General features: G+C 50.7%; 1 protein-coding gene across 4 annotated transcripts; it reads right to left on the reverse strand.

The window, feature by feature from the left end:
- Positions 1 to 1008: 1008 nt before the first annotated feature.
- On the reverse strand, positions 1009 to 117804 carry LOC137364146 (protein FAM3A-like). 4 transcript variants are annotated; one of them, XM_068027535.1, is made up of 9 exons: positions 117759 to 117804; positions 116903 to 116960; positions 6037 to 6147; positions 5582 to 5605; positions 5085 to 5208; positions 4832 to 4890; positions 4486 to 4536; positions 1253 to 1343; positions 1009 to 1141 (listed from the first exon to the last, which is right to left on the reverse strand). In XM_068027535.1, exons 2-9 carry the CDS (start codon positions 116913 to 116915, stop codon positions 1009 to 1011), a joined length of 606 nt encoding a protein of 201 aa, XP_067883636.1. In that variant the 5' UTR covers positions 116916 to 116960; positions 117759 to 117804. The 4 variants fall into 4 exon arrangements, with proteins under 4 accessions (XP_067883636.1, XP_067883639.1, XP_067883640.1 ...); XM_068027538.1 differs by lacking the exon at positions 117759 to 117804 and adding an exon at positions 117557 to 117749; XM_068027539.1 differs by lacking the exon at positions 117759 to 117804 and adding an exon at positions 117553 to 117749.
- Between the last annotated feature and the right edge of the window lie 26375 nt (positions 117805 to 144179).

The raw sequence follows: 144179 nt of genomic DNA on the forward strand, positions 1-144179 counted from the left end.
ACCCGTACCCCAGTGAGAGTCAGTGTGTGTGGGACCCGTACCCCAGTGAGAGTCAGTGTGTGTGGGACCCGTACCCCAGTGAGAGTCAGTGTGTGTGGGACCCGTAGCCCAGTGAGAGTCAGTGTGTGAGGGACCCGTACCCCAGTGAGAGTCAGTGTGTGAGGGACCCGTACCCCAGTGAGAGTCAGTGTGTGAGGGACCCGTACCCCAGTGAGAGTCAGTGTGTGTGTGGGACTCGTACCCCAGTGAGAGTCAGTGTGTGAGGGACCCGTACCCCAGTGAGAGTCAGTGTGTGTGGGACCCGTACCCCAGTGAGAGTCAGTGTGTGTGGGACCCGTACCCCAGTGAGAGTCAGTGTGTGAGGGACCCGTACCCCAGTGAGAGTCAGTGTGTGAGGGACCCGTACCCCAGTGAGAGTCAGTGTGTGTGTGGGACTCGTACCCCAGTGAGAGTCAGTGTGTGAGGGACCCGTACCCCAGTGAGAGTCAGTGTGTGTGGGACTCGTACCCCAGTGAGAGTCAGTGTGTGGGACCCGTACCCCAGTGAGAGTCAGTGTGTGTGGGACCCGTACCCCAGTGAGAGTCAGTGTGTGAGGGACCCGTACCCCAGTGAGAGTCAGTGTGTGTGTGGGACCTGTACCCCAGTGAGAGTCAGTGTGTGTGTGGGACTCGTACCCCAGTGAGAGTCAGTGTGTGGGACCCGTACCCCAGTGAGAGTCAGTGTGTGTGGGACCCGTACCCCAGTGAGAGTCAGTGTGTGTGGGACCCGTACCCCAGTGAGAGTCAGTGTGTGTGTGGGACCCGTACCCCAGTGAGAGTCAGTGTGTGTGGGACCCGTACCCCAGTGAGAGTCAGTGTGTGTGGGACCCGTACCCCAGTGAGAGTCAGTGTGTGTGGGACCCGTAGCCCAGTGAGAGTCAGTGTGTGTGGGACTCGTACCCCAGTGAGAGTCAGTGCGTGTGGGACCCGTACCCCAGTGAGAGTTGGTTAGTGTGATGTGTCGCTGTTTTTATACCTGCTCAAAGGGGCTCTTGTTTTCGATTCCCTTGGCTCCCACAAACACCCAACTGTCCCGGAAGCCCAGCACGTTTATAGCCTTACTACCAAGCTCGTTAAATATCTTCCTCGCTTCCTCGTTCATTCTGGAAAATAAACGGAAGAGAGCACTCAGATGGCCAGGAATGAACACAGACGCCTGGAAACACTGTGTGCTCCAGTGTTGAATTCCCAACTATGATACCCGATTCACCTACTTTGTTGCTGGGTCATCGTAAGAGGCGACAAACACCAGCGTCCCTTCATAGACTGGCCGTAGAAACTTCAAGAGATCATTAATCCCATTGTCTGTTAACACATTCAGAGAAGCAGATCAGCACCAGTAACCACAGTCAATACATTCCGAGCAGGGGTCAATGGACACAGATTACAACCTATCCCACTGTACACAATCACAATGGACCCAAACCCCTTCACTCCCACTGTACACAATCCCAATGGACCCAAACCCATTCACTCCCCACTGTACACAATCCCAATGGACCCAAACCCCTTCCCGTTCACTCCCACTGTACACAATCCCAATGGACCCAAACCCCTTCACTCCCACTGTACACAATCCCAATGGACCCAAACCCATTCACTCCCCACTGTACACAATCCCAATGGACCCAAACCCCTTCCCGTTCACTCCCACTGTACACAATCCCAATGGACCCAAACCCATTCACTCCCCACTGTATACAATCCCAATGGACCCAAACCCCTTCCCGTTCACTCCCACTGTACACAATCCCAATGGACCCAAACCCCTTCCCGTTCACTCCCACTGTACACAATCCCAATGGACCCAAACCCATTCACTCCCCACTGTACACAATCCCAATGGACCCAAACCCATTCACTCCCACTGCACACAATCCCAATGGGCCCAAACCCATTCACTCCCCACTGTACACAATCCCAATGGACCCAAACCCATTCACTCCCCACTGTACACAATCCCAATGGACCCAAACCCATTCACTCCCACTGTACACAATCCCAATGGACCCAAACCCATTCACTCCCACTGTACACAATCCCAATGGACCCAAACCCATTCACTCCCCACTGTACACAATCCCAATGGACCCAAACCCATTCACTCCCACTGTACACAATCCCAATGGACCCAAACCCATTCACTCCCCACTGTACACAATCCCAATGGACCCAAACCCATTCACTCCCACTGTACACAATCCCAATGGACCCAAACCCATTCACTCCCCACTGTACACAATCCCAATGGACCCAAACCCCTTCCCGTTCACTCCCACTGTACACAATCCCAATGGGCCCAAACCCATTCACTCCCCACTGTACACAATCCCAATGGATCCAAACCCCTTCCCTTTCACTCCCACTGTACACAATCCCAATGGACCCAAACCCATTCACTCCCACTGTACACAATCCCAATGGGCCCAAACCCATTCACTCCCACTGTACACAATCCCAATGGATCCAAACCCCTTCCCTTTCACTCCCACTGTACACAATCCCAATGGACCCAAACCCCTTCCCGTTCACTCACACTGTACACAATCCCAATGGACCCAAACCCATTCACTCCCCACTGTACACAATCCCAATGGACCCAAACCCCTTCCCGTTCACTCCCACTGTACACAATCCCAATGGACCCAAACCCATTCACTCCCCACTGTACACAATCCCAATGGACCCAAACCCCTTCCCGTTCACTCCCACTGTACACAATCCCAATGGACCCAAACCCCTTCCCGTTCACTCCCACTGTACACAATCCCAATGGGCCCAAACCCATTCACTCCCACTGTACACAATCCCAAAGGACCCAAACCCATTCACTCCCACTGTACACAATCCCAATGGACCCAAACCCCTTCCCGTTCACTCCCACTGTACACAATCCCAATGGACCCAAACCCCTTCCCGTTCACTCCCACTGTACACAATCCCAATGGACCCAAACCCCTTCCCGTTCACTCCCACTGTACACAATCCCAATGGACCCAAACCCCTTCCCGTTCACTCCCACTGTACACAATCCCAATGGACCCAAACCATTCACTCCCCACTGTATACAATCCCAATGGACCCAAACCCCTTCCCGTTCACTCCCACTGTACACAATCCCAATGGGCCCAAACCCATTCACTCCCACTGTACACAATCCCAATGGACCCAAACCATTCACTCCCCACTGTATACAATCCCAATGGACCCAAACCCCTTCCCGTTCACTCCCACTGTACACAATCCCAATGGACCCAAACCCATTCACTCCCCACTGTACACAATCCCAATGGACCCAAACCCCTTCCCGTTCACTCCCACTGTACACAATCCCAATGGACCCAAACCCATTCCCGTTCACTTCCACTGTACACAATCCCAATGGATCCAAACCATTCACTCCCACTGTACACAATGCCAATGGACCCAAACCCATTCACTCCCACTGTACACAATCCCAATGGACCCAAACCCATTCACTCCCACTGTACACAATCCCAATGGACCCAAACCCCTTCCCGTTCACTCCCACTGTACACAATCCCAATGGACCCAAACCCATTCCCGTTCACTCCCACTGTACACAATCCCAATGGACCCAAACCATTCACTCCCCACTGTACACAATCCCAATGGGCCCAAACCCCTTCCCGTTCACTCCCACTGTACACAATCCCAATGGGCCCAAATCCCTTCCCGTTCACTCCCACTGTACACAATCCCAATGGATCCAAACCCCTTCCCGTTCACTCCCACTGTACACAATCCCAATGGACCCAAACCATTCACTCCCCACTGTACACAATCCCAATGGGCCCAAACCCCTTCCCGTTCACTCCCACTGTACACAATCCCAATGGGCCCAAATCCCTTCCCGTTCACTCCCACCGTACACAATCCCAATGGACCCAAACCCCTTCCCGTTCACTGCCACTGTACACAATCCCAATGGACCCAAACCCATTCACTCCCACTGTACACAATCCCAATGGGCCCAAACCCCTTCCCGTTCACTCCCACTGTACACAATCCCAATGGACCCAAACCCCTTCCCGTTCACTCCCACTGTACACAATCCCACTGGACCCAAACCCCTTCCCGTTCACTCCCACTGTACACAATCCCAACGGGCCCAAACCCCTTCCCGTTCACTCCCACTGTACACAATCCCAATGGACCCAAACCCCTTCCCGTTCACTCCCACTGTACACAATCCCAATGGACCCAAACCCCTTCCCGTTCACTCCCACTGGACACAATCCCAATGGACCCAAACCCCTTCCCATTCACTCCCACTGTACACAATCCCAATGGACCCAAACCCATTCCCGTTCACTCCCACTGGACACAATCCCAATGGACCCAAACCCCTTCCCATTCGCTCCCATTGTAAACAATCCCAATGGATCCAAACCCCTTCACGTTCATTACCACTCGGTCATCTTACCGCCAGCCCACATATCAAAGAATTTCGTATCCATCAGTTCACCAGTGACACCTAGGAGAAGGGAACGATTACTCAGGAGAATACTTACTAAGAACGACTGTTAGTTCATGTAAAATATTGACCAATAATTTCAGATCAATTTAGATAAGACATGGGGTCGAGCACCCATCACATGCCTGTCTGCTTTCTCAGGCTGCCCACACAGTGACAGTGGAGCCCTGACTGTGACAGAGAGTCTCACTGGCACAGGGTGTGTGAGAGAGAGAGAGAGACAGAGAGACAGAGAGAGGGAGAGAGGGAGAGAGGGAGAGAGGGAGAGACCCAGGGCGGAGAATGTCAGTCTTACCATTAACGAGTGCAATGTTCAGTCCTCGGCCCACATTATTTTTGACACTGCTCATCAACCTGAAACCCAAGGAAAGACAGTTTAAAAATCAAGTTCGGGGCGGATGGAGGGGAGGGGGATGACCGGAGGGGAGGGGGATGACCGGCGGGGGGGGAGCAAGGGGAGGGGTCCACAGCCACCCGGTTCCTCACAGAGACCCTCCCATCCACTTGACCCCCCTCCCTCCACACCCTGCCCCTCGACTGTTACTCACACTTGGTCGTCCATGCAGAACTTGGGGCCGATCACGTTGGCCGCCCCACTGACGATGCGAAAAGCGAAGTGTTTGTCCGGACAGGGCATCGGCAGACCGCACTTGTACTTCCGGGGTTTACTCTCTGCGGAAGGGGGTGGGGGGTAACAAAGGGCAAAGGTCACCAGCCAGAACTGACCGCTTTCCCGCGGGAACGGCACAACAACCACCCGCACCAGTCAGAGGGAGATGGGGCGGCGCCAGAGTCGGGTGGGGAGAGAAGAATGAGGGATGGGGGGAGGGGGGGGGGGGGGGAAACGGGACAAGGGTTCGGGGGGGCCGGGGAAGTGAAGTGGGTTGGCAGGGGGTCAGGACAGTCAGTCAATGTCACTTGATGCGGACCCCTCTCCCTTCCCCACCGAGCGCTGGTTAATTTGCCAGTCTCTCCAATTTACTAACCCGGGACAGGGTGATTCAGATGGAAGCATGGAGGAAGAAGCTTGGCGTCAGTGACTTACCGGACGTGGGTAGCTCCTGGTGACCTGCAGGAGGGAGGAGAGAGAGAGACACACACACATTAACGCTCGTTCAGTGTCACCGAGCACCGAGTCCGCGATTCCCGACGGGGAGATCCCGTGTCGCACACGGCACTTCCTCACAGCACACAATAACCCCCCCTCCTCCGCCCACCTCTCTTCCAACACCACAGCACCGCCTAATTGGAACGCCGAGCAGCTGGCCACAGGGAAGCGAGGTGCGAAAGCTCCAATGGAGAGAGAGGCGCGAGGTCCCACCCTGCTCCCCACTCAGTCGGGGTCTCGTATTTTACTCCAAAGGCAATTGGCCACCCCAACAGCTCATCTCGACAGAGCCAGACCCTCGGGTGGGGGGAGATTCACAAGAGTGCCCTTCGCCACCCTGACCCCTGCATCACTCCCCACATGCCAAACCCCTCCCACCCTCGCACCCTCACCAGTCAGCAGCTGCTGCAGTCTGTACAGGGTACTGTCCTGGCCAAGCAGAACGCTTCCCAAAATCCAGGTCACCCCCACCATCAGAACGATCACCAGAATCCGGAACGGTCCTGAGAAACGAGAGAGAGAGAGTAATGTCACTCTGAGCCCTAACCGCAGGACGGGGGGGTGGGGGGGGTCTGACACACACTCCCTCCATCGATGATCAGACTATCCCTCGAACCAAAATACCAACCTTCTCCAGTTAGACACACCTGTCGCCAACAGTACTGTACCCCAGTGTTACACAGTGACTGACCTGTCGCCAACAGTACTGTACCCCAGTGTTATACAGTGACAGACCTGTCCCCACCAGTACTGTACCACAGTGTTATACAGTGAAAGAACTGTCCCCACCAGTACTATACCCCAGTGTTGTACAGTGACAGACCTGTCCCCATCAGTACTGTACCCCAGTGTTATACAGTGACAGACCAGTCCCCACCAGTACTGTACCCCAGTGTTATACAGTAACAGACCTGTCCCCACCAGTACTGTACCCCAGTGTTATACAGTAACAGACCTGTCCCCACCAGTACTGTACCCCAGTGTAATACAGTGACACACCTGTCCCCACCAGTACTGTACCCCAGTGTTATACAGTAACAGACCTGTCCCCACCAGTACTGTACCCCAGTGTTATACAGTGACAGACATGTCCCCACCAGTACTGTACCCCAGTGTTATACAGTAACAGACCTGTCCCCACCAGTACTGTACCCCAGTGTCATGCAGTGACAGACCTGTCCCCACCAGTACTGTACCCCAGTGTTATACAGTGACAGACCTGTCCCCACCAGTACTGTACCCCAGTGTCATGCAGTGACAGACCTGTCCCCACCAGTAATGTACCCCAGTGTAATACAGTGACAGACCTGTCCCCACCAGTACTGTACCTCAGTGTTATACAGTGACAGACCTGTCCCCACCAGTACTGTACCCCAGTGTTGGACAGTGACAGACCTGTCCCCACCAGTACTGTACCCCAGTGTTATACAGTGACAGACCTGTCCCCACCAGTACTGTACCCCAGTGTTATACAGTGACAGACCTGTCCCCACCAGTACTGTACCCCAGTGTTATACAGTGACAGACCTGTCCCCACCAGTACTGTACCCCAGTGTTATACAGTGACAGACCCGTCCCCACCGGTACTATACCCCAGTGTTATACACTGACAGACCAGTCCTCACCAGTACTGTACCCCAGTGTAAAACAGTGACACACCTGTCCCCACCAGCACTGTTCCCCAGTGTTATACAGTGACAGACCTGTCCCCACCAGTACTGTACCCCAGTGTTTTACACTGACAGACCTGTCCCCACCAGTACTGTACCCCAGTGTTATACAGTAACAGACCTGTCCCCACCAGTACTGTACCCCAGTGTGATACAGAGAGAGACCCGTCCCCACCAGTACTGTACCCCAGTGTTATTCAGTGACAGACCTGTCCCCACCAGTACTGTACCCCAGTGTTATACACTAACAGACCTGTCCCCACCAGTACTGTACCCCAGTGTTATACAGTGACAGACCTGTCCCCACCAGTACTGTACCCCAGTGTCATGCAGTGACAGACCTGTCCCCACCAGTAATGTACCCCAGTGTAATACAGTGACAGACCTGTCCCCACCAGTACTGTACCTCAGTGTTATACAGTGACAGACCTGTCCCCACCAGTACTCTACCCCAGTGTTGTACAGTGACAGACCTGTCCCCACTAGTACTGTACCCCAGTGTTATACAGTGACAGACCTGTCCCCACCAGTACTGTACCCCAGTGTTATACAGTGACAGACCTGTCCCCACCAGTACTGTACCCCAGTGTTCTTCAGTGACAGACCTGTCCCCACCAGTACTGTACCCCAGTGTTATACAGTGACAGACCCGTCCCCACCGGTACTGTACCCCAGTGTTATACAGTGACAGACCTGTCCCCACCAGTACTGTACCCCAGTGTTGTACACTGACAGACCTGTCCCCACCAGTACTGTACCCCAGTGTTGTACACTGACAGACCTGTCCTCACCAGTACTGTACCCCAGTGTAAAACAGTGACACACCTGTCCCCACCAGCACTGTTCCCCAGTGTCATACAGTGACAGACCTGTCCCCACCAGTACTGTACCCCAGTGTTATACAGTGACAGACCTGTCCCCACCAGTACTGTACCCCAGTGTTATACAGTGACAGACCTGTCCCCACCAGTACTGTACCCCAGTGTTGTACACTGACAGACCTGTCCTCACCAGTACTGTACCCCAGTGTAAAACAGTGACACACCTGTCCCCACCAGCACTGTTCCCCAGTGTTATACAGTGACAGACCTGTCCCCACCAGTACTGTACCCCAGTGTTATACAGTGACAGACCTGTCCCCACCAGTACTGTACCTCAGTGTTATACAGTGACAGACCTGTCCCCACCAGTACTGTACCCCAGTGTTGGACAGTGACAGACCTGTCCCCACCAGTACTGTACCCCAGTGTTATACAGTGACAGACCTGTCCCCACCAGTACTGTACCCCAGTGTTATACAGTGACAGACCTGTCCCCACCAGTACTGTACCCCAGTGTTATACAGTGACAGACCTGTCCCCACCAGTACTGTACCCCAGTGTTATACAGTGACAGACCCGTCCCCACCGGTACTATACCCCAGTGTTATACACTGACAGACCAGTCCTCACCAGTACTGTACCCCAGTGTAAAACAGTGACACACCTGTCCCCACCAGCACTGTTCCCCAGTGTTATACAGTGACAGACCTGTCCCCACCAGTACTGTACCCCAGTGTTTTACACTGACAGACCTGTCCCCACCAGTACTGTACCCCAGTGTTATACAGTAACAGACCTGTCCCCACCAGTACTGTACCCCAGTGTGATACAGAGAGAGACCCGTCCCCACCAGTACTGTACCCCAGTGTTATTCAGTGACAGACCTGTCCCCACCAGTACTGTACCCCAGTGTTATACACTAACAGACCTGTCCCCACCAGTACTGTACCCCAGTGTTATACAGTGACAGACCTGTCCCCACCAGTACTGTACCCCAGTGTCATGCAGTGACAGACCTGTCCCCACCAGTAATGTACCCCAGTGTAATACAGTGACAGACCTGTCCCCACCAGTACTGTACCTCAGTGTTATACAGTGACAGACCTGTCCCCACCAGTACTCTACCCCAGTGTTGTACAGTGACAGACCTGTCCCCACTAGTACTGTACCCCAGTGTTATACAGTGACAGACCTGTCCCCACCAGTACTGTACCCCAGTGTTATACAGTGACAGACCTGTCCCCACCAGTACTGTACCCCAGTGTTCTTCAGTGACAGACCTGTCCCCACCAGTACTGTACCCCAGTGTTATACAGTGACAGACCCGTCCCCACCGGTACTGTACCCCAGTGTTATACAGTGACAGACCTGTCCCCACCAGTACTGTACCCCAGTGTTGTACACTGACAGACCTGTCCCCACCAGTACTGTACCCCAGTGTTGTACACTGACAGACCTGTCCTCACCAGTACTGTACCCCAGTGTAAAACAGTGACACACCTGTCCCCACCAGCACTGTTCCCCAGTGTCATACAGTGACAGACCTGTCCCCACCAGTACTGTACCCCAGTGTTATACAGTGACAGACCTGTCCCCACCAGTACTGTACCCCAGTGTTATACAGTGACAGACCTGTCCCCACCAGTACTGTACCCCAGTGTTGTACACTGACAGACCTGTCCTCACCAGTACTGTACCCCAGTGTAAAACAGTGACACACCTGTCCCCACCAGCACTGTTCCCCAGTGTTATACAGTGACAGACCTGTCCCCACTAGTACTGTACCCCAGTGTTATACAGTGACACATCTGTCCTCACCAGTACTGTACCCTAGTGTTATACACTGACAGACCTGTCCCCACCAGTACTGTACCCCAGTGTTATACAGAGAGAGACCTGTCCCCACCAGTACTGTACCCCAGTGTTATTCAGTGACAGACCTGTCCCCACCAGTACTGTACCCCAGTGTTATACACTGACAGACCAGTCCCCACCAGTACTGTACCCCAGTGTTATACAGTGACAGACCTGTCCCCACCTGTACTGTACCCCAGTGTTATACAGTGACAGACCTGTCCCCACCGGTACTGTACCCCAGTGTTATACAGTGACAGACCTGTCCTCACCAGTACTGTACCCCAGTGTTTTACACTGACAGACCTGTCCCCACCAGTACTGTACCCCATTGTTATACACTGACAGACCTGTCCCCACCAGGACTGTATCCCAGTGTTATACAGTGACAGACCTGTCCCCACCAGGACTGTACCCCAGTGTTATACACTGACAGACCTGTCCTCACCAGTACTGTACCCCAGTGTTATACAGTGACAGACCTGTCCCCACCAGGACTGTATCCCAGTGTTATACAGTGACATACCTGTCCCCACCAGGACTGTACCCCAGTGTCATGCAGTGACAGACCTGTCCCAACCAGTAATATATCCCAGTGTTATACAGTGACAGACCTGTCCCCACCAGTACTGTATCCCAGTGTTATACCGTGAGAGACCAGTCCCAACCAGTAATATATCCCAGTGTTTTACACTGACAGGCCTGTCCCCACCAGTACTGTACCCCAGTGCTATAGACTGACAGACCTGTCCCCACCAGGACTATAACCCAGTGTTATACAGTGACAGACCTGTCCCCAACAGTACTGTACCCGAGTGTTATACAGTGACAGACCTGTCCCCACCAGTACTGTACCCCAGTGCACAACAGTGACACCTGTCCCCACCAGTACTGTACCCCAGTGTCATGCAGTGACAGACCTGTCCCCACCAGTACTGTACCCCAGTGTTATACAGTGACAGACCTGTCCTCACCAGCACTGTACCCCAGTGCAAAACAGTGACAGACCTGTCCCCACCAGTACTGTACCCCAGTGTTATACAGTAACAGACCTGTCCCCACCAGTACTGTACCCCAGTGTTACACAGTAACAGACCTGTCCCCACCAGTACTGTACCCCAGTGTTACACAGTAACAGACCTGTCCCCACCAGTACTGTACCCCAGTGTTATACACTGACAGACCTGTCCCCACCAGTACTGTACCCCAGTGTTATACAGTGACAGACCTGTCCCCACCAGTACTGTACCCCAGTGTTATACAGTAACAGACCTGTCCCCACCAGTACTGTACCCCAGTGTTATACAGTAACAGACCTGTCCCCACCAGTACTGTACCCCAGTGTTACACAGTAACAGACCTGTCCCCACCAGTACTGTACCCCAGTGTTATACACTGACAGACCTGTCCCCACCAGTACTGTACCCCAGTGTTATACAGTGACAGACCTGTCCCCACCAGTACTGTACCCCAGTGTTATACAGTGGCAGACCTGTCCCCACCAGTACTGTACCCCAGTGTCATGCAGTGACAGACCTGTCCCCACCAGTACTGTACCCCAGTGTCATGCAGTGAGAGACCTGTCCCCACCAGTCATGTACCCCAGTGTAATACAGTGACAGACCTGTCCCCACCAGTACTGTACCTCAGTGTTATACAGTGACAGACCTGTCCCCACCAGTACTGTACCCCAGTGTTGTACAGTAACAGACCTGTCCCCACCAGTACTGTACCCCAGTGTTTTACAGTGACAGACCCGTCCCCACCGGTACTGTACCCCAGTGTCATGCAGTGACAGACCTGTCCCCACCAGTACTGTACCCCAGTGTTATACAGTGACACACCTGTCCCCACCAGTACTGTACCCCAGTGTTGTACACTGACAGACCTGTCCCCACCAGTACTGTACCCCAGTGTTATACAGTAACAGACCTGTCCCCACCAGTACTGTACCCCAGTGTAAAACAGTGACAGACCTGTCCCCACTAGTACTGTACCCCAGTGTTATACAGTGACACACCTGTCCCCACCAGTACTGTACCCCAGTGTTTTACACTGACAGACCTGTCCCCACCAGTACTGTACCCCAGTGTTATACAGTAACAGACCTGTCCCCACCAGTACTGTACCTCAGTGTTATACAGTAACAGACCTGTCCCCACCAGTACTGTACCCCAGTGTTATAGTGACAGACCTGTCCCCACTAGTACTGTACCCCAGTGTTATACAATGAGAGACCCGCCCCCACCAGTACTGTACCCCAGTGTTATACACTGACAGACCTGTCCCCACCAGGACTGTATCCCAGTGTTATACACTGACAGACCTGTCCCCACCAGTACTGTACCCCAGTGTTATACAGTGACAGACCTGTCCCCACCAGGACTGTATCCCAGTGTTATACAGTGACACACCTGTCCTCACCAGTACTGTACCCTAGTGTTTTACAGTGACACACCTGTCCCCACCAGTACTGTACCCCAGTGTCATGCAGTGACAGACCCGTCCCCACCAGTACTGTACCCCAGTGTTATACAGTAACAGACCCGTCCCCACCAGTACTGTAGCCCAGTGTTATTCAGTGACAGACCTGTCCCCACCAGTACTGTACCCCAGTGTTATACACTGACAGACCTGTCCCAACCAGTACTGTACCCCAGTGTTAGACAGTGACAGACCTGTCCTCACCAGTACTGTACCCCAGTGCTATACAGTGACAGACCTGTCCCCACCAGTACTGTACCCCAGTGTTATACAGTGACAGACCTGTCCTCACCAGTACTGTACCCCAGTGTTATACAGTGACACACCTGTCCCCACCAGTACTGTACCCCAGTGTTACACAGTGAGAGACCCGCCCCCACCAGTACTGTACCCCAGTGTTATACACTGACAGACCTGTCCCCACCAGGACTGTATCCCAGTGTTATACAGTGACAGACCTGCCCCACCAGTACTGTACCCCAGTGTTATACAGTGACAGACCTGTCCCCACCAGTACTGTACCCCAGTGTTATACCGAGAGACCCGTCCCCACCAGTACTGTACCCCAGTGTTATACAGTGACTGACCTGTCCCCACCAGTGCTGCACCCCAGTGTTATACAGTGAAAGACCCGTCCCCACCAGTACTGTACCCCAGTGTTATACAGTGACAGACCTGTCCCCACCACAACTGTACCCCAGTGCTTTACAGTGACAGACCTGTCCCCACCAGTACTGTACCCCAGTGTTATGCAGTGACAGACCTGTCCCCACCAGTACTGTACCCCAGTGTTATACAGTGACTGACCTGTCCCCACCAGTACTGTACCCCAGTGCTTTACAGTGACAGACCTGTCCCCACCAGTACTGTACCCCAGTGTTATACAGTGACAGACCTGTCCCCACCAGTACTGTACCCCAGTGTTATACAGTGACAGACCTGTCCCCACCAGCACTGTACCCCAGTGTTATACAGTGACAGACCTGTCCCCACCAGTACTGTACCCCAGTGTTATACAGTGACAGACCCGTCCCCACCGGTACTGTACCCCAGTGTTATACAGTGACAGACCTGTCCCCACCAGCACTGTACCCCAGTGTCATGCAGTGACAGACCTGTCCCAACAGTACTGTACCCCAGTGTTATACAGTGACTGACCTGTCCCCACCAGTACTGTACCCCAGTGTCATGCAGTGACAGACCCGTCCCCACCGGTACTGTACCCCAGTGTAAAACAGTGACAGACCTGTCCCCACTAGTACTGTACCCCAGTGTTATACAGTGACACACCTGTCCCCACCAGTACTGTACCCCAGTGTTATACAGTAACAGACCTGTCCCCACCAGTACTGTACCCCAGTGTTATTCATTGACAGACCTGTCCCCACCAGTACTGTATCCGTGTTATAGTGACAGACCTGTCCCCACTAGTACTGTACCCCAGTGTTATACAGTGACAGACCTGTCCCCACCAGTACTGTACCCCAGTGTTATTCATTGACAGACCTGTCCCCACTAGTACTGTACCCTAGTGTTTTACTGACAGACCTGTCCCCACCAGTACTGTACCCCAGTGTTATTCATTGACAGACCTGTCCCCACTAGTACTGTACCCTAGTGTTTTACACTGACAGACCTGTCCCCACCAGTACTGTACCCCAGTGTTATTCATTGACAGACCTGTCCCCACCAGTACTGTATCCGTGTTATAGTGACAGACCTGTCCCCACTAGTACTGTACCCCAGTGTTATACACTGACAGACCTGTCCCCACCAGGACTGTATCCCAGTGTTATACAGTGACAGACCTGCCCCACCAGTACTGTACCCCAGTGTTATACAATGAGAGACCCGCCCCCACCAGTACTGTACCCCAGTGTTATACACTGACAGACCTGTCCCCACCAGGACTGTATCCCAGTGTTATACAGTGACAGACCTGTCCCCACCAGTACTGTACCCCAGTGTTATACAGTGACAGACCTGTCCCCACCAGTACTGTACCCCAGTGTTATACAGTGAGAGACCTGTCCCCACCAGGACTGTATCCCAGTGTTATACAGTGACAGACCTGTCCTCACCAGTACTGTACCCCAGTGTCATGCAGTGACAGACCTGTCCCCACCAGTACTATAACCCAGTGTTTTACACTGACAGACCTGTCCCCACCAGTACTGTAGCCCAGTGTTATTCAGTGACAGACCTGTCCCCACCAGTACTGTATCCCAGTGTTATACACTGACAGACCTGTCCCAACCAGTACTGTACCCCAGTGTTAGACAGTGACAGACCTGTCCTCACCAGTACTGTACCCCAGCGTTATACAGTGACAGACCTGTCCTCACCAGTACTGTACCCCAGTGCTATACAGTGACAGACCTGTCCCCACCAGTACTGTACCCCAGTGTTATACAGTGACTGACCTGTCCCCACCAGTACTGTACCCCAGTGCTTTACAGTGACAGACCTGTCCCCACCAGTACTGTACCCCAGTGTTATACAGTGACTGACCTGTCCCCACCAGTACTGTACCCCAGTGCTTTACAGTGACAGACCTGTCCCCACCAGTACTGTACCCCAGTGTTATACAGTGACAGACCTGTCCCCACCAGTACTGTACCCCAGTGTTATACAGTGACAGACCTGTCCCCACCAGTACTGTACCCCAGTGTTATACAGTGACAGACCTGTCCCCACCAGCACTGTACCCCAGTGTTATACAGTGACAGACCTGTCCCCACCAGTACTGTACCCCAGTGTTATACAGTGACAGACCTGTCCCCACCAGTACTGTACCCCAGTATCATGCAGTGACAGACCTGTCCCAACAGTACTGTACCCCAGTGTTATACAGTGACAGACCTGTCCCCACTAGTACTGTATCCCAGTGTTTTACAGTGACAGACCCGTCCCCACCGGTACTGTACCCCAGTATCATGCAGTGACAGACCTGTCCCAACAGTACTGTACCCCAGTGTTATACAGTGACAGACCTGTCCCCACCAGTACTGTATCCCAGTGTTTTACAGTGACAGACCCGTCCCCACCGGTACTGTACCCCAGTGTTATACAGTGACAGACCTGTCCCCACCAGTACTGTACCCCAGTGTCATGCAGTGACAGACCCGTCCCCACCGGTACTGTACCCCAGTGTAAAACAGTGACAGACCTGTCCCCACTAGTACTGTACCCCAGTGTTATACAGTGACACACCTGTCCCCACCAGTACTGTACCCCAGTGTTATACAGTAACAGACCTGTCCCCACCAGTACTGTACCCCAGTGTTATTCATTGACAGACCTGTCCCCACCAGTACTGTACCCCAGTGTTATACACTGACAGACCTGTCCCCACCAGTACTGTACCCCAGTGTTATACACTGACAGACCTGTCCCCACCAGGACTGTATCCCAGTGTTATACAGTGACAGACCTGCCCCACCAGTACTGTACCCCAGTGTTATACAATGAGAGACCCGCCCCCACCAGTACTGTACCCCAGTGTTATACACTGACAGACCTGTCCCCACCAGGACTGTATCCCAGTGTTATACAGTGACAGACCTGTCCCCACCAGTACTGTACCCCAGTGTTATACAGTGACAGACCTGTCCCCACCAGTACTGTACCCTAGTGTTTTACACTGACAGACCTGTCCCCACCAGTACTGTACCCCAGTGTTATTCATTGACAGACCTGTCCCCACCAGTACTGTATCCGTGTTATAGTGACAGACCTGTCCCCACTAGTACTGTACCCTAGTGTTTTACACTGACAGACCTGTCCCCACCAGTACTGTACCCCAGTGTTATTCATTGACAGACCTGTCCCCACCAGTACTGTATCCGTGTTATAGTGACAGACCTGTCCCCACTAGTACTGTACCCCAGTGTTATACACTGACAGACCTGTCCCCACCAGGACTGTACCCCAGTGTTATTCATTGACAGACCTGTCCCCACCAGTACTGTACCCCAGTGTTATTCATTGACAGACCTGTCCCCACCAGTACTGTATCCGTGTTATAGTGACAGACCTGTCCCCACCAGGACTGTATCCCAGTGTTATACAGTGACAGACCTGCCCCACCAGTACTGTACCCCAGTGTTATACAATGAGAGACCCGCCCCCACCAGTACTGTACCCCAGTGTTATACACTGACAGACCTGTCCCCACCAGGACTGTATCCCAGTGTTATACAGTGACAGACCTGTCCCCACCAGTACTGTACCCCAGTGTTATACAGTGACAGATCTGTCCCCACCAGTACTGTACCCCAGTGTTATACAGTGAGAGACCTGTCCCCACCAGGACTGTATCCCAGTGTTATACAGTGACAGACCTGTCCTCACCAGTACTGTACCCCAGTGTCATGCAGTGACAGACCTGTCCCCACCAGTACTATAACCCAGTGTTTTACACTGACAGACCTGTCCCCACCAGTACTGTAGCCCAGTGTTATTCAGTGACAGACCTGTCCCCACCAGTACTGTATCCCAGTGTTATACACTGACAGACCTGTCCCAACCAGTACTGTACCCCAGTGTTAGACAGTGACAGACCTGTCCTCACCAGTACTGTACCCCAGCGTTATACAGTGACAGACCTGTCCTCACCAGTACTGTACCCCAGTGCTATACAGTGACAGACCTGTCCCCACCAGTACTGTACCCCAGTGTTATACAGTGACTGACCTGTCCCCACCAGTACTGTACCCCAGTGCTTTACAGTGACAGACCTGTCCCCACCAGTACTGTACCCCAGTGTTATACAGTGACTGACCTGTCCCCACCAGTACTGTACCCCAGTGCTTTACAGTGACAGACCTGTCCCCACCAGTACTGTACCCCAGTGTTATACAGTGACAGACCTGTCCCCACCAGTACTGTACCCCAGTGTTATACAGTGACAGACCTGTCCCCACCAGTACTGTACCCCAGTGTTATACAGTGACAGACCTGTCCCCACCAGCACTGTACCCCAGTGTTATACAGTGACAGACCTGTCCCCACCAGTACTGTACCCCAGTGTTATACAGTGACAGACCTGTCCCCACCAGTACTGTACCCCAGTATCATGCAGTGACAGACCTGTCCCAACAGTACTGTACCCCAGTGTTATACAGTGACAGACCTGTCCCCACCAGTACTGTATCCCAGTGTTTTACAGTGACAGACCCGTCCCCACCGGTACTGTACCCCAGTATCATGCAGTGACAGACCTGTCCCAACAGTACTGTACCCCAGTGTTATACAGTGACAGACCTGTCCCCACCAGTACTGTATCCCAGTGTTTTACAGTGACAGACCCGTCCCCACCGGTACTGTACCCCAGTGTTATACAGTGACAGACCTGTCCCCACCAGTACTGTACCCCAGTGTCATGCAGTGACAGACCCGTCCCCACCGGTACTGTACCCCAGTGTAAAACAGTGACAGACCTGTCCCCACTAGTACTGTACCCCAGTGTTATACAGTGACACACCTGTCCCCACCAGTACTGTACCCCAGTGTTATACAGTAACAGACCTGTCCCCACCAGTACTGTACCCCAGTGTTATTCATTGACAGACCTGTCCCCACCAGTACTGTACCCCAGTGTTATACACTGACAGACCTGTCCCCACCAGTACTGTACCCCAGTGTTATACACTGACAGACCTGTCCCCACCAGGACTGTATCCCAGTGTTATACAGTGACAGACCTGCCCCACCAGTACTGTACCCCAGTGTTATACAATGAGAGACCCGCCCCCACCAGTACTGTACCCCAGTGTTATACACTGACAGACCTGTCCACACCAGGACTGTATCCCAGTGTTATACAGTGACAGACCTGTCCCCACCAGTACTGTACCCCAGTGTTATACAGTGACAGACCTGTCCCCACCAGTACTGTACCCTAGTGTTTTACACTGACAGACCTGTCCCCACCAGTACTGTACCCCAGTGTTATTCATTGACAGACCTGTCCCCACCAGTACTGTATCCGTGTTATAGTGACAGACCTGTCCCCACTAGTACTGTACCCTAGTGTTTTACACTGACAGACCTGTCCCCACCAGTACTGTACCCCAGTGTTATTCATTGACAGACCTGTCCCCACCAGTACTGTATCCGTGTTATAGTGACAGACCTGTCCCCACTAGTACTGTACCCCAGTGTTATACACTGACAGACCTGTCCCCACCAGGACTGTATCCCAGTGTTATACAGTGACAGACCTGCCCCACCAGTACTGTACCCCAGTGTTATACAATGAGAGACCCGCCCCCACCAGTACTGTACCCCAGTGTTATACACTGACAGACCTGTCCCCACCAGGACTGTATCCCAGTGTTATACAGTGACAGACCTGTCCCCACCAGTACTGTACCCCAGTGTTATACAGTGACAGACCTGTCCCCATCAGTACTGTACCCCAGTGTTATACAGTGAGAGACCAGTCCCCACCAGGACTGTATCCCAGTGTTATACAGTGACACATCTGTCCTCACCAGTACTGTACCCCAGTGTCATGCAGTGACAGACCTGTCCCCACCAGTACTATAACCCAGTGTTTTACACTGACAGACCTGTCCCCACCAGTACTGTAGCCCAGTGTTATTCAGTGACAGACCTGTCCCCACCAGTACTGTATCCCAGTGTTATACACTGACAGACCTGTCCCAACCAGTACTGTACCCCAGTGTTAGACAGTGACAGACCTGTCCTCACCAGTACTGTACCCCAGCTTTATACAGTGACAGACCTGTCCTCACCAGTACTGTACCCCAGTGCTATACAGTGACAGACCTGTCCCCACCAGTACTGTACCCCAGTGTTATACAGTGACAGACCTGTCCTCACCAGTACTGTACCCCAGTGCTATACAGTGACAGACCTGTCCCCACCAGTACTGTACCCCAGTGTTATACAGTGACAGACCTGTCCCCACCAGTACTGTACCCCAGTGTTACACAGTGAGAGACCCGCCCCCACCAGTACTGTACCCCAGTGTTATACACTGACAGACCTGTCCCCACCAGGACTGTATCCCAGTGTTATACAGTGACAGACCTGCCCCACCAGTACTGTACCCCAGTGTTATACCGAGAGACCCGTCCCCACCAGTACTGTACCCCAGTGTTATACAGTGACTGACCTGTCCCCACCAGTGCTGCACCCCAGTGTTATACATTGAAAGACCCGTCCCCACCAGTACTGTACCCCAGTGTTATACAGTGACAGACCTGTCCCCACCAGTACTGTATCACAGCGTTATACAGTGACAGACCTGTCCCCACCAGTACTGTACCCCAGTGTTATACAGTGACTGACCTGTCCCCACCAGTACTGTACCCCAGTGTTATACAGTGACTGACCTGTCCCCACCAGTACTGTACCCCAGTGTTATACAGTGACTGACCTGTCCCCACCAGTACTGTACCCCAGTGTTATACAGTGACTGACCTGTCCCCACCAGTACTGTACCCCAGTGCTTGACAGTGACAGACCTGTCCCCACCAGTACTGTACCCCAGTGTTATGCAGTGACAGACCTGTCCCCACCAGTACTGTACCCCAGTATCATGCAGTGACAGACCTGTCCCAACAGTACTGTACCCCAGTGTTATACAGTGACAGACCTGTCCCCACCAGTACTGTATCCCAGTGTTTTACAGTGACAGACCCGTCCCCACCGGTACTGTACCCCAGTATCATGCAGTGACAGACCTGTCCCAACAGTACTGTACCCCAGTGTTATACAGTGACAGACCTGTCCCCACCAGTACTGTATCCCAGTGTTTTACAGTGACAGACCCGTCCCCACCGGTACTGTACCCCAGTGTTATACAGTGACAGACCTGTCCCCACCAGTACTGTACCCCAGTGTCATGCAGTGACAGACCCGTCCCCACCGGTACTGTACCCCAGTGTAAAACAGTGACAGACCTGTCCCCACTAGTACTGTACCCCAGTGTTATACAGTGACACACCTGTCCCCACCAGTACTGTACCCCAGTGTTATACAGTAACAGACCTGTCCCCACCAGTACTGTACCCCAGTGTTATTCATTGACAGACCTGTCCCCACCAGTACTGTACCCCAGTGTTATACACTGACAGACCTGTCCCCACCAGTACTGTACCCCAGTGTTATACACTGACAGACCTGTCCCCACCAGGACTGTATCCCAGTGTTATACAGTGACAGACCTGCCCCACCAGTACTGTACCCCAGTGTTATACAATGAGAGACCCGCCCCCACCAGTACTGTACCCCAGTGTTATACACTGACAGACCTGTCCACACCAGGACTGTATCCCAGTGTTATACAGTGACAGACCTGTCCCCACCAGTACTGTACCCCAGTGTTATACAGTGACAGACCTGTCCCCACCAGTACTGTACCCTAGTGTTTTACACTGACAGACCTGTCCCCACCAGTACTGTACCCCAGTGTTATTCATTGACAGACCTGTCCCCACCAGTACTGTATCCGTGTTATAGTGACAGACCTGTCCCCACTAGTACTGTACCCTAGTGTTTTACACTGACAGACCTGTCCCCACCAGTACTGTACCCCAGTGTTATTCATTGACAGACCTGTCCCCACCAGTACTGTATCCGTGTTATAGTGACAGACCTGTCCCCACTAGTACTGTACCCCAGTGTTATACACTGACAGACCTGTCCCCACCAGGACTGTATCCCAGTGTTATACAGTGACAGACCTGCCCCACCAGTACTGTACCCCAGTGTTATACAATGAGAGACCCGCCCCCACCAGTACTGTACCCCAGTGTTATACACTGACAGACCTGTCCCCACCAGGACTGTATCCCAGTGTTATACAGTGACAGACCTGTCCCCACCAGTACTGTACCCCAGTGTTATACAGTGACAGACCTGTCCCCATCAGTACTGTACCCCAGTGTTATACAGTGAGAGACCAGTCCCCACCAGGACTGTATCCCAGTGTTATACAGTGACACATCTGTCCTCACCAGTACTGTACCCCAGTGTCATGCAGTGACAGACCTGTCCCCACCAGTACTATAACCCAGTGTTTTACACTGACAGACCTGTCCCCACCAGTACTGTAGCCCAGTGTTATTCAGTGACAGACCTGTCCCCACCAGTACTGTATCCCAGTGTTATACACTGACAGACCTGTCCCAACCAGTACTGTACCCCAGTGTTAGACAGTGACAGACCTGTCCTCACCAGTACTGTACCCCAGCTTTATACAGTGACAGACCTGTCCTCACCAGTACTGTACCCCAGTGCTATACAGTGACAGACCTGTCCCCACCAGTACTGTACCCCAGTGTTATACAGTGACAGACCTGTCCTCACCAGTACTGTACCCCAGTGCTATACAGTGACAGACCTGTCCCCACCAGTACTGTACCCCAGTGTTATACAGTGACAGACCTGTCCCCACCAGTACTGTACCCCAGTGTTACACAGTGAGAGACCCGCCCCCACCAGTACTGTACCCCAGTGTTATACACTGACAGACCTGTCCCCACCAGGACTGTATCCCAGTGTTATACAGTGACAGACCTGCCCCACCAGTACTGTACCCCAGTGTTATACCGAGAGACCCGTCCCCACCAGTACTGTACCCCAGTGTTATACAGTGACTGACCTGTCCCCACCAGTGCTGCACCCCAGTGTTATACATTGAAAGACCCGTCCCCACCAGTACTGTACCCCAGTGTTATACAGTGACAGACCTGTCCCCACCAGTACTGTATCACAGCGTTATACAGTGACAGACCTGTCCCCACCAGTACTGTACCCCAGTGTTATACAGTGACTGACCTGTCCCCACCAGTACTGTACCCCAGTGTTATACAGTGACTGACCTGTCCCCACCAGTACTGTACCCCAGTGTTATACAGTGACTGACCTGTCCCCACCAGTACTGTACCCCAGTGTTATACAGTGACTGACCTGTCCCCACCAGTACTGTACCCCAGTGCTTGACAGTGACAGACCTGTCCCCACCAGTACTGTACCCCAGTGTTATGCAGTGACAGACCTGTCCCCACCAGTACTGTACCCCAGTGCTTGACAGTGACTGACCTGTCCCCACCAGTACCGTACCCCAGTGCTTTACAGTGACAGACCTGTCCCCACCAGTACTTTATCCCAGTGTTATACAATTACAGACCTGTCCCCACCAGTACTGTACCGCAGTGTTATACAGTGACTGACCTGTCCCCACCAGTACTCTCCCCCAGTGTTATACAGTGACAGACCAGTCCCCACCAGGAGTGTACCCGAGTGTTATACAGTGACAGACCTGTCCCCATCAGTTCTGTACCCGAGTGTTATACAGTGACAGACCTGTCCCCATCAGTTCTGTACCCCAGTGGTATACAGTGACAGACCAGTCCCCATCAGTACTGTACCCCCGTGTTCTCCACTGACAGACCTGTCCCCACCAGTACTGTACCCCAGTGTTATACAGTGACAGACCTGTACCCACCAGTACTGTACCCCAGTGCTTTACAGTGACACACCTGTCCCCACCAGTACTGTACCCCAGTGTCATGCAGTGACAGACCTGTCCACACCAGTACTGTACCCGAGGGTTATACAGTGACAGACCTGTCCCCATCAGTACTGCACCCATGTTATACACTGACAGACCTGTCCCCACCAGTACTGTACCCCAGTGTTATACAGTGACAGACCTGTCCCCACCAGTACTGTACCCCAGTGTAATACAGTGACAGAGCTGTCCCCACCAGTACTGTACCCGAGTGTTATACAGTGACAGACCTGTCCCCACCAGTACTGTACCCCAGTGACATGCAGTGACAGACCTGTCCCCACCAGTACTATAACCCAGTGTTTTACACTGACAGACCTGTCCCCATCAGTACTGTACCCCAGTGTTATACAGTGACAGACCTGTCCTCACCAGTACTGTACCCCAGTGCAAAACTGTGACACCTGTCCCCACCAGTACTGTACCCCAGTGTCATGCAGTGACAGACCTGTCCCCACCAGTAATGTACCCCAGTGTAATACAGTGACAGACCTGTCCCCACCAGTACTGTACCCCAGTGTTATACACGGACAGACATGTCCCCACCAGTACTGTACCCCAGTGTTATACACTGACAGACCTGTCCCCACCAGTACTGTACCCGAGTGTTCTTCAGTGACAGACCTGTCCCCACCAGTACTGTACCCCAGTGTTATACAGTGACAGACCTGTCCCCACCAGTACTGTACCCCAGTGTTATACAGTGACAGACCTGTCCCCACCAGTACTATAACCCAGTGTTTTACACTGACAGACCTGTCCCCACCAGTACTGTACCCCAGTGTTAGAAAGTGACAGACCTGTCACCACCAGTACTGTACCCCAGTGTTATACAGTGACAGACCTGTCCTCACCAGCACTGTACCCCAGTGCAAAACAGTGACACCTGTCCCCACCAGCACTGTACCCCAGTGTTATACAGTGACACATCTGTCCTCACCAGTACTGTACCCCAGTGTTATACAGTGACAGACCTGTCTCCACCAGTACTGTACCCCAGTGTTATACAGTAACAGACCTGTCCCCACCAGTACTGTACCCCAGTGTTATACAGTGACAGACCTGTCCTCACCAGTACTGTACCCCAGTGTTATACAGTAACAGACCTGTCCCCACCAGTACTGTTCCCAGTGTTACACAGTAACAGACCTGTCCCCACCAGTACTGTACCCCAGTGTTATACAGTGACAGACCTGTCTCCACCAGTACTGTACCCCAGTGTTATACAGTAACAGACCTGTCCCCACCAGTACTGTACCCCAGTGTCATGCAGTGACAGACCTGTCCCCACCAGTACTGTACCCCAGTGTTATACAGTGACAGACCTGTCCCCACCAGTACTGTACCCCAGTGTTACACAGTGACAGACCTGTCCCCACCAGTACTGTACCCCAGTGTCATGCAGTGACAGACCTGTCCCCACCAGTAATGTACCCCAGTGTAATACAGTGACAGACCTGTCCCCACCAGTACTGTACCCCAGTGTAAAACAGTGACAGACCTGTCCCCACTAGTAATGTACCCCAGTGTTATACAGTGACAGACCTGTCCCCACCAGTACTGTACGCCAGTGTTATACAGTGACAGACCAGTCCCCACCAGGAGTGTACCCGAGTGTTATACAGTGACAGACCTGTCCCCATCAGTTCTGTACCCGAGTGTTATACAGTGACAGACCTGTCCCCATCAGTTCTGTACCCCAGTGGTATACAGTGACAGACCAGTCCCCATCAGTACTGTACCCCCGTGTTCTCCACTGACAGACCTGTCCCCACCAGTACTGTACCCCAGTGTTATACAGTGACAGACCTGTACCCACCAGTACTGTACCCCAGTGCTTTACAGTGACACACCTGTCCCCACCAGTACTGTACCCCAGTGTCATGCAGTGACAGACCTGTCCACACCAGTACTGTACCCGAGGGTTATACAGTGACAGACCTGTCCCCATCAGTACTGCACCGGTGTTATACACTGACAGACCTGTCCCCACCAGTACTGTACCCCAGTGTTATACAGTGACAGACTTGTCCCCACCAGTACTGTACCCCAGTGTAATACAGTGACAGACCTGTCCCCACCAGTACTGTACCCGAGTGTTATACAGTGACAGACCTGTCCCCATCAGTACTGTACCCGTGTTATACACTGACAGACCTGTCCCCACAAGTACTGTACCCGAGTGTTATACAGTGACAGACCTGTCCCCACCAGTACTGTACCCCAGTGTCATGCAGTGACAGACCTGTCCCCACCAGTACTATAACCCAGTGTTTTACACTGACAGACCTGTCCCCACCAGTACTGTACCCCAGTGTTATACAGTGACAGACCTGTCCTCACCAGTACTGTACCCCAGTGCAAAACAGTGACACCTGTCCCCACCAGTACTGTACCCCAGTGTCATGCAGTGACAGACCTGTCCCCACCAGTAATGTACCCCAGTGTAATACAGTGACAGACCTGTCCCCACCAGTACTGTACCCCAGTGTTATACACGGACAGACATGTCCCCACCAGTACTGTACCCCAGTGTTATACACTGACAGACCAGTCCCCACCAGTACTGTACCCGAGTGTTATACAGTGACAGACCTGTCCCCACCAGTACTGTACCCCAGTGTTATACAGTGACAGACCTGTCCCCACCAGTACTGTACCCCAGTGTTATACAGTGACAGACTTGTCCCCACCAGTACTGTACCCCAGTGTAATACAGTGACAGACCTGTCCCCACCAGTACTGTACCCGAGTGTTATACAGTGACAGACCTGTCCCCATCAGTACTGTACCCGTGTTATACACTGACAGACCTGTCCCCACAAGTACTGTACCCGAGTGTTATACAGTGACAGACCTGTCCCCACCAGTACTGTACCCCAGTGTCATGCAGTGACAGACCTGTCCCCACCAGTACTATAACCCAGTGTTTTACACTGACAGACCTGTCCCCACCAGTACTGTACCCCAGTGTTATACAGTGACAGACCTGTCCTCACCAGTACTGTACCCCAGTGCAAAACAGTGACACCTGTCCCCACCAGTACTGTACCCCAGTGTCATGCAGTGACAGACCTGTCCCCACCAGTAATGTACCCCAGTGTAATACAGTAACAGACCTGTCCCCACCAGTACTGTACCCCAGTGTTACACAGTGACAGACCTGTCCCCACCAGTACTGTACCCCAGAGTTATACAGTGACAGACCTGTCCCCACCAGTACTGTACCCCAGTGTTATACAGTAACAGACCTGTCCCCACCAGTACTGTACCCCAGTGTCATGCAGTGACAGACCTGTCCCCACCAGTACTGTACCCCAGTGTTATACAGTGACAGACCTGTCCCCATCAGTACTGTACCCCAGTGTTACACAGTGACAGACCTGTCCCCACCAGTACTGTACCCCAGTGTCATGCAGTGATAGACCTGTCCCCACCAGTAATGTACCCCAGTGTAATACAGTGACAGACCTGTCCCCACCAGTACTGTACCTCAGTGTTATACAGTGACAGACCTGTCCCCACCAGTACTGTACCCCAGTGTTGTACAGTAACAGACCTGTCCCCACCAGTACTGTACCCCAGTGTTTTACAGTGACAGACCCGTCCCCACCGGTACTGTACCCCAGTGTTATACAGTGACAGACCTGTCCCCACCAGTACTGTACCCCAGTGTCATGCAGTGACAGACCTGTCCCCACCAGTACTGTACCCCAGTGTAATACAGTGACAGACCTGTCCCCACCAGTACTGTACCCCAGTGTTATACAGTGACAGACCTGTCCCCACCGGTACTGTACCCCAGTGTAAAACAGTGACAGACCTGTCCCCACTAGTAATGTACCCCAGTGTTATACAGTGACAGACCTGTCCCCACCAGTACTGTACGCCAGTGTTATACAGTGACAGACCAGTCCCCACCAGGAGTGTACCCGAGTGTTATACAGTGACAGACCTGTCCCCATCAGTTCTGTACCCGAGTGTTATACAGTGACAGACCTGTCCCCATCAGTTCTGTACCCCAGTGGAATACAGTGACAGACCAGTCCCCACCAGTACTGTACCCCAGTGTTATACAGTGACAGACCTGTACCCACCAGTACTGTACCCCAGTGCTTTACAGTGACACACCTGTCCCCACCAGTACTGTACCCCAGTGTCATGCAGTGACAGACCTGTCCACACCAGTACTGTACCCGAGGGTTATACAGTGACAGACCTGTCCCCATCAGTACTGCACCTGTGTTATACACTGACAGACCTGTCCCCACCAGTACTGTACCCCAGTGTTATACAGTGACAGACTTGTCCCCACCAGTACTGTACCCCAGTGTTATACAATGAGAGACCCGCCCCCACCAGTACTGTACCCCAGTGTTATACACTGACAGACCTGTCCCCACCAGGACTGTATCCCAGTGTTATACAGTGACAGACCTGTCCCCACCAGTACTGTACCCCAGTGTTATACAGTGACAGACCTGTCCCCACCAGTACTGTACCCCAGTGTTATACAGTGAGAGACCAGTCCCCACCAGGACTGTATCCCAGTGTTATACAGTGACACATCTGTCCTCACCAGTACTGTACCCCAGTGTCATGCAGTGACAGACCTGTCCCCACCAGTACTATAACCCAGTGTTTTACACTGACAGACCTGTCCCCACCAGTACTGTAGCCCAGTGTTATTCAGTGACAGACCTGTCCCCACCAGTACTGTATCCCAGTGTTATACACTGACAGACCTGTCCCAACCAGTACTGTACCCCAGTGTTAGACAGTGACAGACCTGTCCTCACCAGTACTGTACCCCAGCTTTATACAGTGACAGACCTGTCCTCACCAGTACTGTACCCCAGTGCTATACAGTGACAGACCTGTCCCCACCAGTACTGTACCCCAGTGTTATACAGTGACAGACCTGTCCTCACCAGTACTGTACCCCAGTGCTATACAGTGACAGACCTGTCCCCACCAGTACTGTACCCCAGTGTTATACAGTGACAGACCTGTCCCCACCAGTACTGTACCCCAGTGTTACACAGTGAGAGACCCGCCCCCACCAGTACTGTACCCCAGTGTTATACACTGACAGACCTGTCCCCACCAGGACTGTATCCCAGTGTTATACAGTGACAGACCTGCCCCACCAGTACTGTACCCCAGTGTTATACCGAGAGACCCGTCCCCACCAGTACTGTACCCCAGTGTTATACAGTGACTGACCTGTCCCCACCAATGCTGCACCCCAGTGTTATACATTGAAAGACCCGTCCCCACCAGTACTGTACCCCAGTGTTATACAGTGACAGACCTGTCCCCACCAGTACTGTATCACAGCGTTATACAGTGACAGACCTGTCCCCACCAGTACTGTACCCCAGTGTTATACAGTGACTGACCTGTCCCCACCAGTACTGTACCCCAGTGTTATACAGTGACTGACCTGTCCCCACCAGTACTGTACCCCAGTGTTATACAGTGACTGACCTGTCCCCACCAGTACTGTACCCCAGTGTTATACAGTGACTGACCTGTCCCCACCAGTACTGTACCCCAGTGCTTGACAGTGACAGACCTGTCCCCACCAGTACTGTACCCCAGTGTTATGCAGTGACAGACCTGTCCCCACCAGTACTGTACCCCAGTGCTTGACAGTGACTGACCTGTCCCCACCAGTACCGTACCCCAGTGCTTTACAGTGACAGACCTGTCCCCACCAGTACTTTATCCCAGTGTTATACAATTACAGACCTGTCCCCACCAGTACTGTACCGCAGTGTTATACAGTGACTGACCTGTCCCCACCAGTACTCTCCCCCAGTGTTATACAGTGACAGACCAGTCCCCACCAGGAGTGTACCCGAGTGTTATACAGTGACAGACCTGTCCCCATCAGTTCTGTACCCGAGTGTTATACAGTGACAGACCTGTCCCCATCAGTTCTGTACCCCAGTGGTATACAGTGACAGACCAGTCCCCATCAGAACTGTACCCCCGTGTTCTCCACTGACAGACCTGTCCCCACCAGTACTGTACCCCAGTGTTATACAGTGACAGACCTGTACCCACCAGTACTGTACCCCAGTGCTTTACAGTGACACACCTGTCCCCACCAGTACTGTACCCCAGTGTCATGCAGTGACAGACCTGTCCACACCAGTACTGTACCCGAGGGTTATACAGTGACAGACCTGTCCCCATCAGTACTGCACCCATGTTATACACTGACAGACCTGTCCCCACCAGTACTGTACCCCAGTGTTATACAGTGACAGACTTGTCCCCACCAGTACTGTACCCCAGTGTAATACAGTGACAGACCTGTCCCCACCAGTACTGTACCCGAGTGTTATACAGTGACAGACCTGTCCCCACCAGTACTGTACCCCAGTGACATGCAGTGACAGACCTGTCCCCACCAGTACTATAACCCAGTGTTTTATACTGACAGACCTGTCCCCACCAGTACTGTACCCCAGTGTTATACAGTGACAGACCTGTCCTCACCAGTACTGTACCCCAGTGCAAAACAGTGACACCTGTCCCCACCAGTACTGTACCCCAGTGTCATGCAGTGACAGACCTGTCCCCACCAGTAATGTACCCCAGTGTAATACAGTGACAGACCTGTCCCCACCAGTACTGTACCCCAGTGTTATACACGGACAGACATGTCCCCACCAGTACTGTACCCCAGTGTTATACACTGACAGACCTGTCCCCACCAGTACTGTACCCGAGTGTTCTTCAGTGACAGACCTGTCCCCACCAGTACTGTACCCCAGTGTTATACAGTGACAGACCTGTCCCCACCAGTACTGTACCCCAGTGTTATACACTGACAGACCTGTCCCCACCAGTACTGTACCCCAGTGTTAGAAAGTGACAGACCTGTTACCACCAGTACTGTACCCCAGTGTTATACAGTGACAGACCTGTCCTCACCAGCACTGTACCCCAGTGCAAAACAGTGACACCTGTCCCCACCAGCACTGTACCCCAGTGTTATACAGTGACACATCTGTCCTCACCAGTACTGTACCCCAGTGTTATACAGTGACAGACCTGTCTCCACCAGTACTGTACCCCAGTGTTATACAGTAACAGACCTGTCCCCACCAGTACTGTACCCCAGTGTTATACAGTGACAGACCTGTCCTCACCAGTACTGTACCCCAGTGTTATACAGTAACAGACCTGTCCCCACCAGTACTGTACCCCAGTGTTACACAGTAACAGACCTGTCCCCACCAGTACTGTACCCCAGTGTTATACAGTGACAGACCTGTCTCCACCAGTACTGTACCCCAGTGTTATACAGTAACAGACCTGTCCCCACCAGTACTGTACCCCAGTGTCATGCAGTGACAGACCTGTCCCCACCAGTACTGTACCCCAGTGTTATACAGTGACAGACCTGTCCCCATCAGTACTGTACCCCCGTGTTCTCCACTGACAGACCTGTCCCCACCAGTACTGTACCCCAGTGTTATACAGTGACAGACCTGTACCCACCAGTACTGTACCCCAGTGCTTTACAGTGACACACCTGTCCCCACCAGTACTGTACCCCAGTGTCATGCAGTGACAGACCTGTCCACACCAGTACTGTACCCGAGGGTTATACAGTGACAGACCTGTCCCCATCAGTACTGCACCGGTGTTATACACTGACAGACCTGTCCCCACCAGTACTGTACCCCAGTGTTATACAGTGACAGACTTGTCCCCACCAGTACTGTACCCCAGTGTAATACAGTGACAGACCTGTCCCCACCAGTACTGTACCCGAGTGTTATACAGTGACAGACCTGTCCCCATCAGTACTGTACCCGTGTTATACACTGACAGACCTGTCCCCACAAGTACTGTACCCGAGTGTTATACAGTGACAGACCTGTCCCCACCAGTACTGTACCCCAGTGTCATGCAGTGACAGACCTGTCCCCACCAGTACTATAACCCAGTGTTTTACACTGACAGACCTGTCCCCACCAGTACTGTACCCCAGTGTTATACAGTGACAGACCTGTCCTCACCAGTACTGTACCCCAGTGCAAAACAGTGACACCTGTCCCCACCAGTACTGTACCCCAGTGTCATGCAGTGACAGACCTGTCCCCACCAGTAATGTACCCCAGTGTAATACAGTGACAGACCTGTCCCCACCAGTACTGTACCCCAGTGTTATACACGGACAGACATGTCCCCACCAGTACTGTACCCCAGTGTTATACACTGACAGACCAGTCCCCACCAGTACTGTACCCGAGTGTTATACAGTGACAGACCTGTCCCCACCAGTACTGTACCCCAGTGTTATACAGTGACAGACCTGTCCCCACCAGTACTGTACCCCAGTGTTATACAGTGACAGACCTGTCCCCACCAGTACTATAACCCAGTGTTTTACACTGACAGACCTGTCCCCACCAGTACTGTACCCCAGTGTTAGAAAGTGACAGACCTGTCCCCACCAGTAATGTACCCCAGTTTAATACAGTGACAGACCTGTCCCCACCAGTACTGTACCCCAGTGTTATACACGGACAGACATGTCCCCACCAGTACTGTACCCCAGTGTTATACACTGACAGACCTGTCCCCACCAGTACTGTACCCGAGTGTTATACAGTGACAGACCTGTCCCCACCAGTACTGTACCCCAGTGTTATACAGTGACAGACCTGTCCCCACCAGTACTGTACCCCAGTGTTATACAGTGACAGACCTGTCCCCACCAGTACTGTACCCCAGTGTTAGAAAGTGACAGACCTGTCACCACCAGTACTGTACCCCAGTGTTATACAGTGACAGACCTGTCCTCACCAGCACTGTACCCCAGTGCAAAACAGTGACACCTGTCCCCACCAGCACTGTACCCCAGTGTTATACAGTGACACATCTGTCCTCACCAGTACTGTACCCCAGTGTTATACAGTGACAGACCTGTCTCCACCAGTACTGTACCCCAGTGTTATACAGTAACAGACCTGTCCCCACCAGTACTGTACCCCAGTGTTATACAGTGACAGACCTGTCCTCACCAGTACTGTACCCCAGTGTTATACAGTAACAGACCTGTCCCCACCAGTACTGTACCCCAGTGTTACACAGTAACAGACCTGTCCCCACCAGTACTGTACCCCAGTGTTACACAGTGACAGACCTGTCCCCACCAGTACTGTACCCCAGAGTTATACAGTGACAGACCTGTCCCCACCAGTACTGTACCCCAGTGTTATACAGTAACAGACCTGTCCCCACCAGTACTGTACCCCAGTGTCATGCAGTGACAGACCTGTCCCCACCAGTACTGTACCCCAGTGTTATACAGTGACAGACCTGTCCCCACCAGTACTGTACCCCAGTGTTACACAGTGACAGACCTGTCCCCACCAGTACTGTACCCCAGTGTCATGCAGTGACAGACCTGTCCCCACCAGTAATGTACCCCAGTGTAATACAGTGACAGACCTGTCCCCACCAGTACTGTACCTCAGTGTTATACAGTGACAGACCTGTCCCCACCAGTACTGTACCCCAGTGTTGTACAGTAACAGACCTGTCCCCACCAGTACTGTACCCCAGTGTTTTACAGTGACAGACCCGTCCCCACCGGTACTGTACCCCAGTGTTATACAGTGACAGACCTGTCCCCACCAGTACCGTACCCCAGTGTCATGCAGTGACAGACCTGTCCCCACCAGTACTGTACCCCAGTGTTATACAGTGACAGACCTGTCCCCACCAGTACTGTACCCCAGTGTTATCCAGTGACAGACCTGTCCCCACCGGTACTGTACCCCAGTGTAAAACAGTGACAGACCTGTCCCCACTAGTAATGTACCCCAGTGTTATACAGTGACAGACCTGTCCCCACCAGTACTGTACGCCAGTGTTATACAGTGACAGACCAGTCCCCACCAGGAGTGTACCCGAGTGTTATACAGTGACAGACCTGTCCCCATCAGTTCTGTACCCGAGTGTTATACAGTGACAGACCTGTCCCCATCAGTTCTGTACCCCAGTGGTATACAGTGACAGACCAGTCCCCATCAGTACTGTACCCCCGTGTTCTCCACTGACAGACCTGTCCCCACCAGTACTGTACCCCAGTGTTATACAGTGACAGACCTGTACCCACCAGTACTGTACCCCAGTGCTTTACAGTGACACACCTGTCCCCACCAGTACTGTACCCCAGTGTCATGCAGTGACAGACCTGTCCACACCAGTACTGTACCCGAGGGTTATACAGTGACAGACCTGTCCCCATCAGTACTGCACCCGTGTTATACACTGACAGACCTGTCCCCACCAGTACTGTACCCCAGTGTAATACAGTGACAGACCTGTCCCCACCAGTACTGTACCCGAGTGTTATACAGTGACAGACCTGTCCCCATCAGTACTGTACCCGTGTTATACACTGACAGACCTGTCCCCACAAGTACTGTACCCGAGTGTTATACAGTGACAGACCTGTCCCCACCAGTACTGTACCCCAGTGTCATGCAGTGACAGACCTGTCCCCACCAGTACTATAACCCAGTGTTTTACACTGACAGACCTGTCCCCACCAGTACTGTACCCCAGTGTTATACAGTGACAGACCTGTCCTCACCAGTACTGTACCCCAGTGCAAAACAGTGACACCTGTCCCCACCAGTACTGTACCCCAGTGTCATGCAGTGACAGACCTGTCCCCACCAGTAATGTACCCCAGTGTAATACAGTGACAGACATGTCCCCACCAGTACTGTACCCCAGTGTTATACACTGACAGACCTGTCCCCACCAGTACTGTACCCGAGTGTTATACAGTGACAGACCTGTCCCCACCAGTACTGTACCCCAGTGTTATACAGTGACAGACCTGTCCCCACCAGTACTGTACCCCAGTGTTATACAGTGACAGACCTGTCCCCACCAGTACTATAACCCAGTGTTTTACACTGACAGACCTGTCCCCACCAGTACTGTACCCCAGTGTTGGAAAGTGACAGACCTGTCACCACCAGTACTGTACCCCAGTGTTATACAGTGACAGACCTGTCCTCACCAGCACTGTACCCCAGTGCAAAACAGTGACACCTGTCCCCACCAGCACTGTACCCCAGTGTTATACAGTGACACATCTGTCCTCACCAGTACTGTACCCCAGTGTTATACAGTGACAGACCTGTCCTCACCAGTACTGTACCCCAGTGTTATACAGTAACAGACCTGTCCCCACCAGTACTGTACCCCAGTGTTACACAGTAACAGACCTGTCCCCACCAGTACTGTACCCCAGTGTTACACAGTGACAGACCTGTCCCCACCAGTACTGTACCCCAGAGTTATACAGTGACAGACCTGTCCCCACCAGTACTGTACCCGTGTTATACAGTAACAGACCTGTCCCCACCAGTACTGTACCCCAGTGTCATGCAGTGACAGACCTGTCCCCACCAGTACTGTACCCCAGTGTTATACAGTGACAGACCTGTCCCCACCAGTACTGTACCCCAGTGTTACACAGTGACAGACCTGTCCCCACCAGTACTGTACCCCAGTGTCATGCAGTGACAGACCTGTCCCCACCAGTAATGTACCCCAGTGTAATACAGTGACAGACCTGTCCCCACCAGTACTGTACCTCAGTGTTATACAGTGACAGACCTGTCCCCACCAGTACTGTACCCCAGTGTTGTACAGTAACAGACCTGTCCCCACCAGTACTGTACCCCAGTGTTTTACAGTGACAGACCCGTCCCCACCGGTACTGTACCCCAGTGTTATACAGTGACAGACCTGTCCCCACCAGTACTGTACCCCAGTGTCATGCAGTGACAGACCTGTCCCCACCAGTACTGTACCCCAGTGTTATACAGTGACAGACCTGTCCCCACCAGTACTGTACCCCACTGTTATACAGTGACAGACCTGTCCCCACCAGTACTGTACCCCAGTGTAAAACAGTGACAGACCTGTCCCCACTAGTAATGTACCCCAGTGTTATACAGTGACAGACCTGTCCCCACCAGTACTGTACGCCAGTGTTATACAGTGACAGACCAGTCCCCACCAGGAGTGTACCCGAGTGTTATACAGTGACAGACCTGTCCCCATCAGTTCTGTACCCGAGTGTTATACAGTGACAGACCTGTCCCCATCAGTTCTGTACCCCAGTGGTATACAGTGACAGACCAGTCCCCATCAGTACTGTACCCCCGTGTTCTCCAATGACAGACCTGTCCCCACCAGTACTGTACCCCAGTGTTATACAGTGACAGACCTGTACCCACCAGTACTGTACCCCAGTGCTTTACAGTGACACACCTGTCCCCACCAGTACTGTACCCCAGTGTCATGCAGTGACAGACCTGTCCACACCAGTACTGTACCCGAGGGTTATACAGTGACAGACCTGTCCCCATCAGTACTGCACCCGTGTTATACACTGACAGACCTGTCCCCACCAGTACTGTACCCCAGTGTTATACAGTGACAGACTTGTCCCCACCAGTACTGTACCCCAGTGTAATACAGTGACAGACCTGTCCCCACCAGTACTGTACCCGAGTGTTATACAGTGACAGACCTGTCCCCATCAGTACTGTACCCGTGTTATACACTGACAGACCTGTCCCCACAAGTACTGTACCCGAGTGTTATACAGTGACAGACCTGTCCCCACCAGTACTGTACCCCAGTGTCATGCAGTGACAGACCTGTCCCCACCAGTACTATAACCCAGTGTTTTACACTGACAGATCTGTCCCCACCAGTACTGTACCCCAGTGTTATACAGTGACAGACCTGTCCTCACCAGTACTGTACCCCAGTGTTATACAGTAACAGACCTGTCCCCACCAGTACTGTACCCGTGTTATACAGTAACAGACCTGTCCCCACCAGTACTGTACCCCAGTGTTACACAGTAACAGACCTGTCCCCACCAGTACTGTACCCCAGTGTTACACAGTGACAGACCTGTCCCCACCAGTACTGTACCCCAGAGTTATACAGTGACAGACCTGTCCCCACCAGTACTGTACCCCAGTGTTATACAGTAACAGACCTGTCCCCACCAGTACTGTACCCCAGTGTCATGCAGTGACAGACCTGTCCCCACCAGTACTGTACCCCAGTGTTATACAGTGACAGACCTGTCCCCACCAGTACTGTACCCCGTGTTACACAGTGACAGACCTGTCCCCACCAGTACTGTACCCCAGTGTCATGCAGTGACAGACCTGTCCCCACCAGTAATGTACCCCAGTGTAATACAGTGACAGACCTGTCCCCACCAGTACTGTACCTCAGTGTTATACAGTGACAGACCTGTCCCCACCAGTACTGTACCCCAGTGTTGTACAGTAACAGACCTGTCCCCACCAGTACTGTACCCCAGTGTTTTACAGTGACAGACCCGTCCCCACCGGTACTGTACCCCAGTGTCATGCAGTGACAGACCTGTCCCCACCAGTACTGTACCCCAGTGTTATACAGTGACAGACCTGTCCCCACCAGTACTGTACCCCAGTGTTATACAGTGACAGACCTGTCCCCACCGGTACTGTACCCCAGTGTAAAACAGTGACAGACCTGTCCCCACTAGTAATGTACCCCAGTGTTATACAGTGACACACCTGTCCCCACCAGTACTGTACCCCAGTGTTTTACACTGACAGACCTGTCCCCACCAGTACTGTACCCCAGTGTTATACACTGACAGACCTGTCCCCACCAGTACTGTACCCCAGTGTTATACAGTAACAGACCTGTCCCCACCAGTACTGTACCCCAGTGTTATACAGTGAGACACCCGTCCCAACCAGTACTGTACCCCAGTGTTATTCAGTAACAGACCCGTCCCCACCAGTACTGTAGCCCAGTGTTATTCAGTGACAGACCTGCCCTCACCAGTACTGTACCCCAGTGTTATACAATGAGAGACCCGCCCCCACCAGTACTGTATCCCAGTGTTTTACACTGACAGACCTGTCCCCACCAGGACTGTATCCCAGTGTTATACACTGACAGACCTGTCCCCACCAGTACTGTACCCCAGTGTTATACACTGACAGACCTGTCCCCACCAGTACTGTACCCCAGTGTTATACAGTGACAGACCTGTCCCCACCAGTACTGTACCCCAGTGTTATACAGTGACAGACCTGTCCCCACCAGTACTGTACCCCAGTGTTATACAGTGACAGACCTGTCCCCACCAGTACTGTACCCCAGTGTTATACAGTGACAGACCTGTCCCCACCAGTACTGTACCCCAGTGTTATACAGTAACAGACCCGTCCCCACCAGTACTGTAGCCCAGTGTTATTCAGTGACAGACCTGTCCCCACCAGTACTGTACCCCAGTGTTAGACAGTGACAGACCTGTCCCCACCAGTACTGTACCCCAGCGTTATACAGTGACAGACCTGTCCTCACCAGTACTGTACCCCAGTGCTATACAGTGACAGACCTGTCCCCACCTGTACTGTACCCCAGTGTTATAGTGACAGACCTGTCCTCACCAGTACTGTACCCCAGTGTTATACAGTGACACACCTGTCCCCACCAGTACTGTACCCCAGTGTTACACAGTGAGAGACCCGCCCCCACCAGTACTGTACCCCAGTGTTATACACTGACAGACCTGTCCCCACCAGGACTGTATCCCAGTGTTATACAGTGACAGACCTGCCCCACCAGTACTGTACCCCAGTGTTATACAGTGACAGACCTGTCCCCACCAGTACTGTACCCCAGTGTTATACAGTGACAGACCTGTCCCCACCACAACTGTACCCCAGTGCTTTACAGTGACAGACCTGTCCCCACCAATACTGTACCCCAGTGTTATACAGTGACTGACCTGTCCCCACCAGTACTGTACCCCAGTGTTATGCAGTGACAGACCTGTCCCCACCAGTACTGTACCCCAGTGTTATACAGTGACTGACCTGTCCCCACCAGTACTGTACCCCAGTGCTTTACAGTGACAGACCTGTCCCCACCAGCACTGTACCCCAGTGTCATGCAGTGACAGACCTGTCCCAACAGTACTGTACCACAGTGTTATACAGTGACAGACCCGTCCCCACCGGTACTGTACCCCAGTGTAAAACAGTGACAGACCTGTCCCCACTCGTACTGTACCCCAGTGTTATACACTGACAGACCTGTCCCCACCAGTACTGTACCCCAGTGTTATACACTGACAGACCTGTCCCCACCAGTACTGTACCCCAGTGTTATACAGTAACAGACCTGTCCCCACCGGTACTGTACCCCAGTGTTATACAGTGAGACACCCGTCCCCACCAGTACTGTACCCCAGTGTTATTCATTGACAGACCTGTCCCCACTAGTACTGTACCCCAGTGTTATACAGTGTGACACCCGTCCCCACCAGTACTGTACCCTAGTGTTATACAGTAACAGACCTGTCCCCACCAGTACTGTACCCCAGTGTTATACAGTGAGACACCCGTCCCCACCAGTACTGTACCCTAGTGTTATACAGTGACAGACCTGTCCTCACCAGTACTGTACCCCAGTGTTATAAACTGACAGACCTGTCCCCACCAGGACTGTATCCCAGTGTTATACAGTGACAGACCTGTCCCCACCAGTACTGTACCCCAGTGTTATACACTGACAGAACTGTCCCCACCAGTACTGTACCCCAGTGTTATACAATGAGAGACCCGCCCCCACCAGTACTGTACCCCAGTGTTATACAGTGACAGACCTGTCCCCACCAGTACTGTACCCCAGTGTTATACAGTGACAGACCTGTCCCCACCAGGACTGTATCCCAGTGTTATACAGTGACACACCTGTCCTCACCAGTACTGTACCCTAGTGTTTTACACTGACACACCTGTCCCCAGCAGTACTGTACCCCAGTGTCATGCAGTGACAGACCTGTCCCCACCAGTACTATAACCCAGTGTTTTACACTGACAGACCTGTCCCCACCAGTACTGTACCCCAGTGTTATACAGTAACAGACCCGTCCCCACCAGTACTGTACCCCAGTGTTATACAGTGACACACCTGTCCCCACCAGTACTGTACCCCAGTGTTACACAGTGAGAGACCCGCCCCCACCAGTACTGTACCCCAGTGTTATACACTGACAGACCTGTCCCCACCAGGACTGTATCCCAGTGTTATACAGTGACAGACCTGCCCCACCAGTACTGTACCGCAGTGTTATACCGAGAGACCCGTCCCCACCAGTACTGTACCCCAGTGTTATACAGTGACTGACCTGTCCCCACCAGTGCTGCACCCCAGTGTTATACAGTGAAAGACCCGTCCCCACCAGTACTGTATCCCAATGCTTTACACTGACAGACCTGTCCCCACCAGTACTGTATCCCAGTGTTATACAGTGACTGACCTGTCCCCACCAGTACTGTACCCCAGTGTTATGCAGTGACAGACCTGTCCCCACCAGTACTCTACCCCAGTGTTATACAGTGACTGACCTGTCCTCACCAGTACTGTACCCCAGTGTTATACAATTACAGACCTGTCCCCACCACTACAGTACCCCAGTGTTATACACTGACAGACCTGTCCCCACCAGTACTGTACCCCAGTGCTTTACAGTGACAGACCTGTCCCCACCAGTACTGTATCCCAGTGTTATACAATTACAGACCTGTCCCCACCACTACAGTACCCCAGTGTTATACAGTGACAGACCTGTCCCCACCAGTACAGTACCCCAGTGTTATACACTGACAGACCTGTCCCCACCAGTACTGTACCCCAGTGTGATACACTGACAGACCTGACCCCACCAGTACTGTACCCCAGTGTTATGCAGTGACTGACCTGTCCCGAGTACTGTTCCCCAGTGTTATACACTGACAGACCAGTCCCCACCAGTACAGTACCCCAGTGTTATACAGTGACAGACCTGTCCCCACCCGTACTGTATCCCAGTGTTAAACAGTGACAGTGTCCTCACCAATACTGTACCCCAGTGTTATACAGTGACAGACCTGTCCTCACCAGTACAGTACTCCAGTGTTATACAGTGACAGACCTGTCCCCACCAGTACTGTACCCGAGTGTTATACAGTGACAGACCTGTCCCCATCAGTTCTGTACCCCCGTGTCCTCCACTGACAGACCTGTCCCCACCAGGACTGTACCCCAGTGTCATGCAGTGACAGACCTGTCCCCACCAGTAATATATCCCAGTGTTATACAGTGACAGACCTGTCCCCACCAGTACTGTACCCCAGTGTAATACAGTGACAGACCTGTCCCCACCAGTACTGTACCCGAGTGTTATACAGTGACAGACCTGTCCCCATTAGTACTGTACCCGTGTTATTCACTGACAGACCTGTCCCCACCAGTACTGTACCCGAGTGTAATACAGTGACAGACCTGTCCCCACCACTACTGTACCCGTGTTATACAGTGACAGACCTGTCCCCACCACTGCTGTACGCCAGTGTTATACAGTGACAGACCTGTCCCCACCACTACTGTACCCCAGTGTTATCCAGCGACTGACCTGTCCCGAGTACTGTTCCCCAGTGATATACACTGACAGACCTGTCCCCACCAGTACAGTACCCCAGTGTAATACAGTGACAGACCTGTCCCCACCCGTACTGTACCCCAGTGTTAAAACAGTGACAGTGTCCTCACCAATACTGTACCCCAGTGTTATACAGTGACAGACCTGTCCTCACCAGTACTGTACCCCAGTGTTATACAGTGACAGACCTGTCCCCACCAGTACTGTACCCCAGTGTTATACCGAGAGACCCGTCCCCACCAGTACTGTACCCCAGTGTTATACAGTGACTGACCTGTCCCCACCAGTACTGCACCCCAGTGTTATACAGTGACAGACCTGTCCCCACCAGTACTGTACCCCAGTGTTATACAGTGACAGACCTGTCCCCACTAGTACTGTACCCCAGCGTTATACAGTGACAGACCTGTCCCCACCAGTACTGTACCCCAGTGTTATACAGTGACTGACCTGTCCCCACCAGTACTGTACCCCAGTGCTTTACAGTGACAGACCTGTCCACAACAGTACTGTACCCCATTGTCATACAGTGACAGACCTGTCCCCAGCAGTACTGTACCCCAGTGTTATACAGTGACAGACCTGTCCCCACCAGTACTGTACCCCAGTGTTATACAGTGACTGACCTGTCCCCACCAGTACTGTACCCCAGTGTTATACACGGACAGACCTGTCCCCACCAGTACTGTACCCCAGTGTTATACACGGACAGACCTGTCCCCACCAGTACTGTACCCCAGTGTTATACAGTGACTGACCTGTCCCCACCAGTACTGCACCCCAGTGTTATACAGTGACAGACCTGTCCCCACCAGTACTGTACCCCAGTGTTATACAGTGACTGACCTGTCCCCACCAGTACTGCACCCCAGTGTTATACAGTGACTGACCTGTCCCCACCAGTACTGTACCCCAGTGTTATACAGTGACAGACCTGCCCTCACCAGTACTGTACCCCAGTGTTATACAGTGACAGACCTGTCCCCACCAGTACTGTACCCCATTGTCATACAGTGACAGACCTGTCCCCACCAGTACTGTACCCCATTGTTATACAGTGACAGACCTGTCCCCACCAGTACTGTACCCCAGTCTAATACAGTGACAGACCTGTCCCCACCAGTACTGTACCCGTGTTATGCAGTGACAGACCTGTCCCCACCACAACTGTACCCCAGTGCTTTACAGTGACAGACCCATCCCCACCAGTACTGTACTCCAGTGCTATACAGTGACAGACCTGTCCCCACCAGTACTGTACCCCAGTGTTATACAGTGACAGACCTGTCCCCACCAGTACTGTACCCCATTGTTATACAGTGACAGACCTGTCCCCAGCAGTACTGTACCCCAGTGTTATACAGTGACAGACCTGTCCCCACCAGTACTGTACCCCAGTGTTATACAGTGGCAGACCTGTCCCCACCAGTACTGTACCCCAGTGTTATACAGTGACAGACCTGTCCCCACCAGTACTGCACCCCAGTGTTATACAGTGGCAGACCTGTCCCCACCAGTACTGTACCCCAGTGTTATACAGTGACAGACCTGTCTCCACCACTACTGTACCCGTGTTATACAGTGTTATACAGTGACAGACCTGTCCCCACCACTACTGTACCCCAGTGTTATCCAGCGACTGACCTGTCCCAAGTACTGTTCCCCAGTGATATACACTGACAGACCTGTCCCCACCAGTACAGTACCCCAGTGTAATACAGTGACAGACCTGTCCCCACCAGTACTGTACCCCAGTGTTATACAGTGGCAGACCTGTCCCCACCAGTACTGTACCCCAGTGTTATACAGTGACAGACCTGTCCCCACCAGTACTGTACCCCAGTGTTATACAGTGGCAGACCTGTCCCCACCAGTACTGTACCCCAGTGTTATACAGTGGCAGACCTGTCCCCACCAGTACTGTACCCCAGTGTTATACAGTGACAGACCTGTCCCCACCAGTACTGTACCCCAGTGTTATACAGTGGCAGACCTGTCCCCACCAGTACTGTACCCCAGTGTTATACAGTGACAGACCTGTCTCCACCACTACTGTACCCGAGTTATACAGTGACAGACCTGTCCCCACCACTACTGTACCCCAGTGTTGTACAGTGACAGACCTGTCCCCACCACTACTGTACCCCAGTGTTATCCAGCGACTGACTTGTCCCGAGTACTGTTCCCCAGTGATATACACTGACAGACCTGTCCCCACCAGTACAGTACCCCAGTGTTATACAGTGACAGACCTGTCCCCACCCGTACTGTACCCCAGTGTTAAACAGTGACAGTGTCCTCACCAATACTGTACCCCAGTGTTATACAGTGACAGACCTGTCCTCACCAGTACTGTACCCCAGTGTTATACAGTGACAGACCTGTCCCCACCAGTACTGTACCCCAGTGTTATACCGAGAGACCCGTCCCCACCAGTACTGTACCCCAGTGTTATACAGTGACTGACCTGTCCCCACCAGTACTGCACCCCAATGTTATACAGTGAAAGACCTGTCCCCACCAGTACTGTACCCCAGTCTAATATAGTGACAGACCTGTCCCCACCAGTACTGTACCCGTGTTATGCAGTGACAGACCTGTCCCCACCACAACTGTACCCCAGTGCTTTACAGTGACAGACCTGTCCCCACCAGTACTGTACCCCAGTGTTATACAGTGACAGACCTGTCCCCACCAGTACTGTACCCCAGTGTTATACAGTGACAGACCTGTCCCCACCAGTACTGTACCCCAGTGTTATCCAGTGACAGACCTGTCCCCACCAGTACTGTACCCCAGTGTTATACAGTGACTGACCTGTCCCCACCAGTACTGTACCCCAGTGCTTCACAGTGACAGACCTGTCCCCACCAGTACTGTATCCCAGTGTGATACAATTACAGACCTGTCCCCACCACTACAGTACCCCAGTGTTATACAGTGACAGACCTGTCCCCACCAGTACTGTACCCCAGTGTCATACACTGACAGACCTGTCCCCACCAGTACTGCACCCCAGTGTTATACACTGACAGACCTGTCCCCACCAGTACTGTACCCCAGTCTTATACAGTGACAGACTTGTCCCCACCAGCACTGTATCCCAGTGTTATACAGTTACTGACCTGTCCCGAGTACTGTTCCCCAGTGTTATACACTGACAGACCAGTCCCCACCAGTACAGTACCCCAGTGTTATACAGTGACAGACCTGTCCCCACCCGTACTGTACCCCAGTGTTAAACAGTGACAGTGTCCTCACCAATACTGTACCCCAGTGTTATACAGTGACAGACCTGTCCCCACCAGTACTGTACCCCAGTGTTATACCGAGAGACCCGTCCCCACCAGTACTGTACCCCAGTGTTATACAGTGACTGACCTGTCCCCACCAGTACTGCACCCCAGTGTTATACAGTGAAAGACCTGTCCCCACCAGTAATGTACCCCAGTCTAATACAGTGACAGACCTGTCCCCACCAGTACTGTACCCGTGTTATGCAGTGACAGACCTGTCCCCACCACAACTGTACCCCAGTGTTATACAGTGACAGACCTGTCCCCACCAGTGCTGTACCCCAGTGTTATACAGTGACAGACCTGTCCCCACCAGTACTGTACCCCAGTGTTATACAGTGACAGACCTGTCCCCACCAGTACTGTACCCCAGTGTAAAACAGTGACTGATCTGTCCCCACCAGTACTGTACCCCAGTGTTATCCAGTGACAGACCTGTCCCCACCAGTACTGTACCCCAGTGTTATACAGTGACAGACCTGTCCTCACCAATACTGTACCCCAGTGTTATACAGTGACAGACCTGTCCTCACCAGTACAGTACTCGTGTTATACAGTGACAGACCTGTCCCCACCAGTACTGTACCCCAGTGTTATACAGTGACAGACCTGCCGTCACCAGTACTGTACCCCAGTGTTATACAGAGACAGACCTGTCCCCACCAGTACTGCACCCCAGTGTTATACAGTGACAGACCTGCCCTCACCAGTACTGTACCCCATTGTCATACAGTGACAGACCTGTCCCCACCAGTACTGTACCCCATTGTTATAGTGACAGACCTGTCCCCAGCACTACTGTACCCCAGTGTTATACAGTGACAGACCTGTCCCCACCAGTACTGTACCCCAGTGTTATACAGTGACAGACCTGTCCCCACCACTACTGTACCCCAGTGTTATCCAGCGACTGACCTGTCCCGAGTACTGTTCCCCAGTGATATGCACTGACAGACCAGTCCCCACCAGTACAGTACCCCAGTGTTATACAGTGACATACCTGTCCCCACCCGTACTGTACCCCAGTGTTAAACAGTGACAGTGTCCTCACCAATACTGTACCCCAGTGTTATACAGTGACAGACCTGTCCTCACCAGTACTGTACCCCAGTGTTATACAGTGACAGACCTGTCCCCACCAGTACTGTACCCCAGTGTTATACCGAGAGACGCGTCCCCACCAGTACTGTACCCCAGTGTCATACAGTGACTGACCTGTCCCCACCAGTCCTGCACCCCAGTGTTATACAGTGACAGACCTGTCCCCACCAGTACTCTATCCCAATGCTTTACACTGACAGACCTGTCCCCACCAGTACTGTACCCCAGTGTTATACAGTGACAGAGCTGTCCCCAGCAGTACTGTACCCCAGTGTTATACAGTGACAGACCTGTCCCCACCAGTACTGTACCCCAGTGTTATACAGTGACAGACCTGTCCCCACCAGTACTGTACCCCATTGTCATACAGTGACAGACCTGTCCCCACCAGTACTGTACCCCATTGTTATACAGTGACAGACCTGTCCCCAGCAGTACTGTACCCCAGACTAATACAGTGACAGACCTGTCCCCACCAGTACTGTACCCGTGTTATGCAGTGACAGACCTGTCCCCACCACAACTGTACCCCAGTGCTTTACAGTGACAGACCCATCCCCACCAGTACTGTACCCCATTGTCATACAGTGACAGACCTGTCCCCACCAGTACTGTACCCCAGTGTTATACAGTGACAGACCTGCCCTCACCAGTACTGTACCCCAGTGTTATACAGTGACAGACCTGTCCCCACCAGTACTGTACCCCATTGTCATAGTGACAGACCTGTCCCCACCAGTACTGTACCCCATTGTTATACAGTGACAGACCTGTCCCCACCAGTACTGTACCCCAGTGTTATACAGTGACAGACCTGTCCCCACCAGTACTGTACCCCAGTGTTATACAGTGACAGACCTGTCCCCACCCGTACTGTACCCCAGTGTTAAACAGTGACAGTGTCCTCACCAGTACTGTACCCCAGTGTTATACAGTGACAGACCTGTCCCCACCAGTACTGTACCCCAGTGTTATACAGTGACAGACCTGTCCCCACCACTACTGTACCCCAGTGTTATCCAGCGACTGACCTGTCCCGAGTACTGTTCCCCAGTGATATACACTGACAGACCTGTCCCCACCAGTACAGTACCCCAGTGTTATACAGTGACAGACCTGTCCCCACCCGTACTGTACCCCAGTGTTAAACAGTGACAGTGTCCTCACCAATACAGTACCCCAGTGTTATACAGTGACAGACCTGTCCTCACCAGTACTGTACCCCAGTGTTATACAGTGACAGACCTGTCCCCACCAGTACTGAACCCCAGTGTTATACAGTGACAGACCTGTCCCCACCAGTACTGTACCCCAGTGTTATACAGTGGCAGACCTGTCCCCACCAGTACTGTACCCGTGTTATACAGTGACAGACCTGTCCCCACCAGTACTGTACCCCAGTGTTATACAGTGACAGACCTGTCCCCACCAGTACTGTACCCCATTGTTATGCAGTGACAGACCTGTCCCCACCAGTACTGTACCCCAGTGTTATACAGTGACAGACCTGTCCCCACCAGTACTGTACCCCAGTGTTATACAGTGGCAGACCTGTCCCCACCAGTACTGTACCCCAGTGTTATACAGTGACAGACCTGTCTCCACCACTACTGTACCCGTGTTATACAGTGACAGACCTGTCCCCACCACTACTGTACCCCAGTGTTGTACAGTGACAGACCTGTCCCCACCACTACTGTACCCCAGTGTTATCCAGCGACTGACCTGTCCCGAGTACTGTTCCCCAGTGATATACACTGACAGACCTGTCCCCACCAGTACAGTACCCCAGTGTTATACAGTGACAGACCCGTCCCCACCCGTACTGTACCCCAGTGTTAAACAGTGACAGATCTGTCCCCACCAGTACTGTACCCCAGTGTTATACAGTGACAGACCTGTCCCCAGCAGTACTGTACCCCAGTGTTATACAGTGACAGACCTGTCCCCACCAGTACTGTACCCCAGTGTTATACCGAGAGACCCGTCCCCACCAGTACTGTACCCCAGTGTGAGACAGTGACTGACCTGTCCCCACCAGTACTGCACCCCAATGTTATACAGTGAAAGACCTGTCCCCACCAGTACTGTACCCCAGTCTAATATAGTGACAGACCTGTCCCCACCAGTACTGTACCCGTGTTATGCAGTGACAGACCTGTCCCCACCACAACTGTACCCCAGTGCTTTACAGTGACAGACCTGTCCCCACCAGTACTGTACTCCAGTGTTATACAGTGACAGACCTGTCCCCACCAGTACTGTACCCCAGTGTTATACAGTGACAGACCAGTCCCCACCACTACAGTACCCCAGTGTTATACAGTGACAGACCTGTCCCCACCAGTACTGTACCCCAGTGTTATATAGTAACAGACCTGTCCCCACCAGTACTGTACCCCAGTGTTATACACTGACAGACCTGTCCCCACCAGTACTGTACCCCAGTCTTATACAGTGACAGACCTGTCCCCACCAGTACTGTACCCCAGTGTTATATAGTAACAGACCTGTCCCCACCAGTACTGTATCCCAGTGTCATACACTGACAGACCTGTCCCCACCAGTACTGCACCCCAGTGTTATACACTGACAGACCTGTCCCCACCAGTACTGTACCCCAGTCTTATACAGTGACAGACTTGTCCCCACCAGCACTGTATCCCAGTGTTATACAGTTACTGACCTGTCCCGAGTACTGTTCCCCAGTGTTATACACTGACAGACCAGTCCCCACCAGTACAGTACCCCAGTGTTATACAGTGACAGACCTGTCCCCACCCGTACTGTACCCCAGTGTTAAACAGTGACAGTGTCCTCACCAATACTGTACCCCAGTGTTATACAGTGACTACCTGTCCCCACCAGTACTGTACCCCAGTGTTATACCGAGAGACCCGTCCCCACCAGTACTGTACCCCAGTGTTATACAGTGACTGACCTGTCCCCACCAGTACTGTACCCCAGTGTTATACAGTGACAGACCTGTCCTCACCAATACTGTACCCCAGTGTTATACAGTGACAGACCTGTCCCCACCAGTACTGTACCCCAGTGTTATACCGAGAGACCCGTCCCCACCAGTACTGCACCCCAGTGTTATACAGTGAAAGACCTGTCCCCACCAGTACTGTACCCCAGTCTAATACAGTGACAGACCTGTCCCCACCAGTACTGTACCCGTGTTATGCAGTGACAGACCTGTCCCCACCACAACTGTACCCCAGTGCTTTACAGTGACAGACCTGTCCCCACCAGTACTGTACCCCAGTGTTATACAGTGACAGACCTGTCCCCACCAGTACTGTACCCCAGTGTTATACAGTGACAGACCTGTCCCCACCAGTACTGTACCCCAGTGTCATACACTGACAGACCTGTCCCCACCAGTACTGTATCCCAGTGTTAAACAGTGACAGACCTGTCCCCACCAGTACTGTATCCCAGTGTTATACAGTGACAGACCTGTCCCCACCAGTACTGTACCCCAGTGTTATACAGTGACAGACCTGTCCCCACCAGTACTGTACCCCAGTGTCATACACTGACAGACCTGTCCCCACCAGTACTGCACCCCAGTGTTATACACTGACAGACCTGTCCCCACCAGTACTGTACCCCAGTCTTATACAGTGACAGACTTGTCCCCACCAGCACTGTATCCCAGTGTTATACAGTGACTGACCTGTCCCGAGTACTGTTCCCCAGTGTTATACACTGACAGACCAGTCCCCACCAGTACTGTACTCCAGTGCTATACAGTGACAGACCTGTCCCCACCAGTACTGTACCCCAGTGTTATACAGTGACAGACCTGCCCTCACCAGTACTGTTCTCCAGTGTTATACAGTGACAGACCTGTCCCCACCAGTACTGTACCCCATTGTTATACAGTGGCAGACCTGTCCCCACCAGTACTGTACCCCAGTGTTATACAGTGACAGACCTGTCCCCACCCGTACTGTTCCCCAGTGATATACAGTGACAGACCTGTCCCCACCAGTACAGTACCCCAGTGTTATACAGTGAGAGACCTGTCCCCACCACTACAGTACCCCAGTGTTATACAGTGACAGACCTGTCTCCACCACTACTGTACCCGTGTTATACAGTGACAGACCTGTCCCCACCACTACTGTACCCCAGTGTTATCCAGCGACTGACCTGTCCCGAGTACTGTTCCCCAGTGATATACAGTGACAGACCTGTCCCCACCAGTACCGTACCCCAGTGTTATACAGTGACAGACCTGTCCCCACCACTACAGTACCCCAGTGTGAAACAGCGACAGACCTGTCCCCACCAGTACTGTATCCCAGTGTGATACAGTGACAGACCTGTCCCCACCAGTACAGTACCCCATTGTGATACAGTGACAGACCAGTCCCCACAAGTACCGTACCCCAGTGTTATACAGTGACAGTCCTGTCCTCACCAATACTGTACCCGTGTTATACAGTGACAGACCTGTCCCCACCAGTACTGTACCCCAGTGTTATACAGTGACAGACCTGTCCCCACCAGTACTGTAACCCAGTGCTGCACAGTGACAGACCTGTCCCCACCAGTACTGTACCCCAGTGTTATACAGTGACTGACCTGTCCCCACCAGTACTGCATCCCAGTGTTTTACAGTGACAGACCTGTCCTCACCAGTACTGTATCCCAGTGTTATACAGTGACAGACCTGTCCTCACCAGTACTGTTTCCCAGTGAAATACAGTGACAGAACTGTCCCCACCAGTACTGTACCCCAGTGTTATACAGTGACAGACCTGTCCCTACCAGTACTGTTTCCCAGTGTAATGCAGTGACAGAACTGTCCCCACCAGTACTGTAACCCAGTGCTGCACAGTGACAGACCTGTCCCCACCAGTACTGTACCCCAGTGTTATACAGTGACTGACCTGTCCCCACCAGTACTGCATCCCAGTGTTTTACAGTGACAGACCTGTCCTCACCAGTACTGTATCCCAGTGTTATACAGTGACAGACCTGTCCTCACCAGTACTGTTTCCCAGTGAAATACAGTGACAGAACTGTCCCCACCAGTACTGTACCCCAGTGTTATACAGTGACAGACCTGTCCCTACCAGTACTGTTTCCCAGTGTAATGCAGTGACAGAACTGTCCCCACCAGTACTGTAACCCAGTGCTGCACAGTGACAGACCTGTCCCCACCAGTACTGTACCCCAGTGTTATACAGTGACTGACCTGTCCCCACCAGTACTGCATCCCAGTGTTTTACAGTGACAGACCTGTCCTCACCAGTACTGTATCCCAGTGTTATACAGTGACAGACCTGTCCTCACCAGTACTGTTTCCCAGTGTAATACAGTGACAGACCTGTCCCCACCAGTACTGTACCCCAGTGTTATACAGTGACAGACCTGTCCCCACCAGTACTGTACCACAGTGTTATACAGTGACAGACCTGTCTCCACCACTACTGTACCCGTGTTATACAGTGACAGACCTGTCCCCACCACTACTGTACCCCAGTGTTATACAGTGACAGACCTGTCCCCACCACTACTGTACCCCAGTGTTATACAGTGACAGACCTGTCCCCACCCGTACTGTACCCCAGTGTTAAACAGTGACAGTGTCCCCACCAGTACTGTACCCCAGTGTTATACAGTGACAGACCTGTCCCTACCAGTACTGTTTCCCAGTGTAATGCAGTGACAGAACTGTCCCCACCAGTACTGTAACCCAGTGCTGCACAGTGACAGACCTGTCCCCACCAGTACTGTACCCCAGTGTTATACAGTGACAGACCTGTCCCCACCCGTACTGTACCCCAGTGTTATACAGTGACAGACCTGTCCCCACCAGTACTGTACCCCAGTGTTATACCGAGAGACCCGTCCCCACCAGTACTGTACCCCAGTGTTATACAGTGACTGACCTGTCCCCACCAGTACTGCACCCCAGTGTTATACAGTGAAAGACCTGTCCCCACCAGTACTGTACCCCAGTCTAATACAGTGACAGACCTGTCCCCACCAGTACTGTACCCGTGTTATGCAGTGACAGACCTGTCCCCACCAGTACTGTACCCCAGTGTTATACAGTGACTGACCTGTCCCCACCAGTACTGTACCCCAGTGTTATACAATTACAGACCTGTCCCCACCCGTGCTGTACCCCAGTGTTAAACAGTGACAGTGTCCTCACCAATACTGTACCCCAGTGTTATACAGTGACAGACCTGTCCCCACCAGTACTGTACACCAGTGTTCTTCAGTGACAGACCTGTCTCCACCAGTACTGTACTCCAGTGCTATACAGTGACAGACCTGTCCCCACCAGTACTGTACCCCAGTGTTATAGAGTGACAGACCTGCCCTCACCAGTACTGTACCCCAGTGTTATACAATTACAGACCTGTCCCCACCAGTACGGTACCCCATTGTTATACAGTGACAGACCTGTCCCCACCAGTACTGTACCCCATTGTTATACAGTGACAGACCTGTCCCCACCAGTACTGTACCCCAGTGTTATACAGTGACAGACCTGTCTCCACCAGTACTGTACTCCAGTGCTATACAGTGACAGACCTGTCCCCACCAGTACTGTACCCCAGTGTTATACTGTGACAGACCTGCCCTCACCAGTACTGTACCCCAGTGTTATACAGTGACAGACCTGTCCCCACCAGTACTGTACCCCATTGTTATACAGTGACAGACCTGTCCCCAGCAGTACTGTACCCCAGTGTTGTACAGTGACAGACCTGTCCCCACCAGTACTGTACCCGTGTTATACAGTGGCAGACCTGTCCCCACCCGTACTGTACCCCAGTGTTATACAGTGGCAGACCTGTCCCCACCAGTACTGTACCCCAGTGTTATACAGTGGCAGACCTGTCCCCACCAGTATTGTACCCCAGTGTTATACAGTGACAGACCTGTCTCCACCACTACTGTACCCGTGTTATACAGTGACAGACCTGTCCCCACCACTACTGTACCCCAGTGTTATCCAGCGACTGACCTGTCCCGAGTACTGTTCCCCAGTGATATACAGTGACAGACCTGTCCCCACCAGTACCGTACCCCAGTGTTATACAGTGACAGACCTGTCCCCACCACTACAGTACCCCAGTGTGAAACAGCGACACACCTGTCCCCACCAGTACTGTATCCCAGTGTTATACAGTGACAGAACTGTCCCCACCAGTACTGTACCCTAGTGTTATACAGTGACAGACCTGTCCCCACCAGCACTGTACCCCAGTGTTATACAGTGACAGACCTGTCCCCACCAGTACTGTACCCTAGTGTTATACAGTGACAGACCTGTCCCCACCAGTACTGTACCCCAGTGTTACAGTGACAGACCTGTCCCCACCAGTACTGTACCCCAGTGTTATACAGTGACAGACCCATCCCCCCCTGTACTGTATCCCAGTGTTATAGTGACAGACCTGTCCCCACCAGTACTGTACCCCAGTGTTATACAGTGACAAACCCGTCCCCACCTGTACTGTTTCCCTGTGTTATACAGTGACAGACCTGTCCCCACCAGTACTGTACCCCAGTGTTATGCAGTGACAGACCTGTCCCCACCAGTACTGTCCCCCAGTGTTATGCAGTGACAGACCCGTCCCCATCAGTACTGTACCCCAGTGTTATAGTGACAGACCTGTCCCAAATCCTGTACCCCAGTGTTATACAGTGACAGACCTGTCTCCACCAGTACTGTTCCCGTGTTATGCAGTGACAGACTTGTCCTCACCAGTACTGTACCCCAGTGTTATACAGTGACAGACCTGTCCCCACCAGTACTGTACCAGTGTTATACAGTGACAGACTTGTCCCCACCAGTACTGTACCCCAGTGTTTTTCAGTGACAGACCTGTCCCCACCAGTACTGTACCAGTGTTATACAGTGACAGACTTGTCCCCACCAGTCCTGTACCCCAGTGTTATACAGTGACAGACCTGTCCCCACTAGTACTGTAGCCCAGTGTTATACACTGACAGACCTGTCCCCACTCGTACTGTAGCCCAGTGTTATACAGTGCCAGACCTGTCCCCACCAGTACTGTACCCCAGTGTTATACAGTGACAGACCTGTACCCACCAGTACTGTACCCCAGTGTTATACAGTGACAGACCTGTCCCCACCAGTACTGTAACCCAGTGCTGCACAGTGACAGACCTGTCCCCACCAGTACTGTACCCCAGTGTTATACAGTGACTGACCTGTCCCCACCAGTACTGCATCCCAGTGTTTTACAGTGACAGACCTGTCCTCACCAGTACTGTATCCCAGTGTTATACAGTGACAGACCTGTCCTCACCAGTACTGTTTCCCAGTGTAATACAGTGACAGACCTGTCCCCACCAGTACTGTACCCCAGTGTTATACAGTGACAGACCTGTCCCCACCAGTACTGTACCACAGTGTTATACAGTGACAGACCTGTCTCCACCACTACTGTACCCGTGTTATACAGTGACAGACCTGTCCCCACCACTACTGTACCCCAGTGTTATACAGTGACAGACCTGTCCCCACCACTACTGTACCCCAGTGTTATACAGTGACAGACCTGTCCCCACCCGTACTGTACCCCAGTGTTAAACAGTGACAGTGTCCCCACCAGTACTGTACCCCAGTGTTATACAGTGACAGACCTGTCCCTACCAGTACTGTTTCCCAGTGTAATGCAGTGACAGAACTGTCCCCACCAGTACTGTAACCCAGTGCTGCACAGTGACAGACCTGTCCCCACCAGTACTGTACCCCAGTGTTATACAGTGACAGACCTGTCCCCACCCGTACTGTACCCCAGTGTTATACAGTGACAGACCTGTCCCCACCAGTACTGTACCCCAGTGTTATACCGAGAGACCCGTCCCCACCAGTACTGTACCCCAGTGTTATACAGTGACTGACCTGTCCCCACCAGTACTGCACCCCAGTGTTATACAGTGAAAGACCTGTCCCCACCAGTACTGTACCCCAGTCTAATACAGTGACAGACCTGTCCCCACCAGTACTGTACCCGTGTTATGCAGTGACAGACCTGTCCCCACCAGTACTGTACCCCAGTGTTATACAGTGACTGACCTGTCCCCACCAGTACTGTACCCCAGTGTTATACAATTACAGACCTGTCCCCACCCGTGCTGTACCCCAGTGTTAAACAGTGACAGTGTCCTCACCAATACTGTACCCCAGTGTTATACAGTGACAGACCTGTCCCCACCAGTACTGTACACCAGTGTTCTTCAGTGACAGACCTGTCTCCACCAGTACTGTACTCCAGTGCTATACAGTGACAGACCTGTCCCCACCAGTACTGTACCCCAGTGTTATAGAGTGACAGACCTGCCCTCACCAGTACTGTACCCCAGTGTTATACAATTACAGACCTGTCCCCACCAGTACGGTACCCCATTGTTATACAGTGACAGACCTGTCCCCACCAGTACTGTACCCCATTGTTATACAGTGACAGACCTGTCCCCACCAGTACTGTACCCCAGTGTTATACAGTGACAGACCTGTCTCCACCAGTACTGTACTCCAGTGCTATACAGTGACAGACCTGTCCCCACCAGTACTGTACCCCAGTGTTATACTGTGACAGACCTGCCCTCACCAGTACTGTACCCCAGTGTTATACAGTGACAGACCTGTCCCCACCAGTACTGTACCCCATTGTTATACAGTGACAGACCTGTCCCCAGCAGTACTGTACCCCAGTGTTGTACAGTGACAGACCTGTCCCCACCAGTACTGTACCCCAGTGTTATACAGTGACAGACTTGTCCCCACCAGTACTGTACCCCAGTGTAATACAGTGACAGACCTGTCCCCACCAGTACTGTACCCGAGTGTTATACAGTGACAGACCTGTCCCCACCAGTACTGTACCCCAGTGACATGCAGTGACAGACCTGTCCCCACCAGTACTATAACCCAGTGTTTTATACTGACAGACCTGTCCCCACCAGTACTGTACCCCAGTGTTATACAGTGACAGACCTGTCCTCACCAGTACTGTACCCCAGTGCAAAACAGTGACACCTGTCCCCACCAGTACTGTACCCCAGTGTCATGCAGTGACAGACCTGTCCCCACCAGTAATGTACCCCAGTGTAATACAGTGACAGACCTGTCCCCACCAGTACTGTACCCCAGTGTTATACACGGACAGACATGTCCCCACCAGTACTGTACCCCAGTGTTATACACTGACAGACCTGTCCCCACCAGTACTGTACCCGAGTGTTCTTCAGTGACAGACCTGTCCCCACCAGTACTGTACCCCAGTGTTATACAGTGACAGACCTGTCCCCACCAGTACTGTACCCCAGTGTTATACACTGACAGACCTGTCCCCACCAGTACTGTACCCCAGTGTTAGAAAGTGACAGACCTGTTACCACCAGTACTGTACCCCAGTGTTATACAGTGACAGACCTGTCCTCACCAGCACTGTACCCCAGTGCAAAACAGTGACACCTGTCCCCACCAGCACTGTACCCCAGTGTTATACAGTGACACATCTGTCCTCACCAGTACTGTACCCCAGTGTTATACAGTGACAGACCTGTCTCCACCAGTACTGTACCCCAGTGTTATACAGTAACAGACCTGTCCCCACCAGTACTGTACCCCAGTGTTATACAGTGACAGACCTGTCCTCACCAGTACTGTACCCCAGTGTTATACAGTAACAGACCTGTCCCCACCAGTACTGTACCCCAGTGTTACACAGTAACAGACCTGTCCCCACCAGTACTGTACCCCAGTGTTATACAGTGACAGACCTGTCTCCACCAGTACTGTACCCCAGTGTTATACAGTAACAGACCTGTCCCCACCAGTACTGTACCCCAGTGTCATGCAGTGACAGACCTGTCCCCACCAGTACTGTACCCCAGTGTTATACAGTGACAGACCTGTCCCCATCAGTACTGTACCCCCGTGTTCTCCACTGACAGACCTGTCCCCACCAGTACTGTACCCCAGTGTTATACAGTGACAGACCTGTACCCACCAGTACTGTACCCCAGTGCTTTACAGTGACACACCTGTCCCCACCAGTACTGTACCCCAGTGTCATGCAGTGACAGACCTGTCCACACCAGTACTGTACCCGAGGGTTATACAGTGACAGACCTGTCCCCATCAGTACTGCACCGGTGTTATACACTGACAGACCTGTCCCCACCAGTACTGTACCCCAGTGTTATACAGTGACAGACTTGTCCCCACCAGTACTGTACCCCAGTGTAATACAGTGACAGACCTGTCCCCACCAGTACTGTACCCGAGTGTTATACAGTGACAGACCTGTCCCCATCAGTACTGTACCCGTGTTATACACTGACAGACCTGTCCCCACAAGTACTGTACCCGAGTGTTATACAGTGACAGACCTGTCCCCACCAGTACTGTACCCCAGTGTCATGCAGTGACAGACCTGTCCCCACCAGTACTATAACCCAGTGTTTTACACTGACAGACCTGTCCCCACCAGTACTGTATCCCAGTGTGATACAGTGACAGACCTGTCCCCACCAGTACAGTACCCCATTGTGATACAGTGACAGACCAGTCCCCACAAGTACCGTACCCCAGTGTTATACAGTGACAGTCCTGTCCTCACCAATACTGTACCCGTGTTATACAGTGACAGACCTGTCCCCACCAGTACTGTACCCCAGTGTTATACAGTGACAGACCTGTCCCCACCAGTACTGTAACCCAGTGCTGCACAGTGACAGACCTGTCCCCACCAGTACTGTACCCCAGTGTTATACAGTGACTGACCTGTCCCCACCAGTACTGCATCCCAGTGTTTTACAGTGACAGACCTGTCCTCACCAGTACTGTATCCCAGTGTTATACAGTGACAGACCTGTCCTCACCAGTACTGTTTCCCAGTGAAATACAGTGACAGAACTGTCCCCACCAGTACTGTACCCCAGTGTTATACAGTGACAGACCTGTCCCTACCAGTACTGTTTCCCAGTGTAATGCAGTGACAGAACTGTCCCCACCAGTACTGTAACCCATTGCTGCACAGTGACAGACCTGTCCCCACCAGTACTGTACCCCAGTGTTATACAGTGACTGACCTGTCCCCACCAGTACTGCATCCCAGTGTTTTACAGTGACAGACCTGTCCTCACCAGTACTGTATCCCAGTGTTATACAGTGACAGACCTGTCCTCACCAGTACTGTTTCCCAGTGAAATACAGTGACAGAACTGTCCCCACCAGTACTGTACCCCAGTGTTATACAGTGACAGACCTGTCCCTACCAGTACTGTTTCCCAGTGTAATGCAGTGACAGAACTGTCCCCACCAGTACTGTAACCCAGTGCTGCACAGTGACAGACCTGTCCCCACCAGTACTGTACCCCAGTGTTATACAGTGACTGACCTGTCCCCACCAGTACTGCATCCCAGTGTTTTACAGTGACAGACCTGTCCTCACCAGTACTGTATCCCAGTGTTATACAGTGACAGACCTGTCCTCACCAGTACTGTTTCCCAGTGTAATACAGTGACAGACCTGTCCCCACCAGTACTGTACCCCAGTGTTATACAGTGACAGACCTGTCCCCACCAGTACTGTACCACAGTGTTATACAGTGACAGACCTGTCTCCACCACTACTGTACCCGTGTTATACAGTGACAGACCTGTCCCCACCACTACTGTACCCCAGTGTTATACAGTGACAGACCTGTCCCCACCACTACTGTACCCCAGTGTTATACAGTGACAGACCTGTCCCCACCCGTACTGTACCCCAGTGTTAAACAGTGACAGTGTCCCCACCAGTACTGTACCCCAGTGTTATACAGTGACAGACCTGTCCCTACCAGTACTGTTTCCCAGTGTAATGCAGTGACAGAACTGTCCCCACCAGTACTGTAACCCAGTGCTGCACAGTGACAGACCTGTCCCCACCAGTACTGTACCCCAGTGTTATACAGTGACAGACCTGTCCCCACCCGTACTGTACCCCAGTGTTATACAGTGACAGACCTGTCCCCACCAGTACTGTACCCCAGTGTTATACCGAGAGACCCGTCCCCACCAGTACTGTACCCCAGTGTTATACAGTGACTGACCTGTCCCCACCAGTACTGCACCCCAGTGTTATACAGTGAAAGACCTGTCCCCACCAGTACTGTACCCCAGTCTAATACAGTGACAGACCTGTCCCCACCAGTACTGTACCCGTGTTATGCAGTGACAGACCTGTCCCCACCAGTACTGTACCCCAGTGTTATACAGTGACTGACCTGTCCCCACCAGTACTGTACCCCAGTGTTATACAATTACAGACCTGTCCCCACCCGTGCTGTACCCCAGTGTTAAACAGTGACAGTGTCCTCACCAATACTGTACCCCAGTGTTATACAGTGACAGACCTGTCCCCACCAGTACTGTACACCAGTGTTCTTCAGTGACAGACCTGTCTCCACCAGTACTGTACTCCAGTGCTATACAGTGACAGACCTGTCCCCACCAGTACTGTACCCCAGTGTTATAGAGTGACAGACCTGCCCTCACCAGTACTGTACCCCAGTGTTATACAATTACAGACCTGTCCCCACCAGTACGGTACCCCATTGTTATACAGTGACAGACCTGTCCCCACCAGTACTGTACCCCATTGTTATACAGTGACAGACCTGTCCCCACCAGTACTGTACCCCAGTGTTATACAGTGACAGACCTGTCTCCACCAGTACTGTACTCCAGTGCTATACAGTGACAGACCTGTCCCCACCAGTACTGTACCCCAGTGTTATACTGTGACAGACCTGCCCTCACCAGTACTGTACCCCAGTGTTATACAGTGACAGACCTGTCCCCACCAGTACTGTACCCCATTGTTATACAGTGACAGACCTGTCCCCAGCAGTACTGTACCCCAGTGTTGTACAGTGACAGACCTGTCCCCACCAGTACTGTACCCGTGTTATACAGTGGCAGACCTGTCCCCACCCGTACTGTACCCCAGTGTTATACAGTGGCAGACCTGTCCCCACCAGTACTGTACCCCAGTGTTATACAGTGGCAGACCTGTCCCCACCAGTATTGTACCCCAGTGTTATACAGTGACAGACCTGTCTCCACCACTACTGTACCCGTGTTATACAGTGACAGACCTGTCCCCACCACTACTGTACCCCAGTGTTATCCAGCGACTGACCTGTCCCGAGTACTGTTCCCCAGTGATATACAGTGACAGACCTGTCCCCACCAGTACCGTACCCCAGTGTTATACAGTGACAGACCTGTCCCCACCACTACAGTACCCCAGTGTGAAACAGCGACACACCTGTCCCCACCAGTACTGTATCCCAGTGTGATACAGTGACAGACCTGTCCCCACCAGTACAGTACCCCATTGTGATACAGTGACAGACCAGTCCTCACCAATACTGTACCCGTGTTATACAGTGACAGACCTGTCCCCACCAGTACTGTACCCCAGTGTTATACAGTGACAGACCTGCCCTCACCAGTACTGTACCCCAGTGTTATACAGTGACAGACCTGTCCCCACCAGTACTGTACCCCATTATTATACAGTGACAGACCTGTCCCCACCAGTACTGTACCCCAGTGTTATACAGTGACAGACCTGTCCCCACCCGTACTGTACCCCAGTGTTATACAGTGGCAGACCTGTCCCCACCAGTACTGTACCCCAGTGTTATACAGTGACAGACCTGTCTCCACCACTACTGTACCCCAGTGTTAAACAGCGACTGACCTGTCCCGAGTACTGTTCCCCAGTGATATACAGTGACAGACCTGACCCCACCAGTACCGTACCCCAGTGTTAGACAGTGACAGACCTGTCCCCACCACTACAGTACCCCAGTGTGAAACAGCGACAGACCTGTCCCCACCAGTACTGTATCCCAGTGTGATACAGTGACAGACCTGTCCCCACCAGTACAGTACCCCATTGTGATACAGTGACAGACCTGTCCCCACCAGTACCGTACCCCAGTGTGATACAGTGACAGACCTGTCCCCACCAGTACAGTACCCCATTGTGATACAGTGACAGACCAGTCCCCACAAGTACCGTACCCCACTGTTATACAGTGACAGACCTGTCCCTACCAGTACTGTTTCCCAGTGTAATGCAGTGACAGAACTGTCCCCACCAGTACTGTAACCCAGTGCTGCACAGTGACAGACCTGTCCCCACCAGTACTGTACCCCAGTGTTATACAGTGACTGACCTGTCCCCACCAGTACTGCATCCCAGTGTTTTACAGTGACAGACCTGTCCTCACCAGTACTGTATCCCAGTGTTATACAGTGACAGACCTGTCCTCACCAGTACTGTTTCCCAGTGAAATACAGTGACAGAACTGTCCCCACCAGTACTGTACCCCAGTGTTATACAGTGACAGACCTGTCCCTACCAGTAGTTTCCCAGTGTAATGCAGTGACAGAACTGTCCCCACCAGTACTGTAACCCAGTGCTGCACAGTGACAGACCTGTCCCCACCAGTACTGTACCCCAGTGTTATACAGTGACTGACCTGTCCCCACCAGTACTGCATCCCAGTGTTTTACAGTGACAGACCTGTCCTCACCAGTACTGTATCCCAGTGTTATACAGTGACAGACCTGTCCTCACCAGTACTGTTTCCCAGTGTAATACAGTGACAGACCTGTCCCCACCAGTACTGTACCCCAGTGTTATACAGTGACAGACCTGTCCCCACCAGTACTGTACCACAGTGTTATACAGTGACAGACCTGTCTCCACCACTACTGTACCCGTGTTATACAGTGACAGACCTGTCCCCACCACTACTGTACCCCAGTGTTATACAGTGACAGACCTGTCCCCACCACTACTGTACCCCAGTGTTATACAGTGACAGACCTGTCCCCACCCGTACTGTACCCCAGTGTTAAACAGTGACAGTGTCCCCACCAGTACTGTACCCCAGTGTTATACAGTGACAGACCTGTCCCTACCAGTACTGTTTCCCAGTGTAATGCAGTGACAGAACTGTCCCCACCAGTACTGTAACCCAGTGCTGCACAGTGACAGACCTGTCCCCACCAGTACTGTACCCCAGTGTTATACAGTGACAGACCTGTCCCCACCCGTACTGTACCCCAGTGTTATACAGTGACAGACCTGTCCCCACCAGTACTGTACCCCAGTGTTATACCGAGAGACCCGTCCCCACCAGTACTGTACCCCAGTGTTATACAGTGACTGACCTGTCCCCACCAGTACTGCACCCCAGTGTTATACAGTGAAAGACCTGTCCCCACCAGTACTGTACCCCAGTCTAATACAGTGACAGACCTGTCCCCACCAGTACTGTACCCGTGTTATGCAGTGACAGACCTGTCCCCACCACTACTGTACCCCAGTGTTATACAGTGACAGACCTGTCCCCACCACTACTGTACCCCAGTGTTATACAGTGACAGACCTGTCCCCACCCGTACTGTACCCCAGTGTTAAACAGTGACAGTGTCCCCACCAGTACTGTACCCCAGTGTTATACAGTGACAGACCTGTCCCTACCAGTACTGTTTCCCAGTGTAATGCAGTGACAGAACTGTCCCCACCAGTACTGTAACCCAGTGCTGCACAGTGACAGACCTGTCCCCACCAGTACTGTACCCCAGTGTTATACAGTGACAGACCTGTCCCCACCCGTACTGTACCCCAGTGTTATACAGTGACAGACCTGTCCCCACCAGTACTGTACCCCAGTGTTATACCGAGAGACCCGTCCCCACCAGTACTGTACCCCAGTGTTATACAGTGACTGACCTGTCCCCACCAGTACTGCACCCCAGTGTTATACAGTGAAAGACCTGTCCCCACCAGTACTGTACCCCAGTCTAATACAGTGACAGACCTGTCCCCACCAGTACTGTACCCGTGTTATGCAGTGACAGACCTGTCCCCACCAGTACTGTACCCCAGTGTTATACAGTGACTGACCTGTCCCCACCAGTACTGTACCCCAGTGTTATACAATTACAGACCTGTCCCCACCCGTGCTGTACCCCAGTGTTAAACAGTGACAGTGTCCTCACCAATACTGTACCCCAGTGTTATACAGTGACAGACCTGTCCTCACCAGTACAGTACCCCAGTGTTATACAGTGACAGACCTGTCCCCACCAGTACTGTACACCAGTGTTCTTCAGTGACAGACCCATCCCCACCAGTACTGTACTCCAGTGCTATACAGTGACAGACCTGTCCCCACCAGTACTGTACCCCAGTGTTATAGAGTGACAGACCTGCCCTCACCAGTACTGTACCCCAGTGTTATACAGTGACAGACCTGTCCCCACCAGTACGGTACCCCATTGTTATACAGTGACAGACCTGTCCCCACCAGTACTGTACCCCAGTGTTATACAGTGACAGACCTGTCTCCACCAGTACTGTACTCCAGTGCTATACAGTGACAGACCTGTCCCCACCAGTACTGTACCCCAGTGTTATACTGTGACAGACCTGCCCTCACCAGTACTGTACCCCAGTGTTATACAGTGACAGACCTGTCCCCACCAGTACTGTACCCCATTGTTATACAGTGACAGACCTGTCCCCAGCAGTACTGTACCCCAGTGTTGTACAGTGACAGACCTGTCCCCACCAGTACTGTACCCGTGTTATACAGTGGCAGACCTGTCCCCACCCGTACTGTACCCCAGTGTTATACAGTGGCAGACCTGTCCCCACCAGTACTGTACCCCAGTGTTATACAGTGGCAGACCTGTCCCCACCAGTATTGTACCCCAGTGTTATACAGTGACAGACCTGTCTCCACCACTACTGTACCCGTGTTATACAGTGACAGACCTGTCCCCACCACTACTGTACCCCAGTGTTATCCAGCGACTGACCTGTCCCGAGTACTGTTCCCCAGTGATATACAGTGACAGACCTGTCCCCACCAGTACCGTACCCCAGTGTTATACAGTGACAGACCTGTCCCCACCACTACAGTACCCCAGTGTGAAACAGCGACACACCTGTCCCCACCAGTACTGTATCCCAGTGTGATACAGTGACAGACCTGTCCCCACCAGTACAGTACCCCATTGTGATACAGTGACAGACCAGTCCTCACCAATACTGTACCCGTGTTATACAGTGACAGACCTGTCCCCACCAGTACTGTACCCCAGTGTTATACAGTGACAGACCTGCCCTCACCAGTACTGTACCCCAGTGTTATACAGTGACAGACCTGTCCCCACCAGTACTGTACCCCATTATTATACAGTGACAGACCTGTCCCCACCAGTACTGTACCCCAGTGTTATACAGTGACAGACCTGTCCCCACCCGTACTGTACCCCAGTGTTATACAGTGGCAGACCTGTCCCCACCAGTACTGTACCCCAGTGTTATACAGTGACAGACCTGTCTCCACCACTACTGTACCCCAGTGTTAAACAGCGACTGACCTGTCCCGAGTACTGTTCCCCAGTGATATACAGTGACAGACCTGACCCCACCAGTACCGTACCCCAGTGTTAGACAGTGACAGACCTGTCCCCACCACTACAGTACCCCAGTGTGAAACAGCGACAGACCTGTCCCCACCAGTACTGTATCCCAGTGTGATACAGTGACAGACCTGTCCCCACCAGTACAGTACCCCATTGTGATACAGTGACAGACCTGTCCCCACCAGTACAGTACCCCATTGTGATACAGTGACAGACCTGTCCCCACCAGTACCGTACCCCAGTGTGATACAGTGACAGACCTGTCCCCACCAGTACAGTACCCCATTGTGATACAGTGACAGACCAGTCCCCACAAGTACCGTACCCCACTGTTATACAGTGACAGACCTGTCCCTACCAGTACTGTTTCCCAGTGTAATGCAGTGACAGAACTGTCCCCACCAGTACTGTAACCCAGTGCTGCACAGTGACAGACCTGTCCCCACCAGTACTGTACCCCAGTGTTATACAGTGACTGACCTGTCCCCACCAGTACTGCATCCCAGTGTTTTACAGTGACAGACCTGTCCTCACCAGTACTGTATCCCAGTGTTATACAGTGACAGACCTGTCCTCACCAGTACTGTTTCCCAGTGAAATACAGTGACAGAACTGTCCCCACCAGTACTGTACCCCAGTGTTATACAGTGACAGACCTGTCCCTACCAGTAGTTTCCCAGTGTAATGCAGTGACAGAACTGTCCCCACCAGTACTGTAACCCAGTGCTGCACAGTGACAGACCTGTCCCCACCAGTACTGTACCCCAGTGTTATACAGTGACTGACCTGTCCCCACCAGTACTGCATCCCAGTGTTTTACAGTGACAGACCTGTCCTCACCAGTACTGTATCCCAGTGTTATACAGTGACAGACCTGTCCTCACCAGTACTGTTTCCCAGTGTAATACAGTGACAGACCTGTCCCCACCAGTACTGTACCCCAGTGTTATACAGTGACAGACCTGTCCCCACCAGTACTGTACCACAGTGTTATACAGTGACAGACCTGTCTCCACCACTACTGTACCCGTGTTATACAGTGACAGACCTGTCCCCACCACTACTGTACCCCAGTGTTATACAGTGACAGACCTGTCCCCACCACTACTGTACCCCAGTGTTATACAGTGACAGACCTGTCCCCACCCGTACTGTTCCCCAGTGTTAAACAGTGACAGTGTCCCCACCAGTACTGTACCCCAGTGTTATACAGTGACAGACCTGTCCCTACCAGTACTGTTTCCCAGTGTAATGCAGTGACAGAACTGTCCCCACCAGTACTGTAACCCAGTGCTGCACAGTGACAGACCTGTCCCCACCAGTACTGTACCCCAGTGTTATACAGTGACAGACCTGTCCCCACCCGTACTGTACCCCAGTGTTATACAGTGACAGACCTGTCCCCACCAGTACTGTACCCCAGTGTTATACCGAGAGACCCGTCCCCACCAGTACTGTACCCCAGTGTTATACAGTGACTGACCTGTCCCCACCAGTACTGCACCCCAGTGTTATACAGTGAAAGACCTGTCCCCACCAGTACTGTACCCCAGTCTAATACAGTGACAGACCTGTCCCCACCAGTACTGTACCCGTGTTATGCAGTGACAGACCTGTCCCCACCAGTACTGTACCCCAGTGTTATACAGTGACTGACCTGTCCCCACCAGTACTGTACCCCAGTGTTATACAATTACAGACCTGTCCCCACCCGTGCTGTACCCCAGTGTTAAACAGTGACAGTGTCCTCACCAATACTGTACCCCAGTGTTATAGTGACAGACCTGTCCTCACCAGTACAGTACCCCAGTGTTATACAGTGACAGACCTGTCCCCACCAGTACTGTACACCAGTGTTCTTCAGTGACAGACCCATCCCCACCAGTACTGTACTCCAGTGCTATACAGTGACAGACCTGTCCCCACCAGTACTGTACCCCAGTGTTATAGAGTGACAGACCTGCCCTCACCAGTACTGTACCCCAGTGTTATACAGTGACAGACCTGTCCCCACCAGTACGGTACCCCATTGTTATACAGTGACAGACCTGTCCCCACCAGTACTGTACCCCATTGTTATACAGTGACAGACCTGTCCCCACCAGTACTGTACCCCAGTGTTATACAGTGACAGACCTGTCTCCACCAGTACTGTACTCCAGTGCTATACAGTGACAGACCTGTCCCCACCAGTACTGTACCCCAGTGTTATACTGTGACAGACCTGCCCTCACCAGTACTGTACCCCAGTGTTATACAGTGACAGGCCTGTCCCCACCAGTACTGTACCCCATTGTTATACAGTGACAGACCTGTCCCCAGCAGTACTGTACCCCAGTGTTGTACAGTGACAGAGCTGTCCCCACCAGTACTGTACCCGTGTTATACAGTGGCAGACCTGTCCCCACCCGTACTGTACCCCAGTGTTATACAGTGGCAGACCTGTCCCCACCAGTACTGTACCCCAGTGTTATACAGTGGCAGACCTGTCCCCACCAGTATTGTACCCCAGTGTTATACAGTGACAGACCTGTCTCCACCACTACTGTACCCGTGTTATACAGTGACAGACCTGTCCCCACCACTACTGTACCCCAGTGTTATCCAGCGACTGACCTGTCCCGAGTACTGTTCCCCAGTGATATACAGTGACAGACCTGTCCCCACCAGTACCGTACCCCAGTGTTATACAGTGACAGACCTGTCCCCACCACTACAGTACCCCAGTGTGAAACAGCGACACACCTGTCCCCACCAGTACTGTATCCCAGTGTGATACAGTGACAGACCTGTCCCCACCAGTACAGTACCCCATTGTGATACAGTGACAGACCAGTCCTCACCAATACTGTACCCGTGTTATACAGTGACAGACCTGTCCCCACCAGTACTGTACCCCAGTGTTATACAGTGACAGACCTGCCCTCACCAGTACTGTACCCCAGTGTTATACAGTGACAGACCTGTCCCCACCAGTACTGTACCCCATTATTATACAGTGACAGACCTGTCCCCACCAGTACTGTACCCCAGTGTTATACAGTGACAGACCTGTCCCCACCCGTACTGTACCCCAGTGTTATACAGTGGCAGACCTGTCCCCACCAGTACTGTACCCCAGTGTTATACAGTGACAGACCTGTCTCCACCACTACTGTACCCCAGTGTTAAACAGCGACTGACCTGTCCCGAGTACTGTTCCCCAGTGATATACAGTGACAGACCTGTCCCCACCAGTACCGTACCCCAGTGTTAGACAGTGACAGACCTGTCCCCACCACTACAGTACCCCAGTGTGAAACAGCGACAGACCTGTCCCCACCAGTACTGTATCCCAGTGTGATACAGTGACAGACCTGTCCCCACCAGTACAGTACCCCATTGTGATACAGTGACAGACCTGTCCCCACCAGTACAGTACCCCATTGTGATACAGTGACAGACCTGTCCCCACCAGTACCGTACCCCAGTGTGATACAGTGACAGACCTGTCCCCACCAGTACAGTACCCCATTGTGATACAGTGACAGACCAGTCCCCACAAGTACCGTACCCCACTGTTATACAGTGACAGACCTGTCCCCACCAGTACAGTACCCCATTGTGATACAGTGACAGACCAGTCCCCACAAGTACTGTACCCCAGTGTTATACAGTGACTGACCTGTCCCCACCAGTACTGCATCCCAGTGTTTTACAGTGACAGACCTGTCCTCACCAGTACTGTATCCCAGTGTTATACAGTGACAGACCTGTCCTCACCAGTACTGTTTCCCAGTGTTATACAGTGACAGAACTGTCCCCACCAGTACTGTACCCCAGTGTTATACAGTGACAGACCTGTCCTTACCAGTACTGTTTCCCAGTGTAATACAGTGACAGTCCTGTCCTCACCAATACTGTACCCGTGTTATACAGTGACAGACCTGTCCCCACCAGTACTGTACCCCAGTGTTATAGTGACAGACCTGTCCCCACCTGTACTGTATCCCAGTGTTATACAGTGACAGACCTGTCCCCACCTGTACTGTATCCCAGTGTTATACAGTGACAGACCTGTCCCCACCAGTACTGTATCCCAGTGTTATTCAGCAACTGACCTGTCGCGAGTACTGTTCCCCAGTGTTATACACTGACACACCAGTCCCCACCAGTACAGTACCCCAGTGTTATACAGTGACAGACCTGTCCCCACCAGTACTGTCCCCCAGTGTTATACAGTGACAGACCCGTCCCCACCAGTACTGTACCCCAGTGTTATACAGTGACAGACCTGTCCCCACCAGTACTGTCCCCCAGTGTTGTGCAGTGACAGACCTGTCCCCACCAGTACTGTACCCCAGTGTTATGCAGTGACAGACCTGTCCCCACCAGTACTGTACCACAGTGTTATACAGTGACAGACCTGTCCCACAGTACTGTACCCCAGTGTTATACAGTGACAAACCCGTCCCCACCTGTACTGTATCCGTGTTATACAGTGACAGACCTGTCCCCACCAGTACTGTACCCCAGTGTTATACACTGACTGTCCTGTCCCCACCAGTACTGTACCCCAGTGTTATCCAGTGACAGACCTGTCCCCACCAGCACTGTATCCCAGTGTTATCCAGTGACAGACCTGTCCCCACCAGTACTGTATCCCAGTGTTATACAGTGACAGACCTGTCCCCACCAGTAATGTATCCCAGTGTAATACAGTGACTGACATGTCCCCATCAGTACTGTACCCCAGTGTTATACAGTGACAGACCTGTCCCCACCAGTACTGTATCCCAGTGTTATCCAGTGACAGACCTGTCCCCACCAGCACTGTATCCCAGTGTTATCCAGTGACAGACCTGTCCCCACCAGTACTGTATCCCAGTGTTATACAGTGACAGACCTGTCCCCACCAGTAATGTATCCCAGTGTAATACAGTGACTGACCTGTCCCCATCAGTACTGTACCCCAGTGTTATACAGTGACAGACCTGTCCCCACCAGTACTGTACCCCAGCATCATACAGTGACAGACCTGTCCCCACCAGTATTGTTCCCCAGTGTTATACACTGACAGACCTGTCCCCACCAGGACTGTATCCCAGTGTTATACAGTGACAGACCTGTCCCCACCAGTACTGTACCCCAGTGTTATACAGTGACAGACCTGTCCCCACCAGTACTGTACCCCAGCTTTATACAGTGACAGACCTGTCCCCACCAGTACTGTATCCCAGTGTTATACATTGACAGACCTGTCCCCACCAGTACTGTACCCCAGTGTTATCCAGTGACAGACCTGTCCCCACAATACTGTACCCCAGTGTTATATAGTGACAGACCTATCCCGCCAGTACTGTACCCCAGTGTTATACAGTGACAGAACTGTCCCCACCAGTACTGTACCCTAGTGTTATACAGTGACAGACCTGTCCCCACCAGTACTGTACCCTAGTGTTATACAGTGACAGACCTGTCCCCACCAGTACTGTACCCCAGTGTTATACAGTGACAGACCCGTCCCCACCTGTACTGCATCCCAGTGTTATAGTGACAGACCTGTCCCCACCAGTACTGTACCCCAGTGTTATACAGTGACTGACCTGTCCCCACCAGTACTGCATCCCAGTGTTTTACAGTGACAGACCTGTCCTCACCAGTACTGTATCCCAGTGTTATACAGTGACAGACCTGTCCTCACCAGTACTGTTTCCCAGTGTAATACAGTGACAGACCTGTCCCCACCAGTACTGTACCACAGTGTTATACAGTGACAGACCTGTCCCCACCAGTACTGTACCACAGTGTTATACAGTGACAGACCTGTCTCCACCACTACTGTACCCGTGTTATACAGTGACAGACCTGTCCCCACCAGTACTGTACCCCAGTGTTATACAGTGACAGACCTGTCCCCACCACTACTGTACCCCAGTGTTGTGCAGTGACAGACCTGTCCCCACCAGTACTGTACCCCAGTGTTATGCAGTGACAGACCTGTCCCCACCAGTACTGTACCACAGTGTTATACAGTGACAGACCTGTCCCACAGTACTGTACCCCAGTGTTATACAGTGACAAACCCGTCCCCACCTGTACTGTATCCGTGTTATACAGTGACAGACCTGTCCCCACCAGTACTGTACCCCAGTGTTATACACTGACTGTCCTGTCCCCACCAGTACTGTACCCCAGTGTTATCCAGTGACAGACCTGTCCCCACCAGCACTGTATCCCAGTGTTATCCAGTGACAGACCTGTCCCCACCAGTACTGTATCCCAGTGTTATACAGTGACAGACCTGTCCCCACCAGTAATGTATCCCAGTGTAATACAGTGACTGACATGTCCCCATCAGTACTGTACCCCAGTGTTATACAGTGACAGACCTGTCCCCACCAGTACTGTATCCCAGTGTTATCCAGTGACAGACCTGTCCCCACCAGCACTGTATCCCAGTGTTATCCAGTGACAGACCTGTCCCCACCAGTACTGTATCCCAGTGTTATACAGTGACAGACCTGTCCCCACCAGTAATGTATCCCAGTGTAATACAGTGACTGACCTGTCCCCATCAGTACTGTACCCCAGTGTTATACAGTGACAGACCTGTCCCCACCAGTACTGTACCCCAGCATCATACAGTGACAGACCTGTCCCCACCAGTATTGTTCCCCAGTGTTATACACTGACAGACCTGTCCCCACCAGGACTGTATCCCAGTGTTATACAGTGACAGACCTGTCCCCACCAGTACTGTACCCCAGTGTTATACAGTGACAGACCTGTCCCCACCAGTACTGTACCCCAGCTTTATACAGTGACAGACCTGTCCCCACCAGTACTGTATCCCAGTGTTATACATTGACAGACCTGTCCCCACCAGTACTGTACCCCAGTGTTATCCAGTGACAGACCTGTCCCCACAATACTGTACCCCAGTGTTATATAGTGACAGACCTATCCCGCCAGTACTGTACCCCAGTGTTATACAGTGACAGAACTGTCCCCACCAGTACTGTACCCTAGTGTTATACAGTGACAGACCTGTCCCCACCAGTACTGTACCCTAGTGTTATACAGTGACAGACCTGTCCCCACCAGTACTGTACCCCAGTGTTATACAGTGACAGACCCGTCCCCACCTGTACTGCATCCCAGTGTTATAGTGACAGACCTGTCCCCACCAGTACTGTACCCCAGTGTTATACAGTGACTGACCTGTCCCCACCAGTACTGCATCCCAGTGTTTTACAGTGACAGACCTGTCCTCACCAGTACTGTATCCCAGTGTTATACAGTGACAGACCTGTCCTCACCAGTACTGTTTCCCAGTGTAATACAGTGACAGACCTGTCCCCACCAGTACTGTACCACAGTGTTATACAGTGACAGACCTGTCCCCACCAGTACTGTACCACAGTGTTATACAGTGACAGACCTGTCTCCACCACTACTGTACCCGTGTTATACAGTGACAGACCTGTCCCCACCAGTACTGTACCCCAGTGTTATACAGTGACAGACCTGTCCCCACCACTACTGTACCCCAGTGTTATACAGTGACAGACCTGTCCCCACCCGTACTGTACCCCAGTGTTAAACAGTGACAGTGTCCTCACCAATACTGTACCCGTGTTATACAGTGACAGAACTGTCCTCACCAGTACTGTACCCCAGTGTTATACAGTGACAGACCTGTCCCCACCAGTACTGTACCCCAGTGTTATACCGAGAGACCCGTCCCCACCAGTACTGTACCCCAGTGTTATACAGTGACTGACCTGTCCCCACCAGTACTGCACCCCAGTGTTATACAGTGAAAGACCTGTCCCCACCAGTACTGTACCCCAGTCTAATACAGTGACTGACCTGTCCCCACCAGTACTGTACCCCAGTGTTATACAGTGACTGACCTGTCCCCACCAGTACTGTACCCCAGTGTTATACAGTGACAGACCTGTCCTCACCAGTACAGTACCCCAGTGTTATACAGTGACAGACCTGTCCCCACCAGTACTGTACACCAGTGTTCTTCAGTGACAGACCCATCCCCACCAGTACTGTACTCCAGTGCTATACAGTGACAGACCTGTCCCCACCAGTACTGTACCCCAGTGTTATACAGTGACAGACCTGCCCTCACCAGTACTGTACCCCAGTGTTATACAGTGACAGACCTGTCCCCACCAGTACGGTACCCCATTGTTATACAGTGACAGACCTGTCCCCACCAGTACTGTACCCCATTGTTATACAGTGACAGACCTGTCCCCACCAGTACTGTACTCCAGTGCTATACAGTGACAGACCTGTCCCCACCAGTACTGTACCCCATTGTTATACAGTGACAGACCTGTCCCCACCAGTACTGTACTCCAGTGCTATACAGTGACAGACCTGTCCCCACCAGTACTGTACCCCAGTGTTATACTGTGACAGACCTGCCCTCACCAGTACTGTACCCCAGTGCTATACAGTGACAGACCTGTCCCCACCAGTACTGTACCCCAGTGTTATACTGTGACAGACCTGCCCTCACCAGTACTGTACCCCATTGTTATACAGTGACAGACCTGTCCCCACCAGTACTGTACCCCATTGTTATACAGTGACAGACCTGTCCCCACCAGTACTGTACCCCAGTGTTGTACAGTGACAGACCTGTCCCCACCAGTACTGTACCCGTGTTATACAGTGGCAGACCTGTCCCCACCCGTACTGTACCCCAGTGTTATACAGTGGCAGACCTGTCCCCACCAGTACTGTACCCCAGTGTGATACAGTGACAGACCTGTCTCCACCACTACTGTACCCGTGTTATACAGTGACAGACCTGTCCCCACCACTACTGTACCCCAGTGTTATCCAGCGACTGACCTGTCCCGAGTACTGTTCCCCAGTGATATACAGTGACAGACCTGTCCCCACCAGTACCGTACCCCAGTGTTATACAGTGACAGACCTGTCCCCACCACTACAGTACCCCAGTGTGAAACAGCGACACACCTGTCCCCACCAGTACTGTATCCCAGTGTGATACAGTGACAGACCTGTCCCCACCAGTACAGTACGCCATTGTGATACAGTGACAGACCAGTCCCCACAAGTACCGTACCCTAATGTTATACAGTGACAGTCCTGTCCTCACCAATACTGTACCCGTGTTATACAGTGACAGACCTGTCCCCACCAGTACTGTACCCCAGTGTTATACAGTGACAGACCTGCCCTCACCAGTACTGTACCCCAGTGTTATACAGTGACAGACCTGTCCCCACCAGTACTGTACCCCATTATTATACAGTGACAGACCTGTCCCCACCAGTACTGTACCCCAGTGTTATACAGTGACAGACCTGTCCCCACCCGTACTGTACCCCAGTGTTATACAGTGGCAGACCTGTCCCCACCAGTACTGTACCCCAGTGTTATACAGTGACAGACCTGTCTCCACCACTACTGTACCCGTGTTATACAGTGACAGACCTGTCCCCACCACGACTGTACCCCAGTGTTATCCAGCGACTGACCTGTCCCGAGTACTGTTCCCCAGTGATATACAGTGACAGACCTGTCCCCACCAGTACCGTACCCCAGTGTTATACAGTGACAGACCTGTCCCCACCACTACAGTACCCCAGTGTGAAACAGCGACAGACCTGTCCCCACCAGTACTGTATCCCAGTGTGATACAGTGACAGACCTGTCCCCACCAGTACAGTACCCCATTGTGATACAGTGACAGACCTGTCCCCACCAGTACCGTACCCCAGTGTGATACAGTGACAGACCTGTCCCCACCAGTACAGTACCCCATTGTGATACAGTGACAGACCAGTCCCCACAAGTACCGTACCCCACTGTTATACAGTGACAGACCTGTCCCCACCAGTACAGTACCCCATTGTGATACAGTGACAGACCAGTCCCCACAAGTACTGTACCCCAGTGTTATACAGTGACTGACCTGTCCCCACCAGTACTGCATCCCAGTGTTTTACAGTGACAGACCTGTCCTCACCAGTACTGTATCCCAGTGTTATACAGTGACAGACCTGTCCTCACCAGTACTGTTTCCCAGTGTTATACAGTGACAGAACTGTCCCCACCAGTACTGTACCCCAGTGTTATACAGTGACAGACCTGTCCCTACCAGTACTGTTTCCCAGTGTAATACAGTGACAGTCCTGTCCTCACCAATACTGTACCCGTGTTATACAGTGACAGACCTGTCCCCACCAGTACTGTACCCCAGTGTTATAGTGACAGACCTGTCCCCACCTGTACTGTATCCCAGTGTTATACAGTGACAGACCTGTCCCCACCTGTACTGTATCCCAGTGTTATACAGTGACAGACCTGTCCCCACCAGTACTGTATCCCAGTGTTATTCAGCAACTGACCTGTCGCGAGTACTGTTCCCCAGTGTTATACACTGACACACCAGTCCCCACCAGTACAGTGTTGCGAGTGGCGAGTCGAAGAGACTTAGTAGTTGGCAGGAAAAAAGACAGAGGCGCAAGGGGAGAGCCAACTGTGCAACAGCCCCAACAAACAAATTTCTCTGCAGCACCTGTGGAAGAGCCTGTCACTCCAGAATTGGCCTTTATAGCCACTCCAGGCGCTGCTTCACAAACCACTGACCACCTCCAGGCGCGTATCCATTGTCTCTCGAGATAAGGAGGCCCAAAAGAAAAAAAAAGTACAGTACCCCAGTGTTATACAGTGACAGACCTGTCCCCACCAGTACTGTCCCCCAGTGTTATACAGTGACAGACCCGTCCCCACCAGTACTGTACCCCAGTGTTATACAGTGACAGACCTGTCCCCACCAGTACTGTCCCCCAGTGTTGTGCAGTGACAGACCTGTCCCCACCAGTACTGTACCCCAGTGTTATGCAGTGACAGACCTGTCCCCACCAGTACTGTACCACAGTGTTATACAGTGACAGACCTGTCCCACAGTACTGTACCCCAGTGTTATACAGTGACAAACCCGTCCCCACCTGTACTGTATCCCAGTGTTATACAGTGACAGACCTGTCGCCACCAGTACTGTACCCCAGTGTTATACACTGACTGTCCTGTCCCCACCAGTACTGTATCCCAGTGTTATACAGTGACAGACCTGTCCCCACCAGTAATGTATCCCAGTGTAATACAGTGACTGACATGTCCCCATCAGTACTGTACCCCAGTGTTATACAGTGACAGACCTGTCCCCACCAGTACTGTATCCCAGTGTTATCCAGTGACAGACCTGTCCCCACCAGCACTGTATCCCAGTGTTATCCAGTGACAGACCTGTCCCCACCAGTACTGTATCCCAGTGTTATACAGTGACAGACCTGTCCCCACCAGTAATGTATCCCAGTGTAATACAGTGACTGACCTGTCCCCATCAGTACTGTACCCCAGTGTTATACAGTGACAGACCTGTCCCCACCAGTACTGTACCCCAGCGTCATACAGTGACAGACCTGTCCCCACCAGTATTGTTCCCCAGTGTTATACACTGACAGACCTGTCCCCACCAGGACTGTATCCCAGTGTTATACAGTGACAGACCTGTCCCCACCAGTACTGTACCCCAGTGTTATACAGTGACAGACCTGTCCCCACCAGTACTGTACCCCAGCTTTATACAGTGACAGACCTGTCCCCACCAGTACTGTATCCCAGTGTTATACATTGACAGACCTGTCCCCACCAGTACTGTACCCCAGTGTTATCCAGTGACAGACCTGTCCCCACAATACTGTACCCCAGTGTTATATAGTGACAGACCTATCCCGCCAGTACTGTACCCCAGTGTTATACAGTGACAGAACTGTCCCCACCAGTACTGTACCCTAGTGTTATACAGTGACAGACCTGTCCCCACCAGTACTGTACCCTAGTGTTATACAGTGACAGACCTGTCCCCACCAGTACTGTACCCCAGTGTTATACAGTGACAGACCCGTCCCCACCTGTACTGCATCCCAGTGTTATAGTGACAGACCTGTCCCCACCAGTACTGTACCCCAGTGTTATACAGTGACTGACCTGTCCCCACCAGTACTGCATCCCAGTGTTTTACAGTGACAGACCTGTCCTCACCAGTACTGTATCCCAGTGTTATACAGTGACAGACCTGTCCTCACCAGTACTGTTTCCCAGTGTAATACAGTGACAGACCTGTCCCCACCAGTACTGTACCACAGTGTTATACAGTGACAGACCTGTCCCCACCAGTACTGTACCACAGTGTTATACAGTGACAGACCTGTCTCCACCACTACTGTACCCGTGTTATACAGTGACAGACCTGTCCCCACCAGTACTGTACCCCAGTGTTATACAGTGACAGACCTGTCCCCACCACTACTGTACCCCAGTGTTATACAGTGACAGACCTGTCCCCACCCGTACTGTACCCCAGTGTTAAACAGTGACAGTGTCCTCACCAATACTGTACCCGTGTTATACAGTGACAGAACTGTCCTCACCAGTACTGTACCCCAGTGTTATACAGTGACAGACCTGTCCCCACCAGTACTGTACCCCAGTGTTATACCGAGAGACCCGTCCCCACCAGTACTGTACCCCAGTGTTATACAGTGACTGACCTGTCCCCACCAGTACTGCACCCCAGTGTTATACAGTGAAAGACCTGTCCCCACCAGTACTGTACCCCAGTCTAATACAGTGACTGACCTGTCCCCACCAGTACTGTACCCCAGTGTTATACAGTGACTGACCTGTCCCCACCAGTACTGTACCCCAGTGTTATACAGTGACAGACCTGTCCTCACCAGTACAGTACCCCAGTGTTATACAGTGACAGACCTGTCCCCACCAGTACTGTACACCAGTGTTCTTCAGTGACAGACCCATCCCCACCAGTACTGTACTCCAGTGCTATACAGTGACAGACCTGTCCCCACCAGTACTGTACCCCAGTGTTATACAGTGACAGACCTGCCCTCACCAGTACTGTACCCCAGTGTTATACAGTGACAGACCTGTCCCCACCAGTACGGTACCCCATTGTTATACAGTGACAGACCTGTCCCCACCAGTACTGTACCCCATTGTTATACAGTGACAGACCTGTCCCCACCAGTACTGTACTCCAGTGCTATACAGTGACAGACCTGTCCCCACCAGTACTGTACCCCATTGTTATACAGTGACAGACCTGTCCCCACCAGTACTGTACTCCAGTGCTATACAGTGACAGACCTGTCCCCACCAGTACTGTACCCCAGTGTTATACTGTGACAGACCTGCCCTCACCAGTACTGTACCCCAGTGCTATACAGTGACAGACCTGTCCCCACCAGTACTGTACCCCAGTGTTATACTGTGACAGACCTGCCCTCACCAGTACTGTACCCCATTGTTATACAGTGACAGACCTGTCCCCACCAGTACTGTACCCCATTGTTATACAGTGACAGACCTGTCCCCACCAGTACTGTACCCCAGTGTTGTACAGTGACAGACCTGTCCCCACCAGTACTGTACCCGTGTTATACAGTGGCAGACCTGTCCCCACCCGTACTGTACCCCAGTGTTATACAGTGGCAGACCTGTCCCCACCAGTACTGTACCCCAGTGTGATACAGTGACAGACCTGTCTCCACCACTACTGTACCCGTGTTATACAGTGACAGACCTGTCCCCACCACTACTGTACCCCAGTGTTATCCAGCGACTGACCTGTCCCGAGTACTGTTCCCCAGTGATATACAGTGACAGACCTGTCCCCACCAGTACCGTACCCCAGTGTTATACAGTGACAGACCTGTCCCCACCACTACAGTACCCCAGTGTGAAACAGCGACACACCTGTCCCCACCAGTACTGTATCCCAGTGTGATACAGTGACAGACCTGTCCCCACCAGTACAGTACGCCATTGTGATACAGTGACAGACCAGTCCCCACAAGTACCGTACCCTAATGTTATACAGTGACAGTCCTGTCCTCACCAATACTGTACCCGTGTTATACAGTGACAGACCTGTCCCCACCAGTACTGTACCCCAGTGTTATACAGTGACAGACCTGCCCTCACCAGTACTGTACCCCAGTGTTATACAGTGACAGACCTGTCCCCACCAGTACTGTACCCCATTATTATACAGTGACAGACCTGTCCCCACCAGTACTGTACCCCAGTGTTATACAGTGACAGACCTGTCCCCACCCGTACTGTACCCCAGTGTTATACAGTGGCAGACCTGTCCCCACCAGTACTGTACCCCAGTGTTATACAGTGACAGACCTGTCTCCACCACTACTGTACCCGTGTTATACAGTGACAGACCTGTCCCCACCACGACTGTACCCCAGTGTTATCCAGCGACTGACCTGTCCCGAGTACTGTTCCCCAGTGATATACAGTGACAGACCTGTCCCCACCAGTACCGTACCCCAGTGTTATACAGTGACAGACCTGTCCCCACCACTACAGTACCCCAGTGTGAAACAGCGACAGACCTGTCCCCACCAGTACTGTATCCCAGTGTGATACAGTGACAGACCTGTCCCCACCAGTACAGTACCCCATTGTGATACAGTGACAGACCTGTCCCCACCAGTACAGTACCCCATTGTGATACAGTGACAGACCTGTCCCCACCAGTACCGTACCCCAGTGTGATACAGTGACAGACCTGTCCCCACCAGTACAGTACCCCATTGTGATACAGTGACAGACCAGTCCCCACAAGTACCGTACCCCACTGTTATACAGTGACAGACCTGTCCCCACCAGTACAGTACCCCATTGTGATACAGTGACAGACCAGTCCCCACAAGTACTGTACCCCAGTGTTATACAGTGACTGACCTGTCCCCACCAGTACTGCATCCCAGTGTTTTACAGTGACAGACCTGTCCTCACCAGTACTGTATCCCAGTGTTATACAGTGACAGACCTGTCCTCACCAGTACTGTTTCCCAGTGTTATACAGTGACAGAACTGTCCCCACCAGTACTGTACCCCAGTGTTATACAGTGACAGACCTGTCCCTACCAGTACTGTTTCCCAGTGTAATACAGTGACAGTCCTGTCCTCACCAATACTGTACCCGTGTTATACAGTGACAGACCTGTCCCCACCAGTACTGTACCCCAGTGTTATAGTGACAGACCTGTCCCCACCTGTACTGTATCCCAGTGTTATACAGTGACAGACCTGTCCCCACCTGTACTGTATCCCAGTGTTATACAGTGACAGACCTGTCCCCACCAGTACTGTATCCCAGTGTTATTCAGCAACTGACCTGTCGCGAGTACTGTTCCCCAGTGTTATACACTGACACACCAGTCCCCACCAGTACAGTACCCCAGTGTTATACAGTGACAGACCTGTCCCCACCAGTACTGTCCCCCAGTGTTATACAGTGACAGACCCGTCCCCACCAGTACTGTACCCCAGTGTTATACAGTGACAGACCTGTCCCCACCAGTACTGTCCCCCAGTGTTGTGCAGTGACAGACCTGTCCCCACCAGTACTGTACCCCAGTGTTATGCAGTGACAGACCTGTCCCCACCAGTACTGTACCACAGTGTTATACAGTGACAGACCTGTCCCACAGTACTGTACCCCAGTGTTATACAGTGACAAACCCGTCCCCACCTGTACTGTATCCCAGTGTTATACAGTGACAGACCTGTCGCCACCAGTACTGTACCCCAGTGTTATACACTGACTGTCCTGTCCCCATCAGTACTGTACCCCAGTGTTATACAGTGACAGACCTGTCCCCACCAGTACTGTACCCCAGCGTCATACAGTGACAGACCTGTCCCCACCAGTATTGTTCCCCAGTGTTATACACTGACAGACCTGTCCCCACCAGGACTGTATCCCAGTGTTATACAGTGACAGACCTGTCCCCACCAGTACTGTACCCCAGTGTTATACAGTGACAGACCTGTCCCCACCAGTACTGTACCCCAGCTTTATACAGTGACAGACCTGTCCCCACCAGTACTGTATCCCAGTGTTATACATTGACAGACCTGTCCCCACCAGTACTGTACCCCAGTGTTATCCAGTGACAGACCTGTCCCCACAATACTGTACCCCAGTGTTATATAGTGACAGACCTATCCCGCCAGTACTGTACCCCAGTGTTATACAGTGACAGAACTGTCCCCACCAGTACTGTACCCTAGTGTTATACAGTGACAGACCTGTCCCCACCAGTACTGTACCCTAGTGTTATACAGTGACAGACCTGTCCCCACCAGTACTGTACCCCAGTGTTATACAGTGACAGACCCGTCCCCACCTGTACTGCATCCCAGTGTTATAGTGACAGACCTGTCCCCACCAGTACTGTACCCCAGTGTTATACAGTGACAAACCCGTCCCCACCTGTACTGTTTCCCTGTGTTATACAGTGACAGACCTGTCCCCACCAGTACTGTACCCCAGTGTTATGCAGTGACAGACCTGTCCCCACCAGTACTGTACCCCAGTGTTATGCAGTGACAGACCTGTCCCCACCAGTACTGTCCCCCAGTGTGATACAGTGACAGACCTGTCCTCACGAGTACTGTATCCCAGTGTTATTCAGTGACAGACCTGTCCCCACCAGTACTGTCCCCCAGTGTTATGCAGTGACAGACCTGTTCCCACCAGTACTGTACCCCAGTGTTATACAGTGACAGATCTGTCCTCACCAGTACTGTACCCCAGTGGTATACAGTGATAGACCTGTCCCCACCAGTAATGTATCCCAGTGTTATACAGTGACAGACCTGCCCTCACCAGTACTGTACCCCAGTGTTATACAGTGACAGACCTGTCCCCACCAGTACTGTACCCCATTGTCATACAGTGACAGACCTGTCCCCACCAGTACTGTACCCCAGTGTTATACAGTGACAGACCTGTCCCCAGCAGTACTGTACCCCAGTGTTATACAGTGACTGACCTGTCCCCACCAGTACTGCACCCCAGTGTTATACAGTGACAGACCCGTCCCCACCAGTACTGTGCCTCAGTGTTATACAGTGACTGACCTGTCCCCACCAGTACTGTACCCCAGTGTTATACAGTGACTGACCTGTCCCCACCAGTACTGTACCCCAGTGTTATACAGTGACAGACCTGTCCCCACCAGTACTGTACCCCAGTGTTATACAGTGACAGACCTGTCCCCACCAGTACTGTACCCAGTGTTATACAGTGACAGACCTGTCCCCACCAGTACTGTATCCCAGTGTTATACAGTGACAGACCTGTCCCCACCAGTACTGTACCCCAGTGTTATACAGTGACTGACCTGTCCCCACCAGTACTGTACCCCAGTGTTATACAGTGACAGACCTGTCCCCACCAGTACTGTACCCCAGTGTTATACAGTGACTGACCTGTCCCCACCAGTACTGTACCCCAGTGTTATACAGTGACAGACCTGCCCTCACCAGTACTGTACCCCAGTGTTATACAGTGACAGACCTGTCCTCACCAATACTGTACCCGTGTTATACAGTGACAGACCTGTCCCCACCAGTACTGTACCCCAGTGTTATACAGTGACAGACCTGCCCTCACCAGTACTGTACCCCAGTGTTATACAGTGACAGACCTGTCCCCACCAGTACTGTACCCCAGTGTTATACAGTGACAGAACTGTCCCCACCAGTACTGTACCCTAGTGTTATACAGTGACAGACCTGTCCCCACCAGTACTGTACCCTAGTGTTATACAGTGACAGACCTGTCCCCACCAGTACTGTACCCCAGTGTTATACAGTGACAGACCCGTCCCCACCTGTACTGCATCCCAGTGTTATAGTGACAGACCTGTCCCCACCAGTACTGTACCCCAGTGTTATACAGTGACAAACCCGTCCCCACCTGTACTGTTTCCCTGTGTTATACAGTGACAGACCTGTCCCCACCAGTACTGTACCCCAGTGTTATGCAGTGACAGACCTGTCCCCACCAGTACTGTACCCCAGTGTTATGCAGTGACAGACCTGTCCCCACCAGTACTGTCCCCCAGTGTGATACAGTGACAGACCTGTCCTCACGAGTACTGTATCCCAGTGTTATTCAGTGACAGACCTGTCCCCACCAGTACTGTCCCCCAGTGTTATGCAGTGACAGACCTGTTCCCACCAGTACTGTACCCCAGTGTTATACAGTGACAGATCTGTCCTCACCAGTACTGTACCCCAGTGGTATACAGTGATAGACCTGTCCCCACCAGTAATGTATCCCAGTGTTATACAGTGACAGACCTGCCCTCACCAGTACTGTACCCCAGTGTTATACAGTGACAGACCTGTCCCCACCAGTACTGTACCCCATTGTCATACAGTGACAGACCTGTCCCCACCAGTACTGTACCCCAGTGTTATACAGTGACAGACCTGTCCCCAGCAGTACTGTACCCCAGTGTTATACAGTGACTGACCTGTCCCCACCAGTACTGCACCCCAGTGTTATACAGTGACAGACCCGTCCCCACCAGTACTGTGCCTCAGTGTTATACAGTGACTGACCTGTCCCCACCAGTACTGTACCCCAGTGTTATACAGTGACTGACCTGTCCCCACCAGTACTGTACCCCAGTGTTATACAGTGACAGACCTGTCCCCACCAGTACTGTACCCCAGTGTTATACAGTGACAGACCTGTCCCCACCAGTACTGTACCCAGTGTTATACAGTGACAGACCTGTCCCCACCAGTACTGTATCCCAGTGTTATACAGTGACAGACCTGTCCCCACCAGTACTGTACCCCAGTGTTATACAGTGACTGACCTGTCCCCACCAGTACTGTACCCCAGTGTTATACAGTGACAGACCTGTCCCCACCAGTACTGTACCCCAGTGTTATACAGTGACTGACCTGTCCCCACCAGTACTGTACCCCAGTGTTATACAGTGACAGACCTGCCCTCACCAGTACTGTACCCCAGTGTTATACAGTGACAGACCTGTCCTCACCAATACTGTACCCGTGTTATACAGTGACAGACCTGTCCCCACCAGTACTGTACCCCAGTGTTATACAGTGACAGACCTGCCCTCACCAGTACTGTACCCCAGTGTTATACAGTGACAGACCTGTCCCCACCAGTACTGTACCCCATTGTTATACAGTGACAGACCTGTCCCCACCAGTACTGTACCCCAGTGTTATACAGTGACAGACCTGTCCCCACCCGTACTGTACCCCAGTGTTAGACAGTGGCAGACCTGTCCCCACCAGTACTGTACCCCAGTGTTATACAGTGACAGACCTGTCTCCACCACTACTGTACCCGTGTTATACAGTGACAAACCTGTCCCCACCAGTACAGTACCCCATTGTGATACAGTGACAGACCAGTCCCCACAAGTACCGTACCCCAGTGTTATACAGTGACAGTCCTGTCCTCACCAATACTGTACCCGTGTTATACAGTGACAGACCTGTCCCCACCAGTACTGTACCCCAGTGTTATACAGTGACAGACCTGTCCCCACCAGTACTGTAACCCAGTGCTGCACAGTGACAGACCTGTCCCCACCAGTACTGTACCCCAGTGTTATACAGTGACTGACCTGTCCCCACCAGTACTGCATCCCAGTGTTTTACACTGACAGACCTGTCCTCACCAGTACTGTATCCCAGTGTTATACAGTGACAGACCTGTCCTCACCAGTACTGTTTCCCAGTGTAATACAGTGACAGAACTGTCCCCACCAGTACTGTACCCCAGTGTTATACAGTGACAGACCTGTCCCTACCAGTACTGTACCCCAGTGTTATACAGTGACAGACCCGTCCCCACCTGTACTGCATCCCAGTGTTATAGTGACAGACCTGTCTCCACCAGTACTGTACCCCAGTGTTATACAGTGACAAACCCGTCCCCACCTGTACTGTTTCCCTGTGTTATACAGTGACAGACCTGTCCCCACCAGTACTGTACCCCAGTGTTATGCAGTGACAGACCTGTCCCCACCAGTACTGTACCCCAGTGTTATGCAGTGACAGACCTGTCCCCACCAGTACTGTCCCCCAGTGTTATACAGTGACAGACCTGTCCTCACGAGTACTGTATCCCAGTGTTATTCAGTGACAGACCTGTCCCCACCAGTACTGTCCCCCAGTGTTATGCAGTGACAGACCTGTTCCCACCAGTACTGTACCCCAGTGTTATACAGTGACAGACCTGTCCTCACGAGTACTGTATCCCAGTGTTATTCAGTGACAGACCTGTCCCCACCAGTACTGTCCCCCAGTGTTATGCAGTGACAGACCTGTTCCCACCAGTACTGTACCCCAGTGTTATACAGTGACAGACCTGTTCCCACCAGTACTGTACCCCAGTGTTATACAGTGACAGATCTGTCCTCACCAGTACTGTACCCCAGTGTTATACAGTGACAGACATGTCCCCACCAGTACTGTACCCCAGTGTTATACAGTGATAGACCCGTCCCACCTGTAATGTATCCCAGTGTTATACAGTGACAGACCTGCCCTCACCAGTACTGTACCCCAGTGTTATACAGTGACAGACCTGTCCCCACCAGTACTGTACCCCAATGTTATACAGTGACAGACCTGTCCCCACCAGTACTGTACCCCAGTGTTATACAGTGACTGACCTGTCCCCACCAGTACTGTACCCCAGTGTTATACAGTGACAGACCTGCCCTCACCAGTACTGTACCCCAGTGTTATACAGTGACAGACCTGTCCTCACCAATACTGTACCCGTGTTATACAGTGACAGACCTGTCCCCACCAGTACTGTACCCCAGTGTTATACAGTGACAGACCTGCCCTCACCAGTACTGTACCCCAGTGTTATACAGTGACAGACCTGTCCCCACCAGTACTGTACCCCATTGTTATACAGTGACAGACCTGTCCCCACCAGTACTGTACCCCAGTGTTATACAGTGACAGACCTGTCCCCACCCGTACTGTGCACCAGTGTTATACAGTGGCAGACCTGTCCCCACCAGTACTCTACCCCAGTGTTATACAGTGACAGACCTGTCTCCACCACTGCTGTACCCGTGTTATACAGTGACAGACCTGTCCCCACCAGTACAGTACCCCATTGTGATACAGTGACAGACCAGTCCCCACAAGTACCGTACCCCAGTGTTATACAGTGACAGTCCTGTCCTCACCAATACTGTACCCGTGTTATACAGTGACAGACCTGTCCCCACCAGTACTGTACCCCAGTGTTATACAGTGACAGACCTGTCCCCACCAGTACTTTAACCCAGTGCTGCACAGTGACAGACCTGTCCCCACCAGTACTGTACCCCAGTGTTATACAGTGACTGACCTGTCCCCACCAGTACTGCATCCCAGTGTTTTACAGTGACAGACCTGTCCTCACCAGTACTGTATCCCAGTGTTATACAGTGACAGACCTGTCCTCACCAGTACTGTTTCCCAGTGTAATACAGTGACAGAACTGTCCCCACCAGTACTGTACCCCAGTGTTATACAGTGACAGACCTGTCCCTACCAGTACTGTTTCCCAGTGTAATACAGTGACAGTCCTGTCCTCACCAATACTGTACCCGTGTTATACAGTGACAGACCTGTCCCCACCAGTACTGTACCCCAGTGTTATACAGTGACAGACCTGTCCCCACCTGTACTGTATCCCAGTGTTATACAGTGACAGACCTGTCCCCACCAGTACTGTACCCCAGTGTTATACACTGACTGTCCTGTCCCCACCAGTACTGTACCCCAGTGTTGTGCAGTGACAGACCTGTCCCCACCAGTACTGTATCCCAGTGTTATCCAGTGACAGACCTGTCCCCACCAGCACTGTATCCCAGTGTTATCCAGTGACAGACCTGTCCCCACCAGTACTGTATCCCAGTTTAATAGTGACTGACGGGTCCCGAGTACTGTCGCCCAGTGTTATACAGTGACAGACCTGTCCTCACCAGTACTGTACCCCAGTGTTCCACAGTGACAGACCTGTCCCCACCAGTACTGTATCCCAGTTTTATACAGTGACTGACCTGTCCCGAGTCCTGTACCCCAGTGTTATACACTGACAGACCAGTCCCCACCAGTACAGTACCCCAGTGTTATGATTAGATTAGATTAGAGATACAGCACTGAAACAGGCCCTTCGGCCCACCGAGTCTGTGCCGACCATCAACCCCCCATTTATACTAATCCTACACTAATCCCATATTCCTACCAAACATCCCCACCTGTCCCTATATTTCCCTACCACCTACCTACACTAGTGACAATTTATAATGGCCAATTTACCTATCAACCTGCAAGTCTTTTGCCTTGTGGGAGGAAACCGGAGCACCCGGAGAAAACCCACGCAGACACAGGGAGAACTTGCAAACTGCACACAGGCAGTACCCAGAATCGAACCCGGGTCCCTGGAGCTGTGAGGCTGCAGTGCTAACCACTGCGCCACTGTGCCGCCCCACAGTTATACAGTGACTGACCTGTCCCCACCAGTACTGTACCCCAGTGTTATACAGTGACAGACCTGCCCTCACCAGTACTGTACCCCAGTGTAATACAGTGACTGACCTGTCCCGAGTACTGTACCCCAGTGTTATACAGTGACAGACCTGTCCCCACCAGTACTGTACCCCAGCGTCATACAGTGACAGACCTGTCCCCACCAGTACTGTCCCCCAGTGTTATACACTGACAGACCTGTCCCCACCAGGACTGTATCCCAGCTTTATACAGTGACAGACCTGTCCCCACCAGTACTGTATCCCAGTGTTATACATTTACAGACCTGTCCCCGCCAGTACTGTACCCCAGTGTTATACAGTGACAGAACTGTCCCCACCAGTACTGTACCCTAGTGTTATACAGTGACAGACCTGTCCCCACCAGTACTGTACCCCAGTGTTATACAGTGACAGACCTGTCCCCACCAGTACTGTACCCTAGTGTTATACAGTGACAGACCTGTCCCCACCAGTACTGTACCCCAGTGTTATACAGTGACAGACCCGTCCCCACCTGTACTGCATCCCAGTGTTATAGTGACAGACCTGTCCCCACCAGTACTGTACCCCAGTGTTATACAGTGACAAACCCGTCCCCACCTGTACTGTTTCCCTGTGTTATACAGTGACAGACCTGTCCCCACCAGTACTGTACCCCAGTGTTATGCAGTGACAGACCTGTCCCCACCAGTACTGTACCCCAGTGTTATGCAGTGACAGACCTGTCCCCACCAGTACTGTACCCCAGTGTTATACAGTGACAGACCTGTCCTCACGAGTACTGTATCCCAGTGTTATTCAGTGACAGACCTGTCCCCACCAGTACTGTCCCCCAGTGTTATGCAGTGACAGACCTGTTCCCACCAGTACTGTACCCCAGTGTTATACAGTGACAGATCTGTCCTCACCAGTACTGTACCCCAGTGTTATACAGTGACAGATCTGTCCTCACCAGTACTGTACCCCAGTGTTATACAGTGACAGACCTGTTCCCACCAGTACTGTACCCCAGTGTTATACAGTGACAGATCTGTCCTCACCAGTACTGTACCCCAGTGTTATACAGTGACAGACCTGTTCCCACCAGTACTGTACCCCAGTGTTATACAGTGACAGACCTGTCCCCACCAGTACTGTATCCCAGTGTTATACAGTGACAGACCCGTCCCCATCAGTACTGTACCCCAGTGTTACACAGTGACAGACCTGTCCCCACCAGTACTGTACCCCAGTGTTATACAGTGACTGACCTGTCCCCACCAGTACTGTACCCCAGTGTTATACAGTGACAGACCTGCCCTCACCAGTACTGTACCCCAGTGTTATACAGTGACAGACCTGTCCCCACCAGTACTGTACCCCATTGTCATACAGTGACAGACCTGTCCCCACCAGTACTGTACCCCAGTGTTATACAGTGACAGACCTGTCCCCAGCAGTACTGTACCCCAGTCTAATACAGTGACAGACCTGTCCCCACCAGTACTGTACCCGTGTTATGCAGTGACAGACCTGTCCCCACCACAACTGTACCCCAGTGCTTTACAGTGACAGACCCATCCCCACCAGTACTGTACTCCAGTGCTATTCAGTGACAGACCTGTCCCCACCAGTACTGTACCCCAGTGTTATACAGTGACAGACCTGCCCTCACCAGTACTGTACCCCAGTGTTATACAGTGACAGACCTGTCCCCAGCAGTACTGTACCCCAGTGTTATACAGTGACAGACCTGTCTCCACCACTACTGTACCCGTGTTATACAGTGACAGACCTGTCCCCACCAGTACAGTACCCCATTGTGATACAGTGACAGACCAGTCCCCACAAGTACCGTACCCCAGTGTTATACAGTGACAGTCCTGTCCTCACCAATACTGTACCCGTGTTATACAGTGACAGACCTGTCCCCACCAGTACTGTACCCCAGTGTTATACAGTGACAGACCTGTCCCCACCAGTACTTTAACCCAGTGCTGCACAGTGACAGACCTGTCCCCACCAGTACTGTACCCCAGTGTTATACAGTGACTGACCTGTCCCCACCAGTACTGCATCCCAGTGTTTTACAGTGACAGACCTGTCCTCACCAGTACTGTATCCCAGTGTTATACAGTGACAGACCTGTCCTCACCAGTACTGTTTCCCAGTGTAATACAGTGACAGAACTGTCCCCACCAGTACTGTACCCCAGTGTTATACAGTGACAGACCTGTCCCTACCAGTACTGTTTCCCAGTGTAATACAGTGACAGTCCTGTCCTCACCAATACTGTACCCGTGTTATACAGTGACAGACCTGTCCCCACCAGTACTGTACCCCAGTGTTATACAGTGACAGACCTGTCCCCACCTGTACTGTATCCCAGTGTTATACAGTGACAGACCTGTCCCCACCAGTACTGTACCCCAGTGTTATACACTGACTGTCCTGTCCCCACCAGTACTGTACCCCAGTGTTGTGCAGTGACAGACCTGTCCCCACCAGTACTGTATCCCAGTGTTATCCAGTGACAGACCTGTCCCCACCAGCACTGTATCCCAGTGTTATCCAGTGACAGACCTGTCCCCACCAGTACTGTATCCCAGTTTAATAGTGACTGACGGGTCCCGAGTACTGTCGCCCAGTGTTATACAGTGACAGACCTGTCCTCACCAGTACTGTACCCCAGTGTTCCACAGTGACAGACCTGTCCCCACCAGTACTGTATCCCAGTTTTATACAGTGACTGACCTGTCCCGAGTCCTGTACCCCAGTGTTATACACTGACAGACCAGTCCCCACCAGTACAGTACCCCAGTGTTATGATTAGATTAGATTAGAGATACAGCACTGAAACAGGCCCTTCGGCCCACCGAGTCTGTGCCGACCATCAACCCCCCATTTATACTAATCCTACACTAATCCCATATTCCTACCAAACATCCCCACCTGTCCCTATATTTCCCTACCACCTACCTACACTAGTGACAATTTATAATGGCCAATTTACCTATCAACCTGCAAGTCTTTTGCCTTGTGGGAGGAAACCGGAGCACCCGGAGAAAACCCACGCAGACACAGGGAGAACTTGCAAACTGCACACAGGCAGTACCCAGAATCGAACCCGGGTCCCTGGAGCTGTGAGGCTGCAGTGCTAACCACTGCGCCACTGTGCCGCCCCACAGTTATACAGTGACAGACCTGTCCCCACCAGTACTGTATCCCAGTGTTATTCAGCAACTGACCTGTCGCGAGTACTGTTCCCCAGTGTTATACACTGACACACCAGTCCCCACCAGTACTGTACCCCAGTGCTATGCAGTGACAGACCTGTCCCCACCAGTACTGTACCACAGTGTTATACAGTGACAGACCTGTCCCACAGTACTGTACCCCAGTGTTATACAGTGACAAACCCGTCCCCACCTGTACTGTATCCCAGTGTTATACAGTGACAGACCTGTCCCCACCAGTACTGTATCCCAGTGTAATACAGTGACTGACCTGTCCCGAGTACTGTACCCCAGTGTTATACAGTGACAGACCTGTCCCCACCAGTACTGTACCCCAGCGTCATACAGTGACAGACCTGTCCCCACCAGTACTGTCCCCCAGTGTTATACACTGACAGACCTGTCCCCACCAGGACTGTATCCCAGCTTTATACAGTGACAGACCTGTCCCCACCAGTACTGTATCCCAGTGTTATACATTTACAGACCTGTCCCCACCAGTACTGTACCCCAGTGTTATACACTGACAGACCTGTCCCCACCAGGACTGTATCCCAGCTTTATACAGTGACAGACCTGTCCCCACCAGTACTGTACCCCAGTGTTCCACAGTGACAGACCTGTCCCCACCAGTACTGTATCCCAGTTTTATACAGTGACTGACCTGTCCCGAGTCCTGTACCCCAGTGTTATACACTGACAGACCAGTCCCCACCAGTACAGTACCCCAGTGTTATGATTAGATTAGATTAGAGATACAGCACTGAAACAGGCCCTTCGGCCCACCGAGTCTGTGCCGACCATCAACCCCCCATTTATACTAATCCTACACTAATCCCATATTCCTACCAAACATCCCCACCTGTCCCTATATTTCCCTACCACCTACCTACACTAGTGACAATTTATAATGGCCAATTTACCTATCAACCTGCAAGTCTTTTGCCTTGTGGGAGGAAACCGGAGCACCCGGAGAAAACCCACGCAGACACAGGGAGAACTTGCAAACTGCACACAGGCAGTACCCAGAATCGAACCCGGGTCCCTGGAGCTGTGAGGCTGCAGTGCTAACCACTGCGCCACTGTGCCGCCCCACAGTTATACAGTGACAGACCTGTCCCCACCAGTACTGTATCCCAGTGTTATTCAGCAACTGACCTGTCGCGAGTACTGTTCCCCAGTGTTATACACTGACACACCAGTCCCCACCAGTACTGTACCCCAGTGCTATGCAGTGACAGACCTGAACCCACCAGTACTGTACCACAGTGTTATACAGTGACAGACCTGTCCCACAGTACTGTACCCCAGTGTTATACAGTGACAAACCCGTCCCCACCTGTACTGTATCCCAGTGTTATACAGTGACAGACCTGTCCCCACCAGTACTGTATCCCAGTGTAATACAGTGACTGACCTGTCCCGAGTACTGTACCCCAGTGTTATACAGTGACAGACCTGTCCCCACCAGTACTGTACCCCAGCGTCATACAGTGACAGACCTGTCCCCACCAGTACTGTCCCCCAGTGTTATACACTGACAGACCTGTCCCCACCAGCACTGTATCCCAGCTTTATACAGTGACAGACCTGTCCCCACCAGTACTGTATCCCAGTGTTATACATTTACAGACCTGTCCCCACCAGTACTGTACCCCAGTGTTATCCAGTGACAGACCTGTCCCCACAATACTGTACCCCAGTGTTATATAGTGACAGACCTATCCCGCCAGTACTGTACCCCAGTATTATACAGTGACAGAACTGTCCCCACCAGTACTGTACCCTAGTGTTATACAGTGACAGACCTGTCCCCACCAGTACTGTACCCCAGTGTTATACAGTGACAGACCTGTCCCCACCAGTACTGTACCCTAGTGTTATACAGTGACAGACCTGTCCCCACCAGTACTGTACCCCAGTGTTATACAGTGACAGACCCGTCCCCACCTGTACTGCATCCCAGTGTTATAGTGACAGACCTGTCCCCACCAGTACTGTACCCCAGTGTTATACAGTGACAAACCCGTCCCCACCTGTACTGTTTCCCTGTGTTATACAGTGACAGACCTGTCCCCACCAGTACTGTACCCCAGTGTTATGCAGTGACAGACCTGTCCCCACCAGTACTGTACCCCAGTGTTATGCAGTGACAGACCTGTCCCCACCAGTACTGTACCCCACTGTTATACAGTGACAGACCTGTCCTCACGAGTACTGTATCCCAGTGTTATTCAGTGACAGACCTGTCCCCACCAGTACTGTCCCCCAGTGTTATGCAGTGACAGACCTGTTCCCACCAGTACTGTACCCCAGTGTTATACAGTGACAGACCTGTCCCCACCAGTACTGTACCCCAGTGTTATACAGTGACAGACCTGTCCTCACGAGTACTGTATCCCAGTGTTATTCAGTGACAGACCTGTCCCCACCAGTACTGTCCCCCAGTGTTATGCAGTGACAGACCTGTTCCCACCAGTACTGTACCCTAGTGTTATACAGTGACAGATCTGTCCTCACCAGTACTGTACCCCAGTGTTATACAGTGACAGATCTGTCCTCACCAGTACTGTACCCCAGTGTTATACAGTGACAGACCTGTTCCCACCAGTACTGTACCCCAGTGTTATACAGTGACAGATCTGTCCTCACCAGTACTGTACCCCAGTGTTATACAGTGACAGACCTGTTCCCACCAGTACTGTACCCCAGTGTTATACAGTGACAGACCTGTCCCCACCAGTACTGTATCCCAGTGTTATACAGTGACAGACCCGTCCCCCCATCAGTACTGTACCCCAGTGTTACACAGTGACAGACCTGTCCCCACCAGTACTGTACCCCAGTGTTATACAGTGACTGACCTGTCCCCACCAGTACTGTACCCCAGTGTTATACAGTGACAGACCTGCCCTCACCAGTACTGTACCCCAGTGTTATACAGTGACAGACCTGTCCCCACCAGTACTGTACCCCATTGTCATACAGTGACAGACCTGTCCCCACCAGTACTGTACCCCAGTGTTATACAGTGACAGACCTGTCCCCAGCAGTACTGTACCCCAGTCTAATACAGTGACAGACCTGTCCCCACCAGTACTGTACCCCAGTGTTATACAGTGACAGACCTGTCCCTACCAGTACTGTTTCCCAGTGTAATACAGTGACAGTCCTGTCCTCACCAATACTGTACCCGTGTTATACAGTGACAGACCTGTCCCCACCAGTACTGTACCCCAGTGTTATACAGTGACAGACCTGTCCCCACCTGTACTGTATCCCAGTGTTATACAGTGACAGACCTGTCCCCACCAGTACTGTACCCCAGTGTTATACACTGACTGTCCTGTCCCCACCAGTACTGTACCCCAGTGTTGTGCAGTGACAGACCTGTCCCCACCAGTACTGTATCCCAGTGTTATCCAGTGACAGACCTGTCCCCACCAGCACTGTATCCCAGTGTTATCCAGTGACAGACCTGTCCCCACCAGTACTGTATCCCAGTTTAATAGTGACTGACGGGTCCCGAGTACTGTCGCCCAGTGTTATACAGTGACAGACCTGTCCTCACCAGTACTGTACCCCAGTGTTCCACAGTGACAGACCTGTCCCCACCAGTACTGTATCCCAGTTTTATACAGTGACTGACCTGTCCCGAGTCCTGTACCCCAGTGTTATACACTGACAGACCAGTCCCCACCAGTACAGTACCCCAGTGTTATGATTAGATTAGATTAGAGATACAGCACTGAAACAGGCCCTTCGGCCCACCGAGTCTGTGCCGACCATCAACCCCCCATTTATACTAATCCTACACTAATCCCATATTCCTACCAAACATCCCCACCTGTCCCTATATTTCCCTACCACCTACCTACACTAGTGACAATTTATAATGGCCAATTTACCTATCAACCTGCAAGTCTTTTGCCTTGTGGGAGGAAACCGGAGCACCCGGAGAAAACCCACGCAGACACAGGGAGAACTTGCAAACTGCACACAGGCAGTACCCAGAATCGAACCCGGGTCCCTGGAGCTGTGAGGCTGCAGTGCTAACCACTGCGCCACTGTGCCGCCCCACAGTTATACAGTGACAGACCTGTCCCCACCAGTACTGTATCCCAGTGTTATTCAGCAACTGACCTGTCGCGAGTACTGTTCCCCAGTGTTATACACTGACACACCAGTCCCCACCAGTACTGTACCCCAGTGTTATGCAGTGACAGACCTGTCCCCACCAGTACTGTACCACAGTGTTATACAGTGACAGACCTGTCCCACAGTACTGTACCCCAGTGTTATACAGTGACAAACCCGTCCCCACCTGTACTGTATCCCAGTGTTATACAGTGACAGACCTGTCCCCACCAGTACTGTATCCCAGTGTAATACAGTGACTGACCTGTCCCGAGTACTGTACCCCAGTGTTATACAGTGACAGACCTGTCCCCACCAGTACTGTACCCCAGCGTCATACAGTGACAGACCTGTCCCCACCAGTACTGTCCCCCAGTGTTATACACTGACAGACCTGTCCCCACCAGGACTGTATCCCAGCTTTATACAGTGACAGACCTGTCCCCACCAGTACTGTATCCCAGTGTTATACATTTACAGACCTGTCCCCACCAGTACTGTACCCCAGTGTTATACACTGACAGACCTGTCCCCACCAGGACTGTATCCCAGCTTTATACAGTGACAGACCTGTCCCCACCAGTACTGTACCCCAGTGTTCCACAGTGACAGACCTGTCCCCACCAGTACTGTATCCCAGTTTTATACAGTGACTGACCTGTCCCGAGTCCTGTACCCCAGTGTTATACACTGACAGACCAGTCCCCACCAGTACAGTACCCCAGTGTTATGATTAGATTAGATTAGAGATACAGCACTGAAACAGGCCCTTCGGCCCACCGAGTCTGTGCCGACCATCAACCCCCCATTTATACTAATCCTACACTAATCCCATATTCCTACCAAACATCCCCACCTGTCCCTATATTTCCCTACCACCTACCTACACTAGTGACAATTTATAATGGCCAATTTACCTATCAACCTGCAAGTCTTTTGCCTTGTGGGAGGAAACCGGAGCACCCGGAGAAAACCCACGCAGACACAGGGAGAACTTGCAAACTGCACACAGGCAGTACCCAGAATCGAACCCGGGTCCCTGGAGCTGTGAGGCTGCAGTGCTAACCACTGCGCCACTGTGCCGCCCCACAGTTATACAGTGACAGACCTGTCCCCACCAGTACTGTATCCCAGTGTTATTCAGCAACTGACCTGTCGCGAGTACTGTTCCCCAGTGTTATACACTGACACACCAGTCCCCACCAGTACTGTACCCCAGTGCTATGCAGTGACAGACCTGAACCCACCAGTACTGTACCACAGTGTTATACAGTGACAGACCTGTCCCACAGTACTGTACCCCAGTGTTATACAGTGACAAACCCGTCCCCACCTGTACTGTATCCCAGTGTTATACAGTGACAGACCTGTCCCCACCAGTACTGTATCCCAGTGTAATACAGTGACTGACCTGTCCCGAGTACTGTACCCCAGTGTTATACAGTGACAGACCTGTCCCCACCAGTACTGTACCCCAGCGTCATACAGTGACAGACCTGTCCCCACCAGTACTGTCCCCCAGTGTAATACACTGACAGACCTGTCCCCACCAGCACTGTATCCCAGCTTTATACAGTGACAGACCTGTCCCCACCAGTACTGTATCCCAGTGTTATACATTTACAGACCTGTCCCCACCAGTACTGTACCCCAGTGTTATCCAGTGACAGACCTGTCCCCACAATACTGTACCCCAGTGTTATATAGTGACAGACCTATCCCGCCAGTACTGTACCCCAGTATTATACAGTGACAGAACTGTCCCCACCAGTACTGTACCCCAGTGTTATACAGTGACAGACCTGTCCCCACCAGTACTGTACCCTAGTGTTATACAGTGACAGACCTGTCCCCACCAGTACTGTACCCCAGTGTTATACAGTGACAGACCCGTCCCCACCTGTACTGCATCCCAGTGTTATAGTGACAGACCTGTCCCCACCAGTACTGTACCCCAGTGTTATACAGTGACAAACCCGTCCCCACCTGTACTGTTTCCCTGTGTTATACAGTGACAGACCTGTCCCCACCAGTACTGTACCCCAGTGTTATGCAGTGACAGACCTGTCCCCACCAGTACTGTACCCCAGTGTTATGCAGTGACAGACCTGTCCCCACCAGTACTGTACCCCAGTGTTATACAGTGACAGACCTGTCCTCACGAGTACTGTATCCCAGTGTTATTCAGTGACAGACCTGTCCCCACCAGTACTGTCCCCCAGTGTTATGCAGTGACAGACCTGTTCCCACCAGTACTGTACCCCAGTGTTATACAGTGACAGACCTGTCCCCACCAGTACTGTACCCCAGTGTTATACAGTGACAGACCTGTCCTCACGAGTACTGTATCCCAGTGTTATTCAGTGACAGACCTGTCCCCACCAGTACTGTCCCCCAGCGTTATGCAGTGACAGACCTGTTCCCACCAGTACTGTACCCTAGTGTTATACAGTGACAGATCTGTCCTCACCAGTACTGTACCCCAGTGTTATACAGTGACAGATCTGTCCTCACCAGTACTGTACCCCAGTGTTATACAGTGACAGACCTGTTCCCACCAGTACTGTACCCCAGTGTTATACAGTGACAGATCTGTCCTCACCAGTACTGTACCCCAGTGTTATACAGTGACAGACCTGTTCCCACCAGTACTGTACCCCAGTGTTATACAGTGACAGACCTGTCCCCACCAGTACTGTATCCCAGTGTTATACAGTGACAGACCTGCCCTCACCAGTACTGTACCCCAGTGTTATACAGTGACAGACCTGTCCCCACCAGTACTGTACCCCATTGTCATACAGTGACAGACCTGTCCCCACCAGTACTGTACCCCAGTGTTATACAGTGACAGACCTGTCCCCAGCAGTACTGTACCCCAGTCTAATACAGTGACAGACCTGTCCCCACCAGTACTGTACCCGTGTTATGCAGTGACAGACCTGTCCCCACCACAACTGTACCCCAGTGCTTTACAGTGACAGACCCATCCCCACCAGTACTGTACTCCAGTGCTATTCAGTGACAGACCTGTCCCCACCAGTACTGTACCCCAGTGTTATACAGTGACAGACCTGCCCTCACCAGTACTGTACCCCAGTGTTATACAGTGACAGACCTGTCCCCAGCAGTACTGTACCCCAGTGTTATACAGTGACAGACCTGTCTCCACCACTACTGTACCCGTGTTATACAGTGACAGACCTGTCCCCACCACTACTGTACCCCAGTGTTATAGTGACAGACCTGTCCCCACCACTACTGTACCCCAGTGTTATCCAGCGACTGACCTGTCCCGAGTACTGTTCCCCAGTGATATACACTGACAGACCTGTCCCCACCAGTACTGTACCCCAGTGTTATACAGTGACAGACCTGTCCCCACCAGTACTGTATCCCAGTGTTATACAGTGACAGACCTGTCTCCACCAGTACTGTACCCCAGCATTCTCCAGTGATAGACCTGTCCCCACCAGTGCTGTACTCCAGTGTTATACAGTGACAGACCTGTCCTCATCAGTACTGTACCCCAGTGTTCCACAGTGACAGACCTGTCCCCACCAGTACTGTATCCCAGTTTTATACAGTGACTGACCTGTCCCGAGTACTGTTCCCCAGTGTTATACACTGACAGACCAGTCCCCACCAGTACAGTACCCCAGTGTTATACAGTGACAGACCTGTCCCCACCAGTACTGTACCCCAGCTTTATACAGTGACAGACCTGTCCCCACCAGTACTGTACCCCAGTGTTATGATTAGATTAGATTAGAGATACAGCACTGAAACAGGCGCTTCGGCCCACCGAGTCTCTGCCGACCATCAACCCCCCATTTATACTTTCTTTTTTTTTTCTTTCTTTCTTTCTTTTGGGCCTCCTTATCTCGAGAGACAATGGATACGCGCCTGGAGGTGGTCAGTGGTTTGTGAAGCAGCGCATGGAGTGGCTATAAAGGCCAATTCTGGAGTGACAGGCTCTTCCACAGGTGCTGCAGAGAAATTTGTTTGTTGGGGCTGTTGCACAGTTGGCTCTCCCCTTGCGCCTCTGTCTTTTTTCCTGCCAACTACTAAGTCTCTTCGACTCGCCACAATTTAGCCCTGTCTTTATGGCTGCATAAATCCTACACTAATCCCATATTCCTACCAAACGTCCCCACCTGTCCCTATATTTCCCTACCACCTACCTACACTAGTGACAATTTATAATGGCCAATTTACCTATCAACCTGCAAGTCTTTTGCCTTGTGGGAGGAAACCGGAGCACCCGGAGAAAACCCACGCAGACACAGGGAGAACTTGCAAACTGCACACAGGCAGTACCCAGAATCGAACCCGGGTCCCTGGAGCTGTGAGGCTGCAGTGCTAACCACTGCGCCACTGTGCCGCCCCACAGTTATACAGTGACAGACCTGTCCCCACCAGTACTGTATCCCAGTGTTATTCAGCAACTGACCTGTTGCGAGTACTGTTCCCCAGTGTTATACACTGACACACCAGTCCCCACCAGTACAGTACCCCAGTGTTATACAGTGACAGACCTGTCCCCACCAGTATTGTACCCCAGTGTTATGCAGTGACAGACCTGTCCCCACCAGTACTGTACCACAGTGTTATACAGTGACAGACCTGTCCCACAGTACTGTACCCCAGTGTTATACAGTGACAAACCCGTCCCCACCTGTACTGTATCCCAGTGTTATACAGTGACAGACCTGTCCCCACCAGTACTGTACCCCAGTGTTATCCACTGACTGTCCTGTCCCCACCAGTACTGTACCCCAGCGTTGTGCAGTGACAGACCTGTCCCCACCAGTACTGTATCCCAGTGTTATCCAGTGACAGACCTGTCCCCACCAGCACTGTATCCCAGTGTTATCCAGTGACAGACCTGTCCCCACCAGTACTGTATCCCAGTGTAATAGTGACTGACGGGTCCCGAGTACTGTCGCCCAGTGTTATACAGTGACAGACCTGTCCCCACCAGTACTGTCCCCCAGTGTTATACACTGACAGACCTGTCCCCACCAGTACTGTATCCCAGTGTTATACAGTGACAGACCTGTCCCCACCAGTACTGTATCCCAGTGTAATACAGTGACTGACCTGTCCCGAGTACTGTACCCCAGTGTTATACAGGGACAGACCTGTCCCCACCAGTACTGTACCCCAGCGTCATACAGTGACAGACCTGTCCCCACCAGTACTGTCCCCCAGTGTTATACACTGACAGACCTGTCCCCACCAGGACTGTATCCCAGTGTTATACAGTGACAGACCTGTCCCCACCAGTACTGTACCCCAGTGTTATACAGTGACAGACCTGTCCCCACCAGTACTGTACCCCAGCTTTATACAGTGACAGACCTGTCCCCACCAGTACTGTACCCCAGTGTTATCCAGTGACAGACCTGTCCCCACAATACTGTACCCCAGTGTAATATAGTGACAGACCTGTCCCGCCAGTACTGTACCCCAGTGTTATACAGTGACAGAACTGTCCCCACCAGTACTGTACCCTAGTGTTATACAGTGACAGACCTGTCCCCACCAGTACTGTACCCCAGTGTTATACAGTGACAGACCTGTCCCCACCAGTACTGTACCCTAGTGTTATAGTGACAGACCTGTCCCCACCAGTACTGTACCCCAGTGTTATACAGTGACAGACCTGTCCCCACCAGTACTGTACCCCAGTGTTATACAGTGACAGACCTGTCCCCACCAGTACTGTACCCTAGTGTTATACAGTGACAGACCCGTCCCCACCTGTACTGCATCCCAGTGTTATAGTGACAGACCTGTCCCCACCAGTACTGTACCCCAGTGTTATACAGTGACAAACCCGTCCCCACCTGTACTGTTTCCCTGTGTTATACAATGACAGACCTGTCCCCACCAGTACTGTACCCCAGTGTTATGCAGTGACAGACCTGTCCCCACCAGTACTGTACCCCAGTGTTATGCAGTGACAGACCTGTCCCCACCAGTACTGTCCCCCAGTGTTATACAGTGACAGACCTGTCCTCACGAGTACTGTATCCCAGTGTTATTCAGTGACAGACCTGTCCCCACCAGTACTGTCCCCCAGTGTTATGCAGTGACAGACCTGTTCCCACCAGTACTGTACCCCAGTGTTATACAGTGACAGACCTGCCCTCACCAGTACTGTACCCCAGTGTTATACAGTGACAGACCTGTCCCCACCAGTACTGTACCCCATTGTCATAGTGACAGACCTGTCCCCACCAGTACTGTACCCCATTGTTATACAGTGACAGACCTGTCCCCAGCAGTACTGTATCCCAGTGTTATACAGTGACAGACCTGTCCCCACCAGTACTGTACCCCAGTGTTATACAGTGGCAGACCTGTCCCCACCAGTACTGTACCCCAGTGTTATACAGTGACAGACCTGTCCTCACCAGTACTGTACCCCAGTGTTATACAGTGGCAGACCTGTCCCCACCAGTACTGTACCCCAGTGTTATACAGTGACAGACCTGTCTCCACCACTACTGTACCCGTGTTATACAGTGACAGACCTGTCCCCACCACTACTGTACCCCAGTGTTATACAGTGACAGACCTGTCCCGAGTACTGTTCCCCAGTGATATACACTGACAGACCTGTCCCCACCAGTACTGTACCCCAGTGTTATACAGTGACAGACCTGTCCCCACCAGTACTGTATCCCAGTGTTATACAGTGACAGACCTGTCCCCACCAGTACTGTACCCCAGTGTTATACAGTGGCAGACCTGTCCCCACCAGTACTGTTCCCCAGTGTTATACAGTGACAGACCTGTCCTCACCAGTACTGTACCCCAGTGTTATACAGTGGCAGACCTGTCCCCACCAGTACTGTACCCCAGTGTTATACAGTGACAGACCTGTCTCCACCACTACTGTACCCGTGTTATACAGTGACAGACCTGTCCCCACCACTACTGTACCCCAGTGGTATACAGTGACAGACCTGTCTCCACCAGTACTGTACCCCAGCATTCTCCAGTGATAGACCTGTCCCCACCAGTGCTGTACTCCAGTGTTATACAGTGACAGACCTGTCCTCACCAGTACTGTACCCCAGTGTTCCACAGTGACAGACCTGTCCCCACCAGTACTGTATCCCAGTTTTATACAGTGACTGACCTGTCCCGAGTACTGTACCCCAGTGTTATACACTGACAGACCAGTCCCCACCAGTACAGTACCCCAGTGTTATGATTAGATTAGATTAGAGATACAGCACTGAAACAGGCCCTTCGGCCCACCGAGTCTGTGCCGACCATCAACCCCACATTTATACTAATCCTACACTAATCCCATATTCCTACCAAACATCCCCACCTGTCCCTATATTTCCCTACCACCTACCTACACTAGTGACAATTTATAATGGCCAATTTACCTATCAACCTGCAAGTCTTTTGCCTTGTGGGAGGAAACCGGAGCACCCGGAGAAAACCCACGCAGACACAGGGAGAACTTGCAAACTGCACACAGGCAGTACCCAGAATCGAACCCGGGTCCCTGGAGCTGTGAGGCTGCAGTGCTAACCACTGCGCCACTGTGCCGCCCCACAGTTATACAGTGACAGACCTGTCCCCACCAGTACTGTATCCCAGTGTTATTCAGCAACTGACCTGTCGCGAGTACTGTTCCCCAGTGTTATACACTGACACACCAGTCCCCACCAGTACAGTACCCCAGTGTTATACACTGACAGACCTGTCCCCACCAGTACTGTCCCCCAGTGTTATACAGTGACAGACCTGTTCCCACCAGTACTGTACCCCAGTGTTATACAGTGACAGACCTGCCCTCACCAGGACTGTACCCCAGTGTTATACAGTGACAGACCTGTCCCCACCAGTACTGTACCCCATTGTTATACAGTGACAGACCTGTCCCCAGCAGTACTGTACCCCAGTCTAATACAGTGACAGACCTGTCCCCACCAGTACTGTACCCGTGTTATGCAGTGACAGACCTGTCCCCACCACAACTGTACCCCAGTGCTTTACAGTGACAGACCCATCCCCACCAGTACTGTACTCCAGTGCAATTCAGTGACAGACCTGCCCTCACCAGTTCTGTACCCCAGTGTTATACAGTGACAGACCTGTCCCCACCAGTACTGTACCCCATTGTCATAGTGACAGACCTGTCCCCACCAGTACTGTACCCCAGTGTTATACAGTGACAGACCTGTCCCCACCAGTACTGTACCCCAGTGTTATACAGTGGCAGACCTGTCCCCACCAGTACTGTACCCCAGTGTTATACAGTGACAGACCTGTCCTCACCAGTACTGTACCCCAGTGTTATACAGTGGCAGACCTGTCCCCACCAGTACTGTACCCCAGTGTTATACTGTGACAGACCTGTCTCCACCACTACTGTACCCGTGTTATACAGTGACAGACCTGTCCCCACCACTACTGTACCCCAGTGTTATACAGTGACAGACCTGTCCCCACCACTACTGTACCCCAGTGTTATCCAGCGACTGACCTGTTCCGAGTGCTGTTCCCCAGTGATATACACTGACAGACCTGTCCCCACCAGCACTGTACCCCAGTGTTATGCAGTGACAGACCTGTCCCCACCAGTACTGTACCCCAGTGTTATACAGTGGCAGACCTGTCCCCACCAGTACTGTACCCCAGCATTCTCCAGTGATAGACCTGTCCCCACCAGTGCTGTACTCCAGTGTTATACAGTGACAGACCTGTCCTCACCAGTACTGTACCCCAGTGTTCCACAGTGACAGACCTGTCCCCACCAGTACTGTATCCCAGTTTTATACAGTGACTGACCTGTCCCGAGTACTGTACCCCAGTGTTATACACTGACAGACCAGTCCCCACCAGTACAGTACCCCAGTGTTATGATTAGATTAGATTAGAGATACAGCACTGAAACAGGCCCTTCGGCCCACCGAGTCTGTGCCGACCATCAACCCCCCATTTATACTAATCCTACACTAATCCCATATTCCTACCAAACATCCCCATCTGTCCCTATATTTCCCTACCACCTACCTATACTAGTGACAATTTATAATGGCCAATTTACCTATCAACCTGCAAGTCTTTTGCCTTGTGGGAGGAAACTGGAGCACCCGGAGAAAACCCACGAAGACACAGGGAGAACTTGCAAACTGCACACAGGCAGTACCCAGAATCGAACCCGGGTCCTGGAGCTGTGAGGCTGCAGTGCTAACCACTGCGCCACTGTGCCGTCCCACAGTTATACAGTGACAGACCTGTCCCCACCAGTATTGTACCCCAGTGTTATGCAGTGACAGACCTGTCCCCACCAGTACTGTATCCCAGTGTGATACAGTGACAAACCCGTCCCCACCTGTGCTGTATCCCAGTGTTATACAGTGACAGACCTGTCCCCACCAGTACTGTACCCCAGTGTTATCCACTGACTGTCCTGTCCCCACCAGTACTGTACCCCAGTGTTGTGCAGTGACAGACCTGTCCCCACCAGTACTGTATCCCAGTGTTATCCAGTGACAGACCTGTCCCCACCAGTACTGTATCCCAGTGTTATCCAGTGACAGACCTGTCCCCACCAGTACTGTATCCCAGTGTTATTCAGCAACTGACCTGTCGCGAGTACTGTTCCCCAGTGTTATACACTGACACACCAGTCCCCACCAGTACAGTACCCCAGTGTTATACACTGACAGACCTGTCCCCACCAGTACTGTCCCCCAGTGTTATACAGTGACAGACCTGTTCCCACCAGTACTGTACCCCAGTGTTATACAGTGACAGACCTGCCCTCACCAGGACTGTACCCCAGTGTTATACAGTGACAGACCTGTCCCCACCAGTACTGTACCCCATTGTCATAGTGACAGACCTGTCCCCACCAGTACTGTACCCCATTGTTATACAGTGACAGACCTGTCCCCAGCAGTACTGTACCCCAGTCTAATACAGTGACAGACCTGTCCCCACCAGTACTGTACCCGTGTTATGCAGTGACAGACCTGTCCCCACCACAACTGTACCCCAGTGCTTTACAGTGACAGACCCATCCCCACCAGTACTGTACTCCAGTGCAATTCAGTGACAGACCTGTCCCCACCAGTACTGTACCCCAGTGTTATACAGTGACAGACCTGCCCTCACCAGTTCTGTACCCCAGTGTTATACAGTGACAGACCTGTCCCCACCAGTACTGTACCCCATTGTCATAGTGACAGACCTGTCCCCACCAGTACTGTACCCCATTGTCATAGTGACAGACCTGTCCCCACCAGTACTGTACCCCAGTGTTATACAGTGACAGACCTGTCCCCACCAGTACTGTACCCCAGTGTTATACAGTGGCAGACCTGTCCCCACCAGTACTGTACCCCAGTGTTATACAGTGACAGACCTGTCCTCACCAGTACTGTACCCCAGTGTTATACAGTGGCAGACATGTCCCCACCAGTACTGTACCCCAGTGTTATACAGTGACAGACCTGTCTCCACCACTACTGTACCCGTGTTATACAGTGACAGACCTGTCCCCACCACTACTGTACCCCAGTGTTATACAGTGACAGACCTGTCCCCACCACTACTGTACCCCAGTGTTATCCAGCGACTGACCTGTTCCGAGTGCTGTTCCCCAGTGATATACACTGACAGACCTGTCCCCACCAGTACTGTACCCCAGTGTTATGCAGTGACAGACCTGTCCCCACCAGTACTGTACCCCAGTGTTATACAGTGGCAGACCTGTCCCCACCAGTACTGTACCCCAGCATTCTCCAGTGATAGACCTGTCCCCACCAGTGCTGTACTCCAGTGTTATACAGTGACAGACCTGTCCTCACCAGTACTGTACCCCAGTGTTCCACAGTGACAGACCTGTCCCCACCAGTACTGTATCCCAGTTTTATACAGTGACTGACCTGTCCCGAGTACTGTACCCCAGTGTTATACACTGACAGACCAGTCCCCACCAGTACAGTACCCCAGTGTTATGATTAGATTAGATTAGAGATACAGCACTGAAACAGGCCCTTCGGCCCACCGAGTCTGTGCCGACCATCAACCCCCCATTTATACTAATCCTACACTAATCCCATATTCCTACCAAACATCCCCATCTGTCCCTATATTTCCCTACCACCTACCTATACTAGTGACAATTTATAATGGCCAATTTACCTATCAACCTGCAAGTCTTTTGCCTTGTGGGAGGAAACCGGAGCACCCGGAGAAAACCCACGCAGACACAGGGAGAACTTGCAAACTGCACACAGGCAGTACCCAGAATCGAACCCGGGTCCTGGAGCTGTGAGGCTGCAGTGCTAACCACTGCGCCGCCCCACAGTTATACAGTGACAGACCTGTCCCCACCAGTACTGTATCCCAGTGTTATTCAGCAACTGACCTGTCGCGAGTACTGTTCCCCAGTGTTATACACTGACACACCAGTCCCCACCAGTACAGTACCCCAGTGTTATACAGTGACAGACCTGTCCCCACCAGTACTGTCCCCCAGTGTTATACAGTGACAGACCTGTCCCCACCAGTACTGTCCCCCAGTGTTGTGCAGTGACAGACCTGTCCCCACCAGTACTGTACCCCAGTGTTATGCAGTGACAGACCTGTCCCCACCAGTACTGTACCACAGTGTTATACAGTGACAGACCTGTCCCACAGTACTGTACCCCAGTGTTATACAGTGACAAACCGGTCCCCACCTGTACTGTATCCCAGTGTTATACAGTGACAGACCTGTCCCCACCAGTACTGTACCCCAGTGTTATACACTGACTGTCCTGTCCCCACCAGTACTGTATCCCAGTGTTATCCAGTGACAGACCTGTCCCCACCAGTACTGTATCCCAGTGTTATCCAGTGACAGACCTGTCCCCACCAGTACTGTATCCCAGTGTAATACAGTGACTGACCTGTCCCGAGTACTGTACCCCAGTGTTATACAGTGACAGACCTGTCCCCACCAGTACTGTCCCCCAGTGTTATACAGTGACAGACCTGTCCCCACCAGTACTGTATCCCAGTGTTATACAGTGACAGACCTGTCCCCACCAGTACTGTATCCCAGTGTTATACACTGACTGACCTGTCCCCACCAGGACTGTATCCCAGTGTTATACAGTGACAGACCTGTCCCCACCAGTACTGTACCCCAGCTTTATACAGTGACAGACCTGTCCCCACCAGTACTGTATCCCAGTGTTATACATTGACAGACCTGTCCCCACCAGTACTGTACCCCAGTGTTATCCAGTGACAGACCTGTCCCCACCAGTACAGTCCCAGTGTTATACAGTGACAGACCTGTCCCCACCAGTACTGTAGCACAGTGTTGTAGTGACAGACCTGTCCCCACCAGTACTGTACCCCAGTGTTATCCAGTGACAGACCTGTCCCCACCAGTACTGTCCCAGTGTTATACAGTGACAGACCTGTCCCCACCAGTACTGTATCCCAGTGTTATACATTGACAGACCTGTCCCCACAATACTGTACCCCAGTGTTATATCGTGACAGACCTGTCCCGCCAGTACTGTACCCCAGTGTTATACAGTGACAGAACTGTCCCCACCAGTACTGTACCCTAGTGTTATACAGTGACAGACCTGTCCCCACCAGCACTGTACCCCAGTGTTATACAGTGACAGACCTGTCCCCACCAGTACTGTACCCTAGTGTTATACAGTGACAGACCTGTCCCCACCAGTACTGTACCCCAGTGTTAGTGACAGACCTGTCCCCACCAGTACTGTACCCCAGTGTTATACAGTGACAGACCCATCCCCCCCTGTACTGTATCCCAGTGTTATAGTGACAGACCTGTCCCCACCAGTACTGTACCCCAGTGTTATACAGTGACAAACCCGTCCCCACCTGTACTGTTTCCCTGTGTTATACAGTGACAGACCTGTCCCCACCAGTACTGTACCCCAGTGTTATGCAGTGACAGACCTGTCCCCACCAGTACTGTATCCCAGTGTTATTCAGTGACAGACCTGTCCCCACCAGTACTGTCCCCCAGTGTTATGCAGTGACAGACCCGTCCCCATCAGTACTGTACCCCAGTGTTATAGTGACAGACCTGTCCCAAATCCTGTACCCCAGTGTTATACAGTGACAGACCTGTCTCCACCAGTACTGTTCCCGTGTTATGCAGTGACAGACTTGTCCTCACCAGTACTGTACCCCAGTGTTATACAGTGACAGACCTGTCCCCACCAGTACTGTACCAGTGTTATACAGTGACAGACTTGTCCCCACCAGTACTGTACCCCAGTGTTTTTCAGTGACAGACCTGTCCCCACCAGTACTGTACCAGTGTTATACAGTGACAGACTTGTCCCCACCAGTCCTGTACCCCAGTGTTATACAGTGACAGACCTGTCCCCACTAGTACTGTAGCCCAGTGTTATACACTGACAGACCTGTCCCCACTCGTACTGTAGCCCAGTGTTATACAGTGCCAGACCTGTCCCCACCAGTACTGTACCCCAGTGTTATACAGTGACAGACCTGTACCCACCAGTACTGTACCCCAGTGTTATACAGTGACAGACCTGTCCCCACCAGTACTGTATCCCAGTGTAATACAGTGACTGACCTGTCCCGAGTACTGTACCCCAGTGTTATACAGTGACAGACCTGTCCCCACCAGTACTGTCCCCCAGTGTTATACACTGACAGACCTGTCCCCACCAGGACTGTATCCCAGTGTTATACAGTGACAGACCTGTCCCCACCAGTACTGTACCCCAGTGTTATACAGTGACAGACCTGTCCCCACCAGTACTGTACCCCAGCTTTATACAGTGACAGACCTGTCCCCACCAGTACTGTATCCCAGTGTTATACATTGACAGACCTGTCCCCACCAGTACTGTCCCAGTGTTATACAGTGACAGACCTGTCCCCACAATGCTGTACCCCAGTGTTATATAGTGACAGACCTGTCCCGCCAGTACTGTACCCCAGTGTTATACAGTGACAGAACTGTCCCCACCAGTACTGTACCCTAGTGTTATACAGTGACAGACCTGTCCCCACCAGTACTGTACCCCAGTGTTATACAGTGACAGACCTGTCCCCACCAGTACTGTACCCTAGTGTTATACAGTGACAGACCTGTCCCCACCAGTACTGTCCCAGTGTTATACAGTGACAGACCTGTCCCCACCAGTACTGTCCCAGTGTTATACAGTGACAGACCTGTCCCCACCAGTACTGTATCCCAGTGTTATACATTGACAGACCTGTCCCCACAATACTGTACCCCAGTGTTATATAGTGACAGACCTGTCTCCACCACTACTGTACCCGTGTTATACAGTGACAGACCTGTCCCCACCACTACTGTACCCCAGTGTTATACAGTGACAGACCTGTCCCCACCACTACTGTACCCCAGTGTTATCCAGCGACTGACCTGTTCCGAGTGCTGTTCCCCAGTGATATACACTGACAGACCTGTCCCCACCAGTACTGTACCCCAGTGTTATGCAGTGACAGACCTGTCCCCACCAGTACTGTACCCCAGTGTTATACAGTGGCAGACCTGTCCCCACCAGTACTGTACCCCAGCATTCTCCAGTGATAGACCTGTCCCCACCAGTGCTGTACTCCAGTGTTATACAGTGACAGACCTGTCCTCACCAGTACTGTACCCCAGTGTTCCACAGTGACAGACCTGTCCCCACCAGTACTGTATCCCAGTTTTATACAGTGACTGACCTGTCCCGAGTACTGTACCCCAGTGTTATACACTGACAGACCAGTCCCCACCAGTACAGTACCCCAGTGTTATGATTAGATTAGATTAGAGATACAGCACTGAAACAGGCCCTTCGGCCCACCGAGTCTGTGCCGACCATCAACCCCCCATTTATACTAATCCTACACTAATCCCATATTCCTACCAAACATCCCCATCTGTCCCTATATTTCCCTACCACCTACCTATACTAGTGACAATTTATAATGGCCAATTTACCTATCAACCTGCAAGTCTTTTGCCTTGTGGGAGGAAACCGGAGCACCCGGAGAAAACCCACGCAGACACAGGGAGAACTTGCAAACTGCACACAGGCAGTACCCAGAATCGAACCCGGGTCCTGGAGCTGTGAGGCTGCAGTGCTAACCACTGCGCCGCCCCACAGTTATACAGTGACAGACCTGTCCCCACCAGTACTGTATCCCAGTGTTATTCAGCAACTGACCTGTCGCGAGTACTGTTCCCCAGTGTTATACACTGACACACCAGTCCCCACCAGTACAGTACCCCAGTGTTATACAGTGACAGACCTGTCCCCACCAGTACTGTCCCCCAGTGTTATACAGTGACAGACCTGTCCCCACCAGTACTGTCCCCCAGTGTTGTGCAGTGACAGACCTGTCCCCACCAGTACTGTACCCCAGTGTTATGCAGTGACAGACCTGTCCCCACCAGTACTGTACCACAGTGTTATACAGTGACAGACCTGTCCCACAGTACTGTACCCCAGTGTTATACAGTGACAAACCGGTCCCCACCTGTACTGTATCCCAGTGTTATACAGTGACAGACCTGTCCCCACCAGTACTGTACCCCAGTGTTATACACTGACTGTCCTGTCCCCACCAGTACTGTATCCCAGTGTTATCCAGTGACAGACCTGTCCCCACCAGTACTGTATCCCAGTGTTATCCAGTGACAGACCTGTCCCCACCAGTACTGTATCCCAGTGTAATACAGTGACTGACCTGTCCCGAGTACTGTACCCCAGTGTTATACAGTGACAGACCTGTCCCCACCAGTACTGTCCCCCAGTGTTATACAGTGACAGACCTGTCCCCACCAGTACTGTATCCCAGTGTTATACAGTGACAGACCTGTCCCCACCAGTACTGTATCCCAGTGTAATACAGTGACTGACCTGTCCCGAGTACTGTACCCCAGTGTTATACAGTGACAGACCTGTCCCCACCAGTACTGTACCCCAGCGTCATAGAGTGACAGACCTGTCCCCACCAGTACTGTCCCCCAGTGTTATACACTGACAGACCTGTCCCCACCAGGACTGTATCCCAGTGTTATACAGTGACAGACCTGTCCCCACCAGTACTGTACCCCAGCTTTATACAGTGACAGACCTGTCCCCACCAGTACTGTATCCCAGTGTTATACATTGACAGACCTGTCCCCACCAGTACTGTACCCCAGTGTTATCCAGTGACAGACCTGTCCCCACCAGTACAGTCCCAGTGTTATACAGTGACAGACCTGTCCCCACCAGTACTGTAGCACAGTGTTGTAGTGACAGACCTGTCCCCACCAGTACTGTACCCCAGTGTTATCCAGTGACAGACCTGTCCCCACCAGTACTGTCCCAGTGTTATACAGTGACAGACCTGTCCCCACCAGTACTGTATCCCAGTGTTATACATTGACAGACCTGTCCCCACAATACTGTACCCCAGTGTTATATCGTGACAGACCTGTCCCGCCAGTACTGTACCCCAGTGTTATACAGTGACAGAACTGTCCCCACCAGTACTGTACCCTAGTGTTATACAGTGACAGACCTGTCCCCACCAGCACTGTACCCCAGTGTTATACAGTGACAGACCTGTCCCCACCAGTACTGTACCCTAGTGTTATACAGTGACAGACCTGTCCCCACCAGTACTGTACCCCAGTGTTACAGTGACAGACCTGTCCCCACCAGTACTGTACCCCAGTGTTATACAGTGACAGACCCATCCCCCCCTGTACTGTATCCCAGTGTTATAGTGACAGACCTGTCCCCACCAGTACTGTACCCCAGTGTTATACAGTGACAAACCCGTCCCCACCTGTACTGTTTCCCTGTGTTATACAGTGACAGACCTGTCCCCACCAGTACTGTACCCCAGTGTTATGCAGTGACAGACCTGTCCCCACCAGTACTGTCCCCCAGTGTTATGCAGTGACAGACCCGTCCCCATCAGTACTGTACCCCAGTGTTATAGTGACAGACCTGTCCCAAATCCTGTACCCCAGTGTTATACAGTGACAGACCTGTCTCCACCAGTACTGTTCCCGTGTTATGCAGTGACAGACTTGTCCTCACCAGTACTGTACCCCAGTGTTATACAGTGACAGACCTGTCCCCACCAGTACTGTACCAGTGTTATACAGTGACAGACTTGTCCCCACCAGTACTGTACCCCAGTGTTTTTCAGTGACAGACCTGTCCCCACCAGTACTGTACCAGTGTTATACAGTGACAGACTTGTCCCCACCAGTCCTGTACCCCAGTGTTATACAGTGACAGACCTGTCCCCACTAGTACTGTAGCCCAGTGTTATACACTGACAGACCTGTCCCCACTCGTACTGTAGCCCAGTGTTATACAGTGCCAGACCTGTCCCCACCAGTACTGTACCCCAGTGTTATACAGTGACAGACCTGTACCCACCAGTACTGTACCCCAGTGTTATACAGTGACAGACCTGTCCCCACCAGTACTGTATCCCAGTGTAATACAGTGACTGACCTGTCCCGAGTACTGTACCCCAGTGTTATACAGTGACAGACCTGTCCCCACCAGTACTGTCCCCCAGTGTTATACACTGACAGACCTGTCCCCACCAGGACTGTATCCCAGTGTTATACAGTGACAGACCTGTCCCCACCAGTACTGTACCCCAGTGTTATACAGTGACAGACCTGTCCCCACCAGTACTGTACCCCAGCTTTATACAGTGACAGACCTGTCCCCACCAGTACTGTATCCCAGTGTTATACATTGACAGACCTGTCCCCACCAGTACTGTCCCAGTGTTATACAGTGACAGACCTGTCCCCACAATGCTGTACCCCAGTGTTATATAGTGACAGACCTGTCCCGCCAGTACTGTACCCCAGTGTTATACAGTGACAGAACTGTCCCCACCAGTACTGTACCCTAGTGTTATACAGTGACAGACCTGTCCCCACCAGTACTGTACCCCAGTGTTATACAGTGACAGACCTGTCCCCACCAGTACTGTACCCTAGTGTTATACAGTGACAGACCTGTCCCCACCAGTACTGTCCCAGTGTTATACAGTGACAGACCTGTCCCCACCAGTACTGTCCCAGTGTTATACAGTGACAGACCTGTCCCCACCAGTACTGTATCCCAGTGTTATACATTGACAGACCTGTCCCCACAATACTGTACCCCAGTGTTATATAGTGACAGACCTGTCTCCACCACTACTGTACCCGTGTTATACAGTGACAGACCTGTCCCCACCACTACTGTACCCCAGTGTTATACAGTGACAGACCTGTCCCCACCACTACTGTACCCCAGTGTTATCCAGCGACTGACCTGTTCCGAGTGCTGTTCCCCAGTGATATACACTGACAGACCTGTCCCCACCAGTACTGTACCCCAGTGTTATGCAGTGACAGACCTGTCCCCACCAGTACTGTACCCCAGTGTTATACAGTGGCAGACCTGTCCCCACCAGTACTGTACCCCAGCATTCTCCAGTGATAGACCTGTCCCCACCAGTGCTGTACTCCAGTGTTATACAGTGACAGACCTGTCCTCACCAGTACTGTACCCCAGTGTTCCACAGTGACAGACCTGTCCCCACCAGTACTGTATCCCAGTTTTATACAGTGACTGACCTGTCCCGAGTACTGTACCCCAGTGTTATACACTGACAGACCAGTCCCCACCAGTACAGTACCCCAGTGTTATGATTAGATTAGATTAGAGATACAGCACTGAAACAGGCCCTTCGGCCCACCGAGTCTGTGCCGACCATCAACCCCCCATTTATACTAATCCTACACTAATCCCATATTCCTACCAAACATCCCCATCTGTCCCTATATTTCCCTACCACCTACCTATACTAGTGACAATTTATAATGGCCAATTTACCTATCAACCTGCAAGTCTTTTGCCTTGTGGGAGGAAACCGGAGCACCCGGAGAAAACCCACGCAGACACAGGGAGAACTTGCAAACTGCACACAGGCAGTACCCAGAATCGAACCCGGGTCCTGGAGCTGTGAGGCTGCAGTGCTAACCACTGCGCCGCCCCACAGTTATACAGTGACAGACCTGTCCCCACCAGTACTGTATCCCAGTGTTATTCAGCAACTGACCTGTCGCGAGTACTGTTCCCCAGTGTTATACACTGACACACCAGTCCCCACCAGTACAGTACCCCAGTGTTATACAGTGACAGACCTGTCCCCACCAGTACTGTCCCCCAGTGTTATACAGTGACAGACCTGTCCCCACCAGTACTGTCCCCCAGTGTTGTGCAGTGACAGACCTGTCCCCACCAGTACTGTACCCCAGTGTTATGCAGTGACAGACCTGTCCCCACCAGTACTGTACCACAGTGTTATACAGTGACAGACCTGTCCCACAGTACTGTACCCCAGTGTTATACAGTGACAAACCGGTCCCCACCTGTACTGTATCCCAGTGTTATACAGTGACAGACCTGTCCCCACCAGTACTGTACCCCAGTGTTATACACTGACTGTCCTGTCCCCACCAGTACTGTATCCCAGTGTTATCCAGTGACAGACCTGTCCCCACCAGTACTGTATCCCAGTGTTATCCAGTGACAGACCTGTCCCCACCAGTACTGTATCCCAGTGTAATACAGTGACTGACCTGTCCCGAGTACTGTACCCCAGTGTTATACAGTGACAGACCTGTCCCCACCAGTACTGTCCCCCAGTGTTATACAGTGACAGACCTGTCCCCACCAGTACTGTATCCCAGTGTTATACAGTGACAGACCTGTCCCCACCAGTACTGTATCCCAGTGTAATACAGTGACTGACCTGTCCCGAGTACTGTACCCCAGTGTTATACAGTGACAGACCTGTCCCCACCAGTACTGTACCCCAGCGTCATAGAGTGACAGACCTGTCCCCACCAGTACTGTCCCCCAGTGTTATACACTGACAGACCTGTCCCCACCAGGACTGTATCCCAGTGTTATACAGTGACAGACCTGTCCCCACCAGTACTGTACCCCAGCTTTATACAGTGACAGACCTGTCCCCACCAGTGCTGTATCCCAGTGTTATACATTGACAGACCTGTCCCCACCAGTACTGTACCCCAGTGTTATCCAGTGACAGACCTGTCCCCACCAGTACAGTCCCAGTGTTATACAGTGACAGACCTGTCCCCACCAGTACTGTAGCACAGTGTTGTAGTGACAGACCTGTCCCCACCAGTACTGTACCCCAGTGTTATCCAGTGACAGACCTGTCCCCACCAGTACTGTCCCAGTGTTATCCAGTGACAGACCTGTCCCCACCAGTACTGTATCCCAGTGTTATACATTGACAGACCTGTCCCCACAATACTGTACCCCAGTGTTATATCGTGACAGACCTGTCCCGCCAGTACTGTACCCCAGTGTTATACAGTGACAGAACTGTCCCCACCAGTACTGTACCCTAGTGTTATACAGTGACAGACCTGTCCCCACCAGCACTGTACCCCAGTGTTATACAGTGACAGACCTGTCCCCACCAGTACTGTACCCTAGTGTTATACAGTGACAGACCTGTCCCCACCAGTACTGTACCCCAGTGTTACAGTGACAGACCTGTCCCCACCAGTACTGTACCCCAGTGTTATACAGTGACAGACCCATCCCCCCCTGTACTGTATCCCAGTGTTATAGTGACAGACCTGTCCCCACCAGTACTGTACCCCAGTGTTATACAGTGACAAACCCGTCCCCACCTGTACTGTTTCCCTGTGTTATACAGTGACAGACCTGTCCCCACCAGTACTGTACCCCAGTGTTATGCAGTGACAGACCTGTCCCCACCAGTACTGTCCCCCAGTGTTATGCAGTGACAGACCCGTCCCCATCAGTACTGTACCCCAGTGTTATAGTGACAGACCTGTCCCAAATCCTGTACCCCAGTGTTATACAGTGACAGACCTGTCTCCACCAGTACTGTTCCCGTGTTATGCAGTGACAGACTTGTCCTCACCAGTACTGTACCCCAGTGTTATACAGTGACAGACCTGTCCCCACCAGTACTGTACCAGTGTTATACAGTGACAGACTTGTCCCCACCAGTACTGTACCCCAGTGTTTTTCAGTGACAGACCTGTCCCCACCAGTACTGTACCAGTGTTATACAGTGACAGACTTGTCCCCACCAGTCCTGTACCCCAGTGTTATACAGTGACAGACCTGTCCCCACTAGTACTGTAGCCCAGTGTTATACACTGACAGACCTGTCCCCACTCGTACTGTAGCCCAGTGTTATACAGTGCCAGACCTGTCCCCACCAGTACTGTACCCCAGTGTTATACAGTGACAGACCTGTACCCACCAGTACTGTACCCCAGTGTTATACAGTGACAGACCTGTCCCCACCAGTACTGTATCCCAGTGTAATACAGTGACTGACCTGTCCCGAGTACTGTACCCCAGTGTTATACAGTGACAGACCTGTCCCCACCAGTACTGTCCCCCAGTGTTATACACTGACAGACCTGTCCCCACCAGGACTGTATCCCAGTGTTATACAGTGACAGACCTGTCCCCACCAGTACTGTACCCCAGTGTTATACAGTGACAGACCTGTCCCCACCAGTACTGTACCCCAGCTTTATACAGTGACAGACCTGTCCCCACCAGTACTGTATCCCAGTGTTATACATTGACAGACCTGTCCCCACCAGTACTGTCCCAGTGTTATACAGTGACAGACCTGTCCCCACAATGCTGTACCCCAGTGTTATATAGTGACAGACCTGTCCCGCCAGTACTGTACCCCAGTGTTATACAGTGACAGAACTGTCCCCACCAGTACTGTACCCTAGTGTTATACAGTGACAGACCTGTCCCCACCAGTACTGTACCCCAGTGTTATACAGTGACAGACCTGTCCCCACCAGTACTGTACCCTAGTGTTATACAGTGACAGACCTGTCCCCACCAGTACTGTCCCAGTGTTATACAGTGACAGACCTGTCCCCACCAGTACTGTCCCAGTGTTATACAGTGACAGACCTGTCCCCACCAGTACTGTATCCCAGTGTTATACATTGACAGACCTGTCCCCACAATACTGTACCCCAGTGTTATATAGTGACAGACCTGTCCCCACCAGTACTGTACCCCAGTGTTATACAGTGACAGACCCGTCCCCCCCTGTACTGTATCCCAGTGTTATAGTGACAGACCTGTCCCCACCAGTACTGTACCCCAGTGTTAGTGACAGACCTGTCCCCACCAGTACTGTACCCCAGTGTTATACAGTGACAGACCCGTCCCCCCCTGTACTGTACCCCAGTGTTATACAGTGACAAACCCGTCCCCACCTGTACTGTTTCCCTGTGTTATACATTGACAGACCTGTCCCCACCAGTACTGTACCCCAGTGTTATGCAGTGACAGACCTGTCCCCACCAGTACTGTATCCCAGTGTTATTCAGTGACAGACCTGTCCCCACCAGTACTGTCCCCCAGTGTTATGCAGTGACAGACCTGTTCCCACCAGTACTGTACCCCAGTGTTATACAGTGACAGATCTGTTCTCACCAGTACTGTACCCCAGTGGTATACAGTGATAGACCCGTCCCCACCTGTAATGTACCCCAGTGTTATACAGTGACAGACCTGTCCCCACCAGTACTGTACCCCAGTGTTATACAGTGACAGACCTGTCCCCACCAGTACTGTAACCCAGTGTTATACACTGACAGACCTGTCCCCACCAGTACTGTACCCCAGTGTTATACAGTGACAGACCTGTCCCCACCAGTACTGTAACCCAGTGTTATACACTGACAGACCTGTCCCCATCAGTACTGTACCCCAGTGTTATACAGTGACAGACCTGTCCCAAGTCCTGTACCCCAGTGTTATACAGTGACAGACCTGTCCCCACCAGTACCGTACCCCAGTGTTATACAGTGACAGACCTGTCTCCACCAGTACTGTACCTGTGTTATGCAGTGACAGACTTGTCCTCACCAGTACTGTACACCAGTGTTATACAGTGACAGACCTGTCCCCACCAGTACTGTACCCCAGTGCTATACACTGACAGACCTGTCCCCACCAGTACTGTACCAGTGTTATACAGTGACAGACCTGTCTCCACCAGTACTGTACCTGTGTTATGCAGTGACAGACTTGTCCTCACCAGTACTGTACACCAGTGTTATACACTGACAGACTTGTCCCCACCAGTACTGTACCCCAGTGTTATACAGTGACAGACCTGTCCCCACCAGTACTGTACCAGTGTTATACAGTGACAGACCTGTCCCCACTAGTACTGTAGCCCAGTGTTATACACTGACAGACCTGTCCCCACTAGTACTGTAGCCCAGTGTTATACAGTGCCAGACCTGTACCCACCAGTACTGTACCCCAGTGTTATACAGTGACAGACCTGTACCCACCAGTACTGTACCCCAGTGTTATACAGTGACAGACCTGTCCCCACCAGTACTGTACCCCAGTGTTATACAGTGTGTTACTGGTGAAATGGACACAACATTAAAACGGAATACTCACCTGCCAACCTCATGGTCGCACCGGGACCTGCAGCGTAAGGAAGGGTCGGCCAGCCAACCTGTCGCAATGCAGAGAGCCAGTTAAATGAGCAACGATACCCGGGCAGGCGCTGCGAGGAGCGGAGCGCGCAGTCGCTGGCGGCCGGGCAAAATCCTGCAGCTGAATTCCTGACCGCCCCTCAGATGATGGGAGAGGGGTGTCAGGCGGCTATTGCACTGCAGGAGGCACCACCTCCAGTCCAATGCCACCGCCTGGGCTTCACGCACTTGCCAGCGGCAGGGCCGAGACCAGGCTTTTCGGCCGCGGGCAGCATTGCCGCCTGCTCCCCCACCCCCCTCCTTTTTGTGCCCTGGCCCGAAGCACCCTTGCAGATATTCAGCTGCAGGGGTATCGCACCCCCACTCCCCGGCTTCATGCCCTCACCCAATGCCCCCTCTTGGATAATCAACTGCGGAGGGTACCGCATTCTAACTCCCCTTGTTCCCTCACCAAACCCACCCCCCCCCTCTATCCAATGCCCCCTTGCAGATATTCAGCTGCAAAAGGCATCACACACATGCCCCTGCAGATATTCAGCGAGAGAAGGCATCATCACACACACTTTCATCCCTCTTGCAGATATTCGGCAGCAGGAGGCACCGCAGCCTTACCCACCGGAGCCTACCCCAGCGGGAGGGGGGGAAGAGGAGCCTAGGCAGGATATTCGGCTGCAGGAGGCAGCACTGATGACTGAGTGAATTCTCAGCTCCCCGCCGGTGCGAGCCCCGACCCGGCGGATAGGGAGAGGCCTTCCCCCGGGGCCTGGGGCCTCGGCCTCAGATCAAAGACACCACCTCCCCGCACCCTCCACACCCACCTCAGCCTCCACAGCCCAGGCGGAACTGACGCTACAGGCCACGCCCCTTTCAGGCTGGACAAGGGGTGGGGGGGGGCGGGGCCTCTGACATCACGGAGCAAGGGGCGGAGCCGCGATGAGCCAATCAGACGGGAACGCTGCGTGGCCTCCCGACTCCACCAATCATCGGGAAGGAGGCGGAACTTAGGGCCAACCAATCAGAGCGGAGGGGCGGAGCGTTGCAGAAGGCAGCAACATTGGGGGGGTTTAATGTGGATCATTGGGGGGGTTTAATGTGGATCATTGGGGTTTAATGTGGATCATTGGGGGGTTTAATGTGGATCATTGGGGGGGTTTAATGTGGATCATTGGGGTTTAATGTGGATCATTGGGGTTTAATGTGGATCATTGGGGGGTTTAATGTGGATCATTGGGGGGTTTAATGTGGATCATTGGGGTTTAATGTGGATCATTGGGTGGTTTAATGTGGATCATTGGGGTTTAATGTGGATCATTGGGGGGTTTAATGTGGATCATTGGGGTTTAATGCGGATCATTTGGGGTTTAATGTGGATCATTGGGGGGTTTAATGTGGATCATTGGGGTTTAATGTGGATCATTGGGGGGGTTTAATGTGGATCATTGGGGGTTTAATGTGGATCATTGGGGGGTTTAATGTGGATCATTGGGGTTTAATGCGGATCATTTGGGGTTTAATGTGGATCATTGGGGGGTTTAATGTGGATCATTGGGGTTTAATGTGGATCATTGGGGGGGTTTAATGTGGATCATTGGGGGTTTAATGTGGATCATTGGGGGGTTTAATGTGGATCATTGGGGTTTAATGTGGATCATTGGGGGGGTTTAATGTGGATCATTGGGGGGTTTAATGTGGATCATTGGGGGGGTTTAATGTGGATCATTGGGGGGTTTAATGTGGATCATTGGGGTTTAATGTGGATCATTGGGGGGTTTAATGTGGATCATTGGGGGGTTTAATGTGGATCATTGGGGGGTTTAATGTGGATCATTGGGGGGGTTTAATGTGGATCATTGGGGGGGTTTAATGTGGATCATTGGGGGGGTTTAATGTGGATCATTGGGGGGTTTAATGTGGATCATTGGGGTTTAATGTGGATCATTGGGGGGTTTAATGTGGATCATTGGGGGGTTTAATGTGGATCATTGGGGTTTAATGTGGATCATTGGGGGGTTTAATGTGGATCATTGGGGGGTTTAATGTGGATCATTGGGGGGTTTAATGTGGATCATTGGGGGGTTTAATGTGGATCATTGGGGTTTAATGTGGATCATTGGGGGGTTTAATGTGGATCATTGGGGGGTTTAATGTGGATCATTGGGGTTTAATGTGGATCATTGGGGTTTAATGTGGATCATTGGGGGGTTTAATGTGGATCATTGGGGGGTTTAATGTGGATCATTGGGGTTTAATGTGGATCATTGGGGGGTTTAATGTGGATCATTGGAGGGTTTAATGTGGATCATTGGGGTTTAATGTGGATCATTGGGGTTTAATGTGGATCATTGGGGGGTTTAATGTGGATCATTGGGGGGTTTAATGTGGATCATTGGGGTTTAATGTGGATCATTGGGGTTTAATGTGGATCATTGGGGTTTAATGTGGATCATTGGGGGGTTTAATGTGGATCATTGGGGGGTTGAATGTGGATCATTGGGGTTTAATGTGGATCATTGGGGTTTAATGTGTATCATTGGGGGGTTTAATGTGGATCATTGGGGGGTTTAATGTGGATCATTGGGGGGTTGAATGTGGATCATTGGGGTTTAATGTGGATCATTGGGGTTTAATGTGTATCATTGGGGGGTTTAATGTGTATCATTGGGGGGTTTAATGTGGATCATTGGGGGGTTTAATGTGGATCATTGGGGGGTTGAATGTGGATCATTGGGGTTTAATGTGGATCATTGGGGTTTAATGTGTATCATTGGGGGGTTTAATGTGGATCATTGGGGGGTTTAATGTGGATCATTGGGGTTTAATGTGGATCATTGGGGGGGTTTAATGTGGATCATTGGGGTTTAATGTGGATCATTGGGGGGTTTAATGTGGATCATTGGGGGGGGTTTAATGTGGATCATTGGGGGGTTTAATGTGGATCATTGGGGTTTAATGTGGATCATTGGGGGGGTTTAATGTGGATCATTGGGGGGGTTTAATGTGGATCATTGGGGTTTAATGTGGATCATTGGGGGGGTTGAATGTGGATCATTGGGGTTTAATGTGGATCATTGGGGGGGTTTAATGTGGATCATTGGGGGGGTTTAATGTGGATCATTGGGGGGGTTTAATGTGGATCATTGGGGTTTAATGTGGATCATTGGGGGGGGTTTAATGTGGATCATTGGGGTTTAATGTGGATCATTGGGGGGGTTTAATGTGGATCATTGGGGGGGTTTAATGTGGATCATTGGGGGGGTTTAATGTGGATCATTGGGGTTGAATGTGGATCATTGGGGGGTTTAATGTGGATCATTGGGGGGTTTAATGTGGATCATTGGGGGGGTTTAATGTGGATCATTGGGGGGGTTTAATGTGGATCATTGGGGTTGAATGTGGATCATTGGGGTTTAATGTGGATCATTGGGGGGGTTTAACGTGGATCATTGGGGGGTTTAATGTGGATCATTGGGGGGTTTAATGTGGATCATTGGGGTTTAATGTGGATCATTGGGGGGTTTAATGTGGATCATTGGGGTTTAATGCGGATCATTGGGGGGTTTAATGTGGATCATTGGGGGGTTTAATGCGGATCATTGGGGTTTAATGTGGATCATTGGGGGGTTTAATGTGGATCATTGGGGGGTTTAATGTGGATCATTGGGGTTTAATGTGGATCATTGGGGTTTAATGTGGATCATTGGGGGGTTTAATGTGGATCATTGGGGGGTTTAATGTGGATCATTGGGGGGTTTAATGTGGATCATTGGGGTTTAATGTGGATCATTGGGGGGTTTAATGTGGATCATTGGGGGGTTTAATGTGGATCATTGGGGTTTAATGCGGATCATTGGGGTTTAATGCGGATCATTGGGGTTTAATGTGGATCATTGGGGTTCAATGTGGATCATTGGGGTTTAATGTGGATTATTGGGGGGTTTAATGTGGATCATTGGGGTTTAATGTGGATCATTGGGGTTTAATGTGGATCATTGGGGTTTAATGTGGATCATTGGGGGGTTTAATGTGGATCATTGGGGTTTAATGTGGATCATTGGGGGGTTTAATGTGGATCATTGGGGGGTTTAATGTGGATCATTGGGGTTTAATGCGGATCATTGGGGGGTTTAATGTGGATCATTGGGGTTTAATGTGGATCATTGGGGTTTAATGTGGATCATTGGGGTTCAATGTGAATCATTGGGGTTTAATGTGGATCATTGGGGGGTTTAATGTGGATCATTGGGGTTTAATGTGGATCACTGGGGTTTAATGTGGATCACTGGGGTTTAATGTGGATCATTGGGGTTTAATGTGGATCATTGGGGGGTTTAATGTGGATCATTGGGGGGTTTAATGTGGATCATTGGGGTTTAATGTGGATCACTGGGGTTTAATGTGGATCACTGGGGTTTAATGTGGATCATTGGGGTTTAATGTGGATCATTGGGGGGTTTAATGTGGATCATTGGGGGGTTTAATGTGGATCATTGGGGGGTTTAATGTGGATCATTGGGGTTTAATGTGGATCATTGGGGGGTTTAATGTGGATCATTGGGGTTTAATGTGGATCATTGGGGTTTAATGTGGATCATTGGGGGTTTTAATGTGGATCATTGGGGGGTTTAATGTGGATCATTGGGGGGTTTAATGTGGATCATTGGGGGGTTTAATGTGGATCATTGGGGTTTAATGTGGATCATTGGGGTTTAATGTGGATCATTGGGGTTTAATGTGGATCATTGGGGGGTTTAATGTGGATCATTGGGGGTTTAATGTGGATCATTGGGGTTTAATGTGGATCATTGGGGTTTAATGTGGATCATTGGGGGGTTTAATGTGGATCATTGGGGGGTTTAATGTGGATCATTGGGGTTTAATGTGGATCACTGGGGTTTAATGTGGATCACTGGGGTTTAATGTGGATCATTGGGGGGTTTAATGTGGATCATTGGGGTTTAATGTGGATCATTGGGGTTTAATGTGGATCATTGGGGGGTTTAATGTGGATCATTGGGGGGTTTAATGTGGATCATTGGGGTTTAATGTGGATCACTGGGGTTTAATGTGGATCATTGGGGTTTAATGTGGATCATTGGGGGGTTTAATGTGGATCATTGGGGGGTTTAATGTGGATCATTGGGGTTTAATGTGGATCATTGGGGTTTAATGTGGATCATTGGGGGGTTTAAAGTGGATCATTGGGGGGTTTAATGCGGATCATTGGGGGGTTTAATGTGGATCATTGGGGGGTTTAATGTGGATCATTGGGGTTTAATGTGGATCATTGGGGGGTTTAATGTGGATCATTGGGGGGTTTAATGCGGATCATTGGGGTTTAATGTGGATCATTGGGGTTTAATGTGGATCATTGGGGTTTAATGTGGATCATTGGGGTTTAATGTGGATCATTGGGGGGTTTAATGCGGATCATTGGGGTTTAATGTGGATCATTGGGGTTTAATGTGGATCATTGGGGGGTTTAATGTGAATCATTGGGGGGTTTAATGTGGATCATTGGGGTTTCATGTGGATCATTGGGGGGTTTAATGTGGATCATTGGGGTTTAATGTGGATCATTGGGGGGTTTAATGTGGATCATTGGGGTTTAATGTGGATCATTGGGGGGTTTAACGTGGATCATTGGGGTTTAACGTGGATCATTGGGGGGTTTAATGTGGATCATTGGGGGGTTTAATGTGGATCATTGGGGTTTAATGTGGATCATTGGGGTTTAATGTGGATCATTTGGGTTTAATGTGGATCATTGGGGGGTTTAATGTGGATCATTGGGGTTTAATGTGGATCATTGGGGGGGTTTAATGTGGATCATTGGGGTTTAACGTGGATCATTGGGGGGTTTAATGTGGATCATTGGGGTTTAATGTGGATCATTGGGGGGTTTAATGTGGATCATTGGGGGGTTTAATGTGGATCATTGGGGGGGTTTAATGTGGATCATTGGGGGGGTTTAATGTGGATCATTGGGGGGTTTAATGTGGATCATTGGGGTTTAATGTGGATCATTGGGGGGTTTAATGTGGATCATTGGGGGGGTTTAATGTGGATCATTGGGGGGTTTAATGTGGATCATTGGGGTTTAATGTGGATCATTGGGGTTTAATGTGGATCATTGGGGTTTAATGTGGATCATTGGGGTTTCATGTGGATCATTGGGGGGTTTAATGTGGATCATTGGGGTTTAATGTGGATCATTGGGGGGTTTAATGTGGATCATTGGGGGGTTTAATGTGGATCATTGGGGGGTTTAATGTGGATCATTGGGGGGTTTAATGTGGATCATTGGGGGGTTTAATGTGGATCATTGGGGGGTTTAATGTGGATCATTGGGGGGTTTAATGTGGATCATTGGGGGGTTTAATGTGGATCATTGGGGGGTTTAATGTGGATCATTGGGGTTTAATGTGGATCATTGGGGTTGAATGTGGATCATTTGGGTTTAATGTGGATCATTGGGGGGTTTAATGTGGATCATTGGGGTTTAATGTGGATCATTGGGGGGGTTTAATGTGGATCATTGGGGTTTAATGTGGATCATTTGGGTTTAATGTGGATCATTGGGGGGTTTAATGTGGATCATTGGGGGGTTTAATGTGGATCATTGGGGGGTTTACCGTGGATCATTGGGGGGTTTAATGTGGATCATTGGGGTTTAATGTGGATCATTGGGGGGTTTAATGTGGATCATTGGGGGGTTTAATGTGGATCATTGGGGGGGTTTAATGTGGATCATTGGGGGGTTTAATGTGGATCATTGGGGGGGGTTTAATGTGGATCATTGGGGGGTTTAATGTGGATCATTGGGGTTTAATGTGGATCATTGGGGGGGTTTAATGTGGATCATTGGGGGGGTTTAATGTGGATCATTGGGGTTTAATGTGGATCATTGGGGGGGTTGAATGTGGATCATTGGGGTTTAATGTGGATCATTGGGGGGGTTTAATGTGGATCATTGGGGGGGTTTAATGTGGATCATTGGGGTTTAATGTGGATCATTGGGGGGGGTTTAATGTGGATCATTGGGGTTTAATGTGGATCATTGGGGGGGTTTAATGTGGATCATTGGGGGGGTTTAATGTGGATCATTGGGGGGGTTTAATGTGGATCATTGGGGTTGAATGTGGATCATTGGGGGGTTTAATGTGGATCATTGGGGGGTTTAATGTGGATCATTGGGGGGGTTTAATGTGGATCATTGGGGGGGTTTAATGTGGATCATTGGGGTTGAATGTGGATCATTGGGGTTTAATGTGGATCATTGGGGGGGTTTAACGTGGATCATTGGGGGGTTTAATGTGGATCATTGGGGGGTTTAATGTGGATCATTGGGGTTTAATGTGGATCATTGGGGGGTTTAATGTGGATCATTGGGGTTTAATGCGGATCATTGGGGGGTTTAATGTGGATCATTGGGGGGTTTAATGCGGATCATTGGGGTTTAATGTGGATCATTGGGGGGTTTAATGTGGATCATTGGGGGGTTTAATGTGGATCATTGGGGTTTAATGTGGATCATTGGGGTTTAATGTGGATCATTGGGGGGTTTAATGTGGATCATTGGGGGGTTTAATGTGGATCATTGGGGGGTTTAATGTGGATCATTGGGGTTTAATGTGGATCATTGGGGGGTTTAATGTGGATCATTGGGGGGTTTAATGTGGATCATTGGGGTTTAATGCGGATCATTGGGGTTTAATGCGGATCATTGGGGTTTAATGTGGATCATTGGGGTTCAATGTGGATCATTGGGGTTTAATGTGGATCATTGGGGGGTTTAATGTGGATCATTGGGGTTTAATGTGGATCATTGGGGTTTAATGTGGATCATTGGGGTTTAATGTGGATCATTGGGGGGTTTAATGTGGATCATTGGGGTTTAATGTGGATCATTGGGGGGTTTAATGTGGATCATTGGGGGGTTTAATGTGGATCATTGGGGTTTAATGCGGATCATTGGGGGGTTTAATGTGGATCATTGGGGTTTAATGTGGATCATTGGGGTTTAATGTGGATCATTGGGGTTCAATGTGAATCATTGGGGTTTAATGTGGATCATTGGGGGGTTTAATGTGGATCATTGGGGTTTAATGTGGATCACTGGGGTTTAATGTGGATCACTGGGGTTTAATGTGGATCATTGGGGTTTAATGTGGATCATTGGGGGGTTTAATGTGGATCATTGGGGGGTTTAATGTGGATCATTGGGGTTTAATGTGGATCACTGGGGTTTAATGTGGATCACTGGGGTTTAATGTGGATCATTGGGGTTTAATGTGGATCATTGGGGGGTTTAATGTGGATCATTGGGGGGTTTAATGTGGATCATTGGGGTTTAATGTGGATCATTGGGGGGTTTAATGTGGATCATTGGGGTTTAATGTGGATCATTGGGGTTTAATGTGGATCATTGGGGTTTAATGTGGATCATTGGGGGTTTTAATGTGGATCATTGGGGGTTTTAATGTGGATCATTGGGGGGTTTAATGTGGATCATTGGGGGGTTTAATGTGGATCATTGGGGGGTTTAATGTGGATCATTGGGGTTTAATGTGGATCATTGGGGTTTAATGTGGATCATTGGGGGGTTCAATGTGGATCATTGGGGGGTTTAATGTGGATCATTGGGGTTTAATGTGGATCATTGGGGTTTAATGTGGATCATTGGGGGGTTTAATGTGGATCATTGGGGGGTTTAATGTGGATCATTGGGGTTTAATGTGGATCACTGGGGTTTAATGTGGATCACTGGGGTTTAATGTGGATCATTGGGGGGTTTAATGTGGATCATTGGGGTTTAATGTGGATCATTGGGGTTTAATGTGGATCATTGGGGGGTTTAATGTGGATCATTGGGGGGTTTAATGTGGATCATTGGGGTTTAATGTGGATCACTGGGGTTTAATGTGGATCATTGGGGTTTAATGTGGATCATTGGGGGGTTTAATGTGGATCATTGGGGGGTTTAATGTGGATCATTGGGGTTTAATGTGGATCATTGGGGTTTAATGTGGATCATTGGGGGGTTTAATGTGGATCATTGGGGGGTTTAATGCGGATCATTGGGGGGTTTAATGTGGATCATTGGGGGGTTTAATGTGGATCATTGGGGTTTAATGTGGATCATTGGGGGGTTTAATGTGGATCATTGGGGGGTTTAATGCGGATCATTGGGGTTTAATGTGGATCATTGGGGTTTAATGTGGATCATTGGGGTTTAATGTGGATCATTGGGGTTTAATGTGGATCATTGGGGGGTTTAATGTGGATCATTGGGGTTTAATGTGGATCATTGGGGGGTTTAATGTGAATCATTGGGGGGTTTAATGTGGATCATTGTGGTTTCATGTGGATCATTGGGGGGTTTAATGTGGATCATTGGGGTTTAATGTGGATCATTGGGGGGTTTAATGTGGATCATTGGGGTTTAATGTGGATCATTGGGGGGTTTAACGTGGATCATTGGGGTTTAACGTGGATCATTGGGGGGTTTAATGTGGATCATTGGGGGGTTTAATGTGGATCATTGGGGTTTAATGTGGATCATTGGGGTTTAATGTGGATCATTTGGGTTTAATGTGGATCATTGGGGGGTTTAATGTGGATCATTGGGGGGTTTAATGTGGATCATTGGGGTTTAATGTGGATCATTGGGGGGGTTTAATGTGGATCATTGGGGTTTAACGTGGATCATTGGGGGGTTTAATGTGGATCATTGGGGTTTAATGTGGATCATTGGGGGGTTTAATGTGGATCATTGGGGGGTTTAATGTGGATCATTGGGGGGGTTTAATGTGGATCATTGGGGGGGTTTAATGTGGATCATTGGGGGGGTTTAATGTGGATCATTGGGGGGTTTAATGTGGATCATTGGGGTTTAATGTGGATCATTGGGGGGTTTAATGTGGATCATTGGGGGGGTTTAATGTGGATCATTGGGGGGTTTAATGTGGATCATTGGGGTTTAATGTGGATCATTGGGGTTTAATGTGGATCATTGGGGTTTAATGTGGATCATTGGGGTTTCATGTGGATCATTGGGGGGTTTAATGTGGATCATTGGGGTTTAATGTGGATCATTGGGGGGTTTAATGTGGATCATTGGGGGGTTTAATGTGGATCATTGGGGGGTTTAATGTGGATCATTGGGGGGTTTAATGTGGATCATTGGGGGGTTTAATGTGGATCATTGGGGGGTTTAATGTGGATCATTGGGGGGTTTAATGTGGATCATTGGGGGGTTTAATGTGGATCATTGGGGGGTTTAATGTGGATCATTGGGGTTTAATGTGGATCATTTGGGTTTAATGTGGATCATTTGGGTTTAATGTGGATCATTGGGGGGTTTAATGTGGATCATTGGGGTTTAATGTGGATCATTGGGGGGGTTTAATGTGGATCATTGGGGTTTAATGTGGATCATTGGGGTTTAATGTGGATCATTTGGGTTTAATGTGGATCATTGGGGGGTTTAATGTGGATCATTGGGGGGTTTAATGTGGATCATTGGGGGGTTTACCGTGGATCATTGGGGGGTTTAATGTGGATCATTGGGGTTTAATGTGGATCATTGGGGGGTTTAATGTGGATCATTGGGGGGTTTAATGTGGATCATTGGGGGGGGTTTAATGTGGATCATTGGGGGGTTTAATGTGGATCATTAGGGGGTTTAATGTGGATCATTGGGGGGTTTAATGTGGATCATTGGGGTTTAATGTGGATCATTGGGGGGGTTTAATGTGGATCATGGGGGTTTAATGTGGATCATTGGGGGGTTTAATGTGGATCATTGGGGGGGGTTTAATGTGGATCATTGGGGGGTTTAATGTGGATCATTGGGGTTTAATGTGGATCATTGGGGGGGTTTAATGTGGATCATTGGGGTTTAATGTGGATCATTGGGGTTTAATGTGGATCATTGGGGGGGTTTAATGTGGATCATTGGGGTTTAATGTGGATCATTGGGGTTTAATGTGGATCATTGGGGGGTTTAATGTGGATCATTGGGGTTTAATGTGGATCATTGGGGGGGTTTAATGTGGATCATTGGGGGGGTTTAATGTGGATCATTGGGGGGGTTTAATGTGGATCATTGGGGTTGAATGTGGATCATTGGGGTTTAATGTGGATCATTGGGGGGGTTTAATGTGGATCATTGGGGTTTAATGTGGATCATTGGGGGGGTTTAACGTGGATCATTGGGGGGTTTAACGTGGATCATTGGAGGGTTTAATGTGGATCATTGGGGTTTAATGTGGATCATTGGGGGGTTTAATGTGGATCATTGGGGTTTAATGCGGATCATTGGGGGGTTTAATGTGGATCATTGGGGGGTTTAATGTGGATCATTGGGGTTTAATGTGGATCATTGGGGGGTTTAATGTGGATCATTGGGGGGTTTAATGTGGATCATTGGGGTTTAATGTGGATCATTGGGGTTTAATGCGGATCATTGGGGGGTTTAATGTGGATTATTGGGGGGTTTAATGTGGATCATTGGGGTTTAATGTGGATCATTGGGGTTTAATGTGGATCATTGGGGGGTTTAATGTGGATCATTGGGGGGTTTAATGTGGATCATTGGGGGGTTTAATGTGGATCATTGGGGTTTAATGTGGATCATTGGGGGGTTTAATGTGGATCATTGGGGGGTTTAATGTGGATCATTGGGGGGTTTAATGCGGATCATTGGGGTTTAATGCGGATCATTGGGGTTTAATGCGGATCATTGGGGTTTAATGCGGATCATTGGGGTTTAATGTGGATCATTGGGGGGTTTAATGTGGATCATTGGGGTTTAATGTGGATCATTGGGGTTTAATGTGGATCATTGGGGGGTTTAATGTGGATCATTGGGGGGTTTAATGTGGATCATTGGGGGGTTTAATGTGGATCATTGGGGGGTTTAATGTGGATCATTGGGGTTTAATGTGGATCATTGGGGTTTAATGTGGATCATTGGGGTTTAATGTGGATCATTGGGGGGTTTAATGTGGATCATTGGGGTTTAATGTGGATCATTGGGGTTTAATGTGGATCATTGGGGGGTTTAATGTGGATCATTGGGGGGTTTAATGTGGATCATTGGGGGGTTTAATGTGGATCATTGGGGTTTAATGTGGATCATTGGGGTTTAATGTGGATCATTGGGGTTTAATGTGGATCATTGGGGTTCAATGTGAATCATTGGGGTTTAATGTGGATCATTGGGGGGTTTAATGTGGATCATTGGGGTTTAATGTGGATCACTGGGGTTTAATGTGGATCACTGGGGTTTAATGTGGATCATTGGGGTTTAATGTGGATCATTGGGGGGTTTAATGTGGATCATTGGGGGGTTTAATGTGGATCATTGGGGTTTAATGTGGATCACTGGGGTTTAATGTGGATCACTGGGGTTTAATGTGGATCATTGGGGGGTTTAATGTGGATCATTGGGGGGTTTAATGTGGATCATTGGGGGGTTTAATGTGGATCATTGGGGTTTAATGTGGATCATTGGGGGGTTTAATGTGGATCATTGGGGGGTTTAATGTGGATCATTGGGGTTTAATGTGGATCATTGGGGTTTAATGTGGATCATTGGGGTTTAATGTGGATCATTGGGGTTTAATGTGGATCATTGGGGGTTTTAATGTGGATCATTGGGGGGTTTAATGTGGATCATTGGGGGTTTTAATGTGGATCATTGGGGGGTTTAATGTGGATCATTGGGGGGTTTAATGTGGATCATTGGGGGGTTTAATGTGGATCATTGGGGGGTTTAATGTGGATCATTGGGGTTTAATGTGGATCATTGGGGAGGTTTAATGTGGGTCATTGGGGTTTAATGTGGATCATTGGGGGGTTTAATGTGGATCATTGGGGGGGTTTAATGTGGATCATTGGGGGGTTTAATGTGGATCATTGGGGTTTAATGTGGATCATTGGGGGGGTTTAATGTGGATCATTGGGGTTTAATGTGGATCATTGGGGGGGTTTAATGTGGATCATTGGGGTTTAATGTGGATCATTGGGGTTTAATGTGGATCATTGGGGTTTAATGTGGATCATTGGGGGTTTAATGTGGATCATTGGGGTTTAATGTGGATCATTGGGGTTTAATGTGGATCATTGGGGTTTAATGTGGATCATTGGGGTTTAATGTGGATCATTGGGGGGTTTAATGTGGATCATTGGGGTTTAATGTGGATCATTGGGGGGGTTTAATGTGGATCATTGGGGGGGTTTAATGTGGATCATTGGGGGGGTTTAATGTGGATCATTGGGGTTGAATGTGGATCATTGGGGTTTAATGTGGATCATTGGGGGGGTTTAATGTGGATCATTGGGGTTTAATGTGGATCATTGGGGGGGTTTAACGTGGATCATTGGGGGGTTTAACGTGGATCATTGGGGGGTTTAATGTGGATCATTGGGGTTTAATGTGGATCATTGGGGGGTTTAATGTGCATCATTGGGGTTTAATGCGGATCATTGGGGGGTTTAATGTGGATCATTGGGGGGTTTAATGTGGATCATTGGGGTTTAATGTGGATCATTGGGGGGTTTAATGTGGATCATTGGGGGGTTTAATGTGGATCATTGGGGGGTTTAATGTGGATCATTGGGGGGTTTAATGTGGATCATTGGGGTTTAATGTGGATCATTGGGGGGTTTAATGTGGATCATTGGGGGGTTTAATGTGGATCATTGGGGGGTTTAATGCGGATCATTGGGGTTTAATGCGGATCATTGGGGTTTAATGCGGATCATTGGGGGGTTTAATGCGGATCATTGGGGTTTAATGCGGATCATTGGGGTTTAATGCGGATCATTGGGGTTCAATGTGGATCATTGGGGTTTAATGTGGATCATTGGGGGGTTTAATGTGGATCATTGGGGTTTAATGTGGATCATTGGGGTTTAATGTGGATCATTGGGGGGTTTAATGTGGATCATTGGGGGGTTTAATGTGGATCATTGGGGGTTTTAATGTGGATCATTGGGGGGTTTAATGTGGATCATTGGGGTTTAATGTGGATCATTGGGGTTTAATGTGGATCATTGGGGGGTTTAATGTGGATCATTGGGGTTTAATGTGGATCATTGGGGTTTAATGTGGATCATTGGGGGGTTTAATGTGGATCATTGGGGGGTTTAATGTGGATCATTGGGGGGTTTAATGTGGATCATTGGGGTTTAATGTGGATCACTGGGGTTTAATGTGGATCACTGGGGTTTAATGTGGATCATTGGGGTTTAATGTGGATCATTGGGGGGTTTAATGTGGATCATTGGGGGGTTTAATGTGGATCATTGGGGTTTAATGTGGATCACTGGGGTTTAATGTGGATCACTGGGGTTTAATGTGGATCATTGGGGTTTAATGTGGATCATTGGGGGGTTTAATGTGGATCATTGGGGGGTTTAATGTGGATCATTGGGGTTTAATGTGGATCATTGGGGGGTTTAATGTGGATCATTGGGGGGTTTAATGTGGATCATTGGGGTTTAATGTGGATCATTGGGGTTTAATGTGGATCATTGGGGTTTAATGTGGATCATTGGGGGTTTTAATGTGGATCATTGGGGGTTTTAATGTGGATCATTGGGGGGTTTAATGTGGATCATTGGGGGGTTTAATGTGGATCATTGGGGGGTTTAATGTGGATCATTGGGGTTTAATGTGGATCACTGGGGTTTAATGTGGATCATTGGGGTTTAATGTGGATCATTGGGGGGTTTAATGTGGATCATTGGGGGGTTTAATGTGGATCATTGGGGTTTAATGTGGATCATTGGGGTTTAATGTGGATCATTGGGGGGTTTAATGTGGATCATTGGGGGGTTTAATGTGGATCATTGGGGTTTAATGTGGATCACTGGGGTTTAATGTGGATCACTGGGGTTTAATGTGGATCATTGGGGGGTTTAATGTGGATCATTGGGGTTTAATGTGGATCATTGGGATTTAATGTGGATCATTGGGGGGTTTAATGTGGATCATTGGGGGGTTTAATGTGGATCATTGGGGTTTAATGTGGATCACTGGGGTTTAATGTGGATCATTGGGGTTTAATGTGGATCATTGGGGGGTTTAATGTGGATCATTGGGGGGTTTAATGTGGATCATTGGGGTTTAATGTGGATCATTGGGGTTTAATGTGGATCATTGGGGGGTTTAATGTGGATCATTGGGGGGTTTAATGCGGATCATTGGGGGGTTTAATGTGGATCATTGGGGGGTTTAATGTGGATCATTGGGGTTTAATGTGGATCATTGGGGGGTTTAATGTGGATCATTGGGGGGTTTAATGCGGATCATTGGGGTTTAATGTGGATCATTGGGGTTTAATGTGGATCATTGGGGGGTTTAATGTGGATCATTGGGGTTTAATGTGGATCATTGGGGTTTAATGTGGATCATTGGGGGGTTTAATGTGGATCATTGGGGGGTTTAATGCGGATCATTGGGGTTTAATGTGGATCATTGGGGTTTAATGTGGATCATTGGGGGGTTTAATGTGAATCATTGGGGGGTTTAATGTGGATCATTGGGGTTTCATGTGGATCATTGGGGGGTTTAATGTGGATCATTGGGGTTTAATGTGGATCATTGGGGGGTTTAATGTGGATCATTGGGGTTTAATGTGGATCATTGGGGGGGTTTAACGTGGATCATTGGGGTTTAACGTGGATCATTGGGGGGTTTAATGTGGATCATTGGGGGGTTTAATGTGGATCATTGGGGTTTAATGTGGATCATTGGGGTTTAATGTGGATCATTTGGGTTTAATGTGGATCATTGGGGGGTTTAATGTGGATCATTGGGGTTTAATGTGGATCATTGGGGGTTTTAATGTGGATCATTGGGGTTTAACGTGGATCATTGGGGGGTTTAATGTGGATCATTGGGGTTTAATGTGGATCATTGGGGGGTTTAATGTGGATCATTGGGGGGTTTAATGTGGATCATTGGGGGGGTTTAATGTGGATCATTGGGGGGGTTTAATGTGGATCATTGGGGGGTTTAATGTGGATCATTGGGGTTTAATGTGGATCATTGGGGGGTTTAATGTGGATCATTGGGGGGGTTTAATGTGGATCATTGGGGGGTTTAATGTGGATCATTGGGGTTTAATGTGGATCATTGGGGTTTAATGTGGATCATTGGGGTTTAATGTGGATCATTGGGGTTTCATGTGGATCATTGGGGGGTTTAATGTGGATCATTGGGGTTTAATGTGGATCATTGGGGGGTTTAATGTGGATCATTGGGGGGTTTAATGTGGATCATTGGGGGGTTTAATGTGGATCATTGGGGGGTTTAATGTGGATCATTGGGGGGTTTAATGTGGATCATTGGGGGGTTTAATGTGGATCATTGGGGTTTAATGTGGATCATTGGGGTTGAATGTGGATCATTTGGGTTTAATGTGGATCATTGGGGGGTTTAATGTGGATCATTGGGGTTTAATGTGGTTCATTGGGGTTTAATGTGGATCATTGGGGTTTAATGTGGATCATTTGGGTTTAATGTGGATCATTGGGGGGTTTAATGTGGATCATTGGGGGGTTTAATGTGGATCATTGGGGGGTTTAACGTGGATCATTGGGGGGTTTAATGTGGATCATTGGGGTTTAATGTGGATCATTGGGGGGTTTAATGTGGATCATTGGGGGGTTTAATGTGGATCATTGGGGGGGTTTAATGTGGATCATTGGGGGGTTTAATGTGGATCATTGGGGGGGGTTTAATGTGGATCATTGGGGGGTTTAATGTGGATCATTAGGGGGTTTAATGTGGATCATTGGGGGGTTTAATGTGGATCATTGGGGTTTAATGTGGATCATTGGGGGGGTTTAATGTGGATCATTGGGGTTTAATGTGGATCATTGGGGGGTTTAATGTGGATCATTGGGGGGGGTTTAATGTGGATCATTGGGGGGTTTAATGTGGATCATTGGGGTTTAATGTGGATCATTGGGGGGGTTTAATGTGGATCATTGGGGTTTAATGTGGATCATTGGGGGGTTTAATGTGGATCATTGGGGTTTAATGTGGATCATTGGGGGGGTTTAATGTGGATCATTGGGGGGGTTTAATGTGGATCATTGGGGGGGTTTAATGTGGATCATTGGGGTTGAATGTGGATCATTGGGGTTTAATGTGGATCATTGGGGGGGTTTAATGTGGATCATTGGGGTTTAATGTGGATCATTGGGGGGGTTTAACGTGGATCATTGGGGGGTTTAATGTGGATCATTGGGGGGTTTAATGTGGATCATTGGGGTTTAATGTGGATCATTGGGGGGTTTAATGTGGATCATTGGGGTTTAATGCGGATCATTGGGGGGTTTCATGTGGATCATTGGGGGGTTTAATGTGGATCATTGGGGTTTAATGTGGATCATTGGGGGGTTTAATGTGGATCATTGGGGGGTTTAATGTGGATCATTGGGGTTTAATGTGGATCATTGGGGTTTAATGCGGATCATTGGGGGGTTTAATGTGGATCATTGGGGGGTTTAATGTGGATCATTGGGGTTTAATGTGGATCATTGGGGTTTAATGCGGATCATTGGGGGGTTTAATGCGGATCATTGGGGGGGTTTAATGTGGATCATTGGGGGGTTTAATGTGGATCATTGGGGTTTAATGTGGATCATTGGGGGGTTTAATGTGGATCATTGGGGGGTTTAATGTGGATCATTGGGGGGTTTAATGTGGATCATTGGGGTTTAATGCGGATCATTGGGGTTTAATGTGGATCATTGGGGTTTAATGTGGATCATTGGGGGGTTTAATGTGGATCATTGGGGTTTAATGTGGATCATTGGGGGGTTTAATGTGGATCATTGGGGGGTTTAATGTGGATCATTGGGGTTTAATGCGGATCATTGGGGGGTTTAATGTGGATCATTGGGGTTTAATGTGGATCATTGGGGTTCAATGTGAATCATTGGGGTTTAATGTGGATCATTGGGGGGTTTAATGTGGATCATTGGGGTTTAATGTGGATCACTGGGGTTTAATGTGGATCACTGGGGTTTAATGTGGATCATTGGGGTTTAATGTGGATCATTGGGGGGTTTAATGTGGATCATTGGGGTTTAATGTGGATCACTGGGGTTTAATGTGGATCATTGGGGGGTTTAATGTGGATCATTGGGGTTTAATGTGGATCACTGGGGTTTAATGTGGATCATTGGGGGGTTTAATGTGGATCACTGGGGTTTAATGTGGATCATTGGGGGGTTTAATGTGGATCATTGGGGGGTTTAATGTGGATCATTGGGGTTTAATGTGGATCATTGGGGGGTTTAATGTGGATCATTGGGGGGTTTAATGTGGATCATTGGGGTTTAATGTGGATCATTGGGGGGGTTTAATGTGGATCATTGGGGGGTTTAATGCGGATCATTGGGGTTTAATGTGGATCATTGGGGTTTAATGTGGATCATTGGGGGGTTTAATGTGGATCATTGGGGTTTAATGTGGATCATTGGGGTTTAATGTGGATCATTGGGGGGTTTAATGTGGATCATTGGGGGGTTTAATGCGGATCATTGGGGGGTTTAATGCGGATCATTGGGGTTTAATGTGGATCATTGGGGTTTAATGTGGATCATTGGGGTTTCATGTGGATCATTGGGGGGTTTAATGTGGATCATTGGGGGGTTTAATGTGGATCATTGGGGGGTTTAATGTGGATCATTGGGGTTTAATGTGGATCATTGGGGGGGTTTAACGTGGATCATTGGGGTTTAACGTGGATCATTGGGGGGTTTAATGTGGATCATTGGGGGGTTTAATGTGGATCATTGGGGTTTAATGTGGATCATTGGGGTTTAATGTGGATCATTTGGGTTTAATGTGGATCATTGGGGGGTTTAATGTGGATCATTGGGGTTTAATGTGGATCATTGGGGGGGTTTAATGTGGATCATTGGGGTTTAACGTGGATCATTGGGGGGTTTAATGTGGATCATTGGGGTTTAATGTGGATCATTGGGGGGTTTAATGTGGATCATTGGGGGGTTTAATGTGGATCATTGGGGGGGTTTAATGTGGATCATTGGGGGGGTTTAATGTGGATCATTGGGGGGTTTAATGTGGATCATTGGGGTTTAATGTGGATCATTGGGGGGTTTAATGTGGATCATTGGGGGGGTTTAATGTGGATCATTGGGGGGTTTAATGTGGATCATTGGGGTTTAATGTGGTTCATTGGGGGGGTTTAATGTGGATCATTGGGGGGGTTTAATGTGGATCATTGGGGGGTTTAATGTGGATTATTGGGGGGTTTAATGTGGATCATTGGGGGGTTTAATGTGGATCATTGGGGTTTAATGTGGATCATTGGGGGGTTTAATGTGGATCATTGGGGGGGTTTAATGTGGATTATTGGGGTTTAATGTGGATCATTGGGGTTTAATGTGGATCATTGGGGTTTAATGTGGATCATTGGGGGGTTTAATGTGGATCATTGGGGGGTTTAATGTGGATCATTGGGGTTTAATGTGGATCATTGGGGGGGTTTAATGTGGATCATTGGGGGGTTTAATGTGGATCATTGGGGGGTTTAATGTGGATCATTGGGGTTTAATGTGGATCATTGGGGGGGTTAATGTGGATCATTGGGGGGGTTTAATGTGGATCATTGGGGTTTAATGTGGATCATTTGGGTTTTAATGTGGATCATTGGGGTTTAATGTGGATCATTGGGGGGTTTAATGTGGATCATTGGGGGGGTTTAATGTGGATCATTGGGGTTTAATGTGGATCATTGGGGGGGTTTAATGTGGATCATTGGGGGGGTTTAATGTGGATTATTGGGGGGTTTAATGTGGATCATTGGGGGGTTTAAAGTGGATCATTGGGGGGTTTAATGTGGATCATTGGGATTTAATGTGGATCATTGGGGGGTTTAATGTGGATCATTGGGGGGTTTAATGTGGATCATTGGGGGGGTTTTATGTGGATCATTGGGGTTTAATGTGGATCATTGGGGGTTTAACGTGGATCATTAGGGTTTAATGTGGATTATTGGGGGGGGTTTAATGTGGATTATTGGGGTTTAATGTGGATCATTGGGGGGTTTAACGTGGATCATTGGGGGATTTAATGTGGATCATTGGGGGGTTTAATGTGGATCATTGGGGGATTTAATGTGGATCATTGGGGGGTTTAATGTGGATCATTGGGGGTTTAATGTGGATCATTGGGGGGTTTAATGTGGATCATTGGGGGGTTTAATGTGGATCATTGGGGGGTTTAATGTGGATCATTGGGGGGTTTAATGTGGATCATTGGGGTTTAATGCGGATCATTGGGGGGTTTAATGTGCATCATTGGGGTTTAATGTGGATCATTGGGGTTTAATGTGGATCATTGGGGTTTAATGTGGATCATTGGGGGGTTTAATGTGGATCATTGGGGTTTAATGTGGATCATTGGGGTTCAATGTGAATCATTGGGGTTTAATGTGGATCATTGGGGGGTTTAATGTGGATCATTGGGGTTTAATGTGGATCATTGGGGTTTAATGTGGATCATTGGGGGGTTTAATGTGGATCATTGGGGTTTAATGTGGATCATTGGGGTTTAATGTGGATCATTGGGGGGTTTAATGTGGATCATTGGGGTTTAATGTGGATCATTGGGGTTTAATGCGGATCATTGGGGGGTTTAATGTGGATCATTGGGGGGTTTAATGTGGATCATTGGGGTTTAATGTGGATCATTGGGGTTTAATGCGGATCATTGGGGGGTTTAATGTGGATCATTGGGGGGGTTTAATGTGGATCATTGGGGGGTTTAATGTGGATCATTGGGGTTTAATGTGGATCATTGGGGGGTTTAATGTGGATCATTGGGGGGTTTAATGTGGATCATTGGGGGGTTTAATGTGGATCATTGGGGTTTAATGCGGATCATTGGGGTTTAATGTGGATCATTGGGGTTTAATGTGGATCATTGGGGGGTTTAATGTGGATCATTGGGGGGTTTAATGTGGATCATTGGGGGGTTTAATGTGGATCATTGGGGTTTAATGCGGATCATTGGGGGGTTTAATGTGGATCATTGGGGTTTAATGTGGATCATTGGGGTTCAATGTGAATCATTGGGGTTTAATGTGGATCATTGGGGGGTTTAATGTGGATCATTGGGGTTTAATGTGGATCACTGGGGTTTAATGTGGATCACTGGGGTTTAATGTGGATCATTGGGGTTTAATGTGGATCATTGGGGGGTTTAATGTGGATCATTGGGGTTTAATGTGGATCACTGGGGTTTAATGTGGATCATTGGGGGGTTTAATGTGGATCATTGGGGTTTAATGTGGATCATTGGGCTTTAATGTGGATCACTGGGGTTTAATGTGGATCATTGGGGGGTTTAATGTGGATCATTGGGGTTTAATGTGGATCACTGGGGTTTAATGTGGATCATTGGGGGGTTTAATGTGGATCATTGGGGGGTTTAATGTGAATCATTGGGGTTTAATGTGGATCATTGGGGGGTTTAATGTGGATCATTGGGGGGTTTAATGTGGATCATTGGGGTTTAATGTGGATCATTGGGGGGGTTTAATGTGGATCATTGGGGGGTTTAATGCGGATCATTGGGGTTTAATGTGGATCATTGGGGTTTAATGTGGATCATTGGGGGGTTTAATGTGGATCATTGGGGTTTAATGTGGATCATTGGGGTTTAATGTGGATCATTGGGGGGTTTAATGTGGATCATTGGGGGGTTTAATGCGGATCATTGGGGGGTTTAATGCGGATCATTGGGGTTTAATGTGGATCATTGGGGTTTAATGTGGATCATTGGGGTTTCATGTGGATCATTGGGGGGTTTAATGTGGATCATTGGGGGGTTTAATGTGGATCATTGGGGGGTTTAATGTGGATCATTGGGGGGTTTAATGTGGATCATTGGGGTTTAATGTGGATCATTGGGGGGGTTTAACGTGGATCATTGGGGTTTAACGTGGATCATTGGGGGGTTTAATGTGGATCATTGGGGGGTTTAATGTGGATCATTGGGGTTTAATGTGGATCATTGGGGTTTAATGTGGATCATTTGGGTTTAATGTGGATCATTGGGGGGTTTAATGTGGATCATTGGGGTTTAATGTGGATCATTGGGGGGGTTTAATGTGGATCATTGGGGTTTAACGTGGATCATTGGGGGGTTTAATGTGGATCATTGGGGTTTAATGTGGATCATTGGGGGGTTTAATGTGGATCATTGGGGGGTTTAATGTGGATCATTGGGGGGGTTTAATGTGGATCATTGGGGGGGTTTAATGTGGATCATTGGGGGGTTTAATGTGGATCATTGGGGTTTAATGTGGATCATTGGGGGGTTTAATGTGGATCATTGGGGGGGTTTAATGTGGATCATTGGGGGTTTAATGTGGATCATTGGGGTTTAATGTGGATCATTGGGGGGGTTTAATGTGGATCATTGGGGGGGTTTAATGTGGATCATTGGGGGGTTTAATGTGGATTATTGGGGGGTTTAATGTGGATCATTGGGGGGTTTAATGTGGATCATTGGGGTTTAATGTGGATCATTGGGGGGTTTAATGTGGATCATTGGGGGGGTTTAATGTGGATTATTGGGGTTTAATGTGGATCATTGGGGTTTAATGTGGATCATTGGGGTTTAATGTGGATCATTGGGGGGTATAATGTGGATCATTGGGGGGTTTAATGTGGATCATTGGGGTTTAATGTGGATCATTGGGGGGGTTTAATGTGGATCATTGGGGGGTTTAATGTGGATCATTGGGGGGTTTAATGTGGATCATTGGGGTTTAATGTGGATCATTGGGGGGGTTAATGTGGATCATTGGGGGGGTTTAATGTGGATCATTGGGGTTTAATGTGGATCATTGTGGGGTTTAATGTGGATCATTGGGGGGGTTTAATGTGGATCATTGGGGTTTAATGTGGATCATTGGGGTTTAATGTGGATCATTGGGGGGGTTTAATGTGGATCATTGGGGGGGTTTAATGTGGATTATTGGGGGGTTTAATGTGGATCATTGGGGGGTTTAAAGTGGATCATTGGGGGGTTTAATGTGGATCATTGGGATTTAATGTGGATCATTGGGGGGTTTAATGTGGATCATTGGGGGGTTTAATGTGGATCATTGGGGGGGTTTTATGTGGATCATTGGGGTTTAATGTGGATCATTGGGGGGTTTAACGTGGATCATTAGGGTTTAATTTGGATTATTGGGGGGGGTTTAATGTGGATTATTGGGGTTTAATGTGGATCATTGGGGGGTTTAACGTGGATCATTGGGGGATTTAATGTGGATCATTGGGGGGTTTAATGTGGATCATTGGGGGATTTAATGTGGATCATTGGGGGGTTTAATGTGGATCATTGGGGGTTTAATGTGGATCATTGGGGGGTTTAATGTGGATCATTGGGGGGTTTAATGTGGATCATTGGGGGGTTTAATGTGGATCATTGGGGTTTAATGCAGATCATTGGGGGGTTTAATGTGCATCATTGGGGTTTAATGTGCATCATTGGGGTTTAATGTGTATCATTGGGGTTTAATGTGGATCATTGGGGGGTTTAATGTGGATCATTGGGGTTTAATGTGGATCATTGGGGTTCAATGTGAATCATTGGGGTTTAATGTGGATCATTGGGGGGTTTAATGTGGATCATTGGGGTTTAATGTGGATCATTGGGGTTTAATGTGGATCACTGGGGTTTAATGTGGATCATTGGGGTTTAATGTGGATCATTGGGGTTTAATGTGGATCATTGGGGGGGTAATGTGGATCATTGGGGTTTAATGTGGATCATTGGGGGGTTTAATGTGGATCATTGGGGTTTAATGTGGATCATTGGGGTTTAATGTGGATCATTGGGGGGTTTAATGTGGATCATTGGGGTTTAATGTGGATCATTGGGGTTTAATGTGAATCATTGGGGGGTTTAATGTGGATCATTGGGGGGCTTAATGCGGATCATTGGGGGGTTTAATGTGGATCATTGGGGTTTAATGTGGATCATTGGGGTTTAATGTGGATCATTGGGGTTTCATGTGGATCATTGGGGGGTTTAATGTGGATCATTGGGGTTTAATGTGGATCATTGGGGGGTTTAATGTGGATCATTGGGGGGTTTAATGTGGATCATTGGGGGGTTTAATGTGGATCATTGGGGTTTAATGTGGATCATTGGGGGGGTTTTATGTGGATCATTGGGGTTTAACGTGGATCATTGGGGGGTTTAATGTGGATCATTGGGGGGTTTAATGTGGATCATTGGGGTTTAATGTGGATCATTGGGGTTTAATGTGGATCATTTGGGTTTAATGTGGATCATTGGGGGGTTTAATGTGGATCATTGGGGTTTAATGTGGATCATTGGGGGGGTTTAATGTGGATCATTGGGGTTTAACGTGGATCATTGGGGGGTTTAATGTGGATCATTGGGGTTTAATGTGGATCATTGGGGTTTAATGTGGATCATTGGGGGGTTTAATGTGGATCATTGGGGGGTTTAATGTGGATCATTGGGGGGGTTTAATGTGGATCATTGGGGGGTTTAATGTGGATCATTGGGGGGTTTAATGTGGATCATTGGGGTTTAATGTGGATCATTGGGGGGTTTAATGTGGATCATTGGGGGGGTTTAATGTGGATCATGGGGGGGTTTAATGTGGATCATTGGGGTTTAATGTGGATCATTGGGGGGGTTTAATGTGGATCATTGGGGGGGTTTAATGTGGATCATTGGGGGGTTTAATGTGGATTATTGGGGGGTTTAATGTGGATCATTGGGGGGTTTAATGTGGATCATTGGGGTTTAATGTGGATCATTGGGGGTTTTAATGTGGATCATTGGGGGGGTTTAATGTGGATTATTGGGGTTTAATGTGGATCATTGGGGTTTAATGTGGATCATTGGGGTTTAATGTGGATCATTGGGGGGTTTAATGTGGATCATTGGGGGGTTTAATGTGGATCATTGGGGTTTAATGTGGATCATTGGGGGGTTTAATGTGGATCATTGGGGTTTAATGTGGATCATTGGGGGGTTTAATGTGGATTATTGGGGGGTTTAATGTGGATCATTGGGGGGTTTAATGTGGATCATTGGGGTTTAATGTGGATCATTGGGGGGTTTAATGTGGATCATTGGGGGGGTTTAATGTGGATCATTGGGGTTTAATGTGGATCATTGGGGGGGTTTAATGTGGATCATTGGGGTTTAATGTGGATCATTGGGGGGGTTTAATGTGGATCATTGGGGGGGTTTAATGTGGATCATTGGGGGGGTTTAATGTGGATCATTGGGGGGTTTAATGTGGATTATTGGGGGGTTTAATGTGGATCATTGGGGGGTTTAATGTGGATCATTGGGGTTTAATGTGGATCATTGGGGGGTTTAATGTGGATCATTGGGGGGGTTTAATGTGGATTATTGGGGTTTAATGTGGATCATTGGGGTTTAATGTGGATCATTGGGGTTTAATGTGGATCATTGGGGGGTTTAATGTGGATCATTGGGGTTTAATGTGGATCATTGGGGGGTTTAATGTGGATCATTGGGGTTTAATGCGGATCATTGGGGGGTTTAATGTGGATCATTGGGGGGTTTATTGTGGATCATTGGGGTTTAATGTGGATCATTGGGGGGTTTAATGTGGATCATTGGGGGGTTTAATGTGGATCATTGGGGTTTAATGTGGATCATTGTGGGGTTTAATGTGGATCATTGGGGGGGTTTAATGTGGATCATTGGGGTTTAATGTGGATCATTGGGGTTTAATGTGGATCATTGGGGGGGTTTAATGTGGATTATTGGGGGGGTTTAATGTGGATCATTGGGGGGTTTAATGTGGATCATTGGGGTTTAATGTGGATCATTGGGGGGTTTAATGTGGATCATTGGGGGGTTTAATGTGGATCATTGGGGGGTTTAATGTGGATCATTGGGGTTTAATGTGGATCATTGGGGGTTTTAATGTGGATCATTGGGGGTTTAAAGTGGATCATTGGGGGTTTAATGTGGATCATTGGGGTTTAATGTGGATCATTGGGGGGTTTAATGTGGATCATTGGGGGGTTTAATGTGGATCATTGGGGGGGTTTTATGTGGATCATTGGGGGGGTTTTATGTGGATCATTGGGGTTTAATGTGGATTGTTGGGGGGTTTAATGTGGATCATTAGGGTTTAATGTGGATTATTGGGGGGGTTTAATGTGGATTATTGGGGTTTAATGTGGATCATTGGGGGTTTAACGTGGATCATTGGGGGATTTAATGTGGATCATTGGGGGGTTTAATGTGGATCATTGGGGGATTTAATGTGGATCATTGGGGGTTTAATGTGGATCATTGGGGGGTTTAATGTGGATCATTGGGGGGTTTAATGTGGGTCATTGGGGGGTTTAATGTGGATCATTGGGGGGGGTTTAATGCGGATCATTGGGGGTTTTAATGTGGATCATTGGGGTTTAATGTAGATCATTGGGGGGTTTAATGTGGATCATTGGGGTTTAATGTGGATCATTGGGGTTTAATGTGGATCATTGGGGGGTTTAATGTGGATCATTGGGGGGTTTAATGTGGATCATTGGGGTTTAATGTGGATCATTGGGGGGGTTTAATGTGGATCATTGGGGGGTTTAATGTGGATCATTGGGGGATTTAATGTGGATCATTGGGGGATTTAATGTGGATCATTGGGGGGTTTAATGTGGATCATTGGGGGGTTTAATGTGGATCATTGGGGGGTTTAATGTGGATCATTGGGGGGGTTTAATGCGGATCATTGGGGGTTTTAATGTGGATCATTGGGGTTTAATGTGGATCATTGGGGGGTTTAATGTGGATCATTGGGGTTTAATGTGGATCATTGGGGTTTAATGTGGATCATTGGGGTTTAATGTGGATAATTGGGGGGTTTAACGTGGATCATTGGGGGGGTTTAATGTGGATCATTGGGGTTTAATGTGGATCATTGGGGGGTTTAATGTGGATCATTGGGGTTTAATGTGGATCATTGGGGTTTAATGTGGATCATTGGGGTTTAATGTGGATAATTGGGGGGTTTAACGTGGATCATTGGGGGGGTTTAATGTGGATCATTGGGGGGTTTAATGTGGATCATTGGGGGGTTTAACGTGGATCATTGGGGGGTTTAATGTGGATCATTGGGGTTTAATGTGGATCATTGGGGGGTTTAATG

Source organism: Heterodontus francisci, unplaced genomic scaffold (assembly GCF_036365525.1).
Source record: "Heterodontus francisci isolate sHetFra1 unplaced genomic scaffold, sHetFra1.hap1 HAP1_SCAFFOLD_1140, whole genome shotgun sequence".
Lineage (NCBI taxonomy): Eukaryota > Metazoa > Chordata > Chondrichthyes > Heterodontiformes > Heterodontidae > Heterodontus > Heterodontus francisci.

What these genes read in the sequence shown, in the direction of transcription:
- LOC137364146 (XM_068027534.1), bottom strand. An exon ending in TTCTGCATGGACGACCAAGT is followed by an intron (nt 4,891 to 5,084) that starts GTGAGTAACAGT and finishes CTTGGGTTTCAG; the next exon opens with GTTGATGAGCAGTGTCAAAA. An exon ending in CTTTGATATGTGGGCTGGCG is followed by an intron (nt 1,344 to 4,485) that starts GTAAGATGACCG and finishes ATGTGTTAACAG; the next exon opens with ACAATGGGATTAATGATCTC.